This window comes from Oryzias latipes, chromosome 8 (genome assembly GCF_053564925.1).
Source record: "Oryzias latipes strain Hd-rR chromosome 8, Olatipes_Hd-rR_3.1".
Lineage (NCBI taxonomy): Eukaryota > Metazoa > Chordata > Actinopteri > Beloniformes > Adrianichthyidae > Oryzias > Oryzias latipes.
The window spans coordinates 7231779-7372666 of NC_136244.1; the positions used below are offsets into that span (position 1 = coordinate 7231779).

General features: G+C 38.4%; 10 protein-coding genes, 3 long non-coding RNA genes and 1 other non-coding gene across 21 annotated transcripts; 7 read left to right on the top strand and 7 right to left on the bottom strand.

Moving 5' to 3' along the window:
- Positions 1–2684: 2684 nt before the first annotated feature.
- Positions 2685–9194, bottom strand: LOC101174351 (galectin-1). Of its 3 annotated transcripts, none has more exons than XM_078951371.1 (5): positions 9090–9194; positions 5077–5113; positions 4878–4957; positions 4550–4721; positions 2685–2985 (listed from the first exon to the last, which is right to left on the bottom strand). In XM_078951371.1, exons 2-5 carry the CDS (start codon positions 5083–5085, stop codon positions 2839–2841), a joined length of 408 nt encoding a protein of 135 aa, XP_078807497.1. In that variant the 5' UTR covers positions 5086–5113; positions 9090–9194; the 3' UTR covers positions 2685–2838. The 3 variants fall into 3 exon arrangements, with proteins under 3 accessions (XP_078807497.1, XP_078807498.1, XP_004071838.1); XM_078951372.1 differs by lacking the exon at positions 9090–9194 and adding an exon at positions 7910–8045; XM_004071790.5 differs by lacking the exon at positions 9090–9194 and adding an exon at positions 7104–7201.
- pick1 (protein interacting with prkca 1) lies at positions 6655–14459 on the top strand. 2 transcript variants are annotated; one of them, XM_004071777.4, is made up of 13 exons: positions 6655–6864; positions 7342–7411; positions 7603–7714; positions 7928–8056; positions 10298–10364; positions 10472–10561; positions 10662–10715; positions 10867–10929; positions 11554–11687; positions 12542–12634; positions 12737–12787; positions 13564–13708; positions 13799–14459. In XM_004071777.4, exons 2-13 carry the CDS (start codon positions 7371–7373, stop codon positions 14041–14043), a joined length of 1224 nt encoding a protein of 407 aa, XP_004071825.1. In that variant the 5' UTR covers positions 6655–6864; positions 7342–7370; the 3' UTR covers positions 14044–14459. The 2 variants fall into 2 exon arrangements, with proteins under 2 accessions (XP_004071825.1, XP_078807496.1); XM_078951370.1 differs by lacking the exon at positions 6655–6864 and adding an exon at positions 7146–7204.
- Positions 14460–16325: 1866 nt separating this feature from the next.
- Positions 16326–26818, bottom strand: LOC101170096 (kinesin-like protein KIF3A). The gene is made up of 16 exons (XM_004071772.5): positions 26663–26818; positions 25131–25404; positions 24866–25010; positions 23122–23206; positions 22880–22985; positions 22503–22642; positions 22170–22367; positions 21832–22006; positions 21646–21729; positions 19601–19757; positions 19312–19492; positions 18289–18399; positions 18035–18160; positions 17430–17483; positions 17177–17245; positions 16326–17078 (listed from the first exon to the last, which is right to left on the bottom strand). The coding sequence occupies exons 1-16, from the start codon at positions 26666–26668 to the stop codon at positions 16917–16919; spliced, it is 2073 nt and encodes a 690-aa protein (XP_004071820.1). The 5' UTR covers positions 26669–26818; the 3' UTR covers positions 16326–16916.
- Positions 26819–28569: 1751 nt separating this feature from the next.
- On the top strand, positions 28570–28642 carry trnar-ccu (transfer RNA arginine (anticodon CCU)). The gene has a single exon. It is a non-coding gene; the product is annotated as a tRNA-Arg (tRNA).
- Positions 28643–28648: 6 nt separating this feature from the next.
- plbd1a (phospholipase B domain containing 1a) lies at positions 28649–34683 on the top strand. The gene is made up of 11 exons (XM_004071780.4): positions 28649–29015; positions 29465–29687; positions 29838–29921; positions 30245–30386; positions 30580–30720; positions 32587–32731; positions 32817–33017; positions 33212–33352; positions 33426–33611; positions 33693–33799; positions 33894–34683. Exons 1-11 carry the CDS (start codon positions 28958–28960, stop codon positions 34068–34070), a joined length of 1605 nt encoding a protein of 534 aa, XP_004071828.1. The 5' UTR covers positions 28649–28957; the 3' UTR covers positions 34071–34683.
- A 2637-nt stretch (positions 34684–37320) lies between these two features.
- LOC111947809 (uncharacterized) lies at positions 37321–40147 on the top strand. Its single transcript, XR_002873743.2, has 3 exons — positions 37321–37480; positions 37613–37726; positions 39779–40147. It is a non-coding gene; the product is annotated as an uncharacterized LOC111947809 (long non-coding RNA).
- Positions 40148–42981: 2834 nt separating this feature from the next.
- Positions 42982–69093, bottom strand: gucy2ca (guanylate cyclase 2Ca). Its single transcript, NM_001105096.1, is given in 27 exon segments — positions 42982–43505; positions 45586–45662; positions 51446–51540; positions 51639–51737; positions 52328–52502; positions 52614–52806; positions 53131–53289; positions 53418–53509; positions 53602–53690; positions 53784–53921; positions 53999–54131; positions 55041–55127; positions 55622–55726; positions 55824–55895; positions 55975–56037; positions 58087–58180; positions 58367–58448; positions 58960–59077; positions 59152–59237; positions 59759–59882; positions 60578–60689; positions 60781–60880; positions 62719–62837; positions 62922–63140; positions 63226–63293; positions 63726–63838; positions 68648–69093. Coding segments are annotated over 27 exon segments (3228 nt in total). The 5' UTR covers positions 68856–69093; the 3' UTR covers positions 42982–43297.
- Positions 69094–73431: 4338 nt separating this feature from the next.
- Positions 73432–74600, top strand: LOC144994129 (uncharacterized). The gene is made up of 2 exons (XR_013657551.1): positions 73432–73568; positions 74326–74600. It is a non-coding gene; the product is annotated as an uncharacterized LOC144994129 (long non-coding RNA).
- Positions 74601–74603: 3 nt separating this feature from the next.
- LOC105354624 (uncharacterized) lies at positions 74604–75896 on the bottom strand. Its single transcript, XR_909198.4, has 3 exons — positions 75760–75896; positions 75021–75100; positions 74604–74942 (listed from the first exon to the last, which is right to left on the bottom strand). It is a non-coding gene; the product is annotated as an uncharacterized LOC105354624 (long non-coding RNA).
- Positions 75897–86850: 10954 nt separating this feature from the next.
- Positions 86851–98461, top strand: pmm1 (phosphomannomutase 1). The gene is made up of 8 exons (XM_004071938.5): positions 86851–87186; positions 87520–87637; positions 89387–89463; positions 89949–90040; positions 91209–91308; positions 95189–95264; positions 96119–96234; positions 97385–98461. The coding sequence occupies exons 1-8, from the start codon at positions 87103–87105 to the stop codon at positions 97577–97579; spliced, it is 858 nt and encodes a 285-aa protein (XP_004071986.1). The 5' UTR covers positions 86851–87102; the 3' UTR covers positions 97580–98461.
- Positions 98462–99256: 795 nt separating this feature from the next.
- Positions 99257–106215, bottom strand: csdc2b (cold shock domain containing C2, RNA binding b). Its single transcript, XM_004071791.5, has 4 exons — positions 105990–106215; positions 102992–103333; positions 102013–102135; positions 99257–100473 (listed from the first exon to the last, which is right to left on the bottom strand). The coding sequence occupies exons 2-4, from the start codon at positions 103171–103173 to the stop codon at positions 100311–100313; spliced, it is 468 nt and encodes a 155-aa protein (XP_004071839.1). The 5' UTR covers positions 103174–103333; positions 105990–106215; the 3' UTR covers positions 99257–100310.
- A 3072-nt stretch (positions 106216–109287) lies between these two features.
- Positions 109288–127026, bottom strand: LOC105354623 (DNA-directed RNA polymerase III subunit RPC8). 5 transcript variants are annotated; one of them, XM_078951380.1, is made up of 13 exons: positions 126945–126999; positions 124573–124639; positions 123290–123379; positions 123010–123208; positions 122833–122909; positions 120664–120879; positions 118741–118862; positions 118522–118672; positions 111629–111725; positions 111359–111445; positions 111196–111259; positions 110828–111062; positions 109288–110013 (listed from the first exon to the last, which is right to left on the bottom strand). In XM_078951380.1, the coding sequence occupies exons 8-13, from the start codon at positions 118543–118545 to the stop codon at positions 109963–109965; spliced, it is 558 nt and encodes a 185-aa protein (XP_078807506.1). In that variant the 5' UTR covers positions 118546–118672; positions 118741–118862; positions 120664–120879; positions 122833–122909; positions 123010–123208; positions 123290–123379; positions 124573–124639; positions 126945–126999; the 3' UTR covers positions 109288–109962. The 5 variants fall into 5 exon arrangements, with proteins under 5 accessions (XP_078807506.1, XP_078807505.1, XP_078807507.1 ...); XM_078951379.1 differs by lacking the exon at positions 126945–126999 and having other exon boundaries at positions 124496–124639; XM_078951381.1 differs by lacking the exons at positions 124573–124639; positions 126945–126999 and having other exon boundaries at positions 123290–124424.
- Positions 127027–128143: 1117 nt separating this feature from the next.
- tob2 (transducer of ERBB2, 2) lies at positions 128144–133224 on the top strand. The gene is made up of 2 exons (XM_011478498.4): positions 128144–128414; positions 130111–133224. Exon 2 carries the CDS (start codon positions 130280–130282, stop codon positions 131483–131485), a length of 1206 nt encoding a protein of 401 aa, XP_011476800.1. The 5' UTR covers positions 128144–128414; positions 130111–130279; the 3' UTR covers positions 131486–133224.
- A 1608-nt stretch (positions 133225–134832) lies between these two features.
- Positions 134833–140155, bottom strand: tefb (TEF transcription factor, PAR bZIP family member b). The gene is made up of 4 exons (XM_004071783.5): positions 139723–140155; positions 138660–139181; positions 138008–138210; positions 134833–137703 (listed from the first exon to the last, which is right to left on the bottom strand). Exons 1-4 carry the CDS (start codon positions 139862–139864, stop codon positions 137488–137490), a joined length of 1083 nt encoding a protein of 360 aa, XP_004071831.1. The 5' UTR covers positions 139865–140155; the 3' UTR covers positions 134833–137487.
- Between the last annotated feature and the right edge of the window lie 733 nt (positions 140156–140888).

Here is a 140888-nt window from a genome sequence, read left to right on the forward strand (position 1 = left end):
ATATATACATCCTGATTATGAAAAAAAATGAACATTTTGTAAAAATATGAAAAAGATCAGGATTTGATGAAGATTAAAAAAAAATAAGCACACAAATAAAAGCCATCAGTCTACCCTTGTTACACAAACGGTTCATTTATTTTAAACTATGAACTTGATTTTTTTAAACAAACCAGTTTGTATTAAATTAAATATAACTATATAATTGTTTTTGATCACCCATTGCAAAATTGCAGATTGTGTCACACAGTATAGATTGTAGAAGTGTCCTAAACAAATGACCCAAAGGTGTTTGAGGACGCCCATAGTCCCTTCAGGAATGGGACTATGACAAGTTTTGAAAATACACTATTCACAATAAGTCTGGGATGTTTTTATTTACATGAGTGCTTTTCCTGTTTGGTCTGAATTTTAAAGAAAAACATAAAAGTTATCTTTGATATTACTAATACTAAATGAGAAGAAACATAATGTTATTAGTTTGATATGTATTACCCAAACATTAAGATAATAATAATACTTGCCTCAACAGCAGGTTTTTACAACTTTTGCCACAATAACATCTTGACAGCAGCGTCTCGTGTTCTTCACAAGACTCATGATGTTGTTCTGAGTGAATGCTTTACACTCTTCCACAAGGGCTACTTTTTCTTGTGAGGGCCACATGACTTTTTTCCTCTCTGATGTGGGGAAGTTTGTAGGCTAACAGAAAAAGTTTAACAAACAAAGGGTGTGGCTAAACGTAAACATTTATGATTTTCCAGAAAGCCACACACAACCAAATATTATTAACCCTTCTGGGATCGTCACGGAAAAAAATCCAAATACACAATAGTATTCATGAGAAAAACAACAAAAAAAACCACACTCTATGATCATGAAATATTTTAAAAAGCCCAAGTGCCTATAGACTTTTCTAAGACTCTTAAAAGTTTGAGTTCAGGTGGTTTCAGTTATTTGTACAGCTTGCTAAATATTGTGACTTAATCATCCACTTAATTCTGAAACAGAACTTATAAATTTAGTCATTTAAATAGACGTGACTATTCATCAAAATAGTCACACTTTTTGCCTCAAAAAGAAGAAAACAAATCGAAGAACTGAGACATTCTTCATTTATCTATTAATTATCATTTTCACTGCTAATAACTGCTAACTGCTAATCTCCACATTTTTATTTTCATGTTACCTTTTAGTATAAGTCTAATTATAAGAAAACGTTAATTTATCAGCTTTTATCAATCTTTTGTGTCTATTTCTCTGAGTTTTTCAAGAAGGGGGAGAAAACAAACACATTTTTTTACAAAGAAAGGCCATTCATCTTTTATTTTTTCAAAAAAATCTTTATGTGTTTCAAGTGTCAATAGTACACTGGTTTGTAGAATTACTTATTTTTCAGGAAAAAATTAACATTTTATTCATTTATAAGTGGAGTGAAGGGAATGTCAAATCTGTGTTTGGACTGTTCTTTACTATCACAAAGTAGCTTACAGAACACTCATCAACAGGCAAAATCTACACTTTTCTCAGACAGACATGAATATTTTCACACTTTTCTCTCTTGTTCAAACCTTTCAAAAAAGTTCAAACCTTCATACAAATATAAGTCCAGCTTTACAGAATGAAAACAAAGACCTGATCCTGATAAAAGATTTATGTAGATTTTGGGACCAGAGAGCTGCACATATGGAGACACAGCCATGACACAGCAGACAGGGGCAGATAGGGGTACAGACTGCAGGAGGACGGATTTTAATGTCCCATTCTTTGCAGACCTCGATTGCATGGCCAGACTGAAAAAATAAAATAAAAAGCATGGGTATCTGATATTTTAAAGGGGGGCAGGTCAAGTGTGGAGGCGGGTCGGATCAAGCCTGCGGGCCGTAGTTTGCGGACCACTGCTCAATGGGGTTCAGGTCAGGAAACATTGCTGGCCATATCATTTCCCAAGGTCCAGCTGAGACAATTCTGGCACTACGTGGTGGAGCAGTTTGATCCATGAAAAGAAAGTTATAGGTGTGCTGGTGGAATTGGGGCATGATGATGAGTTCTATGACATCTCTGAGGTAAGAACAAACAGTGACTGGGGAATCTACAATAACCAAATCAGTTTTGTAATGACTGATGATACCTGCCCGGACTGTTGCACCTCCTCCACCAAAGCAAACTTTGGGGACCATGTCGACCGCGGTGTATTGTTCACCTCTCCTTCTTCAACACTGAGGTCCATCATTTCTGTGCAAAGGGACCCGACACTCATCAGTAAATAGAACAGTAAAACCATTTTTCACTGCAATCAAACTTACAGCAATGTTTAACAAGGTAAAGTATTTTTCTTTTTCTTTTATCTTCTGCTGTCGTGTTTTGCACTTGCCGGCCAGCCGGTAATTCCCTTACTACCGGAAGTGACGCAAAAACATTACCTTGCTAAACTTGTCATTATTGTAGGTTCTGCAATTTCACATTAATGGTGTTTGTTTTTTGTTTTCAAATCACTTAAAAATTGTCCCTTTTGAAATCTTAAACTATTTTTACACTATTTGAAAGAGATAACTGAAAAAAAAGGATGTTTCGTCAAAGCAGTACTAATACTGATACCTATTTTGCTAAATCGCACTAGGAATTTTTTCAAAACATCTGCTGCTCTCTCATATTTTGAGTAAGAAAAACAGAAATCAGAAATGGGATTCAAATATTTTAATAATTATACATTATTTCCACATATCTGTTAAATTATTTAGTATTTTATGATACTTTTGTGACAACACAATCTATATTTGAACAATGTCTTCCCAGATGTCAGATTTCATCATCAAGACAACTGTAATTGTTTGTCTCTCAGCAGATCTTGAAACTAGTCAGTTTGAAGTCTCCTTTAATTCGAACGTAGCTGATGACGTCCATTCCAGCACGGTTAGGAAACTGGACCTCCTGTCCGTCGGGAAGCTCCACCTCAAACATGTCTCCACATAGTTTTAACACAATCTAAAAAACAAAGAAATAAGCTTAACCATATGTATATATTCAGTTTAACAGTTTAATTTAAATAAGAGTCAACATAACTCAAATTACACTCCAAAAAACCCTAGTCTACATAAGTGAACATTTAACATAAAAGGGTCCATCCGATTGGTCAACAACGTGAAGGGGTGTCCATCCGATTGGTCAAATGCATAAATGGATTTATTTGATTCATTACATACTTCAAGCTGCCATTGTTTTTAGCACATTTATGGTAACCGTTTTTTGCAATTTCCCTCTTCTTTTGCGATATGCGTATGGTAAACCTCGACGATGAGACAAAATTATAAATAAATTAAAAATTGTCTGATTTTTAAAGAATTTATTTGTAAATTATGGTGGAAAATAAGTATTTGTTCGATAACAAAACTTCAACTCAATACTTTCTTATATACCCCAGTCAAACATTTTCAGTAAGTCTTCACAAGGTTTTCACAAACTGTTGCTGGTATTTTTGGCCCATTCCTCCATGCAGATTTCCTCTAGAGCAGTGATGTTTTTGGTCTGTCACTGGGCAGCACAGACTTTCAGTTCCCTCCAAAGATTTTTTATGGGGTTGAGATCTGGAGACTGGCTAGGCCACTCCAGGACCTTAAAATGCTTCTTCTAAAGCCAGTCCTTCCATACCCGGTCAATGTTTTTGGAATTGTTGTCATGCTGAAAGACCAAGCCACGTTTCATCTTCAAAGCTCTTGCTGATGGAAGGAGGTTTTCACATAAAGGATACATGGCTAAAAAACAGCCCCAAAGCATTCACCCCCATGCTTTACAGTAGCTATGGTGTTATTTGTATGCACCTCAGCATTCTTTCTCCTCCAAACAGGACGAGTACAGTTCTTACCAAAAAGTTCTATTTTGGTTTCATTTGACCAAAGTACATTCTCCCAATCCTCTTCTGGATCATCCAAATGCTCTCTAGCAAACTTTAGATGGGCCTGTATGAGTGTGTTACTGACCTGCCTTTGTTAGTTTGGTCCCAGCTCTCTGCAGGTCATTCACTGGTGGTTCTGGGATTTTTGCTCACCGTTCTTGTGATCATTTTGACCCCACGGGGCGAGATCTTGTGGGGAGCCCCAGATGGAGGGAGATTATCAGTGGTCTTGTATGTCTTCCTTTTCCTAATTATTGCTCCCACAGTGTATTTCTTCACACCAAGCTGCTTACCTATTGCATATTCAGTCTTCCCAGCCTGGTGCAGGTCAACAATTTGGTTTCTGGTGTCCTTAGACACCTCTTTGGTCTTGGCCATAGTGGAGTTTGGACAGTGACTGTTTGAGGTTGTGGACAGGTGTCTTTTATATAAATAACTAGTTTAAACAGATGCCATTAATACAGGTAACGAGTGGAGGACAGAGAATCCTCTTACAGAAGAAGTTAAAGGTCTGTGAGTGCCAGAAATCCTGCTTTTTTAGTATTGACCAAATAATTATTATCCACCATGATTAACAAATAAATGCCCCACCTGTCCCACTGCCCCACTGTATATTCAAGTGAAAACAACTACAATAAACTTAAACAAGGGTCTCACCTTTACATCACTGCCCCTCTGCAGAGGGTTGTCAATTTCCCGTTTTTCATCACCCCAGGACCCTCCAATCTTTGAGTTATATACAAGCACTGCTCCATCGGCATCGTCATGGAAACGGGGGTTAAAGTGTAGAGCCAAGTCCTCTGGGTCACAACCAAGGTCGATCTGGAATCTGTTTCGATCATAGATCTAATTGATTCCTAGTTTAGAGTACCACTTAGGTAAAAATGTGTTAACTTACTACAAATAAATCCTTACTATCTTTTTCTAACTGAATGACATTAAATTGATTAGAAAAACTACTGTGAAGTTTGATGAGCTGGATTACCTCTCAGCATCATGGAGAATCTCTCCCTTTACTTTCAGCTTTTCTCCTGCAGTCAAAGCCACATTCTTCAATTCAAGTTCCTGCAAAAATTCAAAAAAATGTGCAGTTTTAAATAAATCTTTATCAGCCCTTTATGTTTCAAATAAAAATTTAAAACGTGCAGCGAAAAGTGGATAAATGAGAGCAGACTCAGTCTTACCATACTCATTCTGGGTCCTGTTATTGGAATTACCTCCCTGCAAGACAACAGGATGATTATCTTTGCGTTTATTTAACAAAAGCATGCGTTTTAAATGAAACTCTGTTTAATCAGAAAAGATCTAGATTAGTAATTCTTATAATATATAATATAGCTAATCCCAAAAACACATTTGTACTTCTTTTTGTAGTGTGGATGTGTAATGAACTCACGTCAGTCAAGGTCAAGACAATATAACCCTTGTTAAAGTGATAATAAATGTTATTAATATAGGCTAAAATATTCCTAAAGTGATTAAAAAAAGATTAAAATTATTTCGCATCGATATATGGGTTGTGGTCGTACCCTGTGGGTAGTACTCAATGAGTTATATCACTAGAGGAGACATAACGTGGTTCCTTATGGGAGGAGAGCACCGCCATCTTGGTGAGGTCAAGGTACTACTGCAGTGCATGCATGTGAACACATTTTTTGCATAATACCAGTTAATTTTGCGGGTTTCAACTGCCAAAATCAGAGAACTGAGTCCATGAAGGAGGAAGGTATATCATTTCACAGGTAAGTACTATAATTTTTTTCTTTTAATGCTGCAGGGGCTTCATTAATCATACACATGTTGACATGCATGATGCTGTAGGGCTGTTATCAACATACTGCATGATGTTCGTATAATTTGCTGTTGACATAAATGGACATTTTATTTTGCTAAACCTGTATACAGCATACTAGGCTACTATAGTAATATAGATTTATACATTTCTGACTCAGTGACTGAACTTTTCTTGCAGGTTTCTAATGGATTCAGACTAAAGGAAAAAGTGGATCTTAGCAATAAAAAGGGCTAACCCAGATGGATCACTGTGGTCACCAACTAGCAATACAGTCTGGCTATGTTAGAAACATTTGTGGAAACACATTTTGATAAGAGGCCAGACTGTTTGCTTGAAACCCGACACCATACCATCTGTGTTATACCAAATTAATCACTCACATGAATCAGTGTAAATCTATTGCTTTTCTTTGTTGTTGTAGTTGTTGCTTTTTTAGGGTAAATCTATTGTTCACTTTTGGACTTCTTTTGAATATTTATTTTATTATTATTATTATTATTATTATTATTATTATTATTATTGACTTATTGTTGGGTTTTTCTAAATAATTTAAATTACATGTCAAAGAGGTCTAAAACTTCTAAATGTTTAGAAAATATTTTTAAAACTCTTTGAAATTATTTTTTTCTTCGTAAGAAGTCCTGCAACAATGCATTTTCATTCAAGTTTGAGCTTTTAAGGCTGCCTGTTCTTCTTTAACAACAACAAATGATCTATCTATCTATATCTATCTATCTATCTATCTATCTATCTATCTATCTCTATATATATATATATATATATATATATATATATAAATGTTAAAATATATATATAGTATATAAAAGCTACTTAGACACCACTGAAAGCAATAGAAATCATTGTCATGTGGGCGTCGTCGACCTCACCAAGATGGCGTCGCGCTCCGCCACCATCGGCCAGGCTTCTAAAGCGGGCGTGTCTCCTCTAGTGATATAACTCATTGGTAGTACTCATACTGCGCTCTGCGCACCGTCATGCAACTATTTCCGTTCTGATCCGGAAGTGACAAAATAAGGTAAACAGGAACTGTCAGTAAAAAACAATTTATCGCAATAAAAGTGCAAGCCCAGAACGTTTATCCAGGAGGGGGGAAAGCAGAATTACAAAAACTATTGTGACACAGATATAAGAAAAAGGTACTCGAGACTTTTTGAAGGTAAGTAGTAATCTACCTCGTTTATAAAATGAACGGCATTTCTGCTACACCTGCCAGGAGGCTAGGAGCTAGCGTAGCGGCTATGATGAGACAACGTAACAATATTTTTTTTAGTCATCGACTTTGATGATTAACAATTAACAATATTATGCCAAAATATTACTGTTTAAAGTATTTGATTCCATTCTAACACGTGGTAATATGCAATTAAGAATATTCCTTTTAGTATCCATCATTACCAGCTGTTTCCGCTTTCTCCTCCCTGTAGCCTCTCTCCTCTTCTCTCAGTCTGACGAGAAACAGATCTGCTGACCGTATTTAACAGCAGCACACGGTTTTTGTGCGTTTGTTTTTTGTTGTTTTTTAATCACAAGGCTACAACAGACTTTGTTGATTTTAGATTGTCGATAATTATTTTGATGTAGTCGTGTTCATAAAGTAATCCTGCAATAACAGCAGTTTTTATGCTATTGTCAGATTTCGGGGTCAGCTGTGACTGTCCTGTAATGTTCACAGACATGGACTATGACTTGGAAGAGGATAAACTGTGAGTCTTTATGTTTCATTCTTCTAAATTCAAAATCCTAGAAATTCTGAAGAGTCCAACTAGACTGACATGACAAAGTTCTCAAAGCAAGAGCTGAGGATGAGGATGAAGATGTTTGTGTTGTGACAGAAGCACAGATTTTTCCATTGAGTTTCCAGGAACAACTTAGTGACTTGTTTTCTACTCTCCAGTGGAATCCCCACAGTACCCGGCACTGTGACTCTGAAGAAAGATGCTAATAATCTTATTGGCATCAGTATAGGAGGTGGAGCACAATACTGTCCTTGTCTATATATCGTCCAGGTGAGTGGAGATATCTGTGTTGTCTCTAAAATGATGCTTTAATTTTGATTCAGTGCCTTTGGAAAGAAACAAATTATGTTTCATGCTACTCTGTCTGTTTGTTTGTTTGTTGTTTTTTTTAAAGCTAACAGTGGATTATGCTAAACAGAAACTGTGGATCTGTAAGTCAAATTGAAGCGCTTCAATTTGACTCACTAATCGATCGTCTCACAGGTATTTGATAACACCCCAGCAGCTCTGGATGGGACTCTGGCAGCAGGAGATGAAATCACTGGTGTCAACGGGAAACCGGTGAAGGGGAAAACGAAGGTGGAGGTGGCCAAGATGATTCAGGCTGTCCAGGTATGTCAGGTCTAATGTTTTTTAATCTCAACAATCCGCATCAAGAAAGCAAATGTCACACAGAAAATGACAGCTCTGAAAAAACGCTTTAAAAGTATGACTTTGGAAAACGGGTCACCCTCAGTGCCACTTTTATTATTATTTTAAAATTATTTCATTACTTACTTGCTTATTTGACCTCATTATTGACTATCCAGTAATAGCTGTATGTATATATGGATGTATGGATGTAATATATATATATATATTTTTCTTTTCTGGAGACTCTTTCTGTGAGTTTCCAGAAATAGAAATCTGAAAGCAACCTACATAAATGATAGTTTTCAGAGTGCCAGTGCTAAAGAACAAAAAAAAAAACAACATTTATTAGATATTTGGCAAAAAATACAATTAATAAATTGAGTTGAGATCCATTTGCTGTTAAGGATGCTGGATAATAAAATGAAGCAGTTAACCTGCATCATTGTTGATGCGTTACAAATATGAAATTAAATGTAACCTTGAAAAACAGCATCCTATTGGACAGTCTTTGACCACTTATGCCTCAATGTACGATCATTATATTGTCATTAAAAGCAAAAGATTTGAAAGAATTCCATTTTATCTGCTTTTTGGTACAAAAATAAACTTCTGAAAATGAGGTGTATAACTCTAAAGGTTTTTCTTTGAGCTGATAAAAAAATCATTTGTAAATGGACTCAATATTATTTAGATAATAATCTAAATAATTTCTTCTCATTCTGAAGTGTCTGTAAATGTTAACCAGTCTAAACTCTGACCCTTTCGCTAGTTTATTAGTTCCCTTTGTTCAATAAGTCAAGCAACAGACCCAAATTAGCAATAGAACCATTTATGCTGAATAAGCATCTATTTCAGTTACAATTTTCTGTTCACACCAAAAGTTCAAATATATAATGAATCAAATTATCTGGAAAAAATTTACGAGATTCAAGCAAATATTAGAAAAATCTTACATTTCCAAGCTGCACTTTGAGGTGAAGAAAACTAGAAAAATAAGTGGAAGAAAACTCACTTTTTCAAGCCCAGCAGTTGGTAGAAATCCTCCTCCGTGAGCAGCAGACGGGTTTGCTGTCCAGCCGTGCAGACCTAAAGAGGTCAGAACAAAAGCAAGCAGCATGTGACAGCATGTCATCAGTTCAGAGGGTCTGTGTTGTTTTTCACAAGCTTTGTTCAGACATAAAAAATGCCACGACTTCCTGCATGATGGGATAAAAGCAGGTCCAGTGCAGGATTTAGAGGATTTATGTCGCGTTTGTGTTCAGGACAAACACGGCAGCATGAATGTCACACATCTCACAGGGTTTGTATGGTCATGAAAAACCCTTTTGGCAAATTGAAAATGCAATTTCTTGGTCTTTGAAAGTTTCTGAAAAATGAAATCTTCTTTAAAGTTTTAGAAAATCATGAAATTTTAATATTTTGGATGCAAAAAGCATAAAAAAGAATTTTTTTTAATGTGAGATTCGAATTTGAATTGTGGCAGAAGTTCTACCTCATGCTATTGATGATGGGAGTTTAATTTGCTGTATAGAAGTTTGATTTGTCGTCAGTTCTGCACAGCTTGATATTGTAAAATGCTAGGAAATACCGGAGAAATGTAGCTTTAACAAGGAGTGGCTTTTCAAAGAGAGGTATGAACTGTGGCTACTGAAAGACCCTGAAACACATTTAGCACCAGAAACAACAGATGATGTGGCAGTATTTAAACCCGTGCTGAACATTCTCAGCCAATCAGGTGCTCCGGACAATTTGGGCTCAAATCTGCACACAAATATAGGAGGGGAAGAAAAGAAAAAAAGACAGACGGAACATCCCACTGCAGCAGAAAACAAAAGAAAACAGAGACAGAAAAACACTCCTAAAGTACAAAAAACAATATTATTGCCTCAGCCGAACACCAACACATAGGACTGTTGATATGGAGACTGTAATTGTAACAGCGAGGCAGACAAACTTGGATGTATCAGTATCATGTCTTAGTTTGATTTAGCGGCACCGACTACAATAGTCTGACTGAAATGTGTTTATTTTTGGTTTTTGAAATTCTGTGAAAGGTTATAGAAAAGTTTTGGGAAAGTTATTGCTAAAAAACCCTGATCTCACCATCACTTATTTCTGTTCTACCACAAATGCAAGAATATTTCTTTACATCTTTTACTTTAGTGTATGTTTATAGCAATAAATGAATCCATGTGATTGACTTGTTGTTTTTGTTGACAGGGAGAGTCAGTGATCCACTACAACAAGCTGCAGGCTGACCCCAAACAGGGGAAGTCTCTGGATATAGGTCAGAGCTGCTGTTGTGTCATTTATTAAACACCAGTTTGTGTAACATTCTGTGTCTTGTAAAGTAAAGTCTCATGCCAAAGGAAAAGTCTGCTTTGTGTGTTTCAGTGTTGAAAAAAGTCAAACACCGCCTGGTGGAGAACTTGAGCGCAGGCACAGCAGACGCTCTGGGACTCAGCAGAGCTATTCTCTGTAACGGTGAGGCCCGTGTTCTCACTGCTGACTCGGTTCTGCTCAGAGATTTAAAGCAGATAATTGCTGGGTCAACATGTTTTATATATTTATATATTTTTTGCAGATGGGTTAGTGAAAAGGCTGGAAGAGCTGGAGAAAACAGCCGAGCTCTACAAAGGTAAAAAAAAATCTTAGTGAAGAAATGTGTTTTCTTTCTCACTACATAATTTTGTGCATGTTTAATAAATATTATCAATATATATTTACTTTTGAGTCATTATTAATCTGGGTCTGACAGAGTAAATATGTTTTCTGACGTTGCTCCCCAGGGCTGATGGAGCACACGAAGAGGCTGCTGCGAGCGTTTTTTGAACTTTCTCAAACTCACAGAGGTTAGTATCACCCATCCCAATAATAATGCTTTCTTTCTTCTTTTTGGTGCATATAATACATTTAAAGTCATTCATTAATAAATTAATTAATTCATAACCCTTTCCGGTTAGGCCATTAGTTGGCGAAGGCCATATGACTCAGGGCTACAGATTAATATATAAAGACGCTATTGTTTTCACATGGTAGCCAATGACTTGGATATCAGTGAAGAAAACTCAAAAGAAAAATAATATATATTTAATACATCCTCTTAATAATCAGAAGCAAAGAACAAATCAAACAAAAGTACAAATTACTGTCATACAGAGTGAAAAGCAGTTGAGTAAAAGTGTCCTCTGTGGGAAAACCAGGTGAAAGTTCAAAATTCAACAAAAAAACAGATGACCAAACATGTAGTGTTATATGTTTTTTTCTCTTGTTCATAGATCAATGATGCATTTTTAGGTGCAGAACGCTGAATTAGAAAAATGTTAGCAGCAAATAAAACCACAACATTTATTGGATTTACTAATATAAATATTAATAAACCATTAAACAAAAATGGTGATGTTTTTTTCCAGCTTCCTTCTTTATTTGATGCCAATAAAGCTTTTTTCTGAGGTCTGAGCCGTTCTGTCTTCCAGCGTTTGGAGACGTCTTCTCTGTCATCGGTGTGCGAGAGCCTCAGGCTGCAGCCAGCGAGGCCTTTGTGAAGTTTGCAGATGCTCATCGCAACATCGAGAAATACGGCATCCAGCTGCTAAAAACCATCAAGCCTGTAAGTCTGACCGGCATGTTGATCTTTCTGGTCGTTACAAAGCTCCTCCTTCCTGCAGAAGTGTGACTGGAGCACCTGAAAACAGAACCCTCAGTCCTGTAGAACTTTGTGGATCATGCTGGAGGTTTGTGAGCGAGGACTCTACTATCCAAACCTGGCAACTTAGTCTTGTTTCTGCAGGATTATCTGCATCTGGAAATGAAGATATTTTCCCAAATTCTTTCCCAGAATTCCCTTTTGTTTTTATTTTGTTTTTTGCATGTTATACAGCAAAAAATATTCTGCTTGAACATTAGGATAAGAGCTCTCAGTCAGAAAAAATGTGGTTCAAAATTATTTATTACAAAACTCAGTTCCTAAAATGAAGCTTTGATTATTCTGTAGATAGAAATGATGCTAAATAATCTTTTCCAAAAAGCTTCAGAGGGGCTCAAAGCTGAAGAAAGATCCTGTTCACTTGTTTGTTCAAAAAAAAAACGTATGTGGAGGAAATTATTTTATTTTATTTTTTTACCTTCATCCCATCTGAATTGTTAAAGGGACTATCACATACTATTCTTAAACCTTTTATAGTCAACAATATGTGTGTATATGATAATATATTAACTTTGTCACACAAAAGGACACATTTTTAATAAGTATTAGTTATTTTCCTGAGCTCTTTGCAACCCAGAAGACGACTCGATCTCTGAGGCGCTGGCTTTCTCTCCTTGTGGGTGCCACCCATTTCATGATGTCATCCTAGAGTCGTCCTCAATTCCACTTTGGGGTTTTTATATTGAGGAATGATCGGTCTTCATGGCATAGGCCCTTTAAACCAAGTCACTTTTATTTTGCCCTGAATCTTTTCCCAGATGCTCCATGATCTGAACACCTACCTTCACAAAGCCATCCCAGACACCAAGCTCACCATCCGCAAGTACCTGGATGTGAAATTTGAATACCTGGTGAGGCCTCCTCCTCGTGCGTGTGCGTGTGCGCGTGCGTGTGTGTGTGTGTGTGTGAGCTCACTGCAGCTCCTAACTGCATGAAATCATTGCTTCTTTCAGTCCTACTGCTTGAAGGTGAAGGAGATGGATGATGAAGAGTACAGCAGCATTGTGAGTATTTATGAAAGTTACTTAAGTATTCCAGTAAGAAATACTTCTTCATTTGTCCTGAGGATTATTTTTCGCCTCAGAGTTAGGTTCAGTTTGATAAACACACGATGGTAAAACATCTCAGGTCGATTAAAACAAAATATTGTTCCCTTTTTGTTTGTTGTAACATTTAAGGAACTTAACTTTCAAAAGATCCTGAACATCCTGAAGTCCTGACTCTCATTTTGAGCTTTGCTTTCCAGAAATGTGCAGCTGTTTTTCTTGAGCTTTGCCATGAATTTGAAGTTAGGTTCTTACCTGAACATTTTCAGAGGAAAGGCTTTCCTTTCAAAGCCAGTATGAACGATTCTAGTCTACAGAAACCCAAACTCTAGAGTGCTCCACCTTTCATGAGGACACTTTATTTTTTTTGTTTTTTTGTTTTCACAGAAAGTCCACAGACACTAAACCACACTAGGGAGACTAAAGTAGTTTCTGCCTCAGTTAGGGGATTCTCTGGTGACTTTTCTGTTTTGAGAGGAAATTTATCCAGAAAGAATTGAAGAAACCATGAAAGTGTAAAACAGAAGCTCTAAAAAGCGTCTGTCGCTTACTTTTCAATGAATCATAAGCTGAGCTTCATGGACTGGAAGAAAAATGTTAAAGAAAAAAGTGTAAAAGAAGTGTTTTTATTTTAGTTATTTTCAGTCTAAATAAAATGTGAGTTAGTTTTTGAGACTTCTTTAAAGGTCTCAAAAAGTGGAGCCAGTATTTAACAACAAAGCTGTTCCCTTCAGGCCATGGGAGAACCCCTGTATCGGGTCAGCACTGGGAACTACGAGTACCGTCTGATCCTGAGGTGTCGACAGGAAGCTCGCGCTCGCTTTGCTAAAATGAGAAAGGACGTCCTGGAGAAGATCGAGCTGCTGGATCAGAAGCATGGTTTGTTTTCACGTTCTTTGTCTAAACATTGGCTTATGCTGCTGTGTTGCCATGGTGACAGCTATGCATGTGACCTCTGCTCAAATGCAGTTCAGGACATCGTGTTCCAGCTGCAGCGCTTCGTCTCTGGCATGTCGCATTACTACGACGAGTGCTACGCCGTCCTCAGAGAGGCGGACGTCTTCCCCATCGAGGTGGATCTCTCTCGCACCACGATCAACTACAGCAGCCAGTCCCTCTCGTACACTGAAGACGAAGATGAAGAAGAGGGCGGGGAGGACAGCGGGAGCAGACAAGCGGAGAACGGCGCAGAAAAACTGATCGATGACGACTGAGTGTGTCTGCTTTTAAAGGTTCTGTTTTACATCAGCACTAAGCAGACAGTGGGTTATCTCAGATGAAGCTGAACAGTGTTTCCTGTTCAAACTGGATTTCCTGCTGTCTTTATCTTTCTTTCACACTAACACCTGAGTGGGATTTTGCTGCACATTTTCACTTGATTCTCTTCTGACCAAAAACATGCTGAATTGGGTGTCAATGATAGATGACATCGATTTTAACTATCAAATGAAATATTTCTCAGCTGTTACACATGACTTTTGATTGTTTTGTTGGTTTACAGGTTAAAAGTGGATCTGTGGTTTATGGGTGTCCCAATACTCTCCCTCATGGAACAACTCTCCCTCCGTTAGATATCATTAATGTATTTTACTTGCCTCAATTAAAAAAAACTGCTTTTTTTGTCATTTGATTTTGTTTGCATTTCTGCTGTGCATATTTTACAATTTCAACAACAACAAAAAAGTTTTATGCTGCCAGCACTAAATATTAAGTCTGTGCATAATGGAACATTTATGTCAATTTCCCGTTTTTCATCACCCCAGAACCCTCCAGTCTTTGAGTTATAGATGAGCACTGCTCCATCGGCATCGCCATGGAAACAAGAGTCAAAGTGTAGAGCCAAGTCCTCTGGGTCACAACCAAGATCGATCTGGAATCTGTTTGGATTATAAATCTAATTGATTCCTAGTTTAGAGTACCCTTTAGACATAAATGTGTTAACTTACTACATTAAATAGAGTGTGTCTGCTTTTTAAAGGTTCAACTTTACACTAACCCGACAGCTCTGTGATTAAAAAAATGTCTTTTTATTTTGTTTTATGTTTCAGTTTTTTTCAAGAAAAGCTGGTAATTTAGGAGAGAAATAGTATTTACACAGGTCATATTCTTAGTTTGTTTTAAAAAATAATAAATGGGCTGTTTAAACATTTTAATGAGTAAACAGCTTTTCTATGAAGAGGGGATTAGCGCTGTCTTTCCTTAAACGACCGCTAGAGGGCAGCACGGTTGTCTTTCCTTAAACGGCCGATAGAGGGCAGCAGAGTTCTGTTCCTTAAGCGACTAGTGAAGGGAAGCAGTTCTGTGTTCCGTCGATGATCAGCACCACTTAATAAGTTACTAATTTAAAATTTAAAAATGTTTGTATTTTGATTTTTTTTTCTGTAACTAGTACGTAATTAAGTGGATATCTTGTAAACTGGTCGATTTTTAGGTTGTAGGATATTTATAAACGTTTTTTTGCTACAAATAAACAAAATGTACACAGATGAGTATACGTTAGTAAATTGCTTTTTTCCACTTTATTTATTCCACTTCAAAAATAGAACTGAATAACAAACGTTTAGTGATTTGTGAGGTAGCTCTCTTCTTTCACTTCAAGACCAGTGGGGCAGAATTTAATGTCCATCTTGAGAGTGACTGATTAAAATAATGTGTTTTTGTGGCATTTTACTGAAGATGCAGGACATATATAAATGAAATTAAGCTTAAAATAGCATTTCTGTGTAGTTCTTTATTCAAATTGTTGTGAATCAGGAGCAGACTAAAATATTTAGTTTGAAAAAGCTTGTATTTGTGACATAAAATATGCCACAAACTCCCTCTTTTGCTCCACTCTGATGCATCCACTTGTAGACAAATAGATCCATGTACGTCTTCGTTTTCCTCCTCTGAGCTGACACTAAAAACTGTACGTTTATTAACATGATAAGTAATCACTAGTCATGTTAGGCTGAAAGTCTGAGGGAGTGTAAACTGAAATCTCTTAAGAACGGGGCGGGGTTGCAACAGTCCCGCCCACAACTCAATACAGGCATATTTTTGATTTTGGCCAAATGCAGCATAATCATAATTAAAGGACCACTTTCAAAATAGATCAAAAGATGATCAGAGTGGGGGCTTTAAGGGTATAGAGAGCACGGGCAATAATAAAAAAAGTAACCATCAACAGACTGTTGCATTAAAAAAAGGAAGGGTTAAGTTTCAGCTGCCATTCACCATTTGTGAAAGAGAACATAAAAGCGTGGATTTGATTTTTAAAAAATGACATTAAACATTTGGGCCTAATATATCATTTTAGGTGCACATTTAAGTGAGGAAACAAGGAATAAGAAAAACCACAACAGTTTTTACCAAAGAAAGTTCTGGTGCTAAATCACTTGTAGACGACCTGATTCTGGGTCAGGGTTTCGTGCGTAGCAGAGCAGCTCCCTCGCTGCGATCTATTGAAAGTCATCCCTCAATCCAAGATTTTTTTTTAAATAAAGAAGAAGAAAAATAGGATCAAGAGTTTCCATTTTAATGACCATCATTTGTCAGCCCGCAGTTGTGCTAAATTCTGCAGTCAGACGGCTGAAATTCATAAACACCATTAAATACAGGATACAGTTTAAATAATCTAAATTTAAAGCCAACATTTAAATAATCTTTTTTTAATGTAAGAATGCTCAGACTGCTGGCTTGCTGCAAACTGCAACAACAAAGTTTACCCATAAACAATTTTTATTCCATGGCATTCTTCTTTGTTGCTTAAATATAAATGTTGACAAGTGCCTCCAATTGTTCTTACGCTCTAAATTAAGAGTCAAATTAGGAGTGAATTTTATATTTTTCTTTGACTAAATGAGAAACAAGCAAAGCTGTAAGAACAGCATGCAGAGACAAACCGAGGCTTAACATTACTTTGTACTAAATAAACAAAACCTTTACCTGGCAAAACAAATATTAGCTGCACAGAGAAAGTAGAAAAAAGTCCAATCTGACACACCAATTGAACATCATCTAGGTGAAACACTTAAGAACAAACTATGAAATGAAACATGTTCATCGGATTCGTTTTTTTTTTTACATAAAACAGGGACATGCTTATTTACTGAATGCATAAGGGGGGAAACAATCCCCTTTGTTCAGTCCTGGGTCGGCCGCTCTTGCTACTTTCAGAAGCTTTAGCCCTTTCCTGCTTACTCGGTGACAGCTGCAGGCTCTCTGTTGTGTAGGTTGAGTAAAAACTGGACAGATCCACCTCAAACAGCTTCATGTGACAACACCAAAAAGAACAAAAAGAAATACATCAAAGTTCATCTTTTAAAGAAACAGGGAAATAAATACAGTTACTGTTCATCAACTTACATCCTTTTCTTTTTTGTCCTGGTTAGGGTTTTGTCTTTTGATATTGTTGCCAGTAAAGGCCACACATCTCTGAAAAATAAAGGTCACAATACCATAGAACTTTAAATAAATGAAACAGAAATTATGGAAGGCCTTTACTGTATGGCTGAATTGTATAATCTAATACAAATCATTATATTCAATTTGGATCCTTTTTGAAAAACTGTAATGAGATGACTACAATCCAACTAACAACAAATCAAAGTGAGCTCACCAGCTGCCACTCTCCTATGTCTTCATTCCAGTGCGCATTATTCTTTATCATCTCCTTCAAGATAAGAACAGATCATGTTAGGAAAAAGATAAGAACGGATCAGGGATTCTGGTCTGACATGAATGTAAACATTTATTTATGGTTTGTAATGTCATTTCAGACATAAAGTAAACGGTCAAGCAAACGACAGCTTCCCCTGTCAGCCAGCAGGTGTGCTTCATGAAAGTTTGAGGTATCAGAAATCCATTCCTGTTAAACATAATACTTAACCCTTGTGCTATCCTAGGCACTTTAACATTGGGAGTTGGGTCATCTAGACCCACTAGACAGTGCGCTGAACCTTTTTTCTTCAATGATTTGTGATCTTCACTGGTTTCCATGGATTCCATGAAATCTTTCCACCTTTATCCACCTTTGTCATGGTAGGGAGAACATGGTCATCTTGACCCCATGTATCATTGCAATATCCGATTAAAAAAATCTGATATGGATGTTATAAATTACAGAACAAGATCAAACTTAAAATGAAAGATAAATTACAATAACGTTTTTTAAATGTTGTTTCTAAAAAAGGCGAACTTTTTTTTATGTAAACATGTACAGACCTGATATTCCAGGGGAATGAAATGATCTATGATGAGCGTCTGCTGCCTGATCTCCCGCATCAGCTGACAGTTGTTTTCTTGTAGACCCTCAAGTTCTCTGTAATTCTCTAGTTGAAGATCTGCCAACTAGCAGATCAAAACAACAGCACACTTGGTCTTAACCAATGTAAATGGGGTTTGGTGAATTATTATATCGCAGATTTTACTAAACATAGTTGATATCATTAAGTATCACCCATAATTATCTTTCTTACTTCAGATTTGGCTGCCCTCAACACGGTCCAAACTTTCTTTATCTTTTCGGTCTTTCGTTGAGCCTCTTCCTGCAGGCTGCTGTACTTCTCTTCTCTTTGTAGATGCTCTTGCTGTTTGATGGGAAGAGATAGTCAAACAAAAAGATTAAAGATTTCACTGGTTTTCACAGCAAAAATCTCATTAGAAAACCACTGTGGTCACAACTGACATCAATCATTTGAATTTAAGTAAGAAAAAGAGTTTAGGAATAGGATTAAACTGTTCATCAGATTAAAAAAGAAATAACTTTTTGAGTGGTAACTAAACTCATTTCCAACCCCAATAATGCAGCAATTTTACTTAGAACTCAACAACACCGTCTCTGCAATTGACTGTTTTGAAACCAGTAAATAAGTTAAAAATCTTTGTCAATTGTTATATGTAAAGACATGATGTCCTTTAAATCAATACCTCGCTCAAAGAATATCTATGATGTCTTAAGCTGCCACTAACACCTAAAAGCTTTACCTGCTCTTTCCAAAAGATTTGAGAATGAGTTTATGGTCAAATTTGACCATTTTTACAGAGCTGCATCAGAAACTGATGGCCAGGCCTGCAGTTTTCACTGACATCTCGTCCATCTCTTTACAGTCCTTGCCTGGTGCACATCTGCTTGAAGCTTTTATGCTGTGACCATCGACTTGGACGCAGTTTCTAACCTATAAAATCTCTTTCCACAAAGTTCTCTTCACACTGTTCTTTAACTAATATGAAGGCCACATGAAGGTTGGAGGTCTGTAATGGTTGATCACAGAAATTTGACAACTCCAAAACACTACTGATATGTACGATAGCTTATTTTCAGTAAATGTGAGTGTCTGAAAACTCAATAGAATTTAATTCAAGGCATTTCAAAAATTCTTCATCACTAACTCCATAAATATTGGGGGAAATAATTTTTCACAAGTCAAAAATTAAAGCAGCACCAGAAAAAAAAATGTAGAGACACAGTTTCAATTTGGCATCCTTGTTTAAACAAGCACCTCCTTCTCCGCCAGTTCGTGATGAAGTTGCTCGGCTCTCCTGCGACGTTCTTCAAGCTCAATTTTTGATTCCTCTAAGAGTTTCTCTTGCTCTTTGGCCGTTGCGAGGAGATCCACTCCACCCACAATCACGTTCCTCTCCAGTTTCTCCAGTTTCTCCAGTAGCTGATGACGCTCCTGCCTACAAGGATTTAAAGGTACATTTTGAAATATTAGTGACAGCAGATAATGTGGAAAACTACAATACCAAGAAGCAGATTTTTATTGTCTTCTCTCTTGATGGACTCACTGAGCCTTGAGAAGGTCCTTCTCTCTCATTTCCAGCTCTGCTCGGGCCTTGTTTCTTTCCTCCTCCGTCATGTTGAGCTTGGCCTCCAAAACCTCTCTTTCCTTTTCAATCTTTGCTTGCATCTCAGCCATTTTGTCTGAAGAGAACTGTTTCCTTTCTAAACAGACAGACAGATCCCAATAAAATACATGGCAAAGTTTAGATTAACCAATCATTTTCTAAGGTAAATGTGCGATGTACCCTTGTTTATCGCGGGACTTGCGTTCTAAAAATGACTTATGATAGGTGAAATCTGTGAAGTAGGATTACATTTTACAAAGCTGTAAAACCCTTCTCTACACACTTTATACATTGACAAGGTCAACAGCCAATCAGGATTCAGTGCGCACACTGTGGTAAATAAATTAATAAATAAAAAGCATGCAAAATTGCACTGAACAAAATCTGTGAAATTGCAAACAGTGAAGTATGACACAGCAAAGGACCACTGTATTTGGGATGAAATTTGAGTTTTTCACTAGGCTCAACTGCATTAAATCTTTTAGTGCTAATGCACAGCTTCAAACGAGCACAACAACGTACAAGACATAGCAAATTAACACCTTGCTTAAACAAACAACAACAAAAAGAAGTAACAAGTGAATGCAACAGCTACAGAAGCAGATGAGGGGGAAAAATTGTCATTTGAAATGGGGATCTGGGATCATGTAGTTTCCTACACCAACCTCTTTCTTTTTAAATTAGGAGGGTGTATTTAAAAAAAAAAGGAAGTGTTTTGCAGAAGAAGGAGGAAGAGAAAAAACAAAGAATGACACATCACAGAATAATCTCAAATCTTCTATTGACTTAAGCGTGAACATTGTACTAGTAAGAGATTTGTTGCTGATTCGGAGCACACACAGGTTTGTGCAGATAAAGGCAGAATGAGAAAGGTCTTGTTCACTGATGACTGCTGTGCAACCCTGGATTGTCCAGATGGGTGGAGTAGTGGGTGGTTGGTGGATGGCAACCATGTCCCAACAAGGCTGCAAAGTCAGCAAAGAGGTGGCAGACTCATGAGTCATGTTGAAATTGAAAATTGAAAACTGAAATTGAATGTTTTGGGCTGGAATCATGGAGAGAGAGCTTTAGGGTCCCTGAACGTATAAAAATGCATCTTAAATGTATGTGGAGATTCTGACCAACCATTTTCTTCCATTGTACAAAAAAGAAGAACCATGCTTCCAGTAACTAAATCATCTTCATGCATGACAATGCATCATGTCATGCTGCAAGGAATACCTCTGCATTGGCTGCTATGGGCAAAGAGGAGATAAACTGATGTGTGGCCCCCATCCTCCCCTGACCTCAACACTATTGAAAACCTTTGGAGCATCCTCAAGCAAATTATCTATGAGGGTGGGAGGCAAGTCACATCCAAACAGCAAATCTGTGAGGCTATTCTAACATCCTGCAAAGAAATTCAAGCAGAAACTCTCCAAAAACTCACAAGTTCAATGGATGCAAGAATTGTGAAGCTGCTACAAAATAAGGGGTCTTATGTTCAAATCTAACTTGTTATATTAAGATTTATTTGCCCAATGCAGCAAATTCAACAAATGACCATTTTCAGTTCTTTAGAATCTCTAAAATGTTGTGAAACTCTGTTGTGCGTAATCATGTTGAACATTGACTTTGAAGGTTTTATTTTAAATTACTGTTATTTTCAGGAGGTTTGTTCAACAATATTCAATATATACTCTAATGGTTAGTGACTAGAAGTTGATGCTGTCATTTCATTGAGTATTTAGAAAAATCATAGAAAAATATAATTTGCATTATAATCTGGAGAGCGCTGTGAAGATATGAATGATGGAGTTTGAATAATTATTGTATTTTCATTCATCCAGTAAAAGGACATACATATAGCAACCATTCAAACACAATATATTAAATAATAAGAATTCTGTTTTAATTAGTGAATTGTTGATCGTTTGAATCAAATCTGATCCCCACCTAACTAACGATCTATAGCTCTAGTCATTTTTCTAATGTCTGGTTCCTACCTTTTCTTCTCAGGCGGCCTTCTCCTGGCTCCCCAGCTTCATAATCACTTTCATCCGTGTCCTCTGGCCCAGAGATTTCTTCACCTAATATTTAATAAACACATTTCTCAGCAAATCTACACTTTAAAAGTATGAAGAACTTTCAGTGCTTTAAGCTCTTGTCGTGTTTGATGATTGGCTTCTTACACTCTTCCAGTTTTTTCTGAAGGTCCTTAATCTCTTTCTGTAAATGCCGTAACAGTGCATCTTTCAGATCCTCATTGATCCTAGCTTTGTTTTGGATGTTTTTCACCCTGTTAGCAAAGCGCAGAGTACATATGGTCTCATCGTAATTGTAATCTGCTGGACCAATGTTTGCACACTGTTGGAAAGAAGAACATAATTTATTACAATTCATATTTATTATACTATCTTGATCCATTTTGAAATATCTGGGAATTAAATAAGCAACGAAACAATCCATCTTCACCAAATGGATCAACTACATCCTCTTTAATCGCTATTTGTTAGAACTTCGGCAGTACCATCATAGTTTTGGAGTTCCCTCCGAGTGAATCTTGAAGCAGACGGGTCAGCTTTGAGTTTCTGTAGGGAATGTGGCTACTCTTGCCATCTACCAGGGCTGATATGACATTTCCCAGTGTGGAGAGGGAGAGGTTGATTTTTGCTGCCTCCTTCAAACGCTGATCTGTGGCTCCACTTTTACCTTGCCTCTCTGAACCCTGTGGGGGTGGAAAGCAAATGTAATAAAGAAGGAGAAGCAAAAAAGAAAGGAAAAATATCTGTTGAGATGCATATGAAAAAGACACCAGTGTCCTCTCATTCTGGGGGTAATTGTTTTTTTCAATTATACATACTGCCAGATCAACCAGATGTAGCTTTCCCATACACACGTGCTGGTTTCCGTCCACCCCCTTCTCACTGTACTCGATTGTGACCGTGAAAATAGCATGAGAACGGGAGCTGTGTTCATTCATTTTTGTAGCCCCAACAGATCCTAAATGTAAAAAAATAAGGTTAATGACAATATAGAAAAATAACACCCATTAGATCAGGTCATAATCCAATCATGACAGATTCCATTATGAATTGGATCACTGGGAGGAATCACCTATCATGTACTTTCCAATCAGATATCATTTGAATCACTTTTTTCCTGTATAATAATGAAAACAAAATACCAATACAATTGCAATTGCACATAGTTATGTACTCTTTCAGTTTTTGTGCTTACGGTTCTTATTGCCCACTGTCATTATCTTGTCCATGTCGTCAGCTTTGTTCACCCCGTACCTAGAGAGGTCCTTGACGTACACACCTCTATCTGGTCTTTCTTTTACCTGTCACACAAAAAAATAAAGGAATTTTCTATAATCTGTACTGTACAATTTTGAAATTAGAAAAAAAAAACCTCATCAACAATAATATAAGTTAACTTGTTATTACTTTATTGGCTAAATGTAATAACCTTATTACCTCTAGCCGTTTCATTTGGTCTTTCACCAACAAGTCCCGGACTTCTTCGTTGTAAATTTCGAGGTATGACACATGAACTAAAAACCTGTAAAAAAGAAAAAAAGAAAAAGAAAAAGGTGAATATGTGAAAATAAAACAGAATACAACTTTAAAAATAAAAAATTAAACTTCAAGTTGACAATTTTACTTGTGTCATACCTTATAATATTTTCTAAGACTCAGATTTAAAATAGAACTTAACAAAACAGATGCTTTGTTGAAGTAATCTAAAGGTAATAATTAAAACCAGCACCACAGATACACAGACACCCCCGGCTTTGATGTGATGCGATCCCTAGCCCATGGCATAGCCAGAGATCCCAGATATCCCCCTCCCCACGAGGAGAGAGGATTAGCCAGGCCTTGGAAGCCCATGCTCAAGGGATACAACCATTGACCATTGTATATATAGAACTGGACTGAGTGCCCCTTCCCCCCTTGAGTTCCAAATAGGAAGTACCTGCTGGCTCCAAGCTGGCAAAATCACATAAACCTCTTTAGAGAAATAAACAACTATTACTCAGTCATTATTTTTCATCAGAATAGCCATTCTTGCTCTGATACCATTTTTCTTAACACCTTTCTGCCAATCCTAATTTTTTTCATGATATTTTTTCTTTGTTGCAAGTTATTTAAGTTATAAACTGACCAATCAGATGCCTCAGTAAAAGCATGTGGTGCCCGCTGGCCCCCACCTGAAACATTTTTCAATGGAAGGTGTGTGGGTGGATACAACCACCACCGTTAAGTGGCTGGCTCCTCCGACAAGGTATAGAGTAAGTGTCAGTGACCACTACCCTCCTTGTTTAACTTCTATGTGTGTATAGTGTGTTAAAGTGTGTGTGTTAATACGTGTTAAAATAGGTGGGTAGAGCACTGTGAGGACACAGTGATGACCAGGCGCCCTCCCAACAAAGGACCCTACATGTTTACTATGCAATTAAAATCAAGAGGGCAGAGCTGATCGGCAACCAGGGAAGGAGGAGCCAGCCACTGCCAAGTAGCCCAACCCCCAAGGTACATTGCAAATTGACCACCTTCCCATGACACCTTGATGATCGCCATTAAAGGAGGGCAGTTAGGGTACAGTATCTCAGGGAGTACCCAACTGGTCGAATACATTAGACCCCATTCCATTCCATCTTATTTCTGTATTTTGAAAAAATTTGTAATGTTTTTTTTACAGTTTACATGTTTTGCAGACCGCATGTTTTTTACACTTTTGCAGCTGTATTTATTTAATATTTATTTCTTTATTTAATAAGAATCTCATTTTTGATAATAATTTTTCATAATAATTTTAGTAATATTTTTAATTATCTAATATAAATGTCATTTGCGATGTCCTTTATTGATGTTATATTATATAGATTATTTCTGAATGTTGTGTTGCTGCCACAGAAATGAAATTTCCCCATCGTGGGATTAATAAAGTCATCATCTATCTATCTATCAGTCGGATGTGATTCCCAAACATAAATTATGAGCGTTAGCTACAGACTGCTGACAGTGGAGATAGATAAGATTAAAATCAATCTTGAATTTCATCACAGATGACCTTAATCGTTTAATTGGTCTAATAGAAAAAATGTGTCAAAAGTTTGAACTACATTTTATTCTGGGCGACATGCATTGATAACAGGAAATGCCTTTGAAATCATGTCAGTGTGCAGTATTAGGTGGCCTGTGTGTCAAAATCCTTTACCTGGTATCACCCTTTGCCTTGGCAATATGGCCGAAAATGTGAGCAAAGGAATTTGGAATTATTCCTAGAAGCTCTGGTACTGCTCTGACACCCTCCATTGTGAATGTTTTTCCCGTCCCAGTTTGTCCATATGCAAAAATTGTGCCTAAAATGAAAAGCAGAGATATGAGATATGCCAAAAAGGAGATTGAAAGCAATACAGAAACCCTGGCTTCATTTTAAGAGAGGTTAAATCATAAGAAAAGTGTTCCCACATTGACTGTACCATTATATCCTCCAAGTACCGACTCTACGATGGGGCGGGCTGTTAGATTGTAGACTTCCAGCTGTTTGCTGTCAGGCCCAAACACAGTGTCGAAAGTGAATTTTTTTGGAGGTTCCTGAGGCATATCTAACTTATTAACCGTGATGGTTCCACGGATCTCGTCCACGGTGACGGCCTCTTTCAATCCCATTGTCTTCTCCTTCTGATCAAGTGGGCGACATCTCACTACCACCTTGATGTTATCGCTTACTGCCTGTTCTATAGGCGTAATCCTCTGAAAACAAATGACAAACACCAAGAAAATGCATCAAGTGTCAAATGCAGTATTGATAGACAGAGGCAATTTATTTATCATCTTTACTCTGATATATGAGGGGTGGGCAGATGCGGTTTACCCTATGTGGCCCAGAGAGCATAGGCAGGTTTGGGGGGGGGGGGTCCACACTCACCGCTCATGATTCCAGACCAACAACACATAAACTTCTAATTTCCAACTAATAAATACATGAACACATAGTTTTTCATTCATAAATTCCCCATACTCTATGGGTTTACTGGATTATTTAAAAGATGAAAAGGGAAAATAAAATAGAATGCAATCTACATCAAAGGGAATTTGACGCTTTATTTTGAAGAATTGTTAACTTTCGGTTACACTGGCAAGAGGGTTTTGTGCAACATCACAGCCAGTTTGAAGAAAAAATGCCAGGAGAGAACTGGAGAAATTAAAGTTATAGTTCACAGAAGCAACCTGACTTTATATTCAAAGTAAAACATCTGAACATCCAAAATGCTACTTTATCAAACATGGAGCAACATTTTGACTGCATTACTGTTGGTAATGATGTTTACTAACATCACAGCAAGTTTGAAGACAAATGACTGGAGAAAATTTGAGGAATTAAAGTTATATTACAATTCAGGCCCCCTCATTTATAGACAGAGTATTATTTAACATGTAAACCATCCAAAATGCCACTTTTTTCAAAGATCAGGCAAAACTTTCACTGATGTCAGTGAGCATCATTATCAACAATAATCCAGTTAAACTTTTCATTCACCTTAGAATGAAGCAACTTTAGAAAGATTTAACATGACATGACCAGATGTGCCATTTCACGTGGAATATCTTCATTTACTGTTTGATTCCATTCCATGAGATGCTTAACGACACACCAAACCCTCTTGTCAGTGTTAAAGCTTAGATTTCAAACAAAACATGTCATTACTGGTAGTTTATTTTAGAATGGACAGACATGCAATTTAAATGAATACATTTGCATATCAGATGACAAAACATGGCTTGCAACAGCTTTCATTAGATTTCTGAGCACAGTACATGTTATCTGGTAATGGGTTACTGTGAAATCTGTGAGATATAAGCGCTAAAACTTTGGATGTAAACGCGCATGCAAAAAGTCTGTGTCGGCTGGCGAGACCGCGCTTCCACAGATATCGGCTCACGTGACCGGGGTCCGAAAAGGGAGGACCTTTTGGAAACCACCGGAGCGCAAGTAGGCGTGGAGACTTACCGGCATGATGAAAACGCAGTGACTGTGCTATAGTTAGTTCAAGGTCAGCTGTTGAATTCTTTGTTGTCAGTCTGCCAGAGGGCTGATATTAGAATATTAAACCTCAACCGCTGTGTTTATTTTAAGTCATCACATCCGACGGTTTGTCAAGAAGTCAGAATTCTCGTGCGCATGCGCGTTGGTGAAATGAGGGGATTGATACAGTTAATGGAAACATTTTTTTTTTTTATTTATAGAATGGAAACATTGCTTTATTAGTTCGGCTGTGACTGATTGATTTACAATAACATTAATTAATTGTTATTTGACACACATTTGATGAATAATGTCATTGTCTGACTTTTCTGTTCTGCTTTCACTCTAACTTTGGAAAAAATATTATGAATTTTGTCATTTTCATCTGAAATATTGCCAATTTAGGTGGTTCTTATTTAGTAGGCTGCATGATGGAAAAATATTTGAAAAATTGGACTAGACACATTCATGTTTTATGCTTTTATCATTAAGGTAAAAGGCATAAACTAAGTGAAAATATTACATTTCAAAAGTTGTTTAAACATGAAATTGTTTAGTACCGCCAACTTAATTGCAGATCACCAATGTCAATGCAAAGGTAGTATCGACTTTCTGAGTTCTAATTGAAAATTTTATGATTTCCTAAACTACAGAAATATTACCACACATCTCTCTTAGAACTAATTTATAAAAATATATATATTTATCTTAAACTTAAATATTGTGCAATGTTCTTCTTCTTCTCACATTTCTAGCCCAATTTTTATGTGAAATTCAAAAAGTACTATACTGTACCCCATGACTGCAACAGTTGTTTTGAAACTCATTGTTTTGTTACCTGGTAGTTTAGACAGGTAGTACAAATGTTGAATGGCATAAACAGACTGGTAAAAAGGTAACATTTTCTAAGCAAGCTCCACTTGAACCAAACTGAACTTAAGCCTGAAAAATATGCACTAAAAAATGGCTGATTCTTAGTGCTGTTGCTGCTAAATCAAGCCTAATTGCAAGTTTGTTTTGTTATAATTTACCCCTGGAAGAGAACATATAAGTACAAATGAATTGGAAGTAACGGTGTACTTTGTAAACACATGAGCAGTATAGATAGGCTACTTTGCTTCCTTTGTGGGTTTTGACCACGGTTTTGACAAATGCACTCAACACATAGTTTTAAATGTGATGGAACAAGAAACACTCACCACTGGATGTTTGCAGTGCAAAAATCTTAAATGAAATATACCACAACAACATTTGACAGAATGGATCACACAAATGAGGGAAACATTTACATTGGTAGTAAGGACCAAAAACCATCACTCTTCATTTATCTTTGGGCCACACATTAGTTTTGTTCAGTTCTTCTATCACATTATTTGGCAGTTTGAATACAAAAATAATGTGCAAGTATACATTGACAAAGAAATACACAGTCAGCCTCTCAAGGCACTGAAGAACACTGCTGTTGAATAAACCTGTCTGCCTGGTGCTCTCTTGAGTATCGACCGCCGTGCTGCCCCCCAGTGGTCATTTTAGGAAAATAGCTGTGCTGCCTTTTGAAGACCCACTCTGATCATCTTTGTGCAATTTTAAAAGCCTTCCCAGTGGTCTTTACATTGTGGTTATGTCGGTTAAAGTTTTGGTACCCTTGGTCCTTTTTAACAGCTACTAGTGAATATTTTTTTTTTCAATTGGTTTTGCTCTCATAAGTTACTAAATAATTTTCAAAAATTACCCTGAAAGATAGCGTTTTACCTGACCTTTCTATATTTTCAGTACCGGTATACAATTTTTTTTAAAATGTGCTTCTACGTCTGGCTGCCCCATCATAATATTCAAGTCAATCATTGTTTTTATATTTTTAAATCTATTTTTCCCCATTTACTGAACGTCGAGCCCCAGTGGCCTAATGGATAAGGCACTGGCCTCCTAAGCCAGGGATTGTGGGTTCGAGTCCCATCTGGGGTGGATGTGTGTTTTTCTTTTATCCAAGACCGTGTATCTGTTTTTCCGAAAATGCGTTTGCTCTGTTAGATTCCTACTTAAATCGCCTTATACGAGATCAGAAATTTCCGTTTTCGCTCAGTGTTGTTCCTCTTCCCGACTGGCAGCCAATCAGGACCTGTTCTGCTCCCGTGACTCAGGGGCTTCCTGAAACTTTCCTTCTGTAATATAACATTTGGTTTTCATTTTAGCCCCTTGCTAAATATCAGTTTCTCCGTGCTGCTCCAGCCTTAGCCTTCTTCTTTGCATGTCCTTCGACTTTTACCTCTTTATTCCACAATGAAGCTGGAAGTCTTTCTTTTACTTCATGTGATTGCGACCTTCGCTTCTTCTCAAAGTAAGTGGGACAATTCTGAGAAGATCTTGGCTATTCGTGCAATAATAGTTTACAGATTATGTTAGTTTAAAAAAGAGTTCAAACAAACAATTGCTTTAACTAAGTTTACTTTGTTGTGATTTAAAGTTTAGCTTGTTGAGCCAAAAAGAAGGGTAATCCCCAAACAACTTTTAACTTTCTCTTTTACTAGTAGCTATGCATAAAAATCCAGATACTAGACGTGATTTTTAAAAAGTAATTTAGTTTTAATCTCACCTTATAATATTATTATTGTTAATGTTTTAAGCAAAGGAAAGATGCTTTTCAAACTAATGTTTTACTGAAGATTAAACAATCAATATCAACTTTTTTAAGATGTCCAGTTAGCTCAACTTTTTTTTCTAAGATAAATTGTTAATTCGTGCATTTCTATTAGTGTTTTCTAGATACTGATTCCATATTTTTTCCAGAGTTAACAGCAGCTACTGTGTACTGGGACGCTCAGCACAAGCTAGTTTTGCTGAAAGAGGGAGTTCTGGAGACAGAAGGGGATGCTTACGGCTACCTGAACAACACCCTATCCACCTCCGGCTGGAGTATCCTGGAGATCCGTGCCGGATATGGAAAGACCCCAGAAGATGACGAGATCACCTTTTTCCTGGCTGGATACCTGGAAGGTTTCCTCACTGCTCAGTAAGCATCATGCCAGTTGCATTTCTTTGGGTTCCTTTTACAGGTGAAGACAGATTCAAGAAATGTAATGAAACTAACTGAGATGTAGATGTAGTACTTTTTACTTCTTGATTCCTTCGGTTAGTGTTCTCACATACTGTTCTTCCTCAGACAGATGATGGACCACTACACCAACATGTACCCGCAGCTGGTCAAGGACCCAAAGGTCCTGGACCCAGTGAAGACCTTCATGGAGTGAGTTTGCAGTAAAGCAGTCTCAAATGTCTTCCAGTATCATTTCCTCTTTCCAAAGAACTGCTCACTTGACTTAATCTGATCAATGAAAAACATTTTACAGTTTCAACAAACCGGTTTAGTCAGCACCGATTTGTGTTGCTAGTAAAAAGTATTGATTTGGATCCATTATTTGCTTTTATCTAGCTACTGTAATGCTTTTAAAAAGCTCTCACTCCCCAGTTTTTCATAACTTTAAAGCATGTTCTTGGTTCTACAAGGATTGATTCCTTTTTTTTGTTTAACTGATAACCAATAACCAGGAAGTGTGCCTGTGGTTGTAGGAACCAGGACTCTTGGGTCAGACAGCAGGTGAAACTGAATCAGAGCTCTGATCCTCTGTGGAAACACGCCGGCTTCATCATGGCCCAGATAGACGGGCTGCAAGCGGGCGCGGCAGCTTGGGCCAAGAAGCAAGGCAAAAAAGTGAGAGCTTTTCCATTTTAGAAATAAACATTTAATAATCCTAACAGCCTCTTTTACAGACTTGTCCCATTTCTTCTGGTTTGATTTTTTACCATATTAGATGCTCTTTATCATGTGTTTGTGGCTTTCTTTTTTAAATGCCAACAGCTTCCCCATTTCAGAGCTGCTGCTCGTCTGGCTTTTGTCTCTGCAGCCGCTATCGCTGTTTGACATCCAGTTTCTAAATGCAGTCGGAGACCTGCTGGATCTAATCCCAGCCTTGGTCCCTGACTCCAAACCTCTGCTGCGGGACTTCAAACTGCCGGGGATGGGGCACTGCTCTGCACTTATTAAGGTGAGAGAGCTAAAAAGAAAAATCTGCTGAGACAAGAATGTTTTCACACAGAAGGACTTTACCGCAGGATCCAGTGTGCTGCTCCACATCTTAAATGCATTTTTAAAATAAGGCAAATAAATGTGCAGTTTCATTTCTTTTTTTGTTTTTACTACTTTTTTTATTACTGCTTACTTTTACATGCCTTTTTGATCAACATTAAAAAGCTTCTTCTAGCCTCTAGTTTTAAGGGTGCACATTTTAATAGATATATTTTATCAGCCTTTTGGCATCTTTTGTGGCCAATTATTTAAAAACTACAAACAAAACAAAAATGGTGTTAATTTGACCTAAAACATTCAATTAAATGACCTGCAGAGTACCGTCACAAACTTAATCAGAGAACTCTCTATGCGGTTAAATAGGTTGTGAATGCTCTTTACAGAGCAGCTCACTACATGTTTGACAACAACCGTTTAAATGAAAATCTTGGATGAAACGTTAAACAGTTTTATAAACTGTCTACAATGTTGTTCATGACAGTGCTTCAAGAAGTACAAAGCTGACAACTACACTAGCTTCATTTCAAAAACAATAAAACTGAGAGAAATATGGCTAGATGTCACAGACATGCTCTGAAATGATTTACTTATAACATCACATGATGAGATTCAAGTGTTTTTTTTATGTTTCACTTCTGGGATTGTGAGTTTTTCAGGTGTTTATCTGTGTTTTTCTGTATTGATGTTTGTAGACTTTGTTCTTTGTTATCCCTTTATTGCTTTTAGTGCGGATTTTGACCCAAAGAACAAACAAAAACCACATGAATCCAGATAGATATGGATGATGTTTCGTCACTGCAAAAAAAAGAATCATCAAACGTTTCTGTGTGGAGTTTGCATGTTCTCCCGATGCATGTGTGGGTTTTCTCTAAGCCCCCCGGCTTCACACCATCCAAAAACGTGCTTCATAGGTTAATTGGTCACTCTAATATGTCCCTAGGTGTGAATGTGTTTGTGCATGGGTGTATGATTTGTGGCCATGCAACAGACTGGCATCCTGTCCAGGGTGTCCCCTACCTTTGCCCAAAAGATAGGCTCTAGCAGCCCCGTGACCCAGAAAGGGACAAGATGGGTTTAAAATGGATGGATGTAATGTAAAAGTGATAAGGTTATTAAAAAATCCTCAGATATCTGTGTAAAATAAATAAAAGCCTCGCTCAGAACATTTCCTGCATATGGGAACAGGACTTTAAGAACTCCCTCCTCATGTTCCAAGCAGGAAGTAGCCGTTGGTTCAAAGAGTCAAAATCCCATAGACTTCTATTACGAAATAAACAGCTATTGCTATTACCCAGGCATTCTGTTTGTCAGAATAGCCATTCCTTTTTTAATATGTTCTTGGTAATCATCATCTTTTTCATGACATTTTTCTCTGTAGTGTAAGTTATTCAAGTTATAAACTGACCAATCAGACGCCTCAATGAAAGTATACTTTCTCAAGTCGAACGTTCAAAACATTTGATTGATAGATTTTCCTGAGTCGCACTTTCATTGTTAGGGGTGTGGATTTCCAACAAGCTCACTCCTGATTGACGAGAGTGGTTGCCATAGTAATGATGATTCAGACCAATTCAGACCAATCACTTTACTGACGTCTGGCTCCAACATGGCAGCGTTCGTATCACGAAATAATGGCGACTGAACTGACTTAGCAAAAGTAGTTTTCTGAGTGTGACGTCACACTTACCGGTACTCAGCCCAGTACAACGACTCAATGGCTCAGACTGAGTTACAATTTTTTTTTTTTTTTAATTTGAGCACATTTATTTTTTCCATAACTCCTGAACTTTAGGTTCTCTGTAATGGTTCCTGTTCTTCCCCCCAGATGCTGCCAGGCTTTGAGAACCTCCTGTTTGCTCATTCCAGTTGGTACACATATGCTGCCACCATGCGGATCTACAAACACTGGGATTTCCACATCTCTGAGCCTCATACAGCCACAGGAAAACTCTCCTTCAGCAGCTACCCCGGTCCATAGGCTAAGAACTCCTGGCTCTGCCTTCTTCCTGAGGAATTATAAAACCCTTCATATCTGACTTTAGATTGTGTTCTCAGGTTTCCTGGTGTCTCTAGATGATTTCTACCTCCTTGGCAGTGGTCTGATGATGACTCAGACGACCAACAACGTCTTTAATTCTTCTCTGTTTGACACCGTCACTCCTAAAAGCCTACTGGCCTGGCAGAGGGTCCGGCTCGCCCACAGTTTAGCGCGAACGGGAGAGGAATGGGCCAAAACCTTCTCCAAGTACAACTCTGGTCTGTGTGGCCTTAGCAGTCATCATCTTTATCGTGTTAAAAAGTTAAACAAGAAAAATATATTTTTAACTCCAAGGACATTCTGTCCTTCTGCATGTAGTTTTTCACAAATTTATTAAAGAATATACCAAAAAAAAGCTGATTAGGATTTTTTTGTGGGAATTAAGAGCAAAAACTCTCTTAACCACCTGCAGGCACCTACAACAACCAGTACATGGTGCTGGACAGAAGCAAAGTGAAGCTGGGCCACAGCCTGGATGACGGTGCTCTGACAGTGGTGGAGCAGATCCCCAGCTTGGTGGAATATTCAGACCAGACCCAGGCTCTGCGCAGAGGTAGCAAGCATACCTGCTGCTCTCTCACCCTGACGTTCCCCCCCTCACTGTCCCTCTGTTTCTTTTGTCCCAGGTTACTGGCCATCCTACAACATTCCCTTCCACAGGAGCATCTACACACTCAGTGGTTATGTCGAAATGTGGAAAGAGTACGGAGAGGATTTCTCCTATGATCTGTGTCCCAGGGCCAAGATTTTCCGCCGTGACCAGGCTGCTGTCAAAGATCTGGACTCCTTGAAGCACATAATGAGATTTAATGGTAATAACTTATTCTTTTGCAATAAAACAGTCAAATATTCTTGTTTTTTTGTTATAGTTAAGAGCTCATTTTTGCTTTCAGACTATAAGAAGGATCCTTACTCCAAGGGCGACCCCTGCAAGAGTATCTGCTGCCGTAATGACCTTAAATCTGGGAAATCTTCTCCAGATGGGTGCTATGATTCCAAGGTACTCCCTGATCAGACTGGCATTGGTTTTGTAACACACCATACTTTTATCAATGCTCAGATTTTAACTTTCTCCTGGGCTGCTCTCCTTCCAGGTGACAGATTTCTTCATGGCAGGAGATTTTACTGCGGAGGCGGTGAACGGTCCAACCACACAGGATGGCCTCCCACCATTTTACTGGGACAAATTCAGCAGCATCAGTCACCAGGGCCTGCCGAGGTTCTACAACTTCACTTTTGTGACAATGAAGCCACTTATGTTCAAACCATGATGAGCTGTCAGGCTCACAGGCCCTGACCTGAACAATCCGATTGGAATCAAACTGGAATCAGAATTTGATTTTGCGAATGACATACCTGTCCTTAAGACTGACACTAAAGGCCCAGAATCACTGCTTCTGCTTGAGGCATACAGCATGTATGAAACAGTTCTGATCCATCTCTTGGACCAGAAAGCTTTCCATTCAGCTGTCCCCTTGTGTGGCATTTCTGTGGAATAGTTTATTTTTTCCATGTCTTTCCATCAAAGACTTCCTGTTTCCATCCTGGTCATACAGATGACTGTAGTGGAGTGAATAGTGGGCCATGTCTGATCTGTTCTGCAGTGCTGCTTCTGTGCCTGACAAGAATCGGTCTTGTACACTGGTGCAGCGTTCTGGACTGTATTGATTTCAGTAATAGAATCAAAACACTTGAAGATTTTTTACTGTCATTTAATTTCTGTTTTCAACACATTAATGCTTTATTTTACGCAAACATGTGAATGAAATAGTGTGATGTCATTCTCAGGTGTTCATTCTCTGCCAATGAGATTGTTGACAATCAATCCCTGCAATGTGCAAAATTGAAATTATCTCAGGTTTTGTGTTTCTTTTCAATGAAAAACTGTTTTATGTCAATAAATATTTATAAAAAAAACTTCAGTGTTCTTTAAGGTATGAAAGTTAGCAAATTTGCAATGATTTGCAACCCCTCTGCTTGAAACTTTTTTACCTTCGGGGTTTTGATTCTCTGAATTCTGTTTTTATGTCTTTTTTGAAATACCTTGTAAATAACTACTTTAGTTCCTTTTTTGCATTTAAGAAGGAGGTATTCTGGGTGATATAGTTTTGTTCTTATTTAAGATGTTAAATTCAATTGAAGAACTTGTTTAAAAGAGGTGATTAAGCGATGGTACTTGTATTCAATGGCAAAATGTGAACATAGAATTTCTCAGTTTATGAACAGCAACCCTAAAATTTGTTTGAACAAAAGTCATGATATATAGATTATGATCATTACCCCCACTTCCACTCTGATGACACAACCAAAGATGAAATGAGGTGAGAGGGCAGCAGCACAAGTTAAATTAAGCCTAGAGCTTCCTTTCTGCCAAACATAAGTGACAGTTAAAATAGTGTATAGTCATCTTTTTTTAATCAGTCATTACTGTCTCAAATGTTAGCTTGAATGAAAATTTCCTCTGCAGTGTAAACCTAAGTGGACAATTGAAGGCTTTACAGATGAGCTACATTTTTGATATTTTATGATTCTCAGTTCTTTTAATTCTAGATTGTTAAGATCAGTCATTTGCATCAAACAAATCCCATGCTCTTTAATAAGATTAAAATTATAATACTTAGGAGCTGATTTTTAAAGAGGAAAACATCCATCAATCCCTCTTCTGCCTATCCAGAGCCAGGTAAAGGGAGGGCAGCAGTCCAAACTGTGACATCTAGTGTCAGGAACCGGCAGTGTAGGATGCAAGATGCAGGAGACTGCGCTTGGTAGTAGAAACTTAAACATTCAATAAATAAACTTCAACTTGACAAAACAAACGGCAGCAAAAAAAGAGGAACTTAACCCTTGTACTATCCTATGAGGTCCAGATGACCCAATCCTTACATTAATGTGTTATCCATTCCATGACAAAGGTGGATAAAGGTGAAAAGGATTTCATGTAATCCATGGACACCAATGAAGATCACTAATCATTGAAGAAAAGGTTTTGTGCACTGTCTTGTGGGGTCCAGATGACCCCACTCCCAATGTTAAAGTGCCTAGGATAGCACCAGGGTTAAATATGCAGAGGGTAATTTACTAAATGACTAAAGGTGTGAATCATGATCAACATTAACCTGGTGTGACTGACCAAGGAATAACTCAAAGCAAAAAAAGATCAAAACCGAGAAACACAAACTAAATCCAGGAGTACAATCCTCACGGTTCAGGCCTCGATGTCCACTGAGGCCTCATCCAGTTATACCAGGGGGGCTGCCATGTGCTTTCAGGTCAGGGAAAGGCAGTTTCCCCAGACCTTCTTGCATCCTCTCCAAGGCCTTCTCTAGACTCCTTCATTAGCTTTTGTCTACACCTCTGATCCTTCACATTGTTTTCCTTCTTTCATTTATTGATTTCCATTGTCCTGTTTTGTATTCATTTAACCCTTGTGCTATCTTAGGTGACCCCACCCTTACTTTGACGTGTCATTCCTACCATGACAAAGGTGAATAAAGGTGGAAAGATTTCATGTAATCAATGGACACCAGTGAAGATCACAAATCATTGAAGAAAAAAGGTTTGACGCACTGTCTAGTGGGTCTAGATGACCCAACTCCCAATGTTAAAGTGCCTAGGATAGCACAAGGGTTACACTGGTCGCTTAAGGGCTTTTTTTAAGAGGTGGTATGATTACCGGACAGCTACCACCAAGGGGCATCAACCGGGGACAAGAGAGTGCCGTGAAGAAATATTTTGTAACAAGCCACACTGCCCCCTATAACCTGTCCCCCATCAATCTAAACAGTCTGTATGAACATGAGAGCTATGATCTGTGGACTGTGAATCATCGGTAGAAGGTGGTAAGTTGTGCCCTCTTTCATACCACATGAATGAACAGTTGTGTCACTGACTGAAGTTAACAGTTCATTTCAGTTGCTTTTGGTTCGTCTCTCAAGCTATCACTTAAAGGTGAGTGATAATTATTCTATGGTTCTTGTTTGATTTCATTTGTTCATTTTTTTATCCCTTGTTGTTTAGTGTTACCTTATTTTCCTTGTGGTTTCCAACCCCAAAGGCTCTGTTTTCAAATGATTTAAAAAATGAATTAACAAATGCCTATAAATTCCAATGTGTTGTTCTTCTCCTGTGTTCCACCGTGACTGTCCCTGAAAGCAGAAGATGGACATATTTTTGTCCATGGCCTATTTAGTATAGAAACTAAAATAAATGTATTGGATTCTTGTCTGCACAACCCAGGTGGACAGTTGGAGTAAATGTACCTTCATTCACAACTTTCCTGGCCTCAAACTTAGTTATTTGTACATTCAAAAAAAATTCAGAAATAATTCAATACTTTACCCGTATTTTTCTTTAAATAAAGTTATAACCTCTTGTTTCTCGCTGCGTCTCAGCCCCAGTGGGGCACATGAAGGGATTCACGCTTTCTGACTAAATGAGGAACTGAAACACCTGTTTGATTTTTTTTACATTCATGACAGAAATCCTCCCATCACATCCCTCCTGTGTCTTTTTTGCTTTTCTGCAGTTTGAATCTCAAATACTAGTTCAGAGGAGGGTAACCCTGCAGCTGACCTCCTCAGTCGTCAGCCTGCTTTTGTCATGGACAAGCGAAACTGTCCGGATGGAGAGAATTGGGACATTCTCCTGAAGGTCTGTCTAAGCGAGCCGGTGGAATCCAGCCGTAAGTATCATCGCATATAGTAAATTCCAGAAAGAAATTAACATGTTAGTTGACTGCTAATTCTTTAATTTTTGTACGATAACTGTGCTTAATGAAATATTTGTGACCCCCCCCCCCCCCCCCCCCCTTTAGAGCTTAGCCCCAGTCTGTGGATTTGTGTGGTCCCGGTCATCATCGGGTCCTTTGTGATTCTGGCCCTTTGGTGTGTCATTTTAAGAAGAAAAAGCAGAATCAGAAGTAACCCTGGTGAGCAAAAAAATAATTATTTTACTGTTTCTTTTAAAGTTCATCACACAGAAATTTGCACAAAAACTTTTCACTTTTCACTTGAATGCTATGGAACATACAACAGCTTTTAGGAAAATTATGTCACAGTTTGTTTAAAAAGTAAAGCAATGCAAAAATAACAACTTGCATCGAAATATTTAGGTTGTATTTTAAGTGCCAATGTGTCTTCCTAAAAGGAAAGGGTGCTGACATGCAGAGCAAACCTCTGAGAGTCTTGTGGAGGTGATGAAGTGTGACGTTCATCACTGTTAGAAACTCCAGAGTTTCTGTTCTCTTCTCATAGACCTCCCATGGGTCAGCACAACTCTCTTACCAGTTATTTTGGCTCCAGCACACATCCGTTGGTTGAGAAGAGCATATGAGGCCTCAAAGAACCTATACATTGACTCTTCTTTACCAAAAATGCAATACAGAGCAGACTGGTGGACAAAGAAACTTTTGAGTCAGTTGAAATCTGCACATTTGCCAATAAAGTTAGAGAGAACTTTTAGAGTAAAAGCTCGGCAGGAGTTTATTCAATGACCAAATTTAGCAAGTGAAAGCTTAGCAAATGTTTATGCAGAATGACACTCTTTATCTCTGGTTAATGGAAAAGATGCAACCAGAAGTACTGCTAGTGGCATGAACTTACCAACTGAAACATATTTATACTAGTGACTGACTGCTGTGCTTTTTTCAAGTCAGTCCTGAAATACTAATCCATACTTTTATTACATCTAGAATAGATTATTGTAATGCTCTTCTTTCTGGCATAAGAATAATACTATCAATCGGCTGCAGCTTGTTCAAAACTGATGCACTACTACATTACTCCAATTTTGAAATCATTAAATTGAATTGTCCCTTCATTTTTATCAGATTTACTTTTAGTTTATGACCCTCCCAGAGCCCTCAGGTCCGCAGGTGAAGGCCTGCTGGGGGTCCCAAAGGTCAGAAATAATGCCCAAGGTGAGGCCACATTTCATCACTGTGGGCCTCGCTTGTGGAAAAGCCTGCCTGAAAAAACGTTTAAAAAAAAGCATAGATAATGTAGTTTTTACACATTTTCATGGTTTTTTTTTTTCATGTTTTGATTTTATTTTATTAATGACTAGTAAGATTTCTTTTGATTGTACTTGTGGGATGTGTATGTGTGTTGGGCTTTTATGTGTTTTTATTTATTTTGTTTACTATGTGTGCTATTAAACTATTTCTTTCATCCTAGTATGATCTATTTTATCATGGAAAGCACTTTGAAATGCTTTGTAGCAGGAAAAGTGCTATACAAATAAAGTTGAATTTGAAATATGTCAATCCACCTTTTGCTGCCATAACAGCTTCAAGAGATTTAGGTGTGTTTACAGGAAATTATTTTTTTCCTCTGATACCTAAAAGGCTGAGCCTAGCTCCTGAAAAATAACTACACAGCATAATCATAAGTTCAGCAGACTTGACATTATGATCCTGTCAAAGATCACTCCAGAGAATGTCTTCTCTACACTAGAGTCTAGTGATGGCATGACTCATATCACCGCATCTGGCACTTTGCATTGTAGCTGGTGATGCATGTCTTGGATCCAGCTGCTTTGCCGTGGAAGCCCATTCCCTTAAGCCCTCTGCATGTTCCTTCAACTGATCTAAAGGCCACTTGCAGTTTGGAGATCTGTTGTGATTACATTTGCCGAAAGTTAGAAACCATTTCTATTGGTCAGCATCAGCTGTAGGTTTACAATTCCTATTTGCTGTCATTCCCAAACGCATTGTTACAGAACCACTGATGTTGTCTGTGGAATATTTAGAAATATAAAATTACACTGGATTGTTAGGTTGGCATCTTATCACTACATCTCCCTGGAATTTACTGAACCCCTGAGAGCAGCTTGTTTAAACAAATTAGAAGAAGCATTCTGCATGCAAAAGTGCACAATCTTATACACACGTGGCAACAAACAAAATTGAAAGGAGTTAATTCAGCCATTAGATGATTTGACAGGATGGTGTATTAATGAATATCTGCCATTTGTTTTGCAGAAAATGGAGCAACAGAACTGGAACTCCTACAGAAAACAAAGACCAATTTTCATCCACCAGTCTCCAAAACAAATGGTCAGACAGAGATGTTTCACAGTTCAGCAGAGCCCCCCTTAACAATAGTTCAGTTTCATGCTGAAGCCCAAACAGGATCAAAGTGGAAGGAAGACCTGATGGTGTGCAGGGGCCCCGAAAGGCAAGCGGTGCCTGTCTGCAGCACCATGTTGGATCACAGAGTCCCACTTCCTGCCACAGAACTGGGTGGCACTGCATTGGTTACTACAAAAACAGTGTAGTTGTGTGTTTTTGTTCTCGTCTCTGATACCTCATTTCAGAACAACAGCAGATTGAGCACTGGCCCGGTCTATAACCCAAAGACTCTTGTGATGAAACTGGCCAGTATTGAAAAATTGTGTGTTTAATTTGAGTCTTTTCTTCGTGACATTTCTATATATTTCTTCTGTAGTGCAAGTTATACACTGACCAATCCGATGCCTCAGTAAAAGTATGTGGCCTCACATCAAACGTTCGAAACATGTGACAGATTCTCCCAAACCAGCTTTCAAGTGGTAGGGTTGTGGACAGCCAACAAGCTTTCTATTGATTGGTGAAAGTGGTTGCCATAGAAATGATGACTTAGACGCATTCGGACCAATCACTGCATACTGACAATTTCTAGTTCCAACATGACAACAGAACTGATTTCATTTCATTGGAACCAGAAGCAAGTCATTTTGAGCTTCACTTGGTCCAGTTCTCATTTACAGTCAAAGGCTAAATCAAGTCCTACAAAGATTGTTTTTAGAAATGTAACATCAGAAAGCAACACTCAGTGACAGGATTCCTAGAAGTTAATGTGAGATTTGATCATGGAAAACATCTAACATACAAACACTTTATTAATTTATTAGCAACAACAACATGGGGGGTGAGTGAACATTGCATTTTCTAAAAGTATCATAACCCAAGCTTAGTGTGTCTGGGCCTTTAGAATTTGGGCTTGACTTAGGTTACGTGATGTTGGTCTAGTTCCAGTATGTTGAGATGTCTGATGTACCTTGTTTTAATAGTTTTCTGAAATGTATAGGTTATCTATGCTTATGTAGTCTTTGAAATTGTTGTATAGCGATGCTTTTGAAAGCTGTATGTACTCTTCTCTCACAGTGATATAAAAAAATATTAGAATCCTCAGCCTTGTCCCACATCTCAATCATATGATGGCACAGTGGTTAGTGCTCTTACCTCTGGTTCAACTTCCAGCTGGAGCCTTTCTGTGTGGAGTTTGTATGTTCATTCCACCTGTGTTTCCTTCCACTCTCCAAAAACATGCTTCAAAAGTTGATTGAGTACTCTAAATAGCCCCTTGGTTTGTGTGTGTGATTGCATGGCCCTGCAACAAACTTGTAACCTGTCCAGGGTGTACCCTGCCATCACCCAACAGTAGCCAGGTTAGGCTCAGGCAGCCCTAAAAGGGATGCAGCAGGTTGAGAAAATGATCACGGAGGAATCTTGGTGTTCAACTATTGCAGTTCTCATTTTTATTTCTTTTGTTGTTTTCATCAGGTCTAGTCAAATAAATATGTGTTCTTTTGGATAACACTTGCAGCTTTATTTGATTGAAACCCCTTGCCTAACACACTTTGAAGTTTTTTAATGAGTTGACAAAATTAGACCAGTCACACACACACACACGCACGCACACACACATGCACACGCACTCACACTCACACACTGAAGGAGGAGGGTTTGGGTTGGACACCTTGGTTGGACACAGCCTTGGTAAATGGATGGATGGATGGATAACAAAACCAAAACAAGTTTACATAACTTTCAAATCCATCTCCGAATAAAACACCTGTACTTTGGATAAACAAGATATTTTAATTTAATACAACAAAAGGGTATGTTAACACAATAAATCAAGTTTGTTAACTTGACTTAAAATTTTAAGGCAGCCCTATAACCCTTGTGCTATCCTTGGCACTTTAACATTCGGAGTTGGGTCATCTAGACCCACTAGACAGTGCGCTGAACCTTTTTTCTTCAATTATTTGTGAACCTCACTGGTGTCCATGGATTGCATGAAATCTTTCCACCTTTATCCACCTTTGTCATGGTAGGGAGAACACGTCAATGTAAGGGTGGGGTCATCTAAGATAGCACAAGGGATAACTCGTGTTTTTATGTTGAAACGTTATGTTTTGTTTTACAGTACAAAGTCTAGAAGCTCTGAAAAACAAAGTAGCACTTCTGCAATAGTAAGCTAAAACAGATTCACACTCTCTAAAGATTAAAAAAATACCTGCATGTAGATAATCTGTTAGATGAATAGCCAGTCAACTATGTTGTTACCTTTATTTGACAAATATATGTAAAATACGTCTAATGTAAGTGAATGTACAATAGAAGTATACTGTATTTGCCTGCCTCTGCCATCCTTGTAGCAGCAGATATATATTTACACAATAGTTTGTTTTATGTTTCATAAAAAATTTATACAGACATTTAAACCTGAAAAAAAGTCCTTTCCAAAATTAACAAGTTGAAATTATATTTTTCGTTATTATTTGGGTTCCTTTTGAACTCGCACTATTAAAATCTATGCTCTTCTATTTACCCCTTAACACCTGAATTCATTTCCAACAATAAAAAACACCTTAAGGTTATTTTAGAGCCGAAATGGTTTGATGCATATTTGCATCAGTGGGCATCCAAAGGTCAAACATTTGTCAGCAGTTACAGTGCGTAGGGATAAGATAAAGAATAAATAAAGGTGATGTACCTTATCTATAACACTTGAGTTAATGCTAATTTATTTGAACCTTTTGAAAATAAAAATCAATGTTGTTGATGCTTTACTGTCTATCTTTAGCAGCTCTTCATTAAATAAAGACTTTACTGAAGAAAGTTGTTGTTGATGTTCCCCTTTCAGCTTATCCCTTCAGGGGTCACCACAGCGAATCAGCCTTCACTGATTCACTCAGGTGGTTTGACAGTTAGTTTTCTATGGCGGATGCCCTTCCTAACACAACCCTGTATTTTCAAAGCACAGGGAGACCCAGATAGGCAGCAGCATGAAGGGTCTTGCCTAATGACCCGCACTGGAATTTAGCTCATTACACGCCCTGGCAATTGCACCCAGGTTTCCTGCATTACAGTCCTACACCCAGAGCTGCATTGTAAAAAAGAGAATTGGTTTACTTCTTATACTACAATTTAATACAGTGCAATACAACAAGGTGATTTTGACAAGCGGCCTTCCCTTGTGTGAGCTGGTCAGGTGTGTGAGTGGAAAGTTTTTCTCTACTTTAATGATTCATGTAACAAATTGGTGTAAATTAGCCATTTACTGTAGGTGATATGAATGTCAGGAAATTGATTGTGACCTGGAACAGGGAACATCTGTGTAAAGCTTGTGTTCTTCTCTCATTGTAGTCCTGCATCAGAGAAAGAAACACACACACCCGGACTGACTTATTGCAGTCTTTTTTTTTCAGTAAAATCCCCTGAATGCTGGAGTCACAGGTAAGTACTTGGATTCTCTGTGACAGCCAAGTGGAAGTACTCGGGAGGACTTTCTTTCTGAAAGCTGTTGTTTCTGTCTTTCCAGCGGATTCTGGTGGACAGGGTCTTCCTCTTTTCAATAGTCTCCTTTCCACCTTCACGCTTCTCCAGACTTGAAATGATCATGTCTGCAAGGTCCTGCTGGAGGCGCTGGAAGTTTTCCCTTAAAATGATTATAGACAGTTTTGTTTAAAAAATAGTTTGAAAGTCATACTTCATTAAGATTGCAATAATTTAATTAGGCTTTTACTATCTGATGAAAATTGTAACAAACTTTTTTGTTATTATTTTACTAATTTTCTAAATGGTTAATGTTAGTAAGTCCATGGGGTATACTTATTATTATACTATTGTCATTAGTAAAGGTCTGCTGTGTGGTTATTCTTTTGCTTTCCTGTTCAGAACTTTGGTACCTTGTTTAAACAAGAATGGACTGGATTTTGAATTTTTGGCAACTTTTAAATGTTTACAGTTTTATACTTGAAATGGTTGAAGCCATTTACTAATCTGGATCGCTGTTGCCGCATGAATCTAATAAGCTGGAATATAATGATCAAGGTAATGTTTTTCCATCCAACATATGATTCAAGGATGATTCTCTGAAATCAGTGCACTCTGTGTCCCACAGGTTTACCCCAAACATTTCTGTATAAATGAAGCCATAAAATGCATTTTAAAACGATAAATGGACAGATCCATGTGTCTCTGCATTATAGCATACAAAAATAGTTTGAAAATTATGTTTTCAAAGAAATTCATGGGTTGTTGAGGTGTAGAGGTCAGCCAAATGAGCATGTCGCCACCAACCAAAGTTACCTTTACACTGAATGCAAAACTGATTTTTTTTAAAATAGCCAATAACCATAAATCTTTTCTGCTAACATGATCATTTACCTATTTAGTTTCACTTAAATAAAAGAAAAATACATGAATCTTTATAAAATGTCTCCATTTAATCAGGTCCCTCAGTTTTTTTCAACCCCATAACAGCCTGTCAATCCCCCATTTTTAAAAAAATAATAGTTCAGTCCAGCTGCTTCAGAACCAGGAAGTGACATCACTGTATATTTTCCCACTCATACTCTGAAGACAGATAAGTATTAGCCTACTTTCTTACCCATATTTCATAGTTTTTATTGTCAGATTGACATTGTCAAGCTCAACCTTTCAACTCCGTTACATTCATAAATAATATTTACTTTTGTTTGGGAAAAAGCAAACAATTGTTTTAAAAATATATTAATTTCTTGTTTTCCTCATGCTATATGTAGCTCAATATCCTAGCTATTGTAGACATGTGACAACTTTTAGCGAAAATATTCAACGCTGTAACAAAGCACACTGTTACGGTGACAAATTTTTCTAAGAATTTTGGGGATTTCATGTCTAAGGTGGGAAAACAAATTTTCTCAGAGGTTGAAATAGTTCTTAATTTGATGCAATGTTAAGAAACACACATTTTTTTAGGTAAAATTTTTGATCACCAGAGAACCCAATGTGCACCAAATTCAAAGAATGGCCTTTAAAATAAAGCAACCAAAATAGTTATCCATTATAGATCGTTAAAAATAGCGATAAATTTGTCTCCCCACCTTTTTCTCTCTACGGTACCCTATTCATCTCATCTGCGGGCGTCTAATGGTTAGGGGTAATTACTCTCAATATTTTTATTTATTTATTTGTTTGTTTTGTCATTTTCTTTTGTAAAAATTACAAGATAATTATTTCTATTGTTGGTTTTATGATGGTTACTGCTATTGACTATTCTAGTATCAAGAATATAATGAATGTATAGTTATATATGTCTATAGCCTTTCCTATCTATCTATATGAATCTCTAATAATGTATTCCTAAATATGTATAGTTAGCAGAGTGCATTATGGTTAGTTCAAGCTTGAGTATAAGTAATAGGATGGAACTCTCTCATCCTTTCATCACACACACACACACACTCACACACACACACACACACACACACACTTTTCTCTTTTATCCCCCTTTCTTTCTGCTTCTCTCATGTGGAAGTATTGGTTGTTGTCTTTGTTTGTCAGATCTGTTTTTCCGGTGTATTTTCATTTGTTTGTTGTTTTTTCGTTGTTCATCACTTAAATGAAAATAAATAAATAAAAAAGATAGCTATACATTTTGTTTGAGTCTACCTTTAGTTGAAACTTTACAACTTTTTTTATATTACCAATTTAAAAAATGAATTGAAACATTACAAAGATATCTTGTTACTTACGCTGTTGGTGGTGTAGGCAGGTTGTAGTTGCCCCCCGTCACTCCTGTTAGCCAGTATGTCATCTCCTTACCTTTACCCTGCAAGAAATTTTTTGGGGAAAAATAACTTTTAAACAGAAAATATCCTTTATCCATACAGTTGTGCTCATACGTACACCGGAAGGAGTTATTATTTCTTAGTAATTTTTTTAGAGGATATGAATGATAACACAAACTTTTTTCCATTTCATTTAGTTGTTTTGTTGTTTATTATTAAACAACAAAATCATCATGACATCAGAAACTTCCCAAATGGCCCTGTTCAAAAGTTCAAACCCTAGTTTTTAATACCTTGTACTGCCTCCTTTTGCATCCATAACAGCTTGAAGTCTCTTGTAGTTGTTGTGGCTGAGGTACTTTTTTTTTCCTGTAATGGTAAAGTAACCCATTCTTTTTGGAAGAAAACCTCAATTATTGGGCTGTCTTGCTTGAACTGCCCATTTGAGATTTGCCTAAAGTAGCTCAAGAATACTAAGGGCCGGAGACTGAGACAGCCACTCCAGAACCTTCACCTTATTCAGTTGTAACCAATGACAGGTAGACTTGGCTTTGTATTTTGAATCGTTGTTATGTTGAAATGTCTAAGTGCATCTCCCGCGCAGCTTCCGAGCTGAAGAAGTTTTCCTCCAGTATCTTCTGATCACGTGCTGCATCAATCTTGTCATCATTTTTATGACAAAAATGACCATATAGAGAAACTTAATGCCTGCATCAGAGACATTAAGACCTGGTTGACAATTAATTACCTCCCCCTAAACCCAGAAAAAACTGAGGTCATCAAAGGTCCTAAAAACCTGAGAGATGCTCTGATCAGATAGTCTCCCTGGATGGCGTAACTATAGCCTGCAATTCTACAGTTAGAAATCTAGGGATTTTATTTGACCAGGATTTATCATTTAAGGCTCACATTTCACAGACGTGTAAAATTGCATTTTTTTTCACGTGCGCAATACAGCTAAGATCAGAAATATAGTATCTAAAAGTGATGCTTGTCCATGCATTTGTTACGACTTGTTACGACTAGGCTGGAATACTGTAACTGTTTGTTAGCAGCGTGCCCTAAAAGTTCCTTACCAAGTCTCCAGCTTGTTCAGAATGCAGCAGCAAGATTGTTAGCAGGAACTAGCAGAAGAGATCACATCACTCCTGTGTTAGTTTCACTTCACTGGCTCCCAGTTAAATCTAGAATTAAGTTCAAGATCCTCCTGCTAACCTCCTGCACCCAAACAGAACAATCCGCTCACCAAATGCAGGAAAAAGCCTGTTTTATGGAATAAGCTCCCAGCTCATGTAAGAGAGGCCGACACAGTTTCTACATTCAAAGTTAGACTGAAAACATTCCTCTTTGGACAGGCTTCTGACAGACTATCTAGTAATCAGAGAATATTAAAATTACTATTAACACATTTAAATTAAACTTAAAATACGCAAACAATTAGTTGCAAGTAGGCTGCTCCAGATTTTGCGTGAATCTTAACCCATCTTCAACCTGACCTGACTCTTGCACCACACACACTTCAAGGGATGATCCCATTGCAACCACACGAATATTTTCAAGGGACCTCCAAATCCCACCTGCACCACAATCTATCCACGACCCCACAGACTACTGACAAGACTCCACTCTACCCCCCTCCCCCTTTCTTTTTTTTTTTTAAGTCTAGCCCTGACCTGAACCCTAAGATTAACCCTTACCAGAACCTGGGGAATGGTGCACTGGGGTTCTGTCCTCTACTCTGATCTACTTCTCCTCTCCTCTATTTTTCATAATTTTTTTATCATTCAGTTCTCGATGCCTCTGCTTGCTGCAGTGGGATTCATGTAATGTCCCTCTGTCCCACTCCCCTCCGTGGGAGTGGGAGTGGGAGTGATTCCAGATTCCGTGCTCCTGGACTATTTAAACATGTATTTGTAGAGTTAGAGAAGCTATTTCTTCTCTAAGAGTTCTGGTACATCTCCTGTCCGTCCTGGGGGAGAATCCCTCCTTCATGTGGTTTCATGAAGTTTCTTCTTTTTTTTCTGGAATACGGTTTTTTAGGAGTTTTTCCTTACCGCGAAGGAGGGTCTAAGGGCAGGGATGCCCAGTTTAGTTTATTCTGTTTAGTTTATTTTAGCAATCAGCTATTGAATTCTATGACTTTATATTCTTTATAATTCGGTGGTGGAGGTGGTGTCCTGATGATCTATCGTGAGTCCTGGAAAGTCCTTCCTGTCTCTGCTCCTACTTACTGCTCATTTGAATATTCTGCATTACTTCTTTCTGGTCATGCCCCCACCATAGTTGTTACAGTCTACCGTCCACCCAAATTCAGCAAGGATTTTCTAAATGACTTTTCCCATCTCCTGACCCATTTCACTTCACAATCTCAGAACATTGTTACTCTTGGTGATTTTAATTTCCACATGGATAACTGTAATAATCCTCTTGCCAAAGACTTCTTATCCTGTTTAGATAGCTTTGGATTGCAGCAATTTATTCATTTTCCCACTCACTGCAAAGGACACACGCTAGACTTAGTGTGCTGCTCTGGACTTACTCCCTCTGATTGCAAACCTCACACACTCCCGTTCACTGACCATAAGCTCATCACCTTTAATCTCCTGCTCACAGTATCCAAACTCAAACGTCCACGCATCATATCATTCCGTAAGATACAAGCCATCAACACTGCTAGTTTTTCAGCCGATATCAACAACCTTCCCAGAGTAAATCCTGATGCCACACCTGACGAGCTGGTTTTGCAGTATAACAATGACTTGCAGTCACTTCTAAATACTCATGCACCCCTCAAAACAAGATCAGTTTCCTTCACCCGCTCTGCACCATGGTTCACATCTGCACTACGGCAGCTCAAAGCTAAAGGCAGACAACTGATAAGACTTCAAAATAAAACTGGACTCACAATTCATAAGGACATGTACAAAAACCACATTATCCTCTATAAAGATTCTATAGCTTCCGCTAAAACTTCCTATTACTCTGGCCTGATTTACTCAAACCGACATAGCTCTAGGACCCTTTACTCACTTCTATCTAATATAACAAAACCCCCTGATTCTCTCCCTAATCATCTCTCCTCACCTGACTTTTGTAACGCGTTAATGTCCTTCTTTGTTTCTAAGATCTCTACAATTCATCAACAGCTCACAAGCCAAGCTGCAGTCTCTGGAGTGGACACCTTCACTCCTCCCTCGGTTCTGACAACCTTTTCAAGATTTTCACTTCCTTCTGTACAAACCATTTCTGACCTCATTACCAACTCTAAACCTTCCACCTGCCAACTGGATCCCATTCCTACATCTCTTGTTAAATCCTGTCTCCTTTCTCTTCTCCCATCAATTACCAACATTATTCACTCCTCTCTCATGTCTGGTATTGTTCCACATTCTCTAAAAGTCGCCTCTATAACTCCAGTTTTGAAAAAACCTGGTCTTGACCCAAATAACTTGAATAATCTTCGCCCAATCTCTAATTTACCTTTTATTTCCAAAATCCTTGAAAAAACTGTTGCTCTTCAGCTCCGTGCTCATCTTTCCAGTAACAACATCTACGAACACTTTCAATCTGGTTTCCGCCCACTCCATAGTACAGAAACAGCTCTTTTAAAAATCACAAACGACCTCCTCTTAGCTTCAGACTCCGGTTCACTGTCCATTCTCATTCTCCTTGATTTAACTGCTGCTTTTGACACCATTTCCCACAATATTCTTATTCACAGACTTCAAACTATTGTTATTTCTCACACCCCTCTGTCCTGGTTTTCTTCATACTTATCAGACCGTAGTCAATTTATCCACATTAAACCTCATATGTCAAACACCTTCACACTCTCTGCTGGTATTCCCCAGGGTTCTGTCCTAAGTCCCCTTCTCTTCATCATTTACATCCTCCCTCTTGGTTCTCTCTTCCATAAACACAACATTAATTTCCATTGCTATGCGGACGACACCCAGCTCTACATTTCTACTAAACCCTCCTCATCACTTCCTCCTTCCTCCCTTACCCTCTGTCTGCAAGAAATCCATTCCTGGTTCTCTTCAAATTTTCTGCAACTCAACAGTTCCAAAACTGAAGTCCTCCTTGTAGGCACTCCATCCACTATTTCCAAATCCAATAGCTTCTCCATCTCTGTCAACGACTTCTCTGTTCTTCCCTCCCCCCAGGTAAAGAGTCTGGGTGTCATCCTCGACAGCTCACTTTCATTCCAATCTCATATTAATAACATCACCCGTTCTGCTTACTTACATCTCCGCAATATATCTCGTCTCCGCCCCTCTCTCACACCTCATACAACTGCTGTACTTGTTCATAGTCTTGTCACTTCTCGGATCGATTATTGTAATTCCCTCCTGTTTGGTTTGCCCAATAAAACACTCAAAAAATTGCAGCTTCTCCAAAATTCTGCAGCCCGCATCATCACTAGGACCCCGTTATCCCACCACATCACACCAGTTCTCCAAAACTTACACTGGCTTCCCATAAAACAAAGGGTTAGTTTCAAGATTCTCCTCATCACCTTCAAAGCACTCCATAACCTGACTCCACCCTACATTTCTGATCTTCTTCACATTTCCATTCCCTCCCAATCTCTCCGTTCCACTTCCTCTCTCCAACTCCATGTCCCACCTGCCCGTCTTGCCACCATGGGGGGCAGAGCTTTCAGTCGCTCTGCCCCTCAGCTATGGAATTCTCTTCCTCCAGATTTACGGAATACCGACACACTGCCACTATTCAAATCCAAACTCAAGACTCATCTCTTCAAACAATCATACAGTTAATCTATTCAGTTAACGCAACCTCATTTGTCTGTTTGTCTGTCTGTTTTTTTATCCTATAATTTTTTTATGTATTTATCTTAAATGTTTTTTGTGTCTTTATGTTTACTCATGTTTTACTCTGATAATTTCTTATTGACGTTTTATTCTGTTTTTCTTATTTTAACCTTGTACAGCGACCTTGGGTGACCTGAAAGGCGCTTGAAATAAAATTTATTATTATTATTATTATTATTATTATAATTCATGTTTATTGCACAATTACAGGTATGAAGCCCATTTAGATGACTTTTGTTGTAAATATTGGGCTATGTAAATAAAATTGAATTGAATTAAATCAACTTTGACCAAGTTTCCTTTGTCTTTGTAGCCCACACATTCCCAAAACATCACTGATTCGTCTCTGTGTTTCACAGCAGGAAAGTGTTGTTTTCGTAATAGGTCCTGTGGTGTCCTTTCTGAATGTAGTGTTTATGATTGTGGCCAATAAGTTCAATCTTGGTCTAATCACCACAAATGTCTTTGGTCCAAAATGTTGGAGGTTTGTCTCTGTGCTGTTTTTGATTTGATTTGAAATGGTTTATTTCAAGCAATCAAAGCAAGAAAAATGCACAAAATAACACAATCAGCAGTTTTACATTCACAAAATGGCGTACCAAACTTAGGATAATTAGACAATTTGGAGAGCTATTTTGTGGCATTTGTCCAAAAAAGGCTTTCTTCTGGTGACTCGACCATGAAGGTGCCTCCTTGTTGTATATCTTGAAACAGCCACACCACAGTTTTCAGAGAGTCCTGGATCGCTTTTGAAGTAATTTGTGGATGTTTTTTTACATCCCTAATTATTTTTCTGGCCGTTTGCAGAAATCTTTGTGACCATGTTTTGGTTTCAATAGAATACCTCACTTTCCACTTCTTCCACTCCTCTTCTGACCAAGAAATCATCATATCTTCCAGGGTGTATAAACTGTACAACTGTATATCTATCTGCCAATTGACACATACTAAAACTACAAGCAAAACCGTATAAAGGTCCTCTCACCCACCTTCAGGTAAGTCTCTCCTCTCTGCTCAAACTCAAACTTGCAGGGGGTCCTCTGCAAGATTTTGATGGTTGATTGGCTCACATGAATTCTCAAAGCTGTAAGAACAAGAGTAAAATAAATCAGTTTCTTATATTTTGTGGTACAACCAGAACATCCATCTATAGTTTCTCTGTTATAAAGATTTTTGTCTTACGCAGGCCAGTAGACTCCATGCGTGAAGCCGTGTTGACCGTGTCTCCAAAGAGGCAGTAGCGAGGCATCTTGTTTCCCACCACTCCTGCTGCACAGGGGCCTTCATACAAACACACACAGATAAATCAAACATGTTATTTTCTCTGATTATACCTCTTAAATATACCTCTACATATATGTCTCAAAGGCTTTTGTATCTATACAAATTTTCTAATTTTGGTTTTAACAATAAAGTTAACTTGTTCAGCAGTTAGTTGTCAGTAACACAAATAAAGACAGTAAGAAAATCCACCTAATAGCCTGTTGAAAAAATAAACAAAACCTAATTTGCAATTTAACAAGAAAAAATAGGGTACTGTTAAGTTTTAGTGAAAAGAAATGAAATAAACTGTTAACTGTTTTAATGTTTTGATATTTATTTACTTGGATGGATGGATTTAATAAAAGAAAACGTGTCAATTGCCACCAGACGCCACAAATGTACATGATTTTTTCAGAGCATATGACCCAGTTGTGAAATTAAACAACCTCTTGGTTTGAGAACAGACACCAACTCCATGGGACACTGAGGTGTTTTTAAGTCTTATATTGTACATACTTAAATAAAATAATACAAAGTAATTTAAGTAACTGGTTTAAACAGTGCAGAAATTATATGGTAATAAAATTTATAACCAACTTATTTGGTACCTGAATGCACTCCAATACGAATCCACAGAGGAATCCCAGGCAGGTGCTGCAACTCAAAAGTTCCCACAAATGACAGGATGTCCAGAGCCATGTGGGCGATGTCCACTGCGTGCCGGTCCCCATTCCGGTTGGGTAAACCGGATGCCACCATGTACGCATCCCCTATTGTCTCAACCTGGAAAGTAAACATTATAAAAAGTGCAGGTCAATTTATGATATCAAAATCCTGTAACAAAGCAAGAAGACATAAACCCAAAGTAAAACCTAAATTGAGCCAATAAATGACCTTGTAGACATCATGATGGTCCAAGATGCTGTCAAAGTTCTTGTAGATATTGTTAAGCATGTCCACAACCTCCATGGGAGTACTATAGTGGCAGAGGGTGGTGAATCCCACGATGTCACTGAAGTAGATGGTAACCTCTTCAAAGAGCTCTGGCTCCACTCTACCCGTTTCCTTCAGGGACCGTACCACAGGACTGAGGACGGCCAAGCAAAAATGTCATTTTTAATCAACTGGATTTTAACTACATCAACACTTTCAAATGATAATAATATTTCAAAATATCTAAAGGAAAACCTGGTTCTTTCCTTGCTAAATGGTCTTTTCAGTATTCTATTGTCTGCTTTTTAAAAGGTGGGTTCGTGAAGTTTATAATCTAAGGCTGTAGTGGTGCAAAATGTACTGTAAAACCCAAACTAAAAGAAGGAGGGGTGAAAAGTTGGGGTCAAACTCCACAAAAGTTCGAAACCATTTTAGAAAAAAATTTGGTAAATGAAGTATTAAACATATTTCGGCCTACCCAGGGAGCAGCATAAAGTTGAGGTGGTCGGCTCTGTCCCTCTCAGCTTTATACAAAGCAGTTCTCTCCTCCACCAGATTCTCCAGAGTCCTTGAGTACATCTGCAGACGACGGATCAGGTTGTCCATGTATGTCTCAGTGGCTTGGTTGTGCAAATTACTGAAATCATATGGACAATTAAGATGGAGTACATTTTCAGCTGCAAAAATCGCCCTTTTCTTTCAGAACACCTATAAAATTGGAATACACTCAACTGAGTGACCTGTTAGAGAAATGTGTTTACAAACCTGAAAATCTTTCCCAGAGTTAATTCTATTTTCTTAAAATCTGGCCTGCGTTCAGGATCTTCATCCCAACAATTCTTTATCAGCATATACACCTGCATACACACATTAGAAAAAACAATAACTAAACAGATTTATATTCAGTGTGGGGATTTCTCTTTACATTGTAAACTTGTGGACTCTTTACCTCAGTTTCCCTGTCTGATGCTCCTTCAAAGTTGAGCTCTGGTCTGAAGAAGTTGTTGTTCCTGGGATACTGAACTCTGTACATTTTCTCTACAGTGGGGGGAAAATATAACAAAATAAAATTTATCACAACACAAAAAATGGTTGCCCATTGTTGTTTAAGGCAATATTTTGGCAACGTACCTGCAGAATCTGAGCAGTACTGTGTATAGAAAGGGGGTTTCCTTGTAACAATCTCATGGGCAATGATGGCGTAGCTGTAAACGTCGCCTTTTTGAGAGACCCCATCTTTGCGAAGATGCTCTGGGGCTGTCCAAAGATCTGAGAAGAGAGGATGAATCTTTGTTCTCATTGTTGGTGTGAATCATCCGGATCCCCGATGAGAAAATTCATCTTACCCTTGGCCGGCTTCAGAATTGTGTGGCAACCAAAGTCTGTGATTTTGACCACCATGCGGTTATCAACCTCACAGTTAGTTGACTTGAGCCGGCCATGCACTGGGATGTTACTTGTGTGGAGGTACGACATCCCCTGTAGGAGACAAACATGAAAATCAAACTAAATGATGAAACCACAAAATGTACTTGTCTTATAAATTGTTTATTCATAAAGCAGCATTTCACTAGCCTTAGTACTTTTCCTGTACCATTAGGAGTCACAACAACACAATTAGTTTTTTTAGCACTGTAGATAAATTAATAGTGGTCATGTTGCTGAATGGTTTGTTTATATTATACATATTGGAAGCTGGCTTTTCAATGTTTGATCTAACTGATACTAACAGTTTGAACAGTTTTGTTAACAAATTCAGTTTGAAAAACAAAATAAATTACAAAGTATAGAAGAATTTTCCCCTTGTACCATTGTCATCGATGCAAACTTTAGCCACAGAGGTGAGACTGTTCACTCCTAATGTATAGCAGGACTGATTTACATTGTAAGAATTGTCTTGCTAAACCTCAAGCTGCCTAATGGTTACTTATGAGTTGTAGCAGGAATGAAGGAATACAACCTAGATTAACAACTAAAAAACATCAACGTGTGAATATACATGCAGGTTACAGATGGCAAGAAAACATATTCTAAAAAAGTGAAAGGTTGGAGCTTAAGCTAAAAGCAGCAAAGGCTTGCAAGCTTTCTAGCAGTTTTCCTACATTCATTCCATTGTCAATCATTGAAATCACGACTGCTATCTGCGTAACCAGTCAAGTAGTTTTTTTTGTTTTTTTTATGAGATCCCATCTGTGGCTATAATATTTTTAATGTAGCAGGTTTGTTTGGGTCAAAACTTGGCTACCAAAAAAGTGATAGGCATTTTACTGAGTAGACACATATGGATGGGACATTTATTCTGAGACTAGTGGTTTAAATAAAATGATGAAAAATTAATAAATAATTAAGATAAAGATAAACAATTATTATAAGATTAAAACGCCGTACCTTTGCTATATCATACATGACTGAGATCTTAAACTCCATGTCCATAAAGGTTTCATCTGGGTAGGATATCCTGTCGTTAAGAATATACTAAAGAGAGGAAAAGAAATAAAGTTCATATTTATCACCCAACAAACAGCTAACATTCAGGCAATAGAAAAGTCGAACACTTGCTGGTAAATCTCTACTTGTTTAAGCTTGAGATTACAGGTTTTTATGTGCTTGCTATTAGCATTGTCTAAACTGTCATAAATTATCAAGTGGGCAGTAAAATCGGGATGGAAGCCGGAAAAGGGGACAACAGCCTCTGTCATAAATGACTAAGTTGACCGTAACTTGAATAAGGTCATGGACGTGTGTCATGGGAAATGACCGACCTATTTTCAGTGTATGCAGATAAATAAAAAATGTAAAATCTGTATCATACTGTGATTATGTTCACTGTCAGCATCATCCTATGGCAAATTTTCTGTAAGCAAAAGCACAAACCTATATGTTCGACTCAACAGGAAGCACTAATAATGCTAATAAAGGTGAGAAGTTAAGGTGTTGGCAAAAAGTAAGGGGTCCGAAACAAATCTTACCCTTAGTGAGCCCCTCTGACACAGCTCAAACACACCAAACACGCCGTACTCAAACTTCACAGTGCCGTAAAACTTTGTGAGGTTGTAATAATCAATGCGCAGTAGCTGAAACATAAAGGTGTTAAAAATAGGAAAGGCCATTAAAAATGGTATTGTCATACTAATACATATGTTGTGTGAATGTCACTAAGAGGTGGCTTACAGTGTTAAGCTCAATCTTCTGCTCTTCAGTAAAATCTTCATCTGGGTGTTTCAGCTCTTTCAATACAACAGGCTGGAAAAAAACAGAAGGAAAATTTAACAATTTTGTTCAAAAAGTACATATTGCTGTTTTGGTACTAGCACAAAGATACCTTCTTGTCGTAGCGACCACGATGAGAGAAGAATGTACTGTCCTTCCTCTTATCTTCATCAATCTGTTCCGTAAACAGATCATAAATGTTGAAGGTTGTCAAATGAAAACCCAAAGGGCACAGTCTCAGTGGTTTTGAAAAGATCCACACACTCCCATTGAAGCAAAAGAAATGTTTAATAATACAAACTCAATTGGTGATTCCGTGTCCTCCGTTCCTCTGTTAATGGAAGTCAAACAGAAGGTATTTTGTATTATGGTGGTATCTTGTTGAGGTGGATGGCTCAGTTAGTTGGGTGTAGGCACACGAGAAACCTGGGTTGGCTTCCCAAGGAGCACAATGAGTGTCATCCACTGTGGGTCCTTAGGCAAGACCCTTCACGCTACTGCCTAACTATGTCTCCCTGTGCCAGTCCTCAGCCCAAATAAAATACAAACCTCCTGTGTGAAGCTGTAGCAACTCCTGACTGGATGTGCCAAATTGCCTTTTGGTGAGCTTTTTCAAATGTGACAACGAAGGAAGTTTGAAGCTGGGGAAAGTATGGTGCTCTGGGGTTCTGTCCTCTTTTCTCGTCTACTTCTACTCTCCTTCTCTCCTCTATTCTTGATCATTATTTATCATATAGTTCTCCATGCCTCTGTCTGATGCAGTGCGATTCTTGTACAGTCCCTCTTTCCCTCTCCCCTCTGGGGGAGTGGGAGTACTTCCAGATTCCAGTTGGCTTGTCCGTGCTCCTGTACCTGACCGTGTACCTCGTCTCTGGCTCGTCTCTACTACTGCTCCTACACTTTGCTGTGGATCCTGCCTCTGGCTCGTCTGGCGCCCCCAGCCGTCCCCCAACTTCATCTGGATGAAGCTCATCTGCTGGACTTTGAATATGTAGTTGTAGAGTTGGATAAGGTATTTCTTCTCTAAGAGATCAAGTACATCGCCTGTCCCTCCTGAGAGAGGATCCCTCGTTCATGTGAACACCCCTGAGGTTTCTTCGTTTTTTCCAGAATCCTTTTTTTTAGAAGTTTTTCCTTACCGCGAAGGAGGGTGTGAGGGCAGGGATGCCAGTTTAGTTTAGTCTGTTTAGTTAGTTCAGTTTAGTATTTTCCTATTTAATTCTATGTATTCATGATCCTTTTGATTTTATGTGTACTTTACTATTACCTGTACGAAGCCCATTGAGATGACTGTTGTTGTGATTTTGGGCTATATAAATAAAATTGAATTGAATTGAAAAACAGTACTGAAAAAAATTAGTCACTTTTGTATGTGGTGATTTTAACTTTTTGTGTTGGGCTGATTTGGGGCAAGTTTTTGAGTATTCATGCTGTTGTCGCATGATGTTTTGCAAAGTCTATAAAAATATGTTTTTAACCAAAACTAGCTTAACCCATTTTCTTTAACAAGCTTGGGAATGACAAATGTGTATGTTTTGCAGCCAAAAGAAAGTACAAGTAAAAACAAATCCATATTAGCACAAAAGTCCATTTGAACTGCAAAGCCAATGAAAGGCACATTCACAAAAATGTGTTATTCATTTTTAAATACCAATATGTCACCCTTTTATTAAATTACACTTAGATTAATACAGAAGAAACTAAAAACAATAAGAAATCTGTTCTTAACCATCTTACAGTATTATTTACTGTATAAAAGCATTTCTTCTGTGAAGGAATAAAAAGATTTACTGAGAGTTTTGAAGGACCCGTTTCACCGAGTTCTATGCTATAAATCTTGCTTTATCTGGTGTATAATACAGACATTCAATCAACTTGCCTCCAAGCAGCTGACAGAATCTCATCTTTCAGTCAATATCAGGTACTTTTGTCTGACGCATGTAGCAGTTTATGGCTGGTGGAGGTTTTGTAATGTTTGGTGGGGATTGGTTGTTATGTTCATCACAAATCATAAGAATGTTTTATCTTTGAAATTCAGTTTAATCTGTACTAAAAAAAAAAATTCACAAAGATGATAATGACATGTAATATCCACTACATCATCTGAATCAGCACATCAATCTTCTGTATGTTTTAACGGAAACATTGTTCTCTTTCGTGGGAGTCTTTTTATCTTATCTTGACTATCTTTATCTTATCGGTTATCTTTGATGGTCGTACTCACCTTTAGGGAGACCTCCTTCTCATCCAGGGGACCAATCAGGTGCGGCTCAATGTGGGACCACTTCATCTGCATAAGACGCTCTTTTCTGTTCTGCCTAACAGAATTTGCAGACAATAAACGTGTGTATTATGAAAGACACCCATCTCAATGATAACCTGACACTGAACCGCAGAACCATTTTATCGCCTTTTAAACTATATTTAAAGTACTTATTTGTTTATTTCTGTCTATGAAAGCTTTTATTCTATTGTGAAGCATCTGAAAGGATTCTGACATTTACCTGTAGAAAATGAGAGCAATGGCTGTCACCACCACAACGCTGACACCCAAAACGATCACAATGATATCTTGAGTGCTTAAGTCTGCAAGTAAACACAAGTAGAGATGGTTAACATCCTAGACCCATACAAAACATCTAGCAAAAGGAAAATCAATTGGCCCACTGCACAGGTTGTAAGTCAAATCTTTTTCTAGTAAAGGGAAAGGCTTAGTTTAAACAACTGATGGAAAGCGTCTGGGGAAATCTTTTTGAAATTGTACTGAAGTTGTGATTCTTCTGTACTGTTTCTTTCAATTTGAATGTACTGATGGGACTGATATTTTATGAGTCCTACTTTAGTTAGTCATCTGATCAATCCACAGCTGTTTCTGTTTCATATTCACTCCTTTGTCTATTGGAGTCCATATTTTTCAGATGTGTATTGCCATGCTGTCTGATCTTTATTTTTCATTCATTTAATATGATACGTTTAGATTTTATATTTTACTTAATGCTGTATAAAATGTTTGACAATATCCTCAAAGAATCTTAGAAATATCAAAAAGGTCAATTGAAACTCTTTAACATTATTTGCAACATTCTAAATGAATTACCTTCTGTATTTTCCGGTTCATCTCCTGGCAGCTGACCGTCTTTCCACGGCAAGGTGGGGCTGTCGTGCCACATTATGGTGATATTTTGGGATGTATCAAACACTGAAAGAGTTTCATACTGGGCAAACAGACAAAACATTGAAGAACAAGTCATCTTTCTTCAATTTCTCTCTCTGTAGTCAGTGATCTCACCTTGCTAGTCTGAGCAGATGTGTAGATAAAGGTGAAGTTAACATCTCTGTCACCATACTCGTCAAGCACGTAGTTTCCTGCCATACCTGCTCAGAGAAATCACAAAAATACAAAAACGTAAGAACATTACAAGATGAGACAGATTTGAGATAATTCCCAGAAATTGAAGAACTGGAAGTTTTGAATGAAACACTTTATTACATAAAAAAGGGCTAACATTTCCAGAAGACATTTCAACAAGCTCTTTCACAAAAATCCTAAAATAATTTGAATAGTAATTAATTATTTGTTCAAAAACATGCTCACAAATGCTGTTTGTAGTTTGTCTACAACATGAATCAGCAAGGCTTGTTTTTCTTGCAAGTGTTGCATATTTTTTAATTCCATTCAAATTTTAGCCAAAATTTCTTCACTACCCTTTAGTTAGTACATTCAATATAAAATACTTTGATTCTAAATACAATTTTGAAGAATTTGATTTTTTTTTGCCCGTTTTGTGAGTTACAACTTAATAATGTCTCACCCTTTTTTCGTTTGTATGGATGTCAGTATGACTGTGTTTGTGATTATAGTGATCCGAACGGTGATCAGAATGATCAGAACCTACCTTCAAAGGAAATGTTTCCAAATGGAGTGTCACTCAGAGGCACATGCTGACTGAGCATTTTCCTTCTGAGCACTTCGCCGAATAACAGAGCGCTGTCATGATATCCAGCCACGTAGTCATTTATCTACCAAACAAGGAAAATACTTTTTCAATAAACAACTGTTCATATATATTATTTGTATTCTGGTTAGTTTTGTAGTCAGCCTTCTACTTTCTGTCAGATAGTCAAAGCTTGAGGCTCATCTATTTGGTTAAAGTAATTACTAGTGACAGTAATAGTTCAGTTTTGAGTTTGACAACTAAATGTTGTGATAATTTACACACATTTAATACAGCAAAACTATAATTTCATATTCCTGAAAACATATTTTTGAATTTATGTTGATGAAAAAAATGTTAAGACAAATGTTTTCTTCTTTGTACTACACCTCTGCATTTTTTCTGAAACCTTACAAAGATCAATTTAACATTAATTTTTATTTCAATGGTTTTGAGAAATATTGCCTCCATATTTGTTGCCTCAAACGTTTTGATCGTAGCTTGCATCTTCACAATACCCTGTGTTTAGTTTCTCTACCACATGGCATTTCTTAAACTGGTAATCTTTTACAGTAAAATACGTCTTCTGTCTTCATTACATGGTTTGATTTGATTTGATTTGATTTATTGATTTATTTCAAGCATTGTAGTCAAAGCAATAAAGAATTTACACATTTATCAAACTCATTGTAGATTTATTGCTTGAAAAGCAGTGGGAAGAAGCGAAGCGATATAATCCCACCCCTACTACATTGTTTATGTGTTTGAAGTGCAGCTCACCGTGTTGTTGAATGTTGAGTTTGACTCGTTGACGTAGTTCCTTGGTGGCAGAGTGACCACCAGGACGTCTCGCATAGGGGCTAAGGAAGTTGTGTTGATGTAATACTCAGGACTAAGACAAAATAAGTACAAAGCTTAACATAGCCTCACAATGATATTTTTGTTGATGCAAAATATTTTTTAAATGAGAAATTCTTGCTTACTTATAAAGGTCGATGAGAATGAAAATGGTGTCTTCATGAAACTGCTTTGCCAGTCCCTTTATTGAGACTATGTCATCAACACTCCCACATAAAATAAATACTGGAATGAAGAAGAAAATTTTTTTTTAAAATAAACATCATTGTCTTTTTTTAAGCCTGAAGTTTTGTCCACATTATTTCATGAAATTAGAATATATGGTGTAATTCCCCCAGCCAAACTAAACTTGATAGTTTTCTTTGTCAGCATTGGACCTGAGATTGTTTATAACCTTGACCAGTGCTACCTCTGGTACCAGATAGATGAGCTCAGTGAGGGGTTCTACAATCAGAAGGAAATTTTCCTAAAGTATTATCTTGATTGATAAAATTGTTTAATTGAATAAAGACTAGTTTTTCTAAACTATTACTCAGAAAGGGCAGGTTTAAATTATATATTGAGTAGAGCGCCTGACATCATGAGTGAAGAGTGTCAGAATAATACTCCCGTACTTTCCAAGTGTTTTGTTTAAATCTAAAAGGCAAGATAGATAATTAGGAATTATTTATCTCAGACTCTCCCATGCTATACTTGGCTCTCCTCTAACCTCATGGGTTGTATGGAACACAAGTGAGGACCACGTGTCCAAAGTCATTTGCCAGATGGTAGTTGTACAGATGCCCACAAGTCATGTTTCCCAAGTCAAAGACAAGTATTTGCATTTAGTTTCAAGTCAAGTCTGAAGTTCTCGGTGGGCAATTCAAGTCAAGTCTCAAGTCTTAAACTTATAGTTAAAAAAAAATATTGTACTGCCCCAAAATCGCATTAAAACTATTTTTAAGCAACATGTGGGGACACAATAATAGGAAGTGTCTGCTTTCCTAGTGCAAAAGCATTAGAACAAAAAGCTATAGTTTTAGAACAAGCAGCCATGTCCTGCAAAATAATAAAAAAAAGAAGAAGAAGAGTAAATAAGTGAGCATTGCATCTAGGACCTAGACTTCGAATCTCAAGTTAAGTTCCGAGTCTATCCATGATTGTGAGACTTAAATGCAATTCAAGTCTGAGTCTCATTTCCAAGTCCTTGTCACTGGCTAGTAGCTAGCTTTAGCGAAAATTCTGCTCTAGCCCACACATCTAACCAGGGATTAGAGCCGTAGGTACCGTAACCATTCGGCCTGCAATAACTATTTGGGGTCCTTTCGACTGAGGATAACGTCTAACGTCACACTACGGTAACCCGACTTGGACAAACTATGTAGTGTGGAGATCTGCTCGGGCTCTACATATTTTCATTTCACGTTTCCTTTTTGTAACCCAAAGTTCTTTTCCCTAATATGTTGTGTCTGACATTTTTCATTGTTGTGTTTATAGAGAGATTTTGCCACGACCCACTTTGTAAAAAGATCTGTGGCTGTTAGAATGAACCTGCTGCTCCACACAACCGAAGTGTCTCAGAGCAGCTGGAGTCTCGTAACTTCGTGTTTGCAGGCAGGGAAGGTGCTTTGTTACAGTGTGCGGTCCGAAGAAGGGTTTGGACTGCAGTCCGTTCGGCCGCAATGCACTTTATAATAATCATAACAATAATAAAAGCACATTTAGAAGATAATCTCGCTCTTTGTCGGAGCTCTATTTGTTTACAACGGACCGCATAATATCTTCTTATATGGTAGTATCGTAATCCAATCACGTCATCAGACCAACGGACAGTCAATCATATAATGTGACGTCAGCACTAGTCGAAGGACCCTGAACGGTTGTTGCAGGCCGAATGGTTATGGTACCTACACCGCCACTATTTTAAAATATATATTCTTTTTTTTTTCAAAGCATCAGTGTTCTTGACAATCCCTGAATAAGAGAGCATGATGATCATGGGACAGATTTCTGAAAAACAATGTTTTGATATTATGAAACTTTTGTGGCGTAAAAATAGCATTTATGTTATCAGCAATACTCACTGTTGCTAAATCTGTACTTAGAAGTCAGGGCCTTCTTTAGTTCTTCCTCACCACGTAGCATCTCTCTTTTCTTGCTTGATGCAAAGTGAGCAGAAGGTGCCTCCAGGGCATTGTTGTACCTGCGACAACAGCAGGAAGATGTAGCACAACTATGTTCAATGATGAAGATAAGAAACAGGCACTTGTCTTTGTGCTTGGCTTACCAGAAGCAGTCCTCGGTCACATTGTTTGACTTCTTATAAACATAAGCCTTCTCCCATATAGGCTTTAACATATTTTTTTCATTAAAAAAGTACACCAGTGAGTCTGAAACCTTCCGTGCTGGAGGCAGAATCCTGGTCAGTTTGGGTTTGTAGTCGCAAGAGAGCCCAAAGCTCCCAGCAGAGATCACGGGAATGCTCAGACTTAAGCCAATTTCCATACTGTGGCAGATAAAAGGGGCGAAATCCTAAACTTTTGTAAGATGATACATTATAATAAATGAAAGGAAAGTGGAATCATACGTACTCTACTAGCTGGAAGGTGGCAAAAGTGCAGGACGGGCCCAGCATGACACAGCCAACTTCTCCGGTGTTCTTCATTGGAAAATTACAAGACAAATGCCACACTTTATTCACGCCTACTTTAAAAATAATCTAATAATCTTTATGTCTTGTAGCTCCCGAGTTACAGCTCCTTCAAAACTGTCAACAAAACGAGAAAAACGTTCTTGCTTTGTCTTCCAATGATGGTGTTTTAAACCAAATGTTTTTCTTTACCCTCTGTCCTGTAATTAAACTGATTATTTCCCTCATGTGTTAATTCTATGTGTATTAAGATAAGCATCTGATTGTGGACCATTAGCTGTATCACTGTGCCAGAAGAAAGTCAGGACTGTAATGTGAAAACATTTAGGAGACAGCAAAAGTCACAAGAACATCACATTTACTAAAACCCATAATTGAGTTTTCTGTCAAACAATGGGACAGTCTTTCTGTTCTTCACGTTACATTTTTCATGATACCTACGTGCAGCTTTTTGAGAATGGCCACTCCCTCACAGGTGCTGCTCCCACAGCCCTGGCGGTTGTACAAGTTGGTGTTGAACCAGTTGTAGTTGGCTGTTAAAGTGAAATTCAACCCTAAAACCAAAGGGGGGAAAAGAAAAATTAATGTTGATTAGATCACATTATACAAATGGCTTTTAGATAGCTTACTTTCATACTTTTATTTAACTTATGGTCTCTAAATGTTGACTTCAAAGTTCAGTTTTCTTTTTAAAAAAATGTCTTGGCATCAAAGGGATGAGTTACAAAATTTCATTTATAGCATTTTTATTGTACCGCTTCGACCTTTAAACTAATGGAAGTTAACCACATATTTAAAAGCAGGTAAAGCAGTATCATGGTGACCGAATAGATTGTGTAATGCCGGTGGAACCAGCTGAACCTAACTTATGTTGTAAAATGTTTTTGATCTTAATTATTAGCAAGTGTCATAAAATGTATTTGATTAGAGATATATTTAGGTTAGGCTGGAGACCTATATTTAGACACAAAAGCTTTAATACAAAATGCAAGGAAAAATAAGGTTGACAAGAGTTTGTCGTTCGTGCAGAACAGACAATCCTGCCTAATACATTTAGTCAGAGAAGAAACAAATACCAAACAGGTGGTTCATATGAAAAACAAATGAGTAACAGAGTTGAAGACTAAAAGTAGGTAAATAATGATGTGCCTTTAGATGTCCAGCTTTATTCAATTCTTTAGAAAATTGCTATATCTACAAATAAAAAGTTTTCTAACTCATACTGTTCAGGGTTTGTGGCATTTATGGATCATAGCGCACATTTTTTGCTCCCTCAAACTAAGCACATAATGTCAGCACTCACTCACCCCTCAAAGTAACATGTCTAAACCTGTGTTGACCTTCTGCATGTACTCATTTTATTTTATTTTTTTAATGAACCTGGGCTCTTGTGATGTTATTCAGTCCAATGTTGGAAATTACATTTTATATGTTTTCAAAGAATGTACCTTTTTTAGAAGACTTCTGTTTTAAAAATTGTTAAGTTACCCTAGTTATGAACATCATTTTCTAAAGGTAAAAGAAAGTGTATTATTGTCTGAAACATTTGCTGCCAAATGACTTTATGCTGCCTTCATTTTATTGTGTTTAATATGTTTAGTTTGATCTTGTATTAGTGGGCAATGAGCAGATATTTCATATTTGAGTCTGTGTGCTCCCATAGACAGGGTTTGTACGGTCATAAAAAGCTGGAAATCTTTTGGCAATTTGAAAATGGAATTTTGAAGTCCCTGAAAAGTTTGTGGAAAAACCAAAATCTTCTGTAAAGGTTTGTAAAAGTCATGAATTTTTAATCATTTGGATCCAAAAAATTGTTAAACATGAGATTTGAATTTAACCCTTGTGCTATCTTAGATGACCCCACCCTTACATTGACGTGTTATTCCTACCATGACAAAGGTGGATCAAGGTGGAAAGATTTCATGTAAACCATGGACACCAGTGAAGATCGCAAATCATTGAAGAAAAAAGGTTCAGCGCACTGTCTAGTGGGTCTAGATGACCCAACTCCCAATGTTAAAGTGCCTAGGATAACACAAGGGTTACATTGTGGCAGAAGTTCTACGTCACGCTCTTGATGATGGGAGTTTACATTCTTGTAAAGCAGTTTGAGTTGTCGTCAGTTCAGCGCACAGTGGTTTCAGCTTACTATCGGACAGAGATTGTGAAATGCTCCGAAATGCAGAGGAAATGAAGCTTTAACAACGATGGCTTTTCAAGGAGAGGGATCAACTGTGTCTACTGAAAGACCCTGAAACGCATTTTGAACCAGAAATGTCCTTCGACATAAGCAGCATGAGAGAAGCGGGGCTGATGAGCCACATTAAAGGGAAGAAAGAGTGACGGCTGCTGAACGCTGCAGAAGCCAGTCGATCAGAGAATTGTTTAAAACAGGTAATGTTACTTTGGAAACATATTGCATTCAATTAAAAACAAAAACAAAAAAGCGGGTGATCTTCATTCATATCTTTTCTCTGATTTTTGTTTTAATACTTTCAAGAACTACAAAAGCGAAGAACTCCACACAGGCTGGGCTCTAAACCTCATCTGCTCATGAAAACTATAAGATGAGCTGCAATTAACCCTTGTGCTATCTTAGATGACCTCACCCTTACATTGATGTGTTCTCCCTACCATGACAAAGGTGGATAAAGGTGGAAAGATTTCATGTAATATATGGACACCAGTGAAGATCACAAATCATTGAAGAAAAAAGGTTCAGCGCACTGTCTAGTGGGTCTAGATGACCCAACTCCCAACGTTAAAGTGCCTAGGATAGCACAAGGGTTACACATTGAAAAGCCACAAAGTGTCCGTGTCACAGACATGATCTGTTTAGTTTCTGTGCTGGTCACCATATCACCAGTTTGTTTTGTTCTTCCTACTGACTTTATCCACAAACAATACAGAGCAAAACGTTGGGGAAGTATGAACTGTTTATTTATGTATTTAGCAGCAAAGCCTGTGGGTGACCTGCTGGACACACTTTGTGGGAGTGGTCAACTTTGTCAACTTTGCTATAATTTCTTTCAAAATTCGCTTTAATATTTTTAGGTCAACGGTTGTAGTCCTATGTGATTAGATGAGGACACGTCTAAAACTTTCATTACTCGAACAAGATGGTTCACTGTAAGAGAAAGAGTAATGATATTAGGGATTTCTGTGGATTTTATTTTAACAATACTGTAATAAGTACTTGTGATGACTCTGAGATTATTTAGGGTTAGTTATTGAGAAACTGCTATTGCTTGTCTGGGGTGTTTTTGTGTTCTCTATTGAGGGTTCCTGCCTGCCTCTGCAGCTTCACATCAAGGCAAACTGTGACTGTTTTTCTGCATCACCACAGACAGAAATAAACAGTTCATGCTGGTCAATGAAACTACATCCAACGTTTTGCTCTGTAATGTTTGTGGATAAAGTCAGTAGGAAGAACAAAACAGACTGGTGATATGGTGACCAGCACAGAAACAAAACAGATCATGTCTGTGGCACGGACACTTTGTGACTTTTCATCTTTTAATTGCAGAAAATTGTATAGTTTTCATGAGCAGAGGAGGTCATTTAGTTCGTAGTTTTTTGCTTTTGTAGTTCACTGATTCTTGATAGTCGGGACAAAACATGCCCCACATAAAAAAGTACTTTTTAATGGATTAAAATCATTCCTTTAAAATGGATTGAGTTACTCGCAATGCTAAATCTAAATGAATTGTAATTATTGGTGTTAAGTTTTAGCCTTTATAAATCCTTTTTTAAAGATATATTCACTTAAATGTGTGACTAGTGAATAGGTGCCTTATGTTATTTCTCTTGTCCTCGACATTAGGTCACAATAGTCACCAGCACTGAAAAGCATTAAGTCTTTCTATCAAATTAAAGATGAAGGTTACAATGTATGAAACAATAAATTTCTTGAAAATCAAAACATTTTTTGAACAGTGAAAAGAATTGATTCAGTTTTTCTGAAGGTCTTTTGTCCCGACTCTCAAGAATCGTCTTATAAATATTGGAACAACGTTTTAATTGTTTTTATTTTATTGAATGCAATACGACTTCACAAGTTACTGCAGTTTCCTCCAGACCAACACAAACGACCATTGATATGGCGGCTGCAATTTTAACGGTGAGGCAGACAAACTTGGATGTATCAGTTTGTGTCTTGGTTTAATTTAGTGGCACCGACTACAATAGACTGATACGTTTTTATTTTAAGTTTTGGAAATTCTGTGAAAGGTTATGGAAAAGTTTTAGAAAAGTTATGTAAAAACCATTGCTAAAATAATATGAAGATTTCAGAGCTGAACAAATCAAAATTTAGAAAGAAATACTTTTACAGTTTCAAATAGATTCAAACGTTTTTCAGGTATTTTGCTAACATTTTTATCACTAAAATCTTTAATTTCTCATCTTAATAGATCAAACTTAAATGGCATTCAGAATATCAGTGAGCATCACGGCAGAGACTTTGGATTTTCACCACATGTAGCTGCTGATGTCTTTTTAATAAATGTTCTTTCACATGATGAAGAAGGTTAAGAACTTCATGGTCATTAAGTTTAACTCTGTGTTTTAGAAGTGTAACTTCCAGCTACACTAAACACACACTAAACCTTCATTTTTCTGTCAAAAATGTAATCTAAGTCAAAAGGAGTTGTTCACTTTCAGCATATCCTGACAGTGGTCGCCACAGTGAATCAGCTTTCATTGATTCGCACGAGAAGCAAGGGAGACCCAGATAGGCAGCAGCGCTAAGGGTCATGCCGTAAGTCCAAACACAGGCGTTTTAACTAATTGCATGCCCTGGGAAGCAAGCCCAGGTTTCCTATGCACCAATCCAACATCCAGCCAATTGAGCAATCCAACTACTAAATCTAATTTAAAAGGAGGGATTCCATTAAAAGGGGCTTGCTCTGACTCGGACTTAAACCAGTTTTCTCTCTTATTATCAGGGTGAAATATGACAAAAGAAATGAAACTCTTTCGATGCTGATTTAACTTCTCACTTTACATTTTAAATATTGTTTACTGTTAACTAGATAGTAACTGTTTTTTAGGTTTTTTCTGTCTGCTCAGTTTCATTTCACGTTAACGCTGCAACAAATCCTGGTGAAAACCTTATTGTTTCTTACACTTATTTTATAGAACAGTCTTTTAATGCACTTATATTATCGCAATAAAATAAAATGCACAAAAAAATATATTATTTTACCCCACTTGTATTTTGCAGTTTGTAATGAGTTATCGTACGTCTTATTCACCTCAAAAAAGGTCTAATATTTTTATTATAACATCTACTGTTTTGTTTTGCAGCTGTTGGTTGTATTGAATACAATACTCAGCCGATAATGTGTAAAGTTATTTCATACCAGCTTTTCTGTTCTCTTCTGCATCCTTTTTAATGGCTCCTTCCACAGCCTCCTGAACAAATGGTCGACTCCATTCATAAGTGTTGTCCTCCAGCAGCACCACGTTCATGGTGTATCGCGGGTTTGACTCCAAACAGTCATCCAACATGTCGTTGGAGACCAGCATTGTCAGCGTTCCCAGGAACAGTAAACTCTGTAAGCCGTACATTATTGAAATGCTCGACTTTCCTTAGAGAATTGAGTGTCTTCTCCAAGCTACATGTTAACAGTAGCTAAATTCAGATTGAAAGTTTTTCTTTAAGTCTGGCCACGAGAGCCGATCTTGTCCGTTGACGGCAAAAACAGAAGTAAGGTGCACTTCTCAGTGACTAAGCAGAACTCAACGCTGTCTTTGATTTACTATCCAACATCCAGATAAGAGAACAAAACAGGCTTGTGGTAAATCTCAACCCCAAACACTTAGGAAGTAAAAGAAAAAGCGAAGTCCTCGTCCCCCTTCAGCTGGAACCTATGATCAATATTCCTCAACAAACAAAAAGGCTGCTCTACCTGTCTTTAATGCGTTAATGAACTACTGACAAGTGGCAGTCTGCACAACAGAGGAACCAGAGAGCAGAACAAACTCCCGCATGCCATCTGGACTGACACCTGGCTTTAAGTACTCACTGAAAACGTCAGTCTCTGGTACATTATTGTCCAGGTAACACAAAGGTTCAATCCTCAGATGATCTCTGCAAACAATCTCAGTATCTTTCCGTTAAATGTTGATTCTAGTCATAACATCCATCTGTTGCAAAAGAAAAATCCACAGTACACTCAAGTCCCGCTTCCTCACACACCGGGAAGACTGTTTTTTTAAAACCAGAGAAGAAAACCTTGGCAAGTTGAAAGGGGTAAAGGTCACAACAAGCCATAAAATAGTTGGCTTGTGCAGATAAATATTGTCAGCTATAAAAGGAGGGTGGATTAAGCCTGTAAATGTCTGCTCATAAAGTTCTGTCACTGCATTTTTGAGAACGTTGACTTCAGTTTCCTTATAATTTCTAAAATCAAATCCTAGCTTCTGCTTAAAAAAGAAAATAAGGCATCAAACACTGCAAGGCAGGCCAAATTAATGAATGGCACGTCTTTGTACAGTTATGAGCCCACAACAATGGGATCACATCAATTTGGGAAATTTTATTTCTGTTGGCATATCAGCTTCTTCTTTTTATTGCAGCATTCAGTATGTAATCAAAATGATTCCATTCAAACAGTTTCCAGTGAATTCTGCATTCTTCTATCATTTAACAACCACGGATAAACAGAGCACTATCAAACAGTCTCTATGTAAACATCTATAACCTGTGGCCTTTCCCATTGCACTGTAAAATCTCACATTTTTGTGTTGCTTGGTAACTAAAAGAGGTCACAAGTTGACTTCCTTTAAACTTGATGAAAAAAACTTATTTTTCTTATCCCTTCACAACAATGGAAGAGTCACATTGCTGTGGGCGTGCATCCTAATGTAGGATTTATTTCTGGACTTTCCACAGGTCACGCCTTCTGTTTCCTAAATCCTATTTTTACAGTTTGAGCCAGAATTCTTCTGACATTGATATCTTTGTAAACTTTTTGTATTTTGCTGATGCAAAATGACCTAGAGATGACAAATTAAATGTTTTTATACGAATCAAGTAGGTAAATGAGGAGAGTTAAAATGACTGCTCAGGAGGAAACTGCATTGTGGCCTCCACATCACCAGAGGGCGTTAAGACAGCTAAACAGTTTTTTTTTTCCCAATTGGACCTTTTAGCAAGGTTATACACAACAATTTTTTAAACATTAAACATTTAACCTATTTAATAGATAGATAAATATTTAATAAGTTAGTTTTAAGGAACAGGGAAAATTGTCAGACTCAAAGACAGGTAAGAACAAGAAAAAGACATGGTCAAATCAAGACAAAAGTTTTCAAGCAGAATGGGTCCAACAGCCTGCAACAGTATAAAAAACATAAGACAGAAGACAATCATGAGACTGGCTGAGGAACAAAGTTAATTGAGGGTACAGCACACTGTCAGTTTGTGCCAGAGTACATTTGACCCAAGAGCACATTTGTCATGCCATGCCATGACATCCAGTTCTCACCTCCCCTTTTTGTCCCTCCGGTTTCTCCATCTTCTCCTTTGGTACAGTTGAGCTGATGCTACTCACCCTTTGTTTCCCCTTTGTATGCTACCTTTGATGTCTCCAGTTAAGCACCAGTTTGTAGTGATTTTCCCGCTCATCAAAGCCTGTATCTAAGTTCAAGTTCAAATTGCCACACAAGCTTCTTTCCCCAACCACACTCAAGCCCAAGTCCATGTTGTCGGTCAGGTTACCCTGCACAAGAAATCTCCAGGTTAACATTACATTTCTACCTCGCTTCCTTCCTAATCAGGAATTGGATTTCATTTCTAGACTTGCATTTTGCAGAATCTTCCTAAAACCTCTAATCAAACTAAAACAGGTGGATCTCTTCATACTCTTAAGTACTACAAACTCTTCTTCTCTGGATCCACTCCGTTCGCCATCTGCCACCCTCTTTAGGAGAGATAAGAAGTAAGTAATTAAGGTTTTGACTGCCTCTGTGATTGCAGATGTGTTACCTTCTAGAATTACTCCACATCTGTCTACATCTTTATTAACAATCACTAAGCAAGAATAGATTTCTAACCCTTCTATCCATTCATTTTATCAACATCATCATTACAATAGATTATCTAGTACTTGCTTACCTGTACTGAAGTTGTTTCTGGGTCATCTCTAGCTTTCTGATGCTTTACAGCCTTCATACTGGAAGGTTTTATTCTCATAAGGGTTTATAGGCTCAGTCTGCTTTTTTGTGTGAAAGCTCACCTGAGCTCTGGTGTGAACAAAACACCTGTTCCCCTTAAGAATGAGGGTCTCAGTTTACTTCATGGTAAACCGAAGTGCAGAATTGAACTAAATGGAGTAAATGGTAGTACAAGAATTAATTACATTATTAATGGTATCACAAGTATTATTACAAGTATTATCTGTATTACAAGTATAGTAAAAGGCATCTCATGAATTGAAACTGAAAGAGCAAGACTTATAAAAAGTTTAAAATATTTTAGCATGTCTAAAAAGGTAAATGTGGCATGAAGAGAAGGAAAACATGTTAAAATGTGGGGATTTGCAGGATTAGCTGGTTTTTGGCTTCCTGCTTCTTACCCTGTTTTGGTCAGGCAATTGAAACTGTTTGATTTCTATTTCCATGAGTTTTTTTTATTCACATTTCAGTCTTTGATTCAATTCCATGTGTGAAAAAAAAAACAGCCCAGAAAAAGGTGTAAACATTATTAGCATTTTTGGCCTACTCAAACCATGTTTGCAGTACTGTCCAATTGTGAGAGCAACCTTATATATACAGTACAGACCAAAAGTTTGGACACACCTTCTCATTCAAAGAGTTTTCTTTATTTTCATGACTATGAAAATTGTAGAGTCACACTGAAGGCATCAAAACTCTGAATTAACACATGTAGAATTATATACATAGCAAAAAAGTGTGAAACAAATGAAAATATGTCATATTGTAACTAAACAAGGGGAATCAGCGTTTCAATATTCTGCAGCTAAAATCTGGAACAGCCTCCCTGGAGTCGTAAGACAGGCCTCCTCTGTGTTCATGTTCAAATCTAGACTTAAAACATTTCTGTTTAGACGTGTATATGACTGAACGGTCCAATCTGCACTTTTCTTTCCTTTCCTTCCTTTCTTTTTAAATCAATTTTCAAATTTTTTCTTTCTTTTAAAGTAAATATTACGTTGATTATTTCTATGATTTTAATGCATTTTTCTGTTTTGTGAAGCACGTTGAATTACTTTGTGTACAAATTGTGTTATACAAATAAACTTGCCTTGCCTTCTAGGTTTTTCAAAGTAGCCACCTTTTGCTTTGATTACTGCTTTGCACACTCTTGGCATTCTCATGATGAGCTTCAAGAGGTAGTCACCTGAAATGATCTTCTTACAGTCTTGAAGGAGTTCCCAGAGATGCTTAGTACTTGTTGGCCCTTTTGCCTTCACTCTGCAGTCTAGCTCACCCCAAACCATCTCGATTGGGTTCAGGTCCGGTAACAGTGGAGGCCAGGTCATCTGGCGCAGCACCCCATCACTCTCCTTCTTGTTCAAATAGCCCTTACACAGCCTGGAGGTGTGTTTGGGGTCAGTGTCCTGTTGAAAAATAAATGATGGTCCAACTAAACCTGATGGAATAGCATGCCGCTGCAAGATGCTGTGGTAGCCATGCAGGTTCAGTATGCCTTCAATTTTGAATAAATCCCCATCAGTGTCACCAGCAAAGCACCCCCACACCATCACACCTCCCCCTCCATGCTTCACAGTGGGAAATAGGCATGTAGAGTCCATCCGTTCACCTTTTCTGCGCTGCACAAAGACACTGTGGTTGGAACCAAAAATCTCAAATTTGGACTCACCAGACCAAAGCACAGATTTATGGTGTCAAAATAGAGCCTAAAGTATTGCGCATCAAAACAGTAAAACCGCGCATCAAAACCCCAAATCTGCGAATCAAAATGCATAAATTGAGAACCAAAACCCAGAATTTGCAACCAAAAGCCTTTCCCCAAAGCACAATCCTATTTCTCAGCTGCCGATTTGTTTTCTCGCCATTCTGAAATCCTGTTTTTGAGTTGCAGTTTTATTTTGAAACTGTCTTTTTGAGTTGCGCTTTTATTTTTTGAGTTGCGCTTTTATTTTTTGCGGTTTTGATTCTAAAACCTGTCGACACGTAAAAACAGCGACATGTCAGTCAAGGGGAGGGGAGGCGGGACATCCCTGATATCCAGAAGCTCATTGGCTACCGAATAAGACCGAGTCTTACGTCAACAGACCAGTTTAGAATGTGCCGGTAAGTTTCTCATGTTTTTCATATCTTTTACTATATTAAAAGATCAAAATTGTACTTTATTTAACCAGAGGACGCCAGCACATTCAGATGAGGAGCTCCACCAGTAGCTGCTAGTGAAAAAAGATGTTAGAAAGTTAGATGTTGCATGACAAACTATCACCATTGTTCTCCTGTGTTAGCATGCTAGCTAGCTCAATGCTAGCGGGGTATCCAGCTCTTCTCATGACTTTTGTGGATTAAACAAAGTACATTTTTTACCACAGTGTCAGGATCAGTCATGTCAACCTGGGAATAATTGCCCGTGGATTGTCACTAGGGTTAATCAAATAGTTTTTTAAGAAGTACATTCATGTATATATAAGGTTTTTCAATATTTCCTTAGGGATTACACAGATGAATTGAACAAAAGCAACATATTGCTGCAAGAAAGTGACACCTTTCCTAGTTTGGGATCAAGTTAATCCCTATTTAAAATAAATAAATAAAAGAAACACAATTTTTATTTGAAGTACCAGAGCAAATTTCCCACAGGTGGGATCAATAAAGTTTTTCTGATTCTGAACTGTATTCCAAAATAATTTTCTCAACCTTAAAGATTGCAGGTTAACACAGGAAGTTACCTTTCACAATATGCAGCTACTGAGTAGCAATTAAGGTGTGTGTGTGTGTGTGTGTGTGTGTGTGTATATATAAATAAATATATACACACACACACACTCATTTTAACTGTCTTAAATACATTTTTCTTTGTGTGCAGGATGCTGTGGACATTGGACGACAGACTAACTTAAACCAGGCAGAGCAGGAAACTGTTGGAGTTGTTGTTCCCTCTGTGGCTTGTCCTCTCTCCTCTCAGACCTGTTCAACCCTTGTGGGACATCAGAAAACCATGGCCAAGACATTAACATTTATGTACTGATCTATGCATGTCATCACAGCAGGATGTAACAAAAACTAACAATGTGAACAGATCTCATCTGCCTTACAAAATACTGCCCCCTTAAGAAAATAAATGGCTAATAATCACCACTGGTATTTTGTAAAGCTTCATTTTTTAATGTTTGACCATTGAATGTGTTTTGTACAAAAGACTGATGGTTTTGCAAAGATCTCTGAAACACAGAGTCAAGTGCATTAGATTCTGTGAAATTCTGAACCACAATTCAGAGAAATTAAAATAACTGTTTTTAAAACTCCTTAAAAGACTTGAGGTGGAAAAGTCACTGTTTTCGTACAGGCACTAAGAAATGGGAAGCAGACAGTGTGGTCAAAATGGACAACTATTTTAAAGGCTTCTCTTTCAGTTGACAGGAGATGTCTGTGAGCCTGCTGGACAGCCTTTGCATCACACTGGGACGTCTTTGGGGCCTGCATCTGGAAAGAAACAAAAACAGCAAAGTTAATTAACCAAAAAAAGAAGAGAAAAATTAAGATTAAATTTTTTTTCATTACCTTAAAGAAGATGTAGACATCCACGTCGTAGCTGCCTCAGTATTCCTGCCTTTTTTGTTATGGTATGCATAACAACGGCCCTTATAGAAAACGACAGACATACAGGAATAGTCAATTTTAAAACCACCACCCAATTAAATATACTAATAATTCTATTGATGTCTAATACTGGAATAATTTTAAGTGGAATAAAACACGTTTTTGCTGGTCTGCTACAATTTACTCTGCTCTGGTTCACTCGAATACCGGACTTCTGCCAGTCTGCATAGTGCAGACGCATACATTTTGAATAATATGGCACAGCAATATTGTTTCTCTGTTCAAATTGAACAGGAATTATTGAACTTCAATAATTCCCTATGTCTGTTACAAACCCTGAAAAATATTGAGAAACCTTATAGGTCATAACATATTTGATTAACCCTAGTGACAATTCACGGACAATTATTCCCAGGTTTACATGACCGATCCTGACACTGTGGTAAAAAATGTACTTTGTTTAATCCACAAAAGTCATGAGAAGAGCTGGATACCCCGCTAGCATTGAGCTAGCTAGCATGCTAACACAGGAGAACAATGGTGATAGTTTGTCATGCAACATCTAACTTTCTAACATCTTTTTTCACTAGCAGCTACTGGTGGAGCTCCTCATCTGAATGTGCTGGCGTCCTCTGGTTAAATAAAGTACAATTTTGATCTTTTAATATAGTAAAAGATATGAAAAACATGAGAAACTTACCGGCACATTCTAAACTGGTCTGTTGACGTAAGACTCGGTCTTATTCGGTAGCCAATGAGCTTCTGGATATCAGGGATGTCCCGCCTCCCCTCCCCTTGACTGACATGTCGCTGTTTTTACGTGTCGACAGGTTTTAGAATCAAAACCGCAAAAAATAAAAGCGCAACTCAAAAAATAAAAGCGCAACTCAAAAAGACAGTTTCAAAATAAAACTGCAACTCAAAAACAGGATTTCAGAATGGCGAGAAAACAAATCGGCAGCTGAGAAATAGGATTGTGCTTTGGGGAAAGGCTTTTGGTTGCAAATTGTGGGTTTTGGTTCTCAATTTATGCATTTTGATTCGCAGATTTGGGGTTTTGATGCGCGGTTTTACTGTTTTGATGCGCAATACTTTAGGCTCTATTGATGCGCGGTTTTACTGTTTTGATGCGCAATACTTCAGGCTCTATTTTGACACCATACAGATTTCCACTGGTCTAATGTCCATTCCTTGCTGCGTGTGACAGGAGACGGGAGCAGCTGCAGGGATGGCAGTTCACAGTTTCAGGCTGTTATAAACAGTGTAATATAACAAAGAATAGGAAATCAAAAGGGGGCGCTGATTTTTTTCCAAGCACTGAGCCGCTGCCGCGACCGCCCCCGTTTAATTTGCGCCCCGGGCCTGTATTACCTGTGCCTCAAACCGCTACTACTGCGCGCCCCCGGGGACGTGCCCCACTATTTGAGAAGAACTGCTGTCCAGTAACTACCTTTACAGGCTTTGTTTCATAGATTTGTTTTTTTTAACAAATCTATGACAATTATTTACAGAAAATGGGACAGTTGCAATATCTTTACTAAAATAAACTTAAAACGTTTTTTATACATGACATGAATAATTATTTTAAAAGGTTTAATCCAAGCTTTTGGGACTCCACATCCAACAGATCTGAACGAAGAGTTGTGATTATTAAATCAAATATTTTCATTGTGTTGCTTAAGTGTGTAACATGTTTTGTTTTTTTTATATTGAATGTATAATTCTGCAATTTTGACACAAAAACAACATGTTTATTCATGTTACTTGCAAATACAAGACAGCTTTTATACAGTACGTTTTCATGTGCCAAGAATTTCTTTAGTTAATTAATCACTGCAATGGTGAAAGAGGTATTTTTCCAAAGCCTAAAAAAGGCCTCTGATTTGCATAAAGTCTCTGCAAAACAAAAATAATCCAGAGATAATGAAATCTGGATTAGAGTATCTGATTTATCAAAGCGGTGATACCCTGACTGACTCTTGCATGATCCCCTTTCAAAGAATTGACAGATAAACTCTAATGGTGGGACTCTGACACTCATTAATGTCTGACTCTTGGAATCACCTCAAAGACAGAAAGGCACAATACAGAGTTAAAGTTTTCTTTTTTTGGCTTTTCCCTTCAGGGGTCACCACAGTGAATCAGCTTCCTCCATCTAACCCTGTCTTCTGCATCCTCTACCATAAAACACCAACAATCCTTGTCTTTGTTTACTGCATCCATAAACCTCCTCTTTGGTCTTCGTCTAGACCTCTTACCTGGCAGCTCTAGACTCAGCATCATTTTACCAATATATTTAGTGTCTCTCCTCTGGACATGTCCCAACCATCTCAGTATGGCCTCTCTGACTTTATCTCCAAAACATCTGCTGTACCTCTGATTCCAGATCCAATCATCCTGGTCACTCTCAAAGAGAACCTCAGCATCTTCATCTCTGCTATTTTCAGCTCTGATTCCTGTCTTTTCCTCAGTGCCACTGTCTCTAATCTGAACAACATGGCTGATCTCACCACAGTTTTATATACCTTTCCTTTCGTATGAGCTGAAAGTCTTCTGTCACACATCGCACCTGACATTTTTTTCCTTCCATTCCAACTTGCTGGGATTAACCTTCATTCCTCTTCTTTCCAGGCCAACCTCCACCTCTCTAGGTTTTCCTCTACCTGTTCCCTGCTGTCACTGCAAATCACAATATTGTCTTTAAACATCATACTCCATGGTGATTCCTGTCTAGCCTCATCCGCCAGCATGTCCATCACCTTTACAAAAAGGAAGGGGCCCGGAGTTTATCTCTGATGTAATCCCACCTCCACTTTGAACTCCTATGTCACCCCTAAAGCACACCTCACCACTGTCTTACAGCTCTTATTCATGTCCTTCGCTGCTCTAACATACTTCTCTGTCATTCTAGACTTCCTCATAGAAAACCACAGTTCTTCTCTGGACACCCTGCCATAAGCTTTCTCCAAATCTACAAACACACAATGTAGCCCTCTCTGACCTTCTCTGTACGTCTCTATCAACATCCTCAAAGCAAAAAATGCATCTGTAGTGCTCTTTCTTGGCATGAAACCATACTGCTGTTCACAAATGTTCACTTGTGTTCTTTGTCTAGCTCAGAAATGGGCAACTCCAGCCTTTCCAGTCGGGCTAGAAAAGCTTTAATAGTGAAACGGTGTGACTTTTTTTACCATCAACAAATTTATCACTGCATTATTAGGGAGTAGGGTTCTGTCTCAAAAAGCAAACACATTTAAGCCGATGCTCAACATTTCCTGAGCATCACACATTATCCTGTCTCAGCCACCACCATACTGGGTCATAAACACCCTAAGCAAACAAACATATAAACCTGAAATAACGCAGTTAACTTGGAGCGCACAGCCTTTTAGTTTAGTCACAAGTCCGTGTGGAGATATCATGTATCTGTGTCAGCCTGGTGAAGGAAATGACAGTGTTAAAAGGCTAGTTAACATATATGACCTGTGAAAGAAGCGTTAAGTGCATCCTGAAAAATCTCCTACTACATTACGTAAATCTAAACAGTCTTCAACCATCAAGTCAACACAGGTAATCATTCTAAAAATGAGTAATCATTTGCAAGGGCGACCATATGTCCAAGAAGCCACTGTTACCTTAGAGAAAAATAGAAAGAAGGGACTAACGAGATGGAGAAGAGGAATAAGTAGGGACTCCTAAAATACAATTTAATACTGAATTCAATTTGGCTTTTGACACGTACAAGACAAATGACAATAAATACTGAAATTCTCACCTGTAATAGATGGTTGGTAATATTAAGCTTTCCCAGGTATCATTTAAGGATTCACTCTCAGAACAGCTCTTCTGGGTTAACTAACCTTATCTTAGACTGAAAGTCATCTCAGCCTTGAAAACCTGTTAAAAATGTAACTTCTTAGATAAGTTTTGAGCCAAAAAGAGAAGTCATAACAACCCAAAGGGTGTAGCACATAATTGAAAGTGTCTGTTGAGAGTCACTAATACACAGCTATAGTTTTTTAAAGGTCTAAAGAGACATGTGAGTGTACAAAGGATTGCATGTAAAAAAGCTGACTGGCCCTGTTTAAAAATAAGAAAAATAAATAAATATTGAATAGCAATTTATCCATCTAAGTTTTCTCTAAATAGTATCAAATGATTTAGTGCTATTGAGCAAAGTGCAACCTTTTCTAACATTTTTGGTCAAATAATCTGTTTTATTCTTTTGTGATGGACTGACAAATTCTCCAAGATGTACCCCCTCTACCCCTTCACCCAACAGCATCTGGGATAGGCTCCAGCAATCTGGTGACCCTGAAAGGGGTCAGAAATGGATGCATAGTTATGCTTTTACATATTTTTTTGATATTTTTCTATCTTTTTGTATGTGATGTTAGATGCAACTACTCCTAAGCAAACCCCAAGAAAGAGAATTGATAAAAACATTTTTATGGAGGAGCCTAAGAAAACATTCTGTTTACATTTTTGAAGATGGAGATTCTTATACCAAGTCAAGGATTCTGATGCGAAAGTCAACCATCATAGACATTTACTCCCCCCTTCATGACTGCAAACCCTTGTTCTAGATCCAAACTGTTGCCTTTGGAAAGGCTGAAAGAACAGTGGAGGCTCTTTTGCTATCAAATTCTTAAAGGTATACAATTTCTTTTAGGCACATCATGTTGTAGGGTGAGGGGGGGGTTCCCATTTTGTGAAAATAATCTAAGCAACCATCAGGATAACTGCATAAAATACTGCACTTCTAGAAAGCAAATTTCTATTAAAATATGTTTTACTGCCACTCTGAACATTCAGTGTCACTGACAACATGGAGTCATTCCTTTTCTTTATGTGAAATCTATCAAAAGAGATTTTTTTAGTCAGACTATCATTCTCAGATGATACAGTTTTGTATTGTAGCTTTTGCAGAGCACACATTTTCTCATGCATAGTTTTTAGTCAATAATATACATTTAGAAGAGTTCTATGGACTTTAAAATATGTCTTTATATTTACCTTTATTAGACTGTTATAGACCAACACACTGTAGAGAGATCAAGCTCTTTCTGTTTTCTATGTTACAATAACTGAAATGTTTTTTGGTCAGACAAATGAAAAGGCCTTTGAAAAACATTTTAGAACCAGCTGGTTTGCATTAGCCTCATCTGATTGTGCATTCCAGTGCTTGCGACTGGTTGCAGCCTTTTACATGCAGGACCTTCAGGAGTAGCACAACCTGTGCTACAATACACAGTGAAGAGGAAGAAATGGTCAACTGAATGTATGTAGCGTCACAGCTGTTTAGAGTTTTTCCACAGCATCCTGTTGCTTCTTACTGTTGTTGTTCTGTGGTTCTGCTCCACCATCTGCATCTCTCCAACACTCCCACATTTCTAACACAACGTCTACAACTCATCATCCTTTCACCCCGCAAGCATCTTTTCCGCTTGTACAACCTGCTTTAGAGTTTCTTCAGCTTCCTTCATAGCATCTGAATATAGTTTGTTATTGTCAACATGCAGCATCCAACATTGAGCTCTACAACAGTTCTTTCCTGCTTTACTTCAAACATAATGAGACACAGCGGATTCTGTGTCATCTTTTTTAGACCTGTCACTTAGAGGAGGTGGATATCCCACTCAAAAAACAGTGCAGGTAGCAGTGAGCTTCAGTACCTGAACTAGTCATGACGTCATTATTTCTGAAGAAGCCAAGTTTTATGAGGTCTATGGAAAAGGCAGGCAGTTGATCACCATTCCAAGAAATACAGGTGATCTCAGTTACCTCTTGGAGGATTTTTACAGCTCATATTCCCTCCTCTGAGAGAGGCCAAATGTTTTACCCTTTCTCAGAGTGAGAGAATCAAGCAGCTGACAGTTCAAATTCCTGCATGTGGCCACAGTAGGGAGCTTCTGAGATTCAGAGATGTGGACACATAACCTCTCCTCTTTACACGTTATTACAGCAATAAGGATTATCTTGGGGCCACTACTCAGTTAAGGGTAAACGTTTTAATATTGAACTGTCCAAGATCATCAAGGTCAACATCCTGCTGCCACTCTTTGAGAAGAGCGACGGAGTATTTTTAGTGTAGACAGGTGGAAAAGGTGTTGGTCATGTGGTCATTGCCAAGATGCAGTGCAGCCTTCCACTTCAACCAGACAGAAAATCTAGCATCATTTTTTATTTTTGTCTTTATTTAAGTTATGTACACTGGAAGTACATGAACCACTGGTATCTAAGTTTCTGTTAAAAAAATTAGCCATGTCTTCTTTTTGTCAGTACAGTATTTACAAAGTACATTTGTGTTTTTTAAATAATAGGAACTGTGGTAAATGATGCATTCTTTATTCCTCCTCCAACAGCCTCTGGACTTTGAGTCTGCTAAGACGTTTTACATCCAGATTGATGCTCTTAGGCCAGAGCCCCTGATGAAAGGTCTGGAATACCTTTCTGGAGTCTCTTTATCAGTCATTGATGTGGACGAGACTCCAGAGAGCAGCCTGAACGTCCTGGATGTGACAGTGCCTGAAAACATCACCAAAGGATCTGTGCTGTTCACTGTGGAGGCAAAGGACCCCGAAGAAAATGGTTCAACAAAAAATAAATTCCTCAGTTCCAAAAGAAAAAAGAAAAAAACTAAACTGAAACATGACCCATGAGGTTGTTCTGACACTTTATTGAATCTGAACTGCAGTCTAGAATGAGAAATTAGACATGGCAAAGCAAGACCACAGGGAGAAAACCTCTACAAATCCTTTATAAAGTTCTGATGTTTAGCATTATTGGTTTGTGTTATAAGTTATACTTCTAACTTTTAGTTAAGGAATTGCCATGTTTTGAGCATCAAACTACAACAATCAATGCTCACCTGGCTTTTTGCTCTGACATTCAAAAAAGAAAGAGCTGGATCTCAGTCAGCTCAATAAAAAAAGAAATGAGAGGATCTGATAAAGATGCAGGAAGAAAGTCAAATTTGTTTTTACAATTATCCCAGCCAAAAGGAGTTTTTTTTTTATCTTTATCTATTAGGGGAATCCAAAGTGCTAGCTACTAAACACCGGAGGGTTTTGTCTTGGTCTCTCAGATTTCTGTTAACAACCCAAAAATATCAATAAACCTTCTGTGTGTCATTTGTCTTTTTCAGGGAAGGTATGCAACTGCCCAGAGGTGGGCTACTGCTGAATGAATGAATGAATGAATGAATGAATGAATGAATGAATGAATGAATGAATGAATGAATGAATGAATGAATGAATGAATGAATGAATGAATGAATGAATGAATGAGATGAAGCTGGACTGCTTGAATATCAGGAGCCAGTTTAGGCTTTCCAGTTTAAATTTTGCTAAAAAGCACATCAGCCGAATTTTAAAGTTAAGATTTTTTATTTTTTTAAACTTGTGCAGTAAAAGTAGTGGCAGCAGAATTGATCATGAAAATACAGACAAATACAGACACAAATACATGTGGTGGTGTTTGTTTAACCCTTGTGCTCTCTTAGATGACCGCACCCTTACTTTAACATGTTATTCCTACCATGATAAAGGTGGAAAGATTTCATGTAATCCATGGACACCAATGAATATCACAAATCATTGAAGAAAAATGTCTAGATGACCCAACTCCCAACGTTAAAGTGCCTAGGATAGCACAAGGGTTACACTGATGAGCCTGCTGGACACGCTCAAGTGCAGACGTTTCAGAAGATTGTTATTTTTGGTGAAATGCAGACAAGGACAGTCCCATATGTTCATAAAAATGTATTGAAACAACTTGAAAATGACTAATGCCAGTAATGCAAGTCATTAACAGCTGTTGATAGAACCATTTAAGGTCCACAAGACTGAAGGAAACGTCCCTGAATGTGGCTGCGAAAGGAAAGCAGACACACATAAGTTATGTTAAATAAACAAATAATGCGTTAGCAGCAGATCATAACAACCATCTGTCAGACTCAATATGGACCTAATGGAGACGATCAATGAGGACACCATTATTGAAAGTAAATAATCAAAAACAAAGCAGGGAATCGATGCATTGAATGTTGACATGCCATAATGCTTCTGAGAGAATGTCTTTGGGATTTGTAGATGAGCACATCTATTCTATATTTAGACAAAAAAAATTGTGGGAAACACAGAGGAGGTTTGGTTATGGTCTGGGGCTACTTTGCTGCATCTGCCACACCGTGTTAATTTCAGTTTGCATTTGTACAATGCTATGTATGTTTAGAGGGCCTTGTGGAGTAAAATGTGCTGCCTGGTGTCAGAAAGCTTGATCTCAGTTGCAGCTGGTCGTATGAATATTTCAAATATAGTTAATAAAGAAAATTCCAGGAAAAAAATGTGACGGCGAGGCCAAGGAAGAAAACCCAGGAGCAGGAAGGACACGACTCAGAGCCGACACAGAACACAGAAAAGCCACACCTTAAATAGAAGCTTAATGAGATACAAAACAGCTGTGACTCTCAAAGAAGGCCTCAGGCAGGGGAGGGCCTCCAGGAGATTACTTAAATAAATAAAAAAATTACGTCAAAATATTTTTTACCTTATTTGCCTCCATTTACTCAAATTAAAGCACAAAAATAGTTCTTGGCTGAGAAATCTCAACATACAAAGATCAGCAGCAGAGATCTTACTTCTCTCTCATCCACTTTGGAAGTGAAAATTAAAGTCGAGATTTTGTCGGGTTTGAACGACAGTTGCTGGTGATGCAGTGCCTCCAGTGGCAGCACATCCACCAGTGGAACGCTGAAGATGCTGTTGAGTTGATTACTATGGAAGCATATGTGTCTCATAATTCAAAATAAAAGTCAATACCGGAAATGCTTTTTCATTTTCACAATGAAGCTGCGTTTGTCGACTCAAAAATAAAATGAAAAATCAATCTGCCAAATGGCATTTTTTTTCCTTTTTCAACAGTACTCATTCTGTCCCTTATTAAAATGATGAAGACAATGGTATTTGACATCTCATTTTTTAAAATTTCTCTCATAAATGTGTTTCATAATTATATTTGAAATATCTAATTTGAAATTTAAAATGGATTCACTTTTTCATTTTCACAATGTAACTGCATCAATTGACTCAAAAATAAAATTAAAAATCAACCCTCCAAAAGGCTTTTTCATTTTCTACTTCAACGCCGCTCATTCTGTGACGTAATCACAGCGATAATGCAAAGAGGGGATTGCTTTATTGTTCTCACATCCACCACGCAAAAACAAACGCATATTTCAATGACAGAGTACCGGGGGAGGCGGGGCGATGTATAAAAACCTTACTTTAACTAAAGGTTTAGTGTAGTTTATTTATTTATTTAAAACATTATAAAAACAATAGATACATTTAAGCAGTCACTGATAACAATTGTCAGTCAAAAGAGTCTCTATTTGACAGAATGATAAACAATAGTAAATTTTAAGTCTATTTTATTAGGTATTCTTGGGTATAAATGAGTTTAAGTACTGTAAGTATATTAGAATGTCGGGATCGTTTTTTCTTAACAAATTGAGACAGTGGAGTTCTCGATCTGGAATTTCCACGGTTTGGAGGTATAGATGGCCTCTTTGTTGACCTGGAGCCAGGCTCCAACGCCCCGAAGCATCTCCCCATACACATGGGATCATTCTGTGGGATCCACGTTGGGAAGGTAGTTGTCCCCAAAAGCACTCGATCCTGCTATCAAATGGAGCTGAGAAGGTCTGACAGAGATACATAGTTAAAAACAGAGATTGAACTACATGTATGTTGATAATGAAGTTAGCTGCTGCCTTTGACCACAGCTTTGATCTGAGAAGCTTCACTGCATTCAGACTCTAAATACTTCTTCAAAAATAAATGGAAAAGGTTGTTTAGTTTTTTTATTTTCTAGGCGGCGTTCATGAATCACAGATAGACCTGATGTGTGTTTAGATCAAACACTATGAAGTGATTTAAAAACTATAGCAGCAGTGCTATAAAGTCAAGTCACAATCAAGCTGGACGTTTTTCTGGAATAAATTTGTGTTTGGGTTCAGGTTATGTTAGAACTTACCATCCCATTAAAATTTGTCAAAATATTATTTAATGTAATAATATTTTTACTAAAGTATCCGAATAATATGTCAGCACAGTATCAGATACAAATGTATGCTGATAACTAAAGCAGAATGCAGCAACCAGGATTTCTCCAGCAGGACGACCTCACGAGGACATAAAGCGAGAATGACATCTGAAGGAAATAGGGATATTGATTCCAGAGAAGCAGAAGGTGGAAGAGAGCAAGATCTGGGGAGAAGTTCCTTCTTTCAATTGATGAATGAGACTTTTCAGTTTGTCTTTACTCTGGTCTGTAAAGGTAGATAACCTGTCGGAAAAAGTCTATCAACATTGTCTACAGTTATCTTTCAGCTTAGTAAAAAGTAGAAACATCATAAAAAAAACTCAACAGAGAAGATCTAAGGTATGCACAAACACACACGACCACATTTACACACAAACAAACATGCTCAAACATATACAGTGGGGGAAATTGATTTTTGGTGAAAAAGCTATTGTCCATATCAACAGATATGAAGACATTTGCAAATGTTGCTTTAAACTTGGTTAGGGTTTGTCATGTGTGAGTCAATTCAAAAACGTTTCAGGAACAAGTCCACCCCCTGCAGTTGCATCACTTGCACTGCAACAATTTCAGGTAGGAATTTTGAGTTGTTTAGAATACATAAGTTGTGCGAATATTAGATTTCAGTCATTTGTATTAACCAGCATGTGCCCTGCAATGGGCTGGTGTCCAACAACTCCATGACCCCCAGTGGCACTATAGCTGGTTTAAACGATGGATGGACGGACGGACAGACGGTAATTTGTATTAGCCAGCATGATTGAAATGATCACCGTCTCAAATTTCATGCCATTTTTGGCAAAAGTGACTCTTCTTGTTGTTTATTACACCTTTACAGCTGGTGTTGTCTCCATAGACCAGTAGGAGGAAGTGAAAGCATTTGTCATTAACATTTTCCATTTTAAGACATGTGGCAGGATGTGGACAGTGTCAATAAAAAAGCAAAAGGTTAGTTGTGGACAAGTTTTCAAAGCTGCAAATTTCAGTGATGATCACATGCATGTAATGTTCCAAATATGTACATAAATCTCTGTCTCTATCACTATTTCAGATGTTGATGAAAAACCATTGCATCCCTGAGAAAAGTTCCTGGATATTTGACATTCACGATCTACCGTCACAAATGACAAATGACATGAACATATCTGCAGCTCGGGATATTGATGGGGGGACTTTTAAGTCCAGTCCCAAGGAAGGGTTCTTTGAAGTGATGAAAGAAGAGAGACAAAACAATTCTGAAAGTGCAAAGAAAAAAAAACTCAAATTAAACATTAAACAGGTTTTACAAAACACCCCCAACAGAAATTTTAACCCAATTAATTCTGAGTGGAACATACTATTAGTCATTGTGTGAACGGAGGCTAGTGATCATATTGTTAGTATGTTGTTAAAGCTTCATACGTCAATTAAGCTAAATAATTACTGTTGGGTTTTTGAGTATAAAAAAATCACAGAGGAGTTTGTATGTCTTTGATTAATTCCTTTAATTTACTGATAATGTACATTATTGTTAAAAAAAATCTGTGCTGGTATTCATTGCCGTTCTTGTTTGTATCCTCCTGACTTCTCTTCATCACCTGAACTCTGCTCATCACAGGTAAAAGTTCAGCAAAAGTGATGAATGGTTTGTGAAGTAAAAGCCCCGCCCCTTGGTTGCGTCACGCCCCTGTTCTAGACTGGGATTGGTTGAAGCTGCAATACAGTGCAGGAGAAGAAATTCGACACATTCAGAATCACACTGGGCCAAACCGACCCGAAAGGGACCAGACTGAGGGATTTGGGGATAAAGAAATATCAAATTTATCTCAATTTTAAATGTAAATAAATTGTGGCATATTTTTAGTTCCACGTGTGATTTTTTTTTTTTGGCACAAAAGCGGCCCACCAACTGGTAATTGTCATCAATCCTTCGCTCTGTGGGACAAGAAGAGCAGAAATGGAAAAAATGAACGGTTTCTCGCGGAAACGGAACATCCTGTGCCTGTTTGACGTGGACGGCACCCTGACACCGCCGAGAGAAGTGAGCTCACTTTCCACAACAAGCTTGTTGTTTTTGTCATTCCTCCGCCCCCTGTTATGTGCCAGGCGCGTGGCGCGAGGCGCGCGGCGTGCAGAGCACACCGTGTCCTCCTGGCATCAGGCAGGCGCTCATTCTTGGATTGTGTTGATGCGGCTCTATCGGACAAAGATCAGGACTGTCTTGTTTAGATCTCAAGCTCACGTCAAACACATTCACATGTTGTTTGATTAAAAGCTGGTGTAAACTTGTGCTTTCCCCCAATCTTCTGTGTAAATGGCACTCTACTGCACAGAGATGGAGTGACCGACATGCCTTTTTTTCTCTCCTGCACAGAAAATCGACCCAAAGCTTGATGAATTTTTTCAGACTCTGAGAAGAAAAGTAAAGATCGGCATTGTTGGAGGGTCAGACTATCCCAAGATTGCAGAGCAGCTTGGAGAAGGAGATGATGGTGAGCATTCCTCCAACTGTCTGAAACCATTGGGCTGCTAAAAAGACCTGCCACTTTATTGCAATTAGACTCTAGTCTGCAGAGATGATCGTTCTCCCAGGGGAACCCACATTATACACAGCAAAAATAAATAAAGAAAAGTTAAAAAAAAGTTAAGTTTAGACTGTTAAATTACTTCAACTTTGATTTGAATGTTCTAAAGCCCAAGAATAAGTACTTTTTTCTATTTAAGCAGATAACTCGTTTTATGAGTTTTTATGAACCTAATTGTAGATCATTTGATTACAGTGGCAAAAAAGTGTAATAAGTGAAAATGACTTAAAACAAATTTGGAGTAAAGTGAGATTATGATCTTAAAACAAGTTGGCCCATCTTAATAAATTTTCATAAAATCTAAAACTAGCTCTTATTCTTGGAACATAAATCCAGTCACTTGTCAACGTTTATAAAATTTTAGAATAAGATTCTTAAAATTAAACTAACATTTCTAATCAAGTAATTTTTACAAGTCTTTTGATGCATTTTCCTTATTTCTAGATCTTAGCTCGTACAGAAACAAAAAAAAATCTTGACTGCTGATTTCTAGGAAAAGCTTGGAAAGGTGTAGAGGAGAAGATAAAGCAACTTAAAACCTAAAAATATCTCGAATAGCTAAAAACAAGAAGTGTATATACATCTCTCACTCTTTATTTCTTTCTGTCATAAATTAAAATACTGCTAAAAATGGTGCAATTCCCATTTTAGCTGAAAGAGTTTATTCCAAGACCCACTCAGAGCCAGAATCTTACATTAGGCTGATAGGCTTGTCTTTCAGCAAACATTAAGCAACAACCTGAATGCCAATGAATTGTGTAGAAGAAGGCTGTGTGCCTTAGCCACCACGCCAAGTGTGCCAAAGGTGACTCTTCTTGTTGTATATTACACCTTTACAGCTGGTGTCGTCTCCATACACCAGTAAGAGGAAGTGAAAGCATTTGTCATTAACATTTAGTGTTTTAAGACATGTGGCATGATCTGCAAAATGTAAATAAATAAAAAACGAAAGGTTAGTCGTGTACTAGTTTTCATAGCTGCAGCTTTTTGATGATGATCACATGCTATTGTTTTCTTAAATTTAGCATGTGATATCTGCCCTAACATATTATTTTGTTATTCCATTTAGTGTCGTTTTTTTTGGCAATCATTTATTTTTATACAGATATTGATCCAAGCTGAGCCAATCATGGGCTGCATTTCAATCTTGTCCCAAACACACAGATTACTTTAAGTTAAATAACCTTTTCATAATATCATTTATTTTAAATAAGGAAATCAGTGGTATTTCCCGCTCAAGGTGCAAATGAATATCTGCTTATTTCAGTTTCTGAAAAACCCTCTTCAGGTTTTACTAGGTGAATTTATATTGTGTTCTAATTTACTAGGTGTATAAATACTTCTAGTATTTGACCCAAAACTTGAATGTTGGTTTATCTAATGTGTTCAATCAAATGTGTATAAATAAGAGTGTAAAAGGGTATCTGATGTTAAATATATCAATTTTGTCACTTATTGTCACTTTTTGAAAACCAAAATCTGTAACCTTGTTTCAGATTTTCCAGCTGTCACAGTGGTATTTCTGTTTATGGAAGACATTAAACAAAGTGGGAAGGTTGAGCAGATTAAATGTCTTATCCAGCTGTGTCATCTGTGATCTTGGCTGAACATGGGTCTCTGCTCCTGTGATAAAGTGACTTATGTGCCCTCTTGCAGTCATCCACAAGTTTGACTATGTGTTTGCTGAAAACGGAACAGTTCAATACAAAGATGGAAAACTTGTCTCTAAACATGTAAGTGTTTATGATTCAAATCATTGTAATGTAGACAGATGCATACTTCCACATAATGGTGAGGGTAAATTCAAAGAAAATGGCTCTTTGTTTCCTCCTAATCATTGCCAACAGCTTTGGTTGGAAACTATTAGAAAACTGTTAAGATAACGGAGCTTAAAAGTTAGAGCACCATTTCTTGTTTTACTTGAGTTATTATCCAATCATTACTTTAAAAGTTGCATGTCTTACCATTTACCTTATTGATGTGGAATAAAAATATATAGAAACACCACTAACTTATATCCTTGTTTCTATGAACAAATGACAGAATTTCTATAGTTTACTTCATGCATTGAACTCCTGTCTGTTGTAAATTTGTTAAAGATGAGAATTTCTTTAATATGTTGTAGCCTTAAGGAAATATGTTATTCTTTATCATTTAAGTTTTCAAACATATAGAGTTTTGTTGTTTTCATTGATAAAGTACTTTTTAACTCCTGCAGACCATACAGAATCACCTTGGCGAGGAGCTGCTGCAGGACCTGATTAACTTCTGCCTCAGCTACATGGGACTCATCAAGCTGCCAAAGAAACGGTGATTTCCCAGAGCTTTTGATAAGTTAAACAGGATTAAAGCTGATGAGTCACACAAAGAAGTTATGAGAAAGAGTAGTGTGTGACGCTGAGGTCAGAATTAATTATTTGTGGTCAAAATTATGTTGTTGTGCCAAAAAAAGAGTATCACAAAATCTTTTGAAATTGTTTTTAGGATTCTTTTTGTACAGAGCATGCATGATCAGCATTGAGCCTCTTCTTGTTTGCTGTGGTGATGGACAGAATGTCAGTGGACCATGATGTTTGCAGATGACATTGTGATCTGTAGTGAGAGCAGGGAACATCTGGAGAGGTGGAGGTTTGCCGTGGAAAAGGGAATAATGAGTGTCAGCTGCAGCAAAACAGAGATTCTGTGTGTAAATGAGAGGAACTCATGTGGAACGGTGAGGTCACAGGGGGCAGAGGTGGAGAAGAAAGAGGACTTTGAGTAATAAGGATCAATAGTCCAGAGCAATGGAGAGTGCAAGAAAGAGGTGAAGAGGTGTTTGCATGCAGGTTGGAATGAGTGGATGAAGGTTTTAGATGTGATTTGTGACAAAAGAGTGTCACTGAAAATGAAAGGAAATATGTAGAAAACTGTGGTGAGACCATGTTGTTGGTTTAGAGACAGGAAGCAGAGCTGGAGGTAGCAAAGACGAAGATGTTGGGGTTCTCTTTTAGAGTGACCAGGATAGATATAATCAGGGATGAATCCATCAGAGGAACAGCTCAAATCAGTAGGTCTTCTTCAAAAGGTTAATAATTAAAGACACATTGATCATGCTAAGAGTCAAGTTTGTTATTATCAAAGTCCAAGAAAAATAATCACTGATTTGGAAATGGAGTCATTTGAAGTTTTAACCCTTCTTCCCGCTATTGTGTAAATGTGTGGGGCTTTATGGGGATAACTTGGTTTAACTTTGACTAAGATGATTTCAACAGGAGGGACAATGATTCTGGCAGGAAAAGGATGCTGAGATAGAACTAGGAGATTCATGGATGTGGTGAAGGAGGACATGATGCAGAGGAGAGGGTTAGATAGAGGCAGGTGATAAACTGTGGTGACCCATGAAGGAAACAGCTTCTGAACATAGAAAAATAACTCAAGTTAATTTTTATGGTACACTGTCATGTTCAATGTTTAACTGTGCATTTTCTTCTGTTTACAGGGGAACTTTCATTGAATTCCGAAATGGAATGATTAACATTTCACCCATTGGTCGGAGCTGCACATTGGAGGAACGAAAAGAATTTTCTGAAATTGACAAGGTAAATCTCTTTACTATTAACTTTAAATCAGCCAGTCTCCAATTTATTAATCTCCGCTGCATATGTTGGTTTGACGGCAGCTGAACACGTGTAGAAGGATTCTACTTGACAGCAGATACAAGGAAATTTGAATAGTTTTGTCTAATTTATCTTGGGTTATCAGCAGTATTTCATTTTTCAACAATCCAAGCTGGTGGTGGATGGTTATAAAAATAAAACATTTATTTTCACTACTGCACTTCACACACACATTTTGGTAATATGTAATAGAGAATTTATTTAATAAATCTATCATTTTCACCTTTTATCCGATTTTACTCTGGGTGCCACATTTCCATCTGACTTAACATTGAAAAGCAGAGTATCCAGGCTCAGATTCATAATGTGTTCAGTCAAGCAGACAGAGGAAGGTCAAACTACAGGATATTTCTGGATAGTTAAACAGATTTTACACTGATGTAACACAGTAACAGGCAGTGTGGAGGAAGCAGGTCAAAACAAGAAGATGAGGGGATGTTTACTTTGCAACCTTTTTTGTAGAGTTACAAAGGGATGTGAATACTCCATTAAGATTTTATTTATGGGAAAATAATTTCTAAATCAACCAAGGTAACTGGTATGATTTTTAGTATTTGTGGTTAGGATTGAAGTAATGAAAGAAGGTGTCCAGAGTTTTGCTAATAAAGGCTACTGTGTACAAAAACATGGTGGAAATAATGTAGCAACTCTTAGCACACAATGTAAAGTTAAGTATTGAAAACTTAGCAAAAAAGCCATGCAAACTTTTACTCTGTTTCAATATTCAGCACAGCATTTTTCTTACCATAACTCAAAACAGTCCTAAAAAACAGATTCTCTTGCTTTTCTTTCGGAATGAAGTTGTCTGGAGTGATGCATTTCCCCCAGTTTTTTTCTGATTGATGACTTTTTTCATGATACCACATCAAGACTGTCTGTTTTCTTAGCAAACAGAGACTTGACCCCACACATCTTGACAATAGCAGGAGCAAGGAGGAAGACTTGTTTAGGAGACCATTTCAAAAAGCCTGAGTTGAACTTCATCGCATGTTTTGTTAATTCATAACACGATAGAAAGATACTCAATTTAAGAAAAGAAATCATTAGGTCTTCTTCAAAAGGTTAAGTGTTAAAAACACATTGAACGTGCAAAGAGTCAAGTTTATGTGATTATCAAAGTCCAAGAAAAAACATCACTGATTTGGAAATGGAGGTGTTTGAAGTTTTAACCCTTCCTTCTGCTGTTGTGTGAATGTGTGGGGCTTTATGAGGATAACTTGGTTTAACATTGAGCCCTTCAGTTCAAAACTGCAGTGAAACCTGCTGAAGCTATGCATTCCAAAAAGGGGAGAGGGAACAGCAGAGAGCTGAGTGCACATTCCAAAGAATGTCTATTTCCTTAAGGTCAACTCCCTGGAAAGTAGCTTTTTTTAAGGACTCTATAGAATCAGGTTTCCTCAGTAGAATAATTTTAGACAAGACTTGCAGCTGTTTTAGAAAATATATCAAAAAGCTTGAACCCTGAGGAAAAAAATCTTTTAGGTTTTATATGTTCATATGTCCTAAAGAAAACTTCTGCAGAAATCTGAGATACAGCTGCTGTGTGGTCCAACAGCAGCAACAAAAACACATTTAAAATAATTTTACCAAAGCTAGTAATGTATTCAATTCAATTCAATTTTATTTGTATAGCCCAAATTCACAACAACAGTCGTCTCGATTGGCTTCGTATCAGTAATGGAAAAAGTTAAACATAAAATCAAAAGGATCATGAATACTTAGAATTCAATAGGAAAATACTAAATTGAACTAACTTAACAGACTAAACTAAACTGGGCATCCCTGCCCTTAGACCCTCCTTCGTGGTAAGGAAAAACTCCTAAAAAAAACGTATTCCAGAAAAAAAGAAGAAACCTCAGGGGTGCCCACATGAAGGAGGGATCCTCCCCCAGGACGGACAGGCGATTTACAAGAACTCATAGAGCAGAATTAATTTATCTAACTCTACAACTACATATTTAAAGTCCAGCAGACGCGCTTCATCCAGATGTAGTTGGGGGGACAGTCGGGGGCGCGAGTCGAGCGGGAGACAGGATCCACAGCCAGGTGTAGGATACCATAGACACACAACTTGGAGCTAAGACATAAGTTATTCTTTAGTTTCCTCTGAACAAAGTACATGTTAAACAAGTTATACTTGTTTGAATGTCACAAATTCAGAATGTTCTGGAGACACTCAAGAATGTTTATGAACCAGGGGCCTATTGGAAGAGTGTCTGCCCTGAGAATTGTAGGTTGTGGGTCGAAAATTCATGGTTGGTTGTATCAAAAACTCCATAAAAGCCTCCCTTGACACCCAGCATTAAAGTTAGGATTTTTTATTTTTTTAAACTTGTGCAGTAAAAGTAGTGGCAGTAGAATTGATCATGAAAATACAGACACAAATACATGTGGTGGTGTTTGTTTAAACTGATGAGTCTGCTGGACACGGTCAAGTGCAGACGTTTGAGAAGATTATTATTTTTGGTGACATGCAGACAAGGACAGTCCTGTATGTTCATAAAAATGTATTGAAACAACTTGAAAATGACTAATGCCAGTCAGTCTCAGAGCAGACACAAGCTATTCTTTAGCGACCTTGTGCTAGACTGTCCGGCCTGTGACTGGAAGGCTGTGAGCTCAAATCCACGGCAGAGTCATAGCAAAGACTCTAAAAGTGGGACCCAAATGCCCCCTTGCTTGACACCCAGCATTAAGGGGTAGGATTGGTGGATTAAACCACCAAAAGATCCCTGAATACAGCTGTGTTTGCTGCTCACTGCTCCCCCATGGGACGGGCCAGATGTGGAGGACACATTTCACACATTCAGGTGTGTGTCAATTATTGGGACTTTGACCTTTACATCGCAACAGACCAGACATTTTGTGAGAGAACACATCAGTTTGATAGCCAGAAATACTGAGATTTTGGAGTTCATCTTAGGCCAAAGTAATAACTTTCATGCCTTACTGTCACTAATATGCAAAGTGGGTGTGGCTCAAAGTGTGGTACTAGAACAAACACTAAAGAGAGGTTGGATCCAACTGTTGTTTCCTGGCAGTCACATCATTATGACATGTGCTACTCGTCCATGTAAATCAAATTAAAGACGTATCTGCTGTGGTTTTTGTGCCATTGCAGCTGGAAGGCACAATGACAACTCCACAGGAATTTCTACTTCACTCAAAATATGAATTGTCCTAACAGGACTTCGACTCTTCGACAGTCTAGTTTGTCATGAAGAATCGACCAACCTTTGGTCCTTACTGAATTCATCCTGTAATCCAAGTCTTTCTGAAGGTAAACACTTTCGTTTTGACCTGGTCACGTGGCAGTGCGACCATCCCAGGCAGAGAATCTGCAGCACAACAGCTGAGAGACAAAATAAATAAGGTGTTGCAATGGTTTGGTCAAAGTCCAGGTCTGACAAAACTGCAGTGTTGGGATTTTTAGAGACAAGAATGAACATAGGCTACAACTGTGTCAAAGAACTCTGAAAGCCATCCTGTGAACATTTATTCAGAAAAACATTTCAAAAGTTTAGCACCAGTGTGCATTAAATGAGGTAAATTAGAAATCTATGATGAGAAACTTGTTGAGTTTAAAAAGGGGAAAAAAACTTCCTAAATTCTGTTCTGATTTTGTCAAGCGGAGAAGTCAGCAGATCTTTGTGTTCTGTTTTTCAATCCTGTCGAACAAAGACTCAACTGTTTTGTCAACACAGAAACTGGTGCAGCCACGTTAACACAACTCTTCAATGAAGCATTTGTTCAGAGGAGCATTAGCCTCCTAACAGATTCTCTTTTTTTGCTTTTCCCGCAGAGAGAGAAGATCAGAGAGAAATTTGTTGCTGCACTGAAAAAAGAGTTTGCTGGAAAAGGCCTTCGCTTTACTAAAGGTGGGAGCAAAACAAAAACGAATTAAGTGTGGATCATTTTAGGAGTTATCTTTTTTTATCTTTGCACAAAACAGAAGTATTTCATCATCGTAAAAGCTTGAAGACAAACCAGCTCTAGTCTGTGTTGTTGTTGTACCTCACACCCAGAGTTCGCCGTGTACCTTTCTAAGTTGTTGGTTAACTATTACACAAACACTCTTGCCTTCGAGAAACTAAATGTCAGAGGGCAAATGAGGTTTCTGATATTTGCCTACGTGCTCCATCAGATGTGAGCTTCTGCAAATGACACACAAGACAGAGGAAAACAGGACATGATTCAACATGTTCAGTCAGACCTAGAATCAAACCTTTTTTTTTTTTACTTGTTCCTTTCTGAACATTTTTTAGTTGACTCAGCAGTTGGGCAAGACGGAAAGTTTCAATAATGGACACGGACGGGGTTAAAGGTTAAAGACGTAATCAAAGCACAAAGCTGTTTATGTGATGAGGTCGAAGGTGTTTGGGATGGGGGCGTGCCGGGGTGTGTGAGGGAACCAGCCCTCTGGCTGGCTGCACTGACAAAACAAAACAACAATTTAAGGTGACAGAGACACAAGACTCCATTTGTAATCTAAAGAAAATACTATTTAATTTTGTTTATCACTGATAAGTCCCACTGTACCCACAGTCCCAAATTTCCCAGCATGGAAAGGAAAAATACTTTTTCATTTTCGTCCAATGTCTTCTACAAAGGCGTGTTTGTTTACTGCTCAGTTCTTTTCAACCAGTTGCTTGCAGAACAGAGTGCATCTCTAGCTTTAAAAAATGTGGGGGACTCATTGAAATAAATAAAGCTTTGTCATTGTCTCTTTCAGGTGGTCTAATCAGCTTTGACGTTTTCCCTGAAGGCTGGGACAAAAGGCTGTGTCTGGACCTGCTGGAGGCTGAAGGCCTGGAGGCCATCTACTTCTTTGGCAACGAGACCTCAGATGTAAGGTCATTTGGTTCATAGAAAAAAAGCTACAGATATTTAGTAACAAAAGGCATCTGTTGTTTTAGAGTTGGTTTGGATTTTTCCTGCGATGGGACTAATCTTCTTCAGAGATGAATCTTTATTTCTATCCCATTCAAACACACATGCAGAAAATTTGCCTTGTAGTTTTTTTTGTTTTTTTTTGCCATTCCTCAGTCAGTTTAGTGTCCTGTATTGAGCTCACTCACACATTTCATGGTCCAAACCCACAAATTGGATTTGTTTTAGTAAGTTTTTGCAGTTATGGAACTTTTAACTTGTTCCTTTTTGTTTGTTTGTGTTTTCTTTTTACTCACCAGATGTTTACTGGATGTTTCAAATAGAATGTAAAGTTGAAACTAGATTTCCAACTTTTAAACTTAGAGCAATAATACAAACTTTTACACATGAAATAAAGATAGCTGCTATTCGCATAAACAAACAGCAGCACTTTATATAAATTTAACACTTCTGTCTTATTTTATTTACTTAATATCTTGCATAGCATTGAATGTTTTATCTTTCCGTGAATATTCGGCTAAATTAATTTAGCGATAGGTCAGGATTGCAAACCATTTAAATGCAACATGACCACCTAATACTTCAGTTTTTGTCTGTGTGCAGGAAAAAAGCTCAGCTGCAATTTAAAAAAAAAGCAGCACGCATTGTACTTAAGGGTTTAGTGGAGTATTGTAGAAAAATATTCTGGTAACTCACAAATATTTCAAGTTAGCATGAAGCTACATAGAGCTAGCTGTCAGGAGCTCCCTTTGCAGAAATAACACACTAAGTTGATTTTATTAAGAAAAATTGAGTATAAGTATTTAGCAAGTATACTATAGACCATGTACGTGTAGTGTTGCAAGTAGACTCATTTTAGCATTGGTTGCTAAGAAATCTTGTGACATTTAGTTTTTCGTATTAATACCCTGTTTTAGTATAACAAGCATTTAGAACTAGAGGGCAAATCAATTTAATTTAAAACCCTTTTCAATCAGGTTAAACGCAGGCTCGTTTTGAATGCATTTTAGTGGCTTCTTTTAGTTTTAGTATGACATTCATAACAAACCATGTCAGGCTGCAGAAGATGGCTCTGTGTTTTCCTGCTGAAACTGGGATTTCTTTGCAGGGAGGAAATGACTATGAAATCTTCAATGACCCACGGACCATCGGTTTCACAGTCTACTCCCCTCAGCACACAGCCAGGCTTTGTCGAGAGCTGTTCTTTGATGCTTCACCACAAATCTTCTCATGTCCAGATTCCTGCCCCACAAACCCCTCTGAACTGGATCACAACAGAGTCCTTACCGGAGCCTGTTTATGAAACAATGAACGGCACAACTACTGATCCCTCCATATTATTAATATAAAGCTAAATATTAATAAAGCAGAGGTGTTTTGACTAAGTATGTTTGCTAAGTTGCACAATTTTATTATTTTTCAAAGGGACAGAGACAGTGTTTCATATAAAGTACTGTGCCAAAAGTTGGGCTTGATTTCTGTGATATGTAGCATGAAGCCTGAGAGGAAGCAAAACCTTTACGAGATTTAAAAACAGGAATGTTAAAAGTGTACAAAGTCCTATTTGCACTGCCATGTTTTCATGAGTGTTGAAAGTGAGAAGAGTGATTGAGATTTGAAGGTATGTAATCATTTTAGTCTAAACAGGGGCCTTTCATCCTCCATGACCGAGGAAACGCAGAAGGGAACATTCTGAGTATTTTCATGTGACAACTGGAGTTGATATTTATTATGTTTGTTTGTTTTACTTTACAAATCACATGGCAAAGATGAAAATGTACATGTTTTTTTTCTTTATTGTTAATTATCTTTAAATGTATATGTATAAAAACTTCAACAGTTTTAAAGTTTAAAAAAAGGATTTATTGTTGTTGATGGATTTTGAAACAATAAGGAAAGTGTTTTCAGAACTTTTGTTACAGCTATGCATATACATAAGCAGTAACAAAACATAAAGAACTACCAACTTTCATTATACTTACCTAAAAACATTTAAATGGTGACTATTGCCTTAACAAACGTATCATGAAGAAGTTCATGTGTAATTTGTTGCTCCTTACAAAAACCTAACTACTTCTGGGATTTTATTGTATCACTTAACTGTAATTTCTGAAAGATAAGTTATATCAGTTATGACAAAAGATGTCTGATGTGTAATTCTTGCAATAAATCATTTGTGTATAAACTTCCTCCGTTTTTTTTAAGTCCTTAAGGTACCTGTCATTCTTCTTTTAGCCACTAGGTGTCCTCATTACTTTAGCTAGCCCGTTGAAAATCTGCACGCTTCGGTCTGCACACTGCAGCCAGGGGCTTCTCGATTCACCAGATTCCTTCTTTGACCCTTGAAGCCTGTTTAACCCTTGTGCTATCTTAGATGACCCCACCCTTACATTGACGTGTTCTCCCTACCATGATAAAGGTGGAAAGATTTCATGTAATCCATGGACACCAGTGAAGATCACAAATCATTGAAGAAAAAAGGTTCAGCACACTGTCTAGTGGGTCTAGATGACCCTACTCCCAATGGTAAAGTGCCTAGGATAAGACAAGGGTTATCCCTGAGGTCACTTTTTTTCCAAACTCTTAATTTTCCGAATTTGTCTAGGACTAGTGAAGATGCATAACAGATCATACAAAACTCTCCACTCTAATATTGGATTGTTAGACTTACTGTTGACCCAAAAATACTTTTTCATTACTTTTCTTTTGTGATTAACCATTGATTGCAGAAAAAAATGAAGTATCCATCACTGTGTGTTACTCCTTTTTTAACAAATTAGGATGAGCTGCTAATTTAAAGTTATCAAAAAAGCACACCAGTGTTACAAAAGGGATATAGTTTAGGGATAATAGTTTGACAACTTCCTACAATCCCACATAATCCAGCCACCAATATGTATTTACCAACTAACAGGAAGTAAAATAGAAAAATAAACAATAAAACCAAAATGTTTTTTTATGAAAACACATTTGACCAAAATCCCAAATTAAACTTTATTGTAGTTAAGAGGCTCAGAATCACCACCACATCCTCCACAGCTTTTTGACACTTAATGCAACAGAATTTGATATTAAGATTCGAGCAGTGACACTGACAGACAGAGAATTTGTGGCTGACATATTGTAAGTGTAAACAAACACACATATTATGTAAGATACAATTACTTTGAAAACAACATGGTGTGGAATGAACTTTATTGACACCAACTAGTAAAATGTGAAGCCAAGTTTTACAAAGTCTCACACAAAAATATGCATTGCAAATGCTGAATTTAGACGTCAAATTGAGTCCAGATTTTTAGGAGACACTCACCCAAAAACAAGACAATACATGAATAAATAACAAGAGTTTGCATCGTAGGATCATAGGAGATCAGGCTACATCTTTTGAGATTTTTGCTGCTTTTAGTAAACAATTCTTCACATTTCTCTATCAGTTTCATCAAAAATATTGTGTGTAGTTTTTGTAAAATGAAGGATCAGTGGCCAAAAGTAGAACAGAAAAATCCTCACTTTTTTAGTAATCACAAATTTAAAATGTTAAACAAATTCAGATTATTAACTTGATCCAAGCTATTTCTTTATGTCCCATTTGTTTTATGTTTTTCTTTAATTCAGTTTTTTTTGTGGTTCTGAGGTTGACACTTTTGCGTGTTTTCATCTTGTCTGCATTTATATACAGTCAGAATTGTGTGGTCTGTATATCAGAACCACCTTTTTCCTCAACGCTTTTTAATGCTTTAGGCTCATTTTGAATAAACAGAGCTACTCTGGAATACGGTGTTTTTTATCAATAGGTCCATCTTTATCTTAACTAAAAAAAGAAAATGTATGTTTTAACCTGAAATAAAAAAGTTTCTGTGTCTCGTGCAGAGTTGATTGTTGAATGGGGGCAGTTTTGAAACAGTGCTGTGCCTCACAGTCTAACTATGGACCCGAGCACTTTACTGTGAAGAATTAAACATATTTAGGATGAGAGTCTGACCCCAGAAAAGCCAAGTTCCTCCCCCCCCATCAGACGCTGAGCACCGTCACTAGGAGCTGATGATCTGGCCAGACCAGGTCTCATGTTTGGTCCCCGGGTTCAGGTGTGTGATCTTCACATCCACAGCCTGCACCTTCACATTCTTTGGTGGGACTCGGCACACTTTGTATGTGACCTCATCTCCTTCAACAGGAACATACTCCCCCTCGATGCTGAAATACAGGAAATGTGCAGCAGTGATGCATTAACCTTTAAAAACATCTAACTTAGTAACAACAAATATTCCTGAGACCGTGTCCTAAACTATTTCATAGAAGTGTTCTGCCCCCTAACATTATCATTATTGCTCAAATTTAAAATAATGCCTCATTACAAAATTACTACCGTAATTTCCGGACATAAGTCGCTCCGGAGTATAAGTCGCACCAGCCCAAAAATGCATTATAAAGTAGAAAAAAACACATAAGTCGCACTGGACTATAAGTCGCATTTTGACAGGAAATTTATTTGACAAAATCTGAGACCAAGATATAATAACTTGCACAACCTCATATGACACAATAATAGCAGAATGTTTATCTCATAATTTCACAGTAATTCTTTCTCATACTTATTTATTTATTCCTTTCATAAAGCATCATTGTCCAACTAATACTCTGTTTTCATCCTGTATTTGTAGAAGCTGTTGTCATTTTTATTGCATTTCTGAATCTATGAAATCATTGGAAAATAGAATATTATGTTGTTAGCCTTCAAGATCTTACTTTAAAAAAAGGTTTGCTGATTCTCTGAGTCACTTAACATACTCTTAACACTTAACATACCTCATACATCAAATTGACCCAAGAACATCATCTCTGTTCCTCACAAATGAACATAACAGGAGGGTTAACAATGTATTTATTTCAATTTAGTTCTAATATAAGTCACTGCGGAGTATAAGTCGCACCCCTTGCCAAACTATGAAAAAAAGGGCGACTTATAGTCCGAAAAATACGGTATTCACATTTTTGTTTTTTTGTATTAATTTATCCTTATTTTTTTTTTGGATAAACAAAAATTTGTTTTCTCTTCTGCTGCACCCTTATGCTACAGAGTTATTTTTATTTAAAAATATAAAAATGTCTTTTTACATTTTTTACTTCATTAAAAAAAAATGAGCTTGGCCTGCACGGTGGCGCAGTGGTTAGCACAGCCCCCAGTTCAAGTCCCGGCTGGGGGACATAAAAAAACAAAACATCAATGGGGGACCTTTCTGTGTGGAGTTGCATGTTCTCCCCGTGTATGCGTGGGTTTTCTCCGGGATCTCCGGCTTCCTCCCACCGTCCAAAAACATGCTTCATAGGTTAATTGGTAACTTTAAATTGTCCATAGGTGTGAGTGTGAGCGCGAATGGATGTGTGATTGAGGATATTCTACTCTGCGACAGACTGGCAAACCTGTCCAGGGCATCCCTTGCCTTCGCCCAAGTGGCCGGGATAGGCTCCGGCAACCCCGTGACCCCAAAAGGGAATAAACGGTAAAGAAGATGAAAAATAAAAAAAATGATTCAGTGAGGGAATCCTTGTTGTGCCCAGAATAAGAAAAAAGTCTGTGCAGAGTAGCTGAATGAAGATACAACTCAAAGAGGAAGAAAATCAGCTGGAAATTAACTTATCACTGTTTCCAGATATTTTGTATTAGTAGTGACCTTAGTTTAAGCTCATAAACAGTTCATGCAGTCTTTGCACTGCAGGTGCAGCATGACTTACTCTGAGATGTGGACAAAGATGTCTTCCCCGCCATGCGACGGCTGGATGAAACCATGACCTTGGGATCTGGAGAAGTTTTTACAGACGCCCTTAAAAACGGGACCTGAGTGAGCACGGACCGTCCTGCAGCACAAAGGTCAGAACATCTCAATCACACATGTCAGTCATTAAATCCTATATTTCAGTGGAGATGAAGTAACAAAGTTGCAGAACAGTAAAGTATTTTGTTCTTTTTGTATGATTTGAGTTTTGTTTCGTTCTGATGTGTTCTGACATTGTTGCATTTGAATGTAAGAAAGCCTGCAAAGACTGGACTTTGGAATGTGGTTCAGATGCTCTGTGGGCTGAATGTGTCTCTGAGGACCCCTAGTGGTCTGTAGAGACTACTGCAAGTATTCAGACAGCAGAAAAATTCTAGTCACATGCTAAAGAGATGGAAAAACCCTTTGGTCATATGAACATGCAATATAACAAGCAGGACAAAACACCCATCAGGCAACAAGATGGACAGTGCATTGTCACATGACCTGTCAGGCCCAGTGAGGGGGTCCTGGACAAGAACATACATAAATAGGCAAATGATCTCTGACATCACCCATAGATCTAATTATCCAAAGTAAGTCTGAAGTGACTTAAGTTTACTCAGCTAAATTCAGCAAAAGTTCCTCAAATAGGCAAATAAGCAGGACAGAGTAAAAGGAGAGTTTTTTTATTTGGCTTTTTTGGATTCCACCCACTTGCCAATCCAAAAACATGACACTAATAATGTACAAATTTAATCTTTAATAAACTCGAAACTGCTGATTACATAAATCATCTTCAGTTTAAAGTTGTCATTTAACGTGGAAGTAGGTGAAAAGATGCTCCCTTCTGAAACCAGCCTCTAGTGGTTATTTGAAGAACTGCATGATTTGGAACTTTGGACTTACTTCATTTTATTTCATTATGTTAAACTCTTGATGGTAGTGGCCAGACTTACGCTGAGTAGGTACGGTTGCGTTTGGTCGGCAGTGGGCTGGGAAGATCGTGCGGCACCGGTTGCTCCCTTCGCTCCTCCCACACCCGACTTCCCTCCCTAAGGAAGGGGAAGGAGAGGGTGAGAGGGGCATTGGGTGAGCGCAGGGGGGTTCCTGAGGGAGATGTGAGGCCAGGATCTGCCATGTCTTCTCCGTGATTGGATGGAAGCAGGACTGGCACGGAAGGTTGGATGCCGTTGACAGTCAGCTCTGAGCGCAGGGAGCTCAGGGAGGCTGGCCTCACTGCAGGCACTCAGCTGTTATCTGGGTCAGAGCGGTTGATTCAAGTGCGTCAAAAAGATGAGCTGAGAAGGAAACCACAGAGAGAAGATCAAAGGTTTGTCAACAAGAGGCCTGTGCCCGACACATCTCATATACAACCAAGAGGGATCCATGGAGATGGAAAGGCTTTTTTTCTTTGCTTCCTGCCATGTCTATTTAAATTTAGGGGAAATGTTTTCATAAAGATGATGCCGACATCATCATACTTTTCCAGGTTAAGCTGTGAGTCAGATAAGCTTGAAATAGACATTTTAAAAGATGAGGTCATTACTAATTTATGAACAATGCAGATATAGGGTGTGTTCCAACTACTGGGGAAAATCACACTCCTCAGCCTTCCTGGGAAAGTCTATGCCAGGGTTCTGGAGAGGAGAGTCCATCCGATAGTCGAACCTCAGATCAAGGAACAACAGTTCAGTTTCTGCCCTGGTCGTGGAACAGAGGACCAGCTCTACACCCTCTTCAGGGTGCTGGAGGGTTCGTGGGAGTTCGCTCATCCAGTCCATTTTGTGGATTTGAAGAAGGCGTTTGACCGCGTCCCACATGGTATCCTGTGGAGGGTACTCTGGGAGTATGGGGTCCGGGGAGCCTTACTGAGGGCTGTCCGGTCTCCGTATGACCGGAGCAAGAGCTTGGTTCGCATAGCCGGCAGGAAGTCAGACCTGTTGGACTCCGGCAGGGCTGCCTTTTAACACCGGTTCTGTTCATTGTTTTTATGGACAGAATTTCTAGGTGCAGCCAGGGGCCAAAGGGGCTCTGGTTTGGGGACCACAAGATTTCCTCTCTGCTTTTTGCAGATGATGTTGTCCTTTTGGCTTCATCGAGCCAGGACCTCAAGCGTGCATTGGGGCGGTTTGCGGCCGAGTGTAAAGCGGCTGGGATGAGAGTCAGCACCGCTAAATCTGAGGCCATGGTTCTCGACCGGAGAAAGGTAGTTTGTTATTTCTCGGTGGGTGAAGTGTCCCTGCCCCAGGTGGAGGAGTTTAAATACCTTGGGGTCTTGTTCACGAGTGAGGGAAGACCGGAGTGTGAGATTGACAGGCGGATCGGAGCGGCGTCCGTAGTTATGCAGTCGTTGTACCGGTCTGTTATGGTGAAGAGAGAGCTGAGCCAAAAAGCAAAGCTCTCAATTTACCGGTTGATCTTCGTTCCAATACTCACATTTGGTCATGAGCTCTGGGTCATGACCCAAAGAACGAGGTCCCGAATACAAGCGGCTGAAATGAGCTTCCTCCGTAGGGTGGTTGGGCGCTCCCTTAGAGATAGGGTGAGAAGCTCGGTCACCCGCAGAGAGCTCAGAGGAGAACCGCTTCTCCTCCTCATTGAGAGGAGCCAGTTGAGGTGGCTCGGACATCTAGTCCGGATGCCTCCTGGACGTCTCCCTGGAGAGGTATTCCGGGCATGTCCCACTGGGCAGAGACCCCGGGGAAGACCCAGGACAGGCTGGAGAGATTATGTCTCTCGGCTGGCGTAGGAACGCCAAAGGGTCCCCCCAGAGGAGCTGGCCGGGGCGAGGGAAGACTTTGCTTAGACTGCTGCCCCCGCAACCCGGTCCCGGATAAGCGGAGGAAGATGGATGGATGGATGGATAAATGAAAGTGTTCTCAACAAAAAAATTCTTAACAAAAACAGAGTGTCTTCTATTTCAAAGCCTCAAAAAGGAACCATTTTACTTAATGCATCTACAGATAACTGGTATACATTCTTTATTGCATCATTTTATAATCACCACTAGTCTTTAATGCCATCGTTTCTTCAAACCAATTATAAGTCATTTTTAAATCATTTTACACATTTACAACGCGCACATTTTTAATTATGTTATTTCAAAACGAGCAATTTATGAAATCTTGAAAATGCTACTTTTGGTGGCATTTTTTACCTACAACTAACCGGTTACGGAGTAAAGATGGACAATTAATTGATGAATGATTAATTCTATCAACCTGGTCAACTTTGACTATTAATCACAGATTTGTCTTTTTGAAGAAAGGCAAACATCAGGACAAATGTTGGGACATAAAAGCCTTTTTTTTCCTTCGCCCCCTGTATGTTTCAATGATGGCGCAGGCGGGCGATATGACGTCAGAGCTGCCGTAAAGAGTGTCGTTCCCAAATGAGGATCTACGTAACAGCAGGTTCACTGCATGAGCTGTAGAGCCTGACTACATCAAAACAGTGAATTAAGGAGAGAAAATGCAGCTGCAGGGAAGAAGAATACAAGTCTCTGCATGACAGAAAGGAGTCAGGGTCGTTGTTGGCATTTTTACTAAAAGTCTGCAAAAGCAACTCGATCAATTTAGGCAATCTCCTCCCTGGCCCATTTTTATTACATGACATTATTAAAATCGCTCTTTTTTGTGCCTCATTTTTAAACGTAAGCAAACATTTGCATTTTTCTCCGTTCAGCAAACAGAATAAGGTCACCTTAAGCTCAGCTGTTTTGTGAAAGCGGAAAAATTAGCTTCAATAAAACAACCAAACTAAATCTGCTTCTCTTCTTTTAAACCCGCGCGATCTATACGACCACATATATATATGCACGCGGAAAAAAACTGGAATCCTGATCTGTGATCCACCGTCTCCCTCAATCATGCGCGTAGGAATCATTGTTGTCCCGATCTAAAAACAAAGGACGCCCCCCTCTCTCTCCTCAAAAATGACACAAATGTTACTCACTGACAAATGCAGGCTGAAGGTGGTCTGACTGTGAGTCTGTGCGTCTTTGAAGTCGGCGTGGATTATATTAAGGAAGTATTAAATATATAAATCAAGTAAATCCGCGAAGAGCGACGGAAAGCCCTGATTTGACAGTGCGGCGTACTGAGCCTGCGCAGCTGGCGGAGATTCCGATGGCGTGAGTGATGCGGCTCCTGGTCATTTCTGACCTCCATCTGTATGCGGCGGAACAGAGAGGCCGGTGTTTGGAGTGCAACCATCTTCAAATGAGGATACATAGCTCTTTCAAAAAAAAAAATGCTAAAAACCGAATATATATATGTATTTTTTTCTGAAACAAAGTTCATTTTAGTTCTATATCTGCGGGCTTCAGGCTTATCCAAAACATTACAGGTACAATGAATTGGAGTCAGAGGCGTGAAAAATACATTACATTTGCAGTCAAGTCAAGGTACTTCAAAAATAATAGTAGAAGTTAAAAGTAATCATTCAATATATTATTATAGTGACAATCCAAAAGCAGCAGGTGAGAAAAACAATAAAGTCTTATGAACAGGTCTGATTCATGCTCAAAAACCTAAGAGGTGTAGCAAAAAATGTTAATGTGCAAATTCTTGTCATTTAAAATAAAATAAAAAAAGAAATATCTGAATAAAATTAGTCTTTACTGTCATTTTTGCAGCAACAACAGATATTTAAAAATTATAGATTAGAGTGACATTGGAGATCCACATTTTACTTTTCCTTGATCCAGTCACTTTCTAAAACATGTTAGCAGAAACTGACATTAAAAACTTTGATGTAGGATCCAAACAATGAAAATAAATTATATATTTTTATTTCAAGTGAATTTTTAGTGTGTTTTGTAAAGCATCACATTGCTGCTTGTTGCCTAAACTCAGGAAGACTGCCCTGTCTCTCCGTTTTCAAACCATTGTTACAGACACATTGATGCAAAACCTTAACCATAATGAATTACTGACAGTCAGCTTTGTGATGCTGATAAATATCTATGTTGATCCACCACTATTATTGTGCATCACAAAAAGAAGCCGCCCAGCTGTTCCAAACTAAGAGAAAGTACTTAGATTACAACAGAACCACAACACTTTTTGATCATAAATTAACTCGTGCAAAAGTCAGATGTTTTGTGTGATAAAATTAGACAACTCTTTGGAGTAAATGTACAGTGCTTGTAAAGAAGGAAAAAAAACTTGTAAAAAAAAAAATGTTACGAAAGTCAATGCAGCTAATCACCCACCTTTGCCAGAGAAATCCCCTAAATAAGTTATTTTTCATGGGTGGAAGTTTTTAGGATATGAGACATAAATCTCACACAATGCTGTGGTTGTAACTGTTTTCCAACTCAGAATTTCTCTAAATTATATTGTTTCTTTTTCAGTTTTTCGATGCTTCAAGGACTTTTTACTACTACTTTTTACCAGTATGTGGAATGCTTTTCTGTTTATTTAATGCTACACTCACACAAAAAATTCTGTCCGAGCAGTAATTCTGCTGCAGGTCAGACGCAACCAGTGTGGTTTAACTCAGCTTTCACAATTTTAGAAAAACATCAACAAGCTGCAGAGTTGACCTATGAAACAGAGCCTTCTGCGTTTCACAACAGCAAATGGGAGATCTGTCACAATCACAATAGCCCAGTCCTCCACACACCTCAGATTGTGGGGTTTCAAAGGCTGCTCATTAGTCTCACACACAATATCAGAGGCGCATGTTTAACTGAAACAGCTTTCGTGCTGCAGACACTTAAAAAACGTGTTTTAATTCTCCACCCAAATACATAGCTTAGTTTTTTGTGGCTTTGCTTCTGGTATTGTTTGCAAAATAGGGGTTTTTCTCAAACATTTTTTTCTATAGAAATGGCTGAAAAAAAGAACCAAACCATGATGGAAGATCAGTGTTGAGCCTAAATTTGTTGTAGTTTAAAGACAAATCACTTCCTGTTTTCATTTTCACTTGTCTAGTTTCAAAATTTTTATAGAAGCACAACTTTGCACCACTGTGGTTCTTTTGAGACCACAACGTTGACACAAAATACATCCAACTGCTTTGTCTTTGGCAATTTTTCTTCCTCTTTGCTATTGTTTCGTTGGTTTTATGTCTACACACAGTAAGTATTTGTCTCCAATTCTCAAAGTTGTTGAAGTCAGTGATGTTCATCATAGGTACTTCACTTGTGAGAAACAAAATGTAAAAACAAAAAAAGAATCCAGGAACTCTGTATGATTAAAAAGATCCTTTGCATAAAGTTGCAGAAAATAAGTATCTGGTCAAAAACAAAAGTTGACTTCAATACTTTGTAATATAACCTTAGTTGACAATAACAGAGGTCAAATGTTTCCTGAAGGTCCTCACTAGGTTTTAACACACTGGTCCATTCATCCAAGGAGATCTTCTTAAGAGCTGTGATGTTTGAGGGCTGTCGCTGGACGACACAGACTTTGTCGCTGTCATTTGAAATCGTCATACAGGAAGATCCAGACACTTTTTACATTTTAAAATCAACACTCCCACTGAAGGTTATCTGTTTACATGACATTTTCCTAATCCGTCCCTGAATCATCTAGATGGTCTCTTGAGAACTTCAGATGGTTCTGGACATGTACTTGCTTAAGCAAGAGCTCTGCAAGAGCAGCGTGTGTTACTATATATATATATAATGAAGCGGCTGGGTAGCTCGGTTGGTAAGGTGAAAGGCTACAGCAGGAAACCAGGGTTTGATTCCCAGAGCGGAATGAACAATGGTTATGGGGGCAATTACCATGTCAATGGCGAGCAATTAACATCATCCAGGCTACTGCCTCCCGGGTGCGGTTCGGCTGCAGCTCACTGCTCCCCCAGGGGATGGGTCAAATGCGGAGAACAAATTTCCCATTGTGGGATAAATACAGTATAACTCTTGAACTCTTCTCTCCAAGCTCCTTCCTTATTGTAATTTGGTTCGTCTTAGTCTTGTCTCTGGTGAACAATCTTCTCCCTGGTGTCCTTTGACAGCTCTGTGGTCTTGGTGGAGACATTGGAGTCTGACTGTTTAAGGGTGGACAGGTGTCTTTTACACTGACAACCAGTTAAAACAGTAACCAATATTGCAAGAAACGAGTGGAAGCTAGAACTTACAGATCCACTCCATTCAAAATTGTGTTTTTGGTGTTTTGAAAATGTTCTTGTGACATTTTTCTCATTATAGACATAAAGAAAATTAAGATTAAAAGTGCCTTACTGAGTATTTCTATATTCAAATTGTGGTGAATCAGGAGCAGATGAAAAAATGCCACACTTTTATAATAGATTAAAATAGATCCAAACATTTATTGGAGTGGGACTTTATAACAGGTCTATGAAGAACAGAATTCTTGCTTGATTGTAGGAGCTAAATTTGTATTTTTTCACTAATAACTAAATAAATTCTTTAAAAATCAAATGATCTGATTTCCTGGAATATTTTTAACATTCTGCCTCTCAAATATGATGAACATTAGACCCTTCTCATCTTTTTAAGTGACACATCTTGCAGAATTGCTTACAGAAATACCTGTTCTCCCGCCATAGCAGAGAAAAATACGACTGATAAACTCACAAGAGAAAGTCAAGTAGTTTGTTTTTCAATTCAGAATATGTACACGGACTTTCAGAAAGCACAGAAGACCATTGCTTATTTACCTTAAATGATGAGGCATTTGAATAAAATCCTCTTTAACAAAAAATAATGAACTATTTCCTCATAGTTTTAAGAAACTCTCACAGGAAATGTATCAAACATAAATTGCCATTCAACACATCACAGTGAGTTGTACATGTAAACATGAAACTGGTATCGGCTGCTTTCACACTGACGATCTCAATTCATCTGTACTCCTGTAACAAAACTATAGAGTTCTTCATGCTGGTTTTTTGTTCCTGCTGACTGAGCAGCAGGTCTCGGGTGATGAGGGACAAACCATCCTCTGTAGTGCTAATTGTTCCACCATGACAGCAGTCCCAGCCCTGGCTCACAGATGGTGCCCTGAAATAGAAACACAGAAATATAAAATAAAGATGTAATACAAATTTATCACTAATAAGAACAAAAATGAAATTCTTATGACAAATTTTGTTTTTTACATGATTTTGCACTTAGTTTTTGATATGCATTATTAAGGTTTTGATCCCAGAAAGCATTTTAAGACTGTAAATGTATGTAACTGCTTTATTGCATTTACACAATCAAACATTTACATTTAAATATTTAGCTTTTTTTCTATTAAAGATTATAGGCTTCTTATAATTGAGACCATTGTGGGGTTAAGGGTCTCGTCCAAGAAGAGAACCCCAACTACCCAAATAGCAGACTGTCACCTTTTAGGACTCACATGACTGTTTAAAAAAATAAAAAGATCCCACTTTCCATTTATTATAAAACTATCTATCCCTCTTAAAAGTACAGAAATACCCTGAGCCTGTTTAGGGAAAAAAAACAAAGAACAGCTCCTGGTGTTGGATTAAGATGTGCACTTTTTATATTTTGCATATTTCAGAATACTTTGAGATGCAACAGAGTGAAGACTGACAGCCAGGCAAACATCAGTCTCAAACTTCACAAATGCTACAGCTGAACAGTCAAAAACTTCAATAAACCTTCCTAAAACTGTGGAAAGTCTTCCAAAAAAAGAGCTGAAGCTCCTACTGTTGCAGAGGATCTGATGGCATCATAATAATTCCTCTAGATTATGAATGGAGTGTCACTAAGGTACAAACATATGTAATGGCAAAGGAGCTAAAAAGTTTTGACGATAGGTGTATTTGCAAAAACGCTTTTTTATGGCATTATGAACTCTTACTATCAGTGTGTACGGCGCTTCTTTCTTCTCTGTGCTCTCCTCTGCAGGTGCTGCTGTGGACTGTCCCGGCTGTGCTGCATTATCAGGCGTAGCAGCAGCTGGACCTGTTGGAGACGTGTCCACAAAGACCTCGTCTGTTACCCGAAACCGGATCTCCTCCCCTTGGTCCATGTAGAGGTCATGAGCCCCTTCATCGGTCTCATACTCCCAGAGCCAAACCTGCTCAGCCTCATCACTGGAGTTTCAGATTAGGAAAGTTCACCTTAAACTGTATAACACTTAGTATCAATAGGATTCCTCAAATGCATCATATTTACGCAGCAAACACAGTCTAATAAAGCAGAGTCAGTAATTGTAAGGTTGGATACAACTTTGCAGGCTGCTGCAGAGACTCTGGTGGAATGAGGATGTCATCAAAGAAGCCCATCGTCACTGTAAAGCAGAGAGACCATAGTTAGACAAGCAAACAATATTTCCACATGTGTGTGAACACATCTGTGTCAGCTGTGTTAAAGAAAACATGATACTTACCATGAACTCCCTCCTGACTGCAGTACTTGATTTTCCCAACAAGGATCTCCTCAAGGAACGGGTGAAAAACAACAAACCTGAAATGAACTGACAACAAAGGTGAGAATGTCAGCAGAAATAGGATTTAGATCTTTAATGTGTGTTTTTTTAAATCTATGTGTTAAAAGAAAATACTGAAAGATTGAAGGACTGTGAGCTGGTTTGACTGACGTCAATATGATTAACTGAAGGTATTCAGAGACTGTCACAGTAATACTGTTGCTGTCATACCTTTGGTGTGTGAAGCGCCATCGCCTGGGAAAATATAGGAGTCCTCCAGTTTAGTAATGTCATACAGACAAATGCAGAGACCCACGTTGAAAACCACCTAAGACAAAAAAGAAGCATTATAGAATAAATGTGTGATATTTGTCATCAATATTGCAATGACAATATGACTTTTGACGAATGAACATAAAGCAAAACAGAAAACTACTACATAATTTCCATTTCACTGCATCAGATTTATTTCAATAAAAATCAAAATAACTTCAATTATACAGCAAATGACCCTTGTCTACAAAGGAGGCGGGAATCTAAGATTAAAGGGGTCCATCCAATTGGTCAAATGCATTAAGGGATCTATTTACATTTAAGATAACCACTCATCATAATTTACACTGTCTTCAGTGCACATATTGCACAGGCTGATATCACGATGACAATAACTTGCAATTTCTTGTGTAGGCTACAAATAAATTGGATATCAATCTGCCATAATAGAGCAGTTACATAGTATCATGATTAGGTGTTTGCTTATTCTGATTTCGTTTTGGGCCATTTGACTAAATAAAATGTGTTAGATCAACAAACTAGTAAAATATGAGACAGAAAACACAAGTTAACCCAACATGAAGTTTTCAACTAAAGGTGTATTATTAAAATCATAATGTCAATCCTACATGGGCAGGTGTGAAAAAGTTCCTATAGTTTCCATATGCGGTTTGTTTCATCTTTGGAAAGATGCTATTTCGTCAAGACCAAGTAGGTTTAGACTCCTCCCCTTTCCCCTGTAAAAACCCTTTACTTTAAATTTGATAGAAAACTTGAAAGATTTAACTGAGTCAATCATGTAAACAAAGAGAATCTTATATCCCCAGAGAATCTGATATCCCCAACCCCAAAAAGCAAAACTCCAGAACTGTAAGTAACTAACTTTTTGTGATAATGAAATGTTAAGGTTGTGTAAAAATGGGACGCTTTGTGCCAAATATTAGTTGTAGGATAAATTAAGCTGTGATAACAAATTGCAAGTATGGTCAGTTTTTAGCTGATTAAATATCGCATACAATATAGGCTTGTATAATATGCATTGTATACAGTATAAAAGGGTATTACAATAAAGTTTCAATATTTTAATTGTAGCCACGAGGGGGCTCAAGTCAGGGTCTCATTATGCTGGTCCCCAGCCTGCAAAAATACAGAGGGGTTTGTCAGGAAGGACATCTGACGTAAAATCTTTGCCAAACCAAATATGTGAATCCGACCTATGATATTGGCTGAGGCCCGGGTTAACAACGACCACCCTGGGGGCTGTTCACCTACAGGGTGCCGGTGGAAGTTGGACTACTGTTGGTCGAAGAAGTGGGAGAGTTGACACTGGTGCAGATTTCAATGTTGGTGCAGGAAACAGAAGTGATGAGGAGGTGATGGGCAAGTTTGGTATCCAGAAGAGGAATGTAGAAGGACAGATTGGGATTTGTTTTGCATAAAAGATATAGAATATAGTGAATGCCTTCTTTGAGAAGAGACAAGAACATAGGGTGACCTGTAAGAGTGGAGGTAGAAGCATACAGATAGACTACATCTTGTGTAAACGGAGTAACTGAAGGAGATCACTGACTGTAAAATAGTGGTAGGTGAGAGTTTCCAGACAGCATTGGACGGTGGTGTGTAAGATGACTCTGGTAATGAAGAAGATGAAGAAAGAAAGTCCAAAGGCAGAGAAACTGGTAGAAGCTGCAAAAGGATTGTTGCATGACTTTTAGGAAGAAGCTGAAACAGGCTCTGGGTGGTCAGGAGGTACTCCCAGAGGAATGGATAACTAACTAATGTGATCAGGGAGACAGGTACTTGGTATTTCATCAGGAAAGAAAGTTGATAAGGAGACTAGGTGGTGGAATAAGGAGTAAGAAACTAGCTAAGAAGTGTGACACAGAGGACTGAGGAGAGTACTTAGGAGTCCAGGGAAATGCAGAGTAAGGTGAAAGTAGAGGGGTCAAAGGTCAAACAAGGGACTTATGGTGGGTAGTGAAGAGGGAGAGACTAACCTATACAGATTAGCAAGTCAGAGAGACAAAAATGGGATGGACATGCAGCAGGTTAGGGTGATAAAGGCTAGGGATGGTAATATACTGACAGTCAGTAGTGTAATGGAAAGATAGAAAGAACACTTTGAAGAGTTAATGAAGAAAATGAGAGAGAACAAAGAATAGAAGAAGTGACTGTTGTGGGACAGGAAGTAACAAAGATTAGTAAGGGTGAAGTGAGAGGGGCATTAAAGAGAATGAAGAGCAGAAAGGCACTTGGTCCTGATGATATACCTGTGGAGGTATAGAAGTGTCAGGGAGAGATAGTAGTGGAGTTCTTGACTGGGTTGTTTGACAGAATCTTAGGTGGTGAGAAGACGCCTGATGAATGTAGGAGACGTGTGATGGTGTCCATTTTTACGAATAAGGGAGATGTGCAGAGTTGTGGCAACTACAGAGAAATAAAACTGATAAGCCATTCAAGGAAATTGTAGGAAAGAGCAGTTAAAGCTAGACTAAGAACACAAGTGAACATTTTTGAACACCAGTATGATTTTCTGGCAAGAAAGAGCATTACAGAGAGCTACACTGCCTTTGTAGATCTGGAGAAAGCTTATGACTGGGCGTCCAGAGAGGAACTGTGGTATTGTATGAGGAAGTCTGGAGTGACAGAGAAGTATGTTAGAGCAGCGTAGGACATGTATGACGGCTGTAAGACAGTGGTGAGGTGTGCTTTAGGGGTGACAGAGGAGTTTAAGGTGGAGGTGGGATTACATCAGGGATAACTCTGAGCCCCTTCCTGTTTGTAAAGGTGATGGACATGCTGGCGGATGAGGCTAGACAGGAATCACCATGAACTATGATGGAGGTTTGTCCTGGAAAGGAGAGGAATTAAGGTTAATCCCAGCAAGTTGGAATGGAAGGAAAAAAGTGTCAGGTGTGATAGAAGAGTTTCAGCTCAAATGAAAGGAAAGGTATGTAAAACTGTGGTGAGATCAGCCATGTTGCTCAGGTTGGAGACAGTGGCATTGAGGAAAAGACAGGAAGCCGAGCTGAAAGTAGCAGAGATGAGGATGCTGAGGTTCTCTTTGGGAGTGACCAGGATGGATGGGATCAGGAATAAGTGCATCAGAGGGACAGCACATGTTAGAGGTTTGGAGATGATGTCAGAGAGGCCATACTGAGATGGTTGAGACATGTCCAGAGGAGAGATACTGAATATATTGGATAGAATGATGCTCTGTCTAAAGCTGCCACTGTGCCAGGTAAGAGGTCTAGAGGAAGACCAAAGAGGAGGTTTATGGATGCAGTGAACAAAGACATGAAGGTAGTTAGTGTTAGAGAACGCAGAAGACAGGGTGAGGGTTAGATGGAGTACGATGATTCGCTGCCTGTGGTAATCCCTAAATCATGGGAAGTGCCGAAACTAAATAATAAAAAAAGAAGACAATCAAGATCCAATATTTTTAGACCAGAGTCACAAAACTGCTCTTAACCTTGTTGGCCAGTTTCTTGTTGAGCTCCTCTGCGACCGCCTCGTTCAGCTGTCTGTGGAAGCACCACGGAGGGATGCGGACGGTGTCCACCATCTCCACCAACACGAACATTTTCACGCTGCGCTCATGAGCACGCAAAAACACACACGCTTCCGGGGCTGGAGGACAGCGGAACGAAGGGCTCAGTCATTTGCCCTCCATGCTAAACACAACAGCAGACCGACGGTTTATTCAAACTGGGTTTGCTAAACTGAGTTTCAGTCTCACTGAAAACATTCATGTCAGCGCCACGTGATTCTTGGCGACGGCACGCTTTACGGCACGTCGCAAACCTTAAAGGAACAGTACACATTTCATGAAGGAAACATTTTTCTGATTCATTTGCATGAATCTAAAAATATTGGATTTACTCAGATATATTTTCTCTACTAATTATGAACTGTAAAGAGTAACTTTTCTGCTTCTATTTGGGTAGATTATAAATGGTAAAAACGGTGGTCACCACAAAGTGATAAGGCCCTGGAGTTATCATTGACAAAGGATGTCAGTGAAATCCTGAAGAAGGATCTGAGTTATGATAACAATGGTAGTAATATATCTATTTTTAAAAGCAGCCCTTGAAGTTATAACCATTTTGTTACTTCTATTTTTTCCCCTCACCTTTTAGTCCTCTAAGATCTTTGAAATAAAGGCTATGAAGCAAAGGGCAGGGCCATTTGTCAAAGGAGCTCTTTAGCAATGTGAATTTAAACTCTACAGTTTACTGTAAGTATCTGCCAAATGACATCCATACCAAGCTTTTACTATTTTTTCTAACAAGTACATCACTAGTCCCTGTTCGGCTTCTACCGTCCACCTTGCAACCAGTTTTGCTTTATGAAAACTAGCAGTTTTTAAAGTAAAAATGTTTTTTCACGCAAAATTTCTCCCAACTGTCAATTTATAAGAACATTTCTTTTCCTTTTGCATATGTAGATCCAAAAAATGAATCTAAAATTGATTAGATGTAAAACTCAGGGAATACTAAAAAAAGAATAACACAAACATTTGCGTAGGAATTTAAACTTTCTTATTAATTTTTGGATTATTGAGATACAAAAGAAATTTTCAATCTGCATAACAGCAGAGCACTTTCAACAAAATTAGTTTTAATGTCTGAACCCTGAAGAAGCCTGTAACAGAGAAGTACCAAGTATCATCTTTGCTCACAGTATTGACAAATTGCTTCACATTGTAGAGAAAGGGGAAAAAAGGAAGATGTCCCATTTACATTTAAAAACTATTTGGATCCCTGAGAAGCTAAATAAAAATGTGACTTTTTACTTTAGACTTACATTTAAGAAAAACTTGAAGTAAAACATCCATATAAAGTATAATTTAGCTATAGATATGTGGTATAAAAATACAGATTTGAACCCCATCATTTAAATCAGGTCCTCTGCCTTATATTAGATGAGCTGCTCGTTTCTTTTATAGTAGCAGAATGAGAACAATGTGAAATTGATATCTTTTTTTTTTATTATTATAACTAAAGAAAGTGCAAATAAATCCAAAAACTCACAAACATTTATCCATAAAAGCAGCCATTACAAACATGAATTTAATCAAACATATTAGTCTCATAAAAACACATCAGTAAATGGTAATTACCATATACTTGTAACACGCTTTTCTACCTTCCTTGAAGGTCCAAAGAGCTTTACAGGCACAGTCCCATTCACACACACACATTCACACACTGGTTGTGGCTCCGCTGCTGAACACTGTTGCCAACATTCCATCAGTGGCAAGGTGGGGTTCAGTGTCTTGCCCAAAGACACTTCAACATTAGGGCGAGCAAGGCTGGAATTAAAGCTGCAATCTTCAGTGATAATCATTTCCACAAGATTGCATTTCGTTTGTTGAGGATAAACAAAGTGGCCCAAAAGCACAACAGAATATTGAAGAATGAAACACATCTGCATTTTTCTTGCAGTGCAAAGGATTTTTTTTAATTGAATATCCTTGATACAGTGCTGTTTTTTTTTTTTTTATCTCAACATCTTGCGGCTACTGCACATAAATCACGCAGTAGTGATTCACACGACTGTGATCATGTGAACGCCTGCAGGGAGTGACCAGAGATAGATATGTCGAGTCCTGAAAGAAAACAGGAGCGCTCACACTGATCAAACAGAACGGAGCCGTTCCTGCAGAACAAAAAAACAAGGACGTGTCTATGTTACAGCTGGAGAGACCATGTGACTTGCTTGAGAGTAAATTACACAAAAATAAAACTTTAAAAAGGAATATTTTACATTTTTTTAATTAATCTTTACGTGACAGCAGTAACAATGAAGTTTGGAGAATCAGCATATGATCATGTACATGTCCCTGATGATGCCTCTATATTTAATCCAGCTGCCAATAAACTATCAAATCAGCAGTTTCTGTCACTTTCACAGGGATAAAATAAGCCTGCATCTTTCTTTTTGCTTTTTGAATCATTCAGGAAAATAGTCTAAAAAACAATCAAATTAAAATGTACAATATAACATTGGTGAAATTCCAAGAAAGTCCTCTGGGGTGAACCTGAATCTCTCCCTTCTTAATTCTCACATCAGAAATCCTCTTCAGACTCAGCACTCTGCCTGCTGTTTGCTGCACGTGAAACACCAACTATGCGTCCACACTTCTTTGAGATCTGCTGGAAGCAATCATCTAGGAAAAACACTGCATTGTTTCTGGATTGTTTTGTTGTCCTGAGTATGCACTCACAACGAATCACAGACAAAGACTTGACAGATGAGTATGATTCATAAGAGAAGATTAACGAAGGTTAAATTGTATTTTATAAAACCAAACAAAGGACACTAAAAGATTTTTTGTGGATTTTAAACTTCAATTCAGCAGCTTTTTAAAACTAATTTCTGCCTGTGAATAATCAAATCAGAGTCTAAATTGGTTTAATGAGAAAATTCTACCACAGTAGTTTAACCCCTTCACATCTATTGATGTAGATATGCATCAAAACACGTCTGTGCCAAAATGACCTTAATTTAAGATCTACTTAAAATCAAAAGCATGAGTGAATGTTTTTTTTCATAGCTGGAAATAAATTCAGGTGTCAAGGGGTTAGATGGACAGCAGTGACATATGTGTGTCACAGCAGCAGGAAAACACTATATTTGGACCAGAAAATGACGTTGACAGATGTTTGTGCAGTTCTGCATGTGGACAGTAAAGGTTTACACAGTAACCCTGTCTTTGCATTGAAGTGCTCAAAAGTCTGTGTGTGCTCGCCTTTATCTGTGCCGCAACAGTAAAAATGTGTGTGTGTGCTCGGCTACAGCCTCTCTCAGCTGTAGTTCTATATTTATCAACTTCTGAGCTCATATACCAGCCCTGCTGCCTTCCTCATCATCAGTAAAGCTCCTTCATCCTGTTAGAGGGCGAGCCGGCCTTAAACCACTCGATCTGGGTCTCGCTGAAGGCGTGGTTCAGGGAGACAGACTCCTGTCGTCCATCGTTGTCCCTGATCACTCCAGCAGCTGGAAGACAAAAAAAAGGGTCACAAATCTACGGCGTTAATGCTTCATTACTGTACAAGTTTACTCACCTCGCCAGGAGCAAGTGATGTCAGGCCGAAGGTTTGGATCTTGTCTTCAGGGGGAATTTTTTCTTAGTCTCTTGGGTCAGTGAAAGCCAGAGGCAGCAGACTCTGCTGCTTCCAATTTGTCTCTGTAAATAATTGATATCTTATTTCATAAAAACAGCTGATACCAGTGATTATGTTTAAAATACATTCGATTGTAGATTAGACATTATTAAATATGAAGCGTTTGAGTGTTGTACCAAACCAAGATTATTAACAAGCTGTATAAAACATCAGCAGCTGATAGTTTCATCATGTGGAGCACTCATTTTTATCCACACCAGAAAATGACCAAATATTCTGATTATAAACAAATCTGATGTGTTTACTAAAATATTTGAAGAAAAAAAAGTTTTAGTTTTTTTTTCTATGAAGGTTTTTAGCTGCTTTTCCATGTCCAGATCCCCTGAAAGAGTTTGGAATAAAGTTCAAAAATAAAAACAAAAGAGAGATGATCATTTTCAACAAACTCTCAGCCAATAAAAACTGTCTAAAATACAGTGAATCCTCCTGTGCCTTTTCCATTGCCTTTAGATGTTGCAAATAAGGTGTTAGAATGCTAGAATATTCCAAATAAAGTCAGCACATTCCATGTCTTATTCCAAACATGACATCTTTGGAATATGACATGATACAGGATTGTTGGAGTCTCAGTTCAACTTTCAAAGAAAAATCTGACTTTCTGAAAATTTGAAATAAAATGATTGAAAAAAACAAAATAAAAGACAAGAAGTAAAGAAAAACCTTTTCAGGTGACCTTAAAAGAGATGTAATAATTTTCTATAGTGAATGTGAGAGCAGACATGGGCTTGACAAAACCACTGAAGAACAACTGAAGTGTTTTCACACAAATACACTCTACATTCACACTAAAAATGTTTGGGGTCATTTCAATGCAGACTGCAGGCACTGGAGCTAAAACCAGAAGAATCCTGGATCCAGATCTGGATCAACATGAAAAGATAATCAGCACAATAGAGCCATGCCCCACTTCTTTCTGACAAATCTGTCCACTTGTTTTTTTAAGTGTCTGAACCAAAAAGGCATTTCAAAGGACAAAAATGTATTTTTCTATTCAAAACAATAGGTTTATGACTCTGTTAAATAACTTTATGTGATAAAGAAGTAAAACAGATCTTTAGATTTATTTTGTGTTTTAAATAATAATAATTCCATTTAAACCATTTTTTCTTTCTTATTTATTTCAAATATAAAAACTAGAAAAAATTATTTAATTTTCAAAAGAAAAACAACTACCGGTATGTTAAATATCTAGATTAATTTTTAGGAAAAAAAAAAAAACTTAAGAAACGCAGAAACATTATTGGCTGTTAATCAAGTCAAAAGGCAATATATTTATGTTGGTAAATATAAACACTTCTGCCAAAAAACTTGACATTAAGTTCTGCTTTGATTTTATGGTCATGACTGTCGTGAAGAGGTCGATATGATGCAACAGCTTAACTGTTGACCTTTCACAACTGTTAGCAAGAAACAAAATCAGGATAGGATTCAAGTTTTTAATGGAATATAAAATTCTAATGAACAAAAACTGTCTTCCATGATTGATTTCTTCTTAGGGGTGTTTTACTTTGTTTTCCTTTAATAAACTAAACTGAAATTTGAGTTTTAAGTGCATTAAACTTAGTTCATCAGAAACTAAACTGGCTCCCTGCTTTGTTTCAACCAAAAAAATGGAAATCTCAATGTAACATTTCTGAAAATTTTACATGGCTGTCTCTAATTACTGCCATCAGCCATAAATGCACTTGTAATTTGTAGTTTAACACAAAGAGAGTTTAGTTTCCCACTTTTCTCCTTTTTTTTTCAAGCAATAGCTGAAATATTTCAAGAGACATGTTCTTAGTTGCCTGTGTTCGTACTGACCATGGATGCTGGCAAAGCTTTTGACGATGACGGCTCGTCCTCCCAAGTGCTGCAGCTCCAAGGCGGCGTGCTCCCGGTGCTCCCGGTTGGATCCCTCCCCACTTCAGTCAGGGTCTGGTGGCGCTGATGTGGTCAGTGGTGCACTTTCCCTTGACCTCAGAGTGAGCAGCCTCAGTTATTCCAGAGTCTTTGAGAGGTCAAGCCTGAATCTAGTAACTGCACCAGAAACAAAAATTCAGAACCAAAACACTAAACTGTTATAATTCTATAAGATTTTTTTTAAGTGGGCTTCTTTCTAAGTGATTATTAACTCAATTTCAAAAAATACTTCAATAAATTTAAAAATAATAAATAAATAAAAGCTACTGCAACTCATTCTGCATTGGAGGTGATAGCAGCAGTAGGGAGGAAAGTTCTCCTGTAGAGGTCAGTGTTACAGCAGATCTAAAGAAGACTCTAAATGAAGGCACTTTGTTGCTGGGTAGCCTTTTTAGCAAGAGGAGGATTAAGGTTATAAAGTGCATAAGTACGTTAAACATAAACATAAACATCTGAAGCAGGGAAGCACTGCTGCAGAAAAATCGCTCCACCCATCAGCCTGTTGTTTTTCTGTCAGTCTTCTAAGTCCTTTACGCTGTGGGAGGGATCATCACCAGTCACTGTTGCTTGCTCTGAAAAATAGGAACTGAGAAGTTTTTTCAAATTTCCCAAAAACCTCAGAAAAAAATGAAGTATTTGTATTTGTTTCGGGCTTCCGAGTTCAAAACTGCGCAAGTTTTTACGACCGTCCTCAGGCTCGATGTACTAAACGCGCTGCCATTGAACAGACGTTAAGAGTTAAAATAAGTTAAATTTTGACCAAACAGGGACTGACAACATTTGGGTAGTGACACATGGGTAGCATCCCTTTCAATACATGGATGTGCCAACCGTTTAAATATTAATTATGGAGGAGAAATAAAAAATATTGGTTTGTGACCAACTGGATTATATCTTTCCCAGCTCTATATCGTAATCGAGCTGTGAAAGAAAAAGGCCGGAGCAAGATTCACGAGGTTTGTACCGCTTTCATATTTCTCATCTTGCAACTGTAGGTAGCAGACATGGGAAGAGTAAATAAAGAAAGAGAAGAAGAAGAAGAAGCCCCTCCCTGCTTGCTCAGTGTGATTACCAAGGGCTGGATGCCCATTCAAGAACCCACGTTTGGTACGTTCTTGAACACGTGTCACATGTCTGGTCTACATAGCTAAAAAGGTTGAACCCTAGAATATTAAGCAGAATGTTCTGCAAAACCAAAACTGCCCATTCCTAAGCTACACATGATAAGAAATATGACAAGAACAGGCTAAGTAAATGAGAAAAAGATGCAGCAATAAACCCACACATCATCAAAATGCTGTTCTCCTCAGAGGAAAAAGCACGAAACATAATTCTCTGTTAGTCTAACCGTGTTGGAGTACGAATCAGAAACTATAATCTGTTTTAAAAAAGTGGATAAACCGCCAATGAACATGACATGAATCTTGACAGTGCCAGCATCCTTCTGATCCTTCTGACACGTCCAAACCAATTAAACGCTTCTGAGTGACACAACACATTTAAACAGGTGCAGCTCTGGCTGCGACCAACAAGTATTTCTACTTTATTGCCCTCATAACAGCGGAGGAAATGAAAGAAATCTCCAAGTGCTTCCCCATCCAGGCTCCCGACTGGCAAAAATGTCTGCATTTCTGCACAGCTAATCCATCACCCAAACCAATGGCTCCCCAGACAAATGAAGACAATTATAAACAAATGGAAATTTGGGCCATCTGCCCCTTAACAACCACAATTTGCACACTACATTACACTTGGGGTGAAGCACAAACATTGAGAGGAAGGATCATTAACTCCAGGCCCTGCATGCGCTCATAAAACGACAGACAACAACACGGAGGAACCGTACACAGCTTGTGAAGATGATAAAGATTTACACAGTTTGGAATTCGTTTTCCAAATAGCTAACTAGTTTGCATAAAATAATATCTTAGCAACAGTCTTGTTAAAGCAAGAAAGCATGACATAAAGGAACCGTGAACAGCTTTGGTGACCTTCTGTCTTTTTGTGCACACAGGTATGTCAACAGAAGCTGTCAGCTAGCTACAGATGGCATCTCCATTTTCTAATCACCTTAATGAGGATCTGCATATCCCTGCTCCACTGGGCTCCAGCAGCTGCAGACGGATACTGTCCGGGTATACATCCACCTGCAGCAACACTCTGATTTAAAAGCTGTTCACTTCATTACTCAAAAGTTTGATCGGACACTTCCCCACAAACCAGAACTCCAGCTTTTTTCTGCTCTACCTTGACTGAGCTGCTGTCTGCAGGACAGTGTTGGTGGGTGTTCTGTCCCAGGTCTACGTCTCTGGAGGGGAGCTTATTACTAGATGGATGTTCCAGCTTGAATTTCTCCCCACTGAGAGCAGTGAGATAGTCGGTTTCAGGGTTGAGGTCGAGTGTCCCGGCAAGATGCACAACGAGCCAACAGAAAAATTTTAGGTCTCTGTGCCCAGGAAGAAAGAAACAGTTTGATCATCACAGAAACACAGGAATGGAGGGCTACATGAACCAGAGTCCCTCTGACCTCCGAAGACGTGACTAAAACATGAATAGTTGGGTCAGTGTCATTCCTGGTGTTCTGGTGATGGTGTTCTCTCCTTTCTTCACATCCTTTCTGAAATACAACAAAAATATGGGTTTGATACTTTTGCAGCCGTCTAAAAAAATGTAAAAGGAGCTATAAAATATTATAAAAAATTAAAAAACTATTTTTTTAACTAAAATCTAGAGAGATTGATAAAATATAGTATCTCAGTAAAATCTCCTAACAGGTTACATTCAAAAACAATGTAATGAGACAAATCTACTCAGTAGAATGTAGGGTTTTTGCAGAGCAGCTCCTGAAATTCATGTGTACCTAACCCACTGTCCAATGCAGGGACCACACACACTTGCAACAATTCCTCCAAAATCACCAAGGATCATGGCCTAACAGAGGTTTATGAAGCGATAACTTTCAGTGAAACTCTAGTGTTCATTCTAAAAGTCCCACTTCGATCATCTTTTGATCTACCATGGGGCAAAAAAAGTATTTAGTCAGCCACCAACTGTGCAAGTTCTCCCAATTAAAAAGATGGGAGAGGCCTGTAATTTTCATCATAGGTATACCTCCACTATGAGAGACAAAATGAGAACAAAAAGTACAGAAAATCCCATTGTCTGATTTTAAAGAATTTAGTGGTGAATTAGGGTGAAGAATAAGTATTTGTCACCTCAAAACAACTAAGATTTTAAGATTTTTTCTGCAGAGCAGCAGTAGTTTTAGAAATTCGCCTCTGAGTTGTGGGTGGGACTGTAGGCATGGAGTAAGCCTTCCCCACTTCCCATCATCCATCTGTTAGGACGCTCTCTCACTAGCACAACCTCAAGCTAACATTATCGTGCAACAAAAATAGCTAACAATATTAGAGCTATCCAGCCATACAGTTTTAAGTCAGATGGAAAACAGACATACATGGAGCTATTTGTTTGCAGGGAGCATGCGGCCTACCGATTGTAGCTTCCACATCACATTTCAGGCGTTTTCAAACAGTATATATTTTTTTAGTCTGCTCCTGACTTACAATGATTTAAATACAGAAATACTCAGAAATGCAGTTTTAATCTTAATTTTCTTCATATATTTTCTCCATCAGAAAAATGCAAAAAAAACATTAAACACACAAAAAACACAATTCTCCTTGGAGTGGGCATATAAACTTTTGCTTTGCTGCTTGCATGTCAGACTCACATATCCATCTGTCTCAATAGTGGTTCCGATCTTTTCAAATCTGGGCGTAACCGTAAACGGTGTCTTGCATTACAGACCTTCATCCAGGGCTCTGGACTCTGCCCTTTTCATCATAGCTGGAGTTGCTGCAGCTGCCGATAAAACCTGTGCAAGTTTTAAAAGTAGTCTTAACCAGAAGAAAAATATGAAAGAAACAAAAGTCTTGATCAAAATCTTTTCATTGACAGGATTTCTGTGGTATTCAATGTGACCTTGGTGTGCAAAGTCAGAATAGGTTAACAATCAGATCATATAACATCTGCTCAGTATAACAGCAAGTGGGGATAAAAAAGAAATATCAAATTTCACTGGTGCAAGCATTTAGAAAGCTGCATTTTAATACAGTTGTGCCACAAATACTAACCCACTGTGACATTCAAAGGCCAGCCGTTCTTCTCTGCAGTTAATATGGGGATTCAGCTAAAAATAGGAAATCAGAATGAAATGAAACCCTTCATTGATGGTAAATAGCGTATACCTTTATAGCGCTTCTCAACCTTGCCTCAAGGTACAAAGTGCTATACAGTCACAGTCCCAATCACCTATGAACACATATTCACACACGGATGGCGGCTCTGGCGCCAACCTATAACCTCGAGAAGCAATGTGGGGCCCAAGGACATTTTGACACATGGGCAGGCAAGGCGAGAACTAAACCTCCAATCAGAAGGGCCTTTGGGTCTCAAAGAAAGGTAGAAAGCGCTACAGAAGTATCTGCCATTCCAGGAGCCAGCTAACCCAAGAGAAAGAAGATCTTTTTAAAGAAACTAAACCTCACACCTTTTGTGTCTAAACTATGATAGACAGCAATGCAAGTAAAACAACCTTGTATGGTATTAACAAACAGCTCAGTAGTTTGTTAATATCAGCAGTTCTAGCATGACTTAATTTCACGTCTTTGTCAGTTTAAAGATTTTCAAATCTAAATTAAATCTAATTAATTATTTATAAAACTTTAGTTGCTGCTGCATTACCACCAACAATTTAAAAAACTATGGTTTTAATTCTAATAACACTCAAAAGAAGCTAAATACAATCATATTTTCTATTTTAAAGCCCCTTTATGCTGTCAGTGGTTTTCCTTGTGTGGAATGTGGCTGTTATGTTCTGTGAAATGTCTTGGAGTGAGCGGGAGTTGTAGTGAAAGCTTTGAAATACATATGAAACTGTAAAAGTAAAAAACAGTTTTTATTGGCTGTTTGGAAGTGGATAGAATGTGCCACCACAACAAACTGCTGACAAAGAGAAACAATGGTGAAAAATCTATTTCAGTCGACTTCACGTAAAGATCTTGGAGACTTGAGATGCTGAACTTATGGAAACATAAGAATTCAACGATGAAACTGATATCTGAGTCCAGAAAACTATTGACTTAATAAGATAAACACTAATTAAAGATGTTTTCTTTAGATTTCTTGCTTGTATGAAATGTAAGATAATTTCAGCTTTAACGGTTTGGCCTTATGTAGGTCACAAGATGAAAGCCCAAAAGGTGACTGTAAGCTACAATCAACATCTTTCTCTAAAACCTTTTTATTAATGTTTTCTTCTTTTGGACAAATTGTTCTAGCTAGTTTTACATCACACTTGTTACAGTGTTTACACATAAATGTGTGATCATTTGGCACATAAGTCAGCAAACAAAATGTTTCAACACATTTGATCAGATTTGATCTGATCTGGAGTTGTGGATTATTTGAATTATTATAAGGTAACAGATAAGCGCCGGAAACTAAATTGAACCCTTTAAGGGCAAAAAGTAAATAATAAAAGCAATAATAACAATAGCTTCACCCTGTGTGCACAATTCATTCGTTCATTCATTCATTCATTCATTCATTCATTCATTCATTCATTCATTCATTCATTCATTCATTCATTTTTGTTCTTTTCATGAAAATTTGTCGAATGCCAAATATGTTTACATGATTTTTTTACAATCAGAAAGGACAAAAGAAGGAGCAGAAGTGAAAAATACAATTCTTTTATTTGTCTGCCCTCTTTTAAACATTGCAAAATTTCTACATTTTTCACACCATCACCTATGATGCTCATATTTCACCATATACTTAAAATAAACACATCTTTTAGTAAAAACAATGCAAAGAGAAAGTAGCTAAGGTTCACTTAAACTGTAGCTGGACCAATGCGAAAAATCTCTGGGTTTTTGAAAAACGTTTTTAAATAAAGTGTTTGTTTTGGTCGCTGTCTGGTCCGCCAGGTTCGCTGTTCCGAGTCAAACATCGGCAAACATCGTGATTTGTCGATAACGGCTGCTCGCTCTTATGAGCTGCATCCACTAAGGCACACAATGACAAAACCGGTCGGTGAATACATGAACATCTATTCCTGTATTAACACCAAAGGAAGTGATTTAGAAGTTAAAAAAAAAAAACTAATGCTTTCTCACCCTAAATCTGCCGACAGGCCAACCGCGATGCGACATTTTGTAGTTTGCAGAGTGATCAATGTCGCATGGATTTGACGTAAGCAGCAAAAAGCCCAAAAGAATCATGTCTGCAGCTGGGTGCCTCTCAAAAGAATTTTAAATGTGAAGATGAAAAATATCCCTTTCAGCTATTACTTTAAAGTAACAAAAAATGTGTAATCTGACTCACATTTAATAATAAAAAGTATAATCTTTTGAAGAAGAAAAAAACTCTCTAATCTATTAAACAATGTGTTTTTCTAATACCATCCAAACAATATATCATTTCATTATATATGTTGTTTTTGGCATAAATGATCAGCGACACATTAGATATTGAAATCAGAAATTAATTTTTCTATTCCTTTAAGATTTTGAGATATTTCCTCAATGTTTTTAAGCAGTGAAAAGTGCTGATACTACAAGAAATTACTTTATCCACATGTTTGGAAAGGTTTATACATGTAAATAAATAAATACTCTAATTTTTATCAATTTAAACTTGTTTTTCTTGATTTTATTTTTTAACAGAGTTTATGGTTTATGAAATGTGGCCAATTGGTAAAATTGTATCCAAATCTACGCACATGGACAGATTTATTAGGTTAAAATTATACCTAAAAATATTTAATGCATTTAAGTCCCTATGCTGCTTTATAAAAGCAAATGCTACAAAATATATTTACGTTGATAAAAAGAAATCTAATCAAGTTGAAACCCTGGTTTAAATATTACAAGAAGGCGTATTTGAAAAGAACTTCATTTCCCAGATGACCCTGCTAAAAGTGAGGTTTGTTTAACTGCTGCAGCCCAATAATCTGCGGGTCTCGCTCCATTTCAGCCAATAGAAACTCTGTTGCTATCACTTCCTATATTTTTAGTACATTTTATTATCACGCAGAGCCTACAAATATCTCTCCGCAATATAAAATAGAACCACGGAGATACATTTGGATTTCAATTTTAAAATAATTTGACTGTTTCCGGCATCTGTGGGATAGTGTGTCAACCTCGGTAGTGTTTTGAAAAAATGTCAACATTACTAAATATACTTTGTTCAGCAAACAGATGTGGATGTCTCTTCGAAATGTGCATGACACACAACAGCAAAAAGACGGCAGAATGACTGACAGTTGACGAAAAATCCAAAGTAACATTATAATATGAAGAAAGTAGTCCCTGTCGTAAAAGGGGGTGTGGGCGAGTCACACTATAAATACGCTGGGTTGTCAAACAGTAAAGTTTCGTTGAATCCTCCGAGCGAAGTGTCGGCGGAGGACAAACCACAGAATCTCAAACTGACTGGGAATGTGAGCAGAACTGGAACAAATTAACCGCAGTGAAAACATTAGGCATTTTGAAGGCTTAGCTTGAAACCTCCGCCTTAAAACATCACGCATCACCAGGGAATAAACGGAGGACTAGCTTTAAGTCCAAGTCGAGCGTCAGTAGGTGAGTAATTGAAATTCAAATTCATCTGGTCAAAAACAAACAAACAAAAATCTACATTTTTCTGGTGTATGACCGCAAGAATTGACAGCGCTTGTTGACTGAAATGTGCTGGTGTTTTTCCATTTGGAACCTTTGGCTTTCCATCAAGAGTCGCTGACTGGAATGAATGGCTTTGCTGGCACAGTTGTTGCTCCATTTGTTTCTGCCTCGTCCGGTTATTCAAACAGCAGCTGAATAAAGCATTTTAAAGGCCCTCGATCGGAATTATTATACTGAAATGTCCATTCTTCTAAACCCTCCGTTTCTGTAAAGTTAAATCCCCAAAATGCTTTGGAGAAATGGGAGGTTTTCTCCATTTTCTCCTTTCCTATTTGCTCCTTCTTGATTCATTTCTGGGATAGTAAACCTATATCAGCTTTAGCTTATTTTTGCACCATCTTCTGCATAATATTGAGTATTTTGTTGTCATGTAAAGCGTTTCATATTCAGTGAGTGAAGGTCTATTGGCAGAGATCAGAAACCCAGATCAGCACATCATGTGCAAAAGGACAAACAGGCAACTGTACTCTAAAAAACAATATGAATATATGCTTATCTGTAAAAGATTAACTCTAGATTAGCCCAATCTATTGTGTTTCTTATAAATAAATCTCCAGAATTAAAGCCTGACATATATTTAGCCACACAAACTCACAATAAGCCCATGTAAACAATAACATCCTGGTTCCTGCTGATGCTGACTTGGTCTCCTGCAAAATCAAAGGACAAATGAATGAAAAATGGAGCAGCTGGTTGTATATTTAACCTGCAACAAACCGAAAGAAATGAACATTTTAAAGACTGATCATTTTATTTTATTTTTTTAATTAAATCTGCATGCAGGAACTGCTTCTCGCTGTCATTGGATGACATTGTGTCTTGAATATTTTCTCTTCCTTTAAGGAGAGACATCTGAAATGCAGGAGCCGTTTGTGCAGTCAGAATTTTCAGGAATGACGGTTGTGGTTGGAGGCGATGGACTGCCAGATCCATCATGTGAACACGACACGGTCGGGGAGGAATTTATTCCAAGGATGATGCAAAACAGGATCCTGTTCACATCTTTTTGTAAATGTCATGTGAAAGAGAAAATGCAAATCTGTTCTTTGCAGCAGCAGGCCTGCAGCCCCGTGTCCAGCTGGTGCAGCTTTATCTGTAATAACATTAGAATTGCCTTTAATCTGGTGTCCTTCTAATCTTAGCTGCTGAATCCCCATCTGGCAGGGAGGTGAATGTGTTTTGTGTGTGCTTTGGGGAGGGGGGCGTATGGTGCACATTGCATGTTGGGAAATTGTGTTTTTTTTAATTTAAATGTCCAGCCATTTTCCTGAACATGAAGTATTTTTGTACTTTGTTTCTTTTTATGTAAAATGTCGGGCCTTCAGAGCTGACTTGGTTCTGCCGCAGACGTGCAGCTTTCTGATGGAAGCACTTTATAGGATCGTATTTAGATCATGCAGGATTTCTGCAGCTCACATGCAGCGTCTGCTGCATCCTGCAGCTGACAAACGCATCTGTTTGTCTCTCTGTTTAAGACCTGAGCTGTGTTATTTTTATTTACTTTAAGAAGTTGCTGTTTGTGCATCAGTTTAATGAGACTTTGTGCTCTTTGTTTTTGCCGAGTATTTATTTCTTCAGCTTTATTTTGTCTTCGCAGTTGGGACATCCTCACAGCCTGCTGCCTCTGCTTCCGAGGTGCCTTCAAAATGGTGACCCTAAAAGATTCAAACAATTTTCAATAAAACCACAGGACCAAACTTTGTACAACTGCATCTCTCTCAGCACAAACGTCTCAAAGGCATTCCTCCCACCGCACCGGTGCAGCCATGCATCTGGAGGTTAAGGTCGCCCTCAACTTCATTGTGTCCTACCTGTACAACAAGCTGCCTCGGCGTCGTGCTGACCTGTTTGGAGAGGAGCTGGAGAAGATACTAGTGTCTCGTTTTGACGGACACTGGTACCCTGAAGCTCCCATGAGAGGTTCTGCTTTCCGCTGCATCCACCTGGGAGCCCAGAGAGACCCTGTGGTAGAGCTGGCTGCCAAAAGAAGCGGACTGGACACAGAGGAAGTTCGAGCAAATGTGCCTGCAGAGCTCAGCGTATGGATTGACCCCTACGAGGTTTCCTATCAGATTGGGGAGCAGGGCCCGGTGAAGCTGCTCTACCTGGAGGACCCTCCAGGCCTCGTCTGTGATGGTGACAGAGCTGAGGGAGTGATGGCTGAGGGTAAAGGAGGCGCAGAGGCTGAGGAGGGCAAGACCATGGGCTTTAACCCAGACGCTCAGGTGTTCGTTCCAGTGGGAAGCCAGGTATCTCCTGCCCTCATGCCATCCTTGTCCAGCTCCCCGACACCTCTCTCCTCCCAGCCCTGCCCAGGGGTCTTTAGCTACCCCGGCTCCAGCACACCCACCGACCCTGGGGCCCACTCTTCCAACATGTCCACCCCATCTCCTCCCAGCAGTGGGATTCCCTACCTTCCCCCTCAGCAGCCACCGTCCACTCTTCCTCCCGTCCGGCCACAGCCCATGACCTTCACCACTGCCAGCTTTGCCGCCACTAAATTCGGCTCCACCAAAATGAAGAAGTGCAGCGGGGCCGGGTCGGTGCCCAGCTCCGGCGTCATTTTGCCACCCCCCCAAAGGATGCTCTCCCGCTCTCCCACCACCATGTCTGCTCCAGAACTGATCAAGCACAAGCCCCTCTCTCTGTCGTTGCACTCCCTTGGAGCCCCCATGTCCAGCCAGCTCTCCCCCAATGCCAAAGAGTTCGTCTACCCAGGATCCCCTGGGCCTCTGTTCTTTGATGCTGACTCTCAGCCCCTGCAGCCTCATGCCAGCCCTTTCCAACCTCCCCACACTGTCAGCACCAACCCGCCCTTTGACTCCTTCTCCACCCCCCCTACCCAGAGCATGAGCATCATTGGCAGCAGCGGAGGAATCTCTTACATGGAGAAGCCATTCGTTGAAGGATTAGGAAGCTACAGCCTGCAGTACCCAAGTCAGTCCTTCCAGCCGGTTGTTCTGGCCAACTAAGCCTTCGTTTACAAAGAGCTGGACAGTGATGCTGAGCAGAATTTCACTTTCCTAACCGGTTGTTCTCATGCTATCCAGTGCTATTTAGATTCAGTTTTACTAACAAGAAAAATGTCTAACTGGTTACTGTTTCATGTAACTGGATTTCTAACTTTAGATAACCTCAAGATCTGTTTATCTATAACCGTTTCAGAGTTGGCACTGACACCAGAGTGACTGGGATGAGTTGGTTTTTTTTCCTTCTTTTATTCTCCCTTAAACATCATTTATTCTGCGTTGAATGTTGTCGGTCGGTGTTCTGCTGGGCTTGACTGAAATATGGCTCCATTTTGCACTGCACTGTCATGCTGTGAATAAAGGACTTTGCCAGGTCCTGCAGGAGAGGAAACGTCTGTGGAAAAGTCAGCACTTTGCTCTGCAATCTGCTCTGCCCTACTGGCCAAAAATACAAAAAGAGACGAGGGCGGCGGCGGGGGGGGGGCTGTTTCTACAGTGTGTTGTGGCTCAGGCTCGTGGCGGTTTGTGGAGCAGGCCTTTCACCTTCTGGCATGTGAACCCGGGCAGAGGCTGACATGACGGGAAAGGAGCAGAAGGTTGTTTTTGAAGGGCTGCTGTGTTGAATGTACTGTTTCAGTGCTGGGGAGGGTAGTGCAGCTGGAAAGGTTGGAGGGAGCCTTTGTGAATGCGAGACCGATGAATCTGCGTTTATGGACCATAACCAGGTGTTGGCCTCCTCAGTGGAATTCTGGGAAATGTGTCTGTTTGCATTAATCTGCACATGCATGCAGTATGTGAAGGTGAATGGGCTGGTGGGGAGGGGGTGCAGCAGCTAAGCAGTAAGGATCGTGACAAATGGCTTAGCAGGACTTTGACACGAAGGAGAGCTTTTTTTTCCTTCCACACAGGATGGAAAGAAACGGGAAGATGGAAGGGAAGTGAGACAAAAGGGGAGATGAGTCTGTTTGTGCGTTGTCCATTGTGTATTGGCGAAAGCTGGGGTGCTTTAAAACCCAGCGCACGTTTCTGGTGAGCTTAAATGGTATTGAAGCAAGCGAAAGGCGCAGACTATTCTCTCCCTCCTTTTGAAATTCCCCTGCAGTCTCTGCTGCTCAGCCTGAGACTGGGAACAGTTCGGGTTCCTCTGGACAAAGAGCAGCGTTTCTGAGAAGGTTCATTTCACAGTGAGGTCACACGGTGGTGGTGGTGGTGGTGGTAGTGATGATGAGCCATTACGGGGAAAGGTAACCTCCAGCTGTCCTGCACTTTAACACTGGGTTCCTGATGCTGTCGGCACAGACATCAGTTCCTGACCATTTGTTTGGTTGTTGCACATTTTATTCTAAAAAATGCTTCAGAAATGTAGAAAGTTTGTACTTCATTGCATTAAACTTTAATTCTTAGCTGTTAATTTGAATATTTTCCAAACCTGAGGCATTTTTGTTGACCTTTGCTCACTACGGTCTTGCATTTGGTTTTTCAGAATCACACTTTTTTTTTTTACATTTTACTTTAAAGGAAATAAGATGGGGATACAAATGCAAGAAGCTTTTTTGTTGCTGTTTTTTTCTTGGCCCTTGCATTTGATCGAATATTTGTTAGCATCTCCAGGAAAATGTTGGTCCATATTAAAGTTCTTTTTGTTCAGATGTTTTTTTAGTTTCATATGTGCTAAATTTATATTTTCAGAAAATAAAACGAATATATGCAAACTGAGAGAAAATAAAGATGTACAGAATAAAGTTTTGAATGTGTATTGTACCTTGTACAACCTTTGTCTCTAATGACGGGTAAATGTATTTCTCTGCAGCTCTGATGGCTCGAGATGGGAATGTTTACAGCAGGATTTTGTTGGAGGAAAAACGGCCAATAGACATTATTCTTTAGATTTCTGAAGTAATATATTTACCTAATAGGCAGCAGATTTACACCAAAAATTCCTACATTTCCTAAGGTTTATATTTTGAGCATACCAATGTTAAAATCATTTTTGATCTTTTTTAATTCCTTCAACTTTCTTTATTTTTGGCCTTTTGATATTATAGTTTCCATTTTTCGTTTGGGAAAAGTCCTTATTGTAAATTGGTATTTTTTTTACCCAGAATTTTTCCAACTAATAATAATTGGTTAACAATCCAGGCTTTCTTTCGTTTACAAAGCTCACTATTCTAGTACAATTCCAACACCGTCATAGTTTAGAAGGATTGAGAAAAACAAATGTGATTTTTGATTGAATCAGCTGTCCTAGTTTAAATAAGCTGAGAAAAAATAGCATGAGCTTTATTTTGAAAGGAGGAAATCTGGTCCTGGTCACAACAGTTCAGGGTTGCAGGTTTTATTGATGCTGTAACCAAGTATACATCCATAATAAATGAAGGCAAGCAGGGATGAAGATAAATGAATAATTTTGTACTCTAGTGTCCTTATAACAGTGTGTGGGGTTTTTTGCACATGGAAATATTTCATTGTCAAAGTTTTATTTTCTATGTAGACTTTAAAGAGTTAAATAGAAATACAAGCTCAGATGATTATATGAAGATCAAAAATGGCTTTGTTTTTGCTTGTATTTTATTTTTCCTCTTTTGTATCCAATCTGTACACCCTGTAGATGTTTAAAGAATCTTTCACAACTGAAATGCAATGACCTGTTTTCTGTGCTGCCCCTCTGGAATGGGGGAGTTACTACTGCAGTTTCTTATTGTACCAGATTCTTTTTTTAAGTTTATAATAAAAAACAGACTGACAAAAGTAAAGCATGGAAAAGGAAAGTGCTTGTGTCATCCTTGTTTTGTGTGAGGAAGCTTGAGATTAGCGCCTCAGACTTGAGTTGAAGATGCTGCAGATCCTGTGATGTGCATCTTCTGGCTGCAGTAAACAAATCCAAGTGATGTTTGATCAATAATTCAAAGAGGGATTTCTCGAATGGATTGTTCACCGCCCACCTCAGATGGACCCGGCCTGCAGATGTTGCTTTCCATTTCATCATTTGCAGCTCTGTCTGTCCAGCCGGAGTGGAGGCAAACGCGCAGGGACCTGCACAGCTCGACACGCCCCCTTCCCTGCACTGCGCATGTCTGGAAATGCATCTTTTAAGGCTGCAGTTACGCAACACAGGTCCCCTGCGTGTCGGTGTGATCATTATGTAACTTCTCCAGAATATTAATGAGAAAGCAACGAAAGCTGCTAAATGAACGTTTAACTGCAGAAAGCATCCAATGATGGTTAAAATATATAAAGTGTTTTTTAGAGGAGCAGGGTTTTTCTTTTTTTATCCAGACTGAGCTCCCTTTGTTCTCTGATGCCTCACGTCAGCAGCGCTGCAGCTTCTCAAAGACTCAGACACCAACAGATCAGGAGTTGTTAGATTTTTATTTCATATAGATATTAAAAGATACATTTTGAACAAAGTACTACAGATACAGTGTTACAAATAAGAAACACCTTCATATAAAAAACATAAGACACCACAAAACCCAACAATAAAACTCAATTTCTTCTGCAGTTTTTCAGCAACTTTAATCAATAAGATTCCAAAATCTTGATGTTATTTACATCCCATCCTAAAACAAGCCAATTGTTTTCCTCACTCCTGCCACCTGTAGGTAGAACGCTGTAACTACTGTTCTGTGTTTATGTCATAAAATACCCAAACCTGATTAGGTGTCACTAAACACATTCCGTTAAGAACATCTGTTTTTATGTGTTTTTACTAATATTTCCGAATATAACAGTCAGTGTCGGAAAGCAGCTCAGAAATATGATTAAAACACAGTTAGCAATCCAACTGCAGGTGGCAAAAAAAACCTCAAATTTAATCGTCCGGTTATTTGAAATATTTTCAATGAGATGTTAAAAAAAAAGCTGCTACATATTTTAAGCAGACATTTTCAGCTTCGGTTGTGTGTGGAGTGTTTTTATTGTTTTATTCCAGTAAAAAAAAACAACCTAAAAGTTTTGCATTCATCAGCTACACTGTTGTCTAAGCATTACAATGTAATCAATGAGCTTAAATACAAAATGAAACACATTAGTAAAAATGTCCGTTACGCTGCACTGTGGAAAAGCTCAAACATCATTGAAACAAGAGCACCAGCAGGTCCAGTGTGTGACTCATCTTTAGCAAACATGACGCGTTAAAGACGTTTTTTAACTACAGACTTGCCATTTTGTCAATAACTGGCTGCACAGACAGATGTTGGAGTGTGCTGATTATAGACACGGCACATTATCCTTAACACGTTTGTCCTTTTTTCTGTAACAGAGCCCAACCACCGTCCAAAGAAAAACCAATCCCAGCTCTCAGCGATGATTTACAGACATAAGTACACTTTGTGTCAAACGTACAAAGGGGAAATGCAAAGATAAAAACAGGTTTACTGGATTTCATGCATTAGAATCCTTTACAACAGAGGATCTATACTGGAAGCACAAGAGACTTTGGGATATTCCCATTTAGTACATCTGAACAAATTTACATACAATAATATTACTGAAACAAAACAGGCATAAACATAACGAATTATTATTGCCACATTTATTCTTCTTTTAGAGATTGCCATGATTATGAGCTGATTGATCCGAAAATGTGCAAAGGACACCATGGAAAAGGGATCTCATAACAGTCTGCAATATGTTTTTACATTAGACAGAAACTCAGCCACTTTGTAGGAGAGCTGCCTTGTGTGTCCTCTCTGCATCAACCAACACCACCCTGTGGTTCACTCGGAACCATTCAGAACTTTTCAGTGCCGCTTGATGTAAATAAGAACATTTTGTCCTTGAGGACGAAAACACAGAAAACCAAAAATTTTTCTTCAACACAAATATTCAAAAGCACAGTTCACTAACTGAAATCCCTGCCTAATCGTTGGTTTTACTGAAAACGAAAATAATTGATCCAGTACTTGGTTATCAGTTCTAGTCAACATTGCTTTGTTACCATCAGAATTTTGTGGCACTTTTTTTTTTTTTTGGCAAACATCGGGATAGCTGCTGGGTTAATCAAAGACTCACAAGTCTCAGTCCTAACAAATGGTGAACATGAGACAGTGAGACTTCAAACATTGAGCAGAGCTCCGCTTTGGGAATGGCTACCATTTATTTGAATAGAAAATAAAGAATCCAGTTACTGCACGTTTGGCAGTCAGGCTAACCATCTCTACTTGCAGTAAAATAAACATCTCTACACTTAAAATACCCCTCCACCAGCGAGGGCCGTCAAGGTCAACAAACTTACGCCGCGAATACGGAGAACATTTTCTCCTTCTCCCTTTGGAAAGTCTGATATAAAAAACCCAGAGGATGGCTGATAAAACCATCAGACCTAAAATCTGGAGGAGAAAAATCAAATCACAGTAGTTTTCAATAGAAGCAGCTACTGTGGTAGATAAGGTACTGCTACCGGGTGTTGCACATCATGTGCATGTTTAATTTGGTTTTAAAAAGTGCAAGGAATAATTACATGTGGTACACACACCAAGTAAAAAGGTACAGGAATAGATATATACTGTCCACACCGCTGTTTTTTGTGTGAAATAAAGACTGTACCATCATAATTTCAACTCCTGCTGCTTTACCGAGTGCCAGGATGTAGGATTGAATAATAATAAGCAGAAATTGTCTGCTGTCGAAGATTCAGTACCTCAAGAAATGATGTGTGGACATTAAAACTGAAGGTGACCAAAAGCCAGGTCTGCTCTTTCCTTTTAAACTGAGATGAGCACAACTTTCCACACGTTCACCTGTGGGACCACCCAACAGCCCACTTTCTCTCAGTGCAGGAGCCAGACGCTCTCCACAGGCCGTCCTGAGACCCACTGCTCCCATCATGCCTCACCGCCCGCCAGCACGCATCCAAAACTCCAGCGTCGCAGACGGCCACAGGAGATCAACACAATGACAAATTTAGATTCCCTTGGTGTTTGAGTCTGGGTTGGATTCTGTGGGGAAGGGAGCTCTGCCTCCGTCTCATCCACTCCTCCGTTTGCCTCACAACGAGGTTTTGTTTACAGCAGGCCGTACTTAGCCTCATAGCGGGCCAAGATGTTCTTACAGCGGCCGCAGTCCTTCCGCAGCTCGGCAACCTGCTGTCTCAGTGCGGCGTTCTCCCGCTCCAGAAAGGAGGCGCGCACTGTGATTTGGTTCTCCTTGAGCCGACGTGCATCCCGGGAGCGCTTTGCTGCCAGGTTGTTCTTCTTCCTCCTTGACCAATATTTCTCATCCTGAGGGAATAGCAATGAGAGTCAAAGGAAAAAACAATGAGACTCAATCTGGCTAAAATAAAGCAGAAGTTTGGGGTGGGAGTGAGACTATCCTTCCTGTTGCTGCCATGTTTAGAGAAGCTTTAATCTTCCTGTACTGACCAGAAGAGTGAAATTCTCCTAAATGTTCCTGCACTAAGATTTAACTGTGAAATCTGCCGCCGCTAAACTCCAAGGAGAAAACTCAGCTCACAAAAACTAATACAATATGATATAATAGAATGTAAATATGCAACATTTTGAGTTTATTGGTGTGGAGCTGTACCTTCTGTTCATCAGGGACAAACACTTTTCTGGCTTTCTTGATCATGGGCTGGGGTTTCAGTTCCTCATCAGAGAACTTGTGCTTGCGGGGATTGAACAGCTCTCCGCCTGGAACGCTGGACAGCACCAGGTCTGTGGGGTCTGGCTGGAAATTTATGTCCACTTCAATGGCATCTGGGTCAATCGGGGAGGGTGTGTTCCTTTCTGCAATATTACAATCCAAGAGTTTAGGAAAAAAAATGACTTTGTATTTATCCATATATGTGTATTTACCGATATGTAAAAGCCAATAACCACATGTTTTATTTGTAATCTAAATATAAACATGCTAAAATGAATATTTGGCTCACAAAGCTTAGTTCTCTTCCAAACTCTGAAACCATTTTTGGAGCAGTCTCTTTCTTTTTCTGGTGGTTTAGTATGCTCTATACACTGCACTCTGAATTCCAATTGTTGCAGAGCTCGCATATGCCTGAGGCAACAGATTTGAGAATTCTCCACAAAGCACTAACAACGTGTCTGCTTTCAGCTTATACTTCTTAAAAGATAACTTGGAGATTTGCAGGTTGGTGTAGTCGTCCATCTCAAAGGTCAGGGCTTGAACTGTGAGTCAGAAGTACACATTCCTTAAATGTTTATTAAATGGCATTTACCTTTCTTAGTGAGCTCCACCTCTGCTGGTGCCTCTTCAGGCGCCTCTAGCTGTCCTTCATCATCCTCTTCATCCTCTCCTTCTTCTTCTAGTTTAGCTGGTTGCAGCGTAGTAACAGTCACCGTGTCTTCTGGATCTGTGGTGATCTCAGAGGAAGCCGGCTCTGACGTAGAGGCTTCATCAGCAACAGGAACTGTGGTTGTGGTTGCAGCTGCAACCGTTTTAAGAAGGGTTTTGGCTTTGCCGTCTGCCGAGGTCAGAGTCTTCTGCAGCTCCTCGTCCTCCAGGCTCACAGGGATGCCGTTCTCCAGCAGGAACTCATCCAGGTCCATGTACTCCAGGTGGAACGTCTCCCCATCATAGGGGATGGTCTTGTCCCAGATTGCTGGGGTCAGGGAGGCTGAAACCCCACCACTGGCTCCACTGCCACCTCCTCCACCTCTGGAACCTCCATCAGCGCTTGAAGCCACAGCCCCACCTCCTTCCACATCTTGAGAGGAGCAGAGCTTTTCTTTCTCTATTTCTACACAAAAGAGAAAACGAGCATTAGTTCATTGATTATTTAAAGCGCTCAGGAAACAAAGCAAGTTTAAATTCAGAGAATCCAGAGGAGTGTGGTTCATGAGGAAACACTGGAGGCTCAAATGAAGTCCGTCTGTCTGTTCCACGCGTGACCTCTAGACAAACCAACACCCAAACAAAGAAAAGCTAAATATCTCAACATGGACTCGATGTTTTTCAGAACTCCTGACAGAAATTCTGCCACAAAGTGCCGTAAAGACGCGTTTCTTTGTTTGGGAACTGGCGCAGAGGAATTGGAACTTTTTGTTCTTTTCTGTGTGCCAGCTTCAGGTGACAACAACATCTGAAAAACGAACCGTACCATGCCAGTTTAACACGGTTTGTCGCACAAAACTACACCTAACAGCTAATACTGTACTGGGATGCAGGAAAACATTAGTTTCACTTTTTGTTGTTTCATTTTCCGCTTTAAACCGGCCATTTGTGTCGTAGAACACAGAGAACAGGAAGACTACGTTGCACCCTTCGCGTTTAGGTCTTACCGTCTTCGCCTTCCGCTAGGATATTAGGAGGAGGAATATCCATGATTTTCTTCAAAACAAAAGGAAAAGACTTCTGCGGAGTTGCTGTAGCCACGGTACCACCGGGTTGGAGCGCCAATGTCACCGCAGCTTTGCCAGGCATTGTTCCCTGTCAGGCTCCGAGAACAACAGAGTGAAGTTGGAAGCCGGAAGCTGGCTGTAACAGCAAATATTATCTGCTGTTAAGGCCCGATTTGTTGTAAATGTAAGGGATTTCGGACAGAAAAACTAAAAGACGAGCCTCCTGAGCACACTGAGCACGCTCATTGGTTATTCATGAGTCATGTGCCGCGCCTCCGCACAACGGCGGTATCTGATTGGCTGAAGGGCTCAAACATTAATATTATAATTGTAGAGGATGTTTCTCATCTCTAGTACTGTCACCACTGCTTTTTTTTTGTAAAAAAATAATAATAATAATAATACAATAAATACGAGCATAAATATTTTTCCGGATAAAACATGTCTTTTTTTAATCCATTTGAAAAAACGTGTACAAACCATGTCAAGGGTAAAATATTTTACTGCACATCTTCAATATACCAGCAGATTAAAATGCGCTCACACCCAAACTGTTTTCTCCAGTCCCGTGCAAGGACAAGGCACTCGTGGACCAACACGTGCCTCTGCCCCCACCCCGCTCACGTGAAGGCTCAAGCTGTCGAGGGGCGTGGCTAAAGATCCTCCGCACGTGTTGTTGAAATGACACTACATATCAAAGCCTGCTGCACCGACTGTTGTTTATTTGACGTCTTTAAAAACTAATACACAGAAATTCATTCGTAATATTTCCCAATATCGAGGCGCGTGATACACATAAACATATCTGCAGGATTTGAAAAAAAAATATGGTGGAAAATTAGAATCACAAAAGCTAAAAATGTCACGTTCTGCAACACGAGACAGTGAACGCCTCAGCCTCTCTGAGACAGGATGTTCAGAGTCTGACTAGCACATCTCACCGTTAGTTTGCATGCCCTTTGTTTGATTTTACTCATATCTAAAACTGATATGAAATCGTCTCTAACAGAGAGGTGTAATCCTGCAATTGGAATCCATTTTTCAAATTAAAATAAAAAGATAAAGCAGACAATTTGTAGAAAAAAAAAGTTTCAACTGCTGCAATA

Excerpts from the sequence above, each read along its gene's own strand:
- pmm1 (XM_004071938.5), top strand. The coding sequence starts at position 87,103 with ATGGAAAAAATGAACGGTTTCTCGCGGAAACGGAACATCCTGTGCCTG. Across the intron at positions 90,041-91,208 it reads ATCAAGCTGCCAAAGAAACG|GGGAACTTTCATTGAATTCC; the intron begins GTGATTTCCCAG and ends TTCTGTTTACAG. Across the intron at positions 95,265-96,118 it reads AGGCCTTCGCTTTACTAAAG|GTGGTCTAATCAGCTTTGAC; the intron begins GTGGGAGCAAAA and ends TGTCTCTTTCAG.
- csdc2b (XM_004071791.5), bottom strand. The coding sequence starts at position 103,173 with ATGGCAGATCCTGGCCTCACATCTCCCTCAGGAACCCCCCTGCGCTCA. Across the intron at positions 102,136-102,991 it reads CGCAACCGTACCTACTCAGC|GACGGTCCGTGCTCACTCAG; the intron begins GTAAGTCTGGCC and ends TTTGTGCTGCAG. Across the intron at positions 100,474-102,012 it reads ATCTTTGTCCACATCTCAGA|CATCGAGGGGGAGTATGTTC; the intron begins GTAAGTCATGCT and ends CCTGTATTTCAG.
- plbd1a (XM_004071780.4), top strand. The coding sequence starts at position 28,958 with ATGAAGCTGGAAGTCTTTCTTTTACTTCATGTGATTGCGACCTTCGCT. Across the intron at positions 30,387-30,579 it reads CCAAGAAGCAAGGCAAAAAA|CCGCTATCGCTGTTTGACAT; the intron begins GTGAGAGCTTTT and ends TTGTCTCTGCAG. Across the intron at positions 33,018-33,211 it reads CTTCTCCAAGTACAACTCTG|GCACCTACAACAACCAGTAC; the intron begins GTCTGTGTGGCC and ends AACCACCTGCAG.
- pick1 (XM_004071777.4), top strand. The coding sequence starts at position 7,371 with ATGTTCACAGACATGGACTATGACTTGGAAGAGGATAAACT. Across the intron at positions 10,365-10,471 it reads GGGGAAGTCTCTGGATATAG|TGTTGAAAAAAGTCAAACAC; the intron begins GTCAGAGCTGCT and ends TGTGTGTTTCAG. Across the intron at positions 13,709-13,798 it reads GCTGCTGGATCAGAAGCATG|TTCAGGACATCGTGTTCCAG; the intron begins GTTTGTTTTCAC and ends GCTCAAATGCAG.
- LOC101174351 (XM_078951371.1), bottom strand. Across the intron at positions 4,722-4,877 it reads ATTCTCCATGATGCTGAGAG|ATTCCAGATCGACCTTGGTT; the intron begins GTAATCCAGCTC and ends TGATCGAAACAG. Across the intron at positions 2,986-4,549 it reads AGAGGGGCAGTGATGTAAAG|ATTGTGTTAAAACTATGTGG; the intron begins GTGAGACCCTTG and ends TTTGTTTTTTAG.
- tefb (XM_004071783.5), bottom strand. The coding sequence starts at position 139,864 with ATGCCTGGCAAAGCTGCGGTGACATTGGCGCTCCAACCCGGTGGTACC. Across the intron at positions 139,182-139,722 it reads CCTAGCGGAAGGCGAAGACG|AAATAGAGAAAGAAAAGCTC; the intron begins GTAAGACCTAAA and ends TCTTTTGTGTAG. Across the intron at positions 138,211-138,659 it reads GGTGGAGCTCACTAAGAAAG|AAAGGAACACACCCTCCCCG; the intron begins GTAAATGCCATT and ends GTAATATTGCAG.
- tob2 (XM_011478498.4), top strand. The coding sequence starts at position 130,280 with ATGCATCTGGAGGTTAAGGTCGCCCTCAACTTCATTGTGTCCTACCTG.
- LOC101170096 (XM_004071772.5), bottom strand. Across the intron at positions 22,368-22,502 it reads TACATCTGGTTGATCTGGCA|GGTTCAGAGAGGCAAGGTAA; the intron begins GTATGTATAATT and ends CCACCCCCACAG. Across the intron at positions 21,730-21,831 it reads TCAGAAAAAACTGGAAGAGT|GTGAAGAAATCTCTGGGCCA; the intron begins GTAAGAAGCCAA and ends ATTAAATATTAG.
- LOC105354623 (XM_004071786.5), bottom strand. The coding sequence starts at position 115,253 with ATGTTCGTGTTGGTGGAGATGGTGGACACCGTCCGCATCCCTCCGTGG. Across the intron at positions 111,726-115,142 it reads ACAAGAAACTGGCCAACAAG|GTGGTTTTCAACGTGGGTCT; the intron begins GTTAAGAGCAGT and ends TTTTTGTCTTAG. Across the intron at positions 111,063-111,195 it reads CTGCAGCAGCCTGCAAAGTT|TGATGAGGCTGAGCAGGTTT; the intron begins GTATCCAACCTT and ends CTGAAACTCCAG.